The sequence below is a fragment of the Corapipo altera genome, unplaced genomic scaffold, assembly GCF_003945725.1.
Source record: "Corapipo altera isolate COAL_440 unplaced genomic scaffold, ASM394572v1 56, whole genome shotgun sequence".
Classification (NCBI taxonomy): Eukaryota; Metazoa; Chordata; class Aves; order Passeriformes; family Pipridae; genus Corapipo; species Corapipo altera.
In genome coordinates this window covers 9,142,013-9,281,556 of record NW_020884896.1, presented here as the reverse complement: position 1 = coordinate 9,281,556, position 139,544 = coordinate 9,142,013, and the positions used below count along the sequence as shown (strand labels likewise).

At 42.5% G+C, this 139,544-nt stretch overlaps 2 protein-coding genes and 1 long non-coding RNA gene across 4 annotated transcripts; 1 reads left to right on the top strand and 2 right to left on the bottom strand.

The window, feature by feature from the left end:
• Positions 1-36,304: 36,304 nt before the first annotated feature.
• On the top strand, positions 36,305-94,342 carry LOC113949420. The gene is made up of 3 exons (XR_003528444.1): positions 36,305-36,378; positions 38,935-38,994; positions 94,279-94,342. It is a non-coding gene; the product is annotated as an uncharacterized LOC113949420 (long non-coding RNA).
• SMC3 (structural maintenance of chromosomes 3) lies at positions 61,037-87,451 on the bottom strand. 2 transcript variants are annotated; one of them, XM_027647972.1, is made up of 29 exons: positions 87,320-87,451; positions 84,549-84,624; positions 82,486-82,524; positions 81,636-81,703; positions 81,188-81,259; positions 80,921-81,000; positions 80,308-80,386; positions 78,850-78,967; positions 78,134-78,309; positions 77,391-77,471; positions 76,973-77,137; positions 76,345-76,466; positions 75,699-75,912; positions 73,957-74,060; positions 73,642-73,741; positions 73,031-73,191; positions 72,120-72,261; positions 71,049-71,199; positions 69,920-70,072; positions 67,556-67,707; positions 67,177-67,335; positions 66,698-66,805; positions 66,290-66,398; positions 65,558-65,805; positions 65,226-65,438; positions 64,370-64,561; positions 64,041-64,218; positions 63,403-63,509; positions 61,037-63,091 (listed from the first exon to the last, which is right to left on the bottom strand). In XM_027647972.1, exons 1-29 carry the CDS (start codon positions 87,332-87,334, stop codon positions 63,020-63,022), a joined length of 3,654 nt encoding a protein of 1,217 aa, XP_027503773.1. In that variant the 5' UTR covers positions 87,335-87,451; the 3' UTR covers positions 61,037-63,019. The 2 variants fall into 2 exon arrangements, with proteins under 2 accessions (XP_027503773.1, XP_027503774.1); XM_027647973.1 differs by lacking the exon at positions 82,486-82,524 and having other exon boundaries at positions 87,320-87,450.
• Positions 94,343-100,562: 6,220 nt separating the features above from the next.
• On the bottom strand, positions 100,563-110,922 carry DUSP5 (dual specificity phosphatase 5). Its single transcript, XM_027648321.1, has 4 exons — positions 110,400-110,922; positions 105,969-106,111; positions 104,310-104,529; positions 100,563-102,175 (listed from the first exon to the last, which is right to left on the bottom strand). Exons 1-4 carry the CDS (start codon positions 110,791-110,793, stop codon positions 101,775-101,777), a joined length of 1,158 nt encoding a protein of 385 aa, XP_027504122.1. The 5' UTR covers positions 110,794-110,922; the 3' UTR covers positions 100,563-101,774.
• Positions 110,923-139,544: the final 28,622 nt, after the last annotated feature.

Sequence of the window (139,544 nt, the reverse complement as noted above, 5' to 3'; positions counted from 1 at the left end):
CTCCTACCCCATTTTGAGCAGGCATTTTATTCCATTTTAACAGCACTTCTGCACAGAAAGTTTAGCCTCCTGCTACCCATGCCCTCATTGCACAGCCACTTGTCACCAGCCCTTGCAGCAACACCCACATCGACATCAAACAGGCAAACTGGCTGTGCCACATATCCCAACAGCAGCTGTGGCATCCACAGAGAACAAGAGCCTAAACACTCCCCCTCCTAACCCTATGGAGACATTGGAGACACTGCACTGGAACAGACAGCATCCTGCATTGCTGCCACACTGAGCAGGGGCCTCTGCAAAAGTAAGGAATAAAATTTTCATGCACCTCAAAGGTGATTTACAATGAATGGAGAGGGGGACATGGGAGAGGAAAATATGTTATTTTCCTCCACATTTGTATGGCACATGAAATTGCCTTCTTAGCATATTTGGTCCTTCCAGGATACAAAAACTGTGGCAACTGAAGGAAATAACAAAACGATGACATAAGAACCAAAACAAAAATTAGGTATCTGAGACATAAGAGGGTTTTCAAAACTATATTAATAGTTTTGAATATAAAAAAAAGTTTTGTAAAATATTCAACATCCTCTCCTTTTTGGTGAGAGTAATTATATGCTAAATGTTCTTAAAACTGAGAACATCGAACAAAGAGAATCAGACATGAAATTGCTGATTACGTAGGAAGAAAGTACCTAAATCCCAACAAATTAAAAGATCAAACGTCTAGTATTCTTTCAAAGATCAAGCTTATACTCAATCATTCCTCAAGTTTAGCCCTTCTCATATTCAGGAATCTATTTTTTTCTGGCTTTAAAGCACTTCCTAAACATCACTTCCACACCATCAGATGACCTAAACAGATGATGCACTCGTATGCATAGTGCATATTTTATGATCTGCTAGACTAGGTTTTCCTGAAGTATGTTCAGAAAAAAGGCCACATGGAAGATAATTTCTTTCCACATACACAATCTAATTTAATTTTCAGTTGCTTCTGTATTTTTTTTTTATGCTTCAGTTCAATTCCTGTTCTATTCCGTCCTCCACTCAAGAAAGGAATCTAGAAATTTAAAGGGTAAGTCCAGGAAAAACTCACAATTTATTACAGAGGCTTACTTAAAAGAAAAAACAGCCACAGTGGATTAATGTATTTCCTTTCCCACAGCTTTTTCATTTAAACCATAACTCTGCATATTTACTGCAACTCTTCCATCTGCCAGCAGCATTGTGCTGACACATCCAGCACACAGGCTGGGCACTGATGGTGAGGAGACAAGTCCCACCACTGCTCTCAAACTGTGATTAATATGGCATGAAGCCTGGTGAAAAGCCACACTTATGGACGCTGCTATCAACAGTGACCCAAATCCTTGTTATTTCAGCCCTTTATCCTATGTGTGAGTCCAGTCTTTAACATAAAATGCTTAAGAACAAAAACCAAACCAGATTGTCATCAAAAGCTTAAGGGCTATAATCGGACTTGCTCCTTTTTTTTACAAGTCCTGCATTGCCTGTGTAGGGGGGAGAAGAAACGGCTAAGGCAGGCATTTGCTTTTTCTTTTATGAAAAGCATTACAGCCAAGGAGGAGGTACTTACCTTTTTACAAGGTCAAATAGAGTCCACATCACTGTCACAGTTTATCCTTTGAACCCGATCCTTTCAGCAGGCATATATATAAACACACACACTTGACAATATGGGAAGTGTTACTGACAGATAAGTTATGTAAATGATACAGCATTACTATAATCACCTCTAAACTTATTCTCGGAGTTCAGAGGTTTCTGGAAGAGATCAACCAGCCACGTTGTCACTCCAGTGCCCCAACACGACAAACTCACTAACTGCAGCAATGTCACAGTAATTCTTCCAACAGCTTGGTAACCTCTTTGCAAACCTCTCTCTCCAGCCTAACACTGGCCTGAATAAACCTAGCTCCTCCCCAAATTGAAAAAAGTGTCTAAAAGCCTGTATGTTGCTTCCATGTAGTGAGCTTCAAGAAAAGGTGATGTTTCTTTTCTTGTCTGTTTTGGGGGAAGGTTATTTCTCAAATGTCACTCCTAATTACTAATAAGCAAGCTGACTGCAATTCTGACACTAACTTCAGAGGTCCACTGGTTTCAATGCAGGTTTCATCCCTCTTCCATACACTCATAATTTCTACAGGAGTAATGGAGAAGTCCCAATTGCAATCGGACAAGATGGGCAAACACATAACAAAATGTGGCCACTTTAGCAGCTTGAGAAGGCCACTGAAAGCCACACATAACCCCAGCTACAGGAAAGCTGAAATTCAGAGGTCTTCAAACTACTAGAAAATACAGTCACCCAAGCCACCAGCATCCTCCTGATGCACCAAACAGCAGCAACACAGCCAGAAACGGATAAAGTAAACCCACATAGCTGACACACAACAGAGAACGCTGGCTCCTTCCAGAGGTTAAAGTAATGCAGCAGTCTCCCTTTGCTGAGAACAATAGGCAGCCTTGGTGAGATAGATGCTTATTCACTGGGAATCCAAATCAGACATATCAGTTTGCTGTGCAGAAATCACCAAAAAGTCCAACCTCAGATACTTCCAAATGGGCTTTATACTAACAACAATGGGCCTGAACATAGACAGTCTTTCACTACCCCATGAAGCTTCCAGGCAGGTGTTTTTTTCCTTGGAGTTGACTATTATCACTGATGACGCACATCAATGCTTTTCATGCTCGTTTAAAAAGAAAAAGGTACAAGCCTTCTTAACTCTCTGCTATAAAACTTTTTCATTTACATCTTAGCACAAATAATATTCCCATGTGCAGCACTAATCTCATCTGTCATCAAGCCATGAAAAAAACCCCACCTACTGATCTTAGACTAGAAGGTAATAAAATGACTTTTGGTCAAGAGTCTCAGTTAATATGGCAATCTCATCAAGGAATCTTGTAAGAAATACCACCCATTGCTGTTCATAAACACAAGCCTGGTTTGGATATATTCAATTACAAGTAAAGAAGGATAATTAAGCAGTTCATGATATGGAATGGCAAAAGCATGTGCAATCTTATTTATGTTCTTGCACCTGTGTTTTCTATGGCTTAAATTATAATACTGATCTTAAACTGCACTCAGGGAGTATTCCAGTTCATTCACATGAGAGAGAGTAATATGTTCTATTTTTAATCAATATGTAAATGAAAAAAGATGCAAGATATTGCAGAGCCTTCCAGTAGCCAAATATATACTGGCAAATTACTATTAAATTGTTTACTCAAGGCAACCAACATACTCCCAGAACTAGCCTGTGTGCCCCGTTTACTTGTTGGTGTTATTCCTCTCCTTCGTTCTCTCCACCTTTATCTTGTTCTTTCTTGTGCTTTAACTCACATTATTTAATTCATGGTGTTAAGGGGACCTCTTGTAGCTCATTTTTCACACTGGGCTGCAACCTCTACCCGCGTTAAGCCACAACCACATTTTCCAACGCTCGGAGCAACGAAACCACACAATCCTTGCTAAAGCCCTCTAATCCTTAACAAAATCTTTGAGGCAGAGGCAACCACTGCTGTTAGATGTGCACAGCACCAAGGGGAATGGCACAGAGACCTCTCGGTCCCCGTGCAGTCCAGCCCGCGGCGACACCGACGGTGAGAGCTCTGGCTCCAAAGCGGCCGCGCGGCCCCGTGAGCTGTGGGACACCCGCCTGCCCCGCCGGGAGCCTCGGGAGTGGAGCCACTGTGGAGCCAGGGGGCAAACCGCCCTCACACCTCCAGTCCCACACCACACGCCTGAGGCCAGGTGGGTCGTACAGCAGGTTTACCGCAACTGCCCACTCTTTTCCTAGCAGCGACAGACCGTGCCTTCCCTAAATATCATGGGAAAGATAACATCCTCACGCTTTTACTTAGTTATTACATTTTTAATTAGTTATTGCGGTATCATGGCAGATTATCGCACTGTCTGTAATTTCATCCTCCCTATATTCCAGTCGTTACTCTACACAGATCTTACAGGAGCTATCAGATAATTTTTAGATATTTTTGTTTTGCATATCCCTTAAAAAGTACTTGAAAAGAAAGCACTGATAGTTGGTTTGGAAATAAAATTTGTAAGGAATCAAATACAAACTCTATTTTTCAAAAAAGTCAGCTAGTTTCCTAAATTCACCTCCTGATATGTGTGTGTGTTTAGACAGGGAGTTCATGAGGCGTGCGACAGCTCTGTATTTTACATTTTAAAGTGAAGGGGTAACACACTTTGGTATTTTTGTGTGGCAAACACTTCCTCCTAAGCTACAAGAACAAAAGTGGCTCCAGAAAGGAAAAGTACAGTTATACAACTGAAAGAAAACTAAACTCTCTTCAAGATACTTAAACATGTGCAAAGGAAAACAAATTTATATCCTTTGCAATTTTAAAATGCAACATTAAAAACATAGTGTAATAGTTAAACAATCATTAGTTGAATTGTCTATCATAACATGTGGACTAATAGTAATTAACAACATCTGTGTAATGATCTGTTGTATATATCCGCCCCCTGAAATCTAGTTCCAAACACATTGAAGAATTTTCTGATGTGAAAAGCATATATTGTTCAACCTTTGTAGTACACTGTTATAGATTTAACTATAACATCTAAATGCTTTTGCTTTTTTCCCCCCCCGTTTTCTCTGGACAGTACAGAACTTACTGAGCTCAGTGAGGATTTCAAGAAAATTTCTTCATTGTCAGTATTAATATGAGTATATTAACTTCAAAGAAACAGAAATTATACACTACTATAGCAGCCAATATCTAGGGAAATTAATATTGTACTATATTCCAGCAAGTCAACAGCAGAGCAGCTTCTAGCTGAATGTGCAACTCAAACTTCTCAGAACAGTAGTGCAGAAATACAAATTTTTTAAATGATGAATAGATGGTCAGCAGTGCAGTAATGGAAAATTATTCTAAAAGTTATAGCGACTATGATACTTTCTCCCAAGTGATTAGAAAAGCCTCTATTATAAACGTTGGTTTTTTGTTTATAACTGTTACTCTTCCCTTTTTGTTTTCCCTCTAGATGATATTTTATTTCACAAAAAAGCAGTGCACAGCCAGTTTTATATTACGGAGGATTAAGACTGTCAGAAGAGAGTGAAGGCAAACTGTGAGCCAGATTAACACAAATGCTGTCATCATGATTTTCCTTCCACCGTTTAACTTTTTCCATTTAAAATATTCTCTATTTTTAACATTTATAACTAAACCTTGAAACAATTCTATAATTACCTTTATTTTAACTTAGGACTAGATATGCCCAGTGCTATAGTTCCAATATTTCACAGACTCCTGTGTTAAGAAAGATGTATCCAAACCCTCTGAGACATTACATGTTTTGTAGTTGTGGTAATTTAAAGATTTTTTTTTAAAGAAGAAAATTATACAAGAGATGAAATTGAATATTCATTCTTAATAACTTAAGCTGACTTCTAAAACAATCAAATTTTAAAACTCTGAGCATATCACTCAGACTTGTACTCAACAAAACCAACAGAAACTCACCTGACAGAAAAAGCTGCAAACATCTGTAGTTGTCAGGATTTATCATAAAAAGGAAACAAGAAAAAACACACTCAGTTGCCTCTCATTAAGTACTGCATAACCTCTTTAATTACAGGGGGGTTTCCATATAAAAACATCAAACACGAGTTGATGAACTTTCAAGATTACGTGCTATCCTAAAGGATGAGTAGGGAACACAAAAAGCAGTCATTAACATACTTACCTACTAGTCTCAATAACACATAATGACAATTATGACTGTCAACCCTTTGCTTTCAGAGCCTTCCTGCAAACTTCAAAATTCCAGAAATAAAGATGACTGTAACTGCATTTTTTTATTATGACTGCTTTGTAAAATTTATTGTAACATGTATTCTGGAGCAGATTGTTTATTTTGGTATTAGGAAATTTTACACTAATTAATATGCAGGCAATTAGGCCACTGATTTAAAAAAACCTAATATTTTAAATAGAAAGCAGGTCTTTTATAAGTTTCCCAGACAAGTTTTGTTATTGCTCTTCCTTAAATGTAGCAATGTTACAGCCAGGGAATGGCAGCCCATTATTGTTTCCCCATTGCAAACGAAACAAACAAAACAGTAGATACCCAACAAATCTTTTTTACATTATACACAGAAACCAAACCCAAATTTAATCAAAATTAACAGCATTACTTATTTCAAATCTACAGAATTCACCAACAGCATCTTTAGTAGAAAATAGAGACAGATGAATAATTAATATGAAGAAGTCTAGAAACAATTTTCCCTTGAATAATTGTCTACCAAAATATTTCTTCTTTTTATTAGCTAGCCAATTATCTAAGGAAACTGTTGAAATCAATTCTGTTAAAAGCTGACTGATAATATGACGTACCTGGGCCATTTTCACCGCACGCTGATCAGAGGAAACACTTTCATGCTCCACTGAAAACGCACAGATAATTTTTAGCACTCTTTCAAGCACAGAAGGAACTTCCTAAACAACCTGGTTGTGCGCTTAATGTTCTCCGCTCCACTGGACATTTACACAAGTGAAATCAAGTAAAACAGAATGCAATTAACAAAAATAATGGCATAAATTTGATGCATTTGCTTACAAAATTCTGAGTGGACAGTGAAATGCACTAAAAACTACTCAATGATTTTGGTTGGTTTGTTTGTTTGTTTGTGTGTTTTTAATAAAAGCTAGAAACAGGCTAGACAGCCTTCCAGAAGCTATTTGTTGAAATTATTTTACAGTTTTTCAAGAAAGGGTTGGATTCAGATTTTAGAGTCCAGATCCTCCAGTGGAAAATCTGCCTGAACAACAATCTCACACACAGCACAGAAACTTGGCCCCTAAAGGCATTTGGTCTATCAGAAACCAGCTCCAATGATAAGAATCAAATGCTGGGTCCAGTAATTCCAGGTGTTCTCAAAGCTGTGTTAGCGTCACAAATGGAGAGGATTTTTACCCTTCCCCACATCCTGTTTTAAAAAGCAGATGTGGGGGCTCCCGAGACCCTGACAGACAACTCTTTGTTCCCAGTCTACTGGAGGGCATCCAAGCATTCTCACTAAGGAAAATGGGGTTTCTCTGTCCCAGTTGCGTTATGAAGGAAAAAAATCACTAATTCCGTGAGCTCTTTAGGGAGCACTTTTCGATGAGAGTGGTCAAGGTTACCAACATCTCCACAGGTTGGACAGTTGGTTTAATTTAACGTAATTTTTGCTTTGGTTTTCTCTCAAGCCCAAAAATGTAAGTGAACGAATTTCCATGAATAACAGCTCTAAAATTTAAGATCCATTGGTGAGAATTAATTGGGCCTGAGCTTCAAATTGTTCCACATAAACTATTCATAAAGGAGTATTTGGAATCACTAACTGAACACAGTGAGATAATTTTCCTGCTCAACAAAGCCAAGATTCCCATTCTCTCTTTACCTTGTTTATTGAGAAATACAGCATTTATGCATTCTGTGGGTTCTTTAACAAAGCTTAATAGTGGACACTAACATCTATTTTGCTTAGATACCAGAGAGCACATGGAGGATTCCCGGACAGGTTTCATCAAACAAAGATTCAGAAAAAGAACTGCTAATCCTAAGAAAGAAATTTTCACGTTCCAGGAGGACTAATGAATAACAGAGAGAAAAGCACAAACCAACTGGTTTTGGTAACTTTGCATGCAAGTAAAATTCTGAGAGACTTGAACAGAAGTCTCTAAAACATTAATTTTTTGTACAAACTCGCTGTGAGATACGCTGAAGATACAGAAAAGAATATAAAATGTATTCATGTGTTCCTGAAACAGAAGAGTTCATGCTGCCTCTGCTGCTCTTTGGGGGCAACAGGATAGGACATATTTATCGGCATAATAGATTTCTAATACTGCACGATTTGCTTAGTTTTATGCCTATAATGTATAAACACTGAGTAAAAAGGCACAAGTAAAGAACTATTCCAGAACTAATTATTCCTAAGGAATATAATTCCATCCTGATTTTATTAAAAGTGTAGTTCAACAATGGCTTTGGAGTATTTGTAGAAGATAAATAAACCTTATATCCCATTAATGCGGTATTGTGCAAATGAGTAATCTGCAGCTTAAACTCCTTCACAGGTTTGCTTACAGTGCTGTACACAGCAGGTTGCAGCCAGGACTGAAAAGTTTAGCTCCTAGTGTAGCAACTCCACTTTTCGGACGTACAGCGCTGCAACAGCTACGAGATTGGTGGTTTTCTTTGCCACTTCATTTACCAGGAAACATTTTATTCAAACCATATTGAAGATCAACAATAAGATCTGATAAAAAGTAACCTCTCAAATATTCACTCCAATTACAACTAAAAAAAAAAAAAAAGTGTCATTGCTTTAGAAATAAACTCCAAGTGAAGGACAGCAAAATACCACTGAAGGAATCGGTTACATTCAGCATGGTTCTAATACCCTGCTGACTTGTATTACCTGTTTGATACACAAAGAGGCTGAAAGCTGGGCTTTGGGAAATTTAAAAAGTCACCATGACAAATTTTAACATAGAAAATATCAGTGTGTTGCAGATATTAAGCTGTTTCTACTACTCAAACAGAGTATTTTGGCTGTTAAAATCCTTGAAAAGACGTGGCTTAAAGAAGAAATCCCAACTCTCTAACTGGAGAGGTAGAGAGGATCTGGTTGAGACCAAACCAGCTTTACCATAGTACTTTTTTTCTTCTTTGACAATGCACAACAGGTGAATGACACTAAAAAAGATAAAAACTTCCATTCAACAACTCCACAGATCTCTAACCGGAAACCACATATAATTCACTGAAAAACAGACAGTACACTTTTTAACGGGTAAACATTTTTGTATCTACTCATCTAGTCCTAGGAGTCACTGGGGATTAATCTACATTTACAATCCATAGGATTACAAAGTGCTTCAGAGCAGTTTGTGCTGCTAAATTTATAATTTTTAGAAGATCACGTAACAAATCTACAAAACCAGAATTACAAACTCCCAGGGCATGGAGTGACCAAGTTGTCTCATTCAGATTTTTTTAGTTAATAACTAGGACTGTAGTTAATATAGGAGCATCTCTCATGAGGATGACTACAGCAGAAACCATTTATTGTAATTGTAATTAAGAAGATATGCTGTCAAATTTCCCCTAAAGGATATGACGATCTTTGTTGCTTCAGGAAAAATAGGAGCATATTTAGGCTATGATTTACTCTGTGGTTTTAACTCCTGGTTTTCACATCACACTGTAATTGAGAAACTATATACAGTGATATAAGTAAGAAGTATGATATCAAAGAATATCTGTTCAGCTCTTCTAATTACTTTTCAATCCTACTCAACACCAACTTATAGCACTTTTTTTCATTTGTTACACAAATACTGAGTTAGATTTCATAAAACTCCAACCATTTTATTAACCCCATGAGATTAATACTACAGGTAACGAATATTTATATATACAGCAGTTAACACACTGAAGATGTTTGGAGAGACCTTATAAATGAGCTATTGGACTGTGTGAACTGTCTCAATCATGACTATGTTTTCTCTGATTAAGAATTTATTTAGAAAGAATTTCAGTTTTTCTTCATTCACAGCAGTATTTTCTCCTCATGCAGAGACTTGCATCCATTGCCTAATAAAATTATACACATGTAGGCATTAAATAGGAACTTCTGTCAGGTTTCATTAACACAAGTTCAAATATTATATGTCACCTTCATTTTCTTTTTCAGGTATAATTCACCACTATTGCCAATTACACAAGGATCGCTCATGCCAGTAGGCATGTCAACAAATGGCATAAGCAACCCTCAGTAACCAGTGAAAAGAGTATTCCATATTTTCCATGAGGAAAATATTCCTGTAATATATTTTCCATGGATTTTTAAGATGAAAAGACAGAGGCAACAGTGATTATTAATAATTACATTTTTATACAGTCTGAACACACTAAAGACCATTTCATTTTTCTGTTAGTACAGAACTTCATGCATTTTCACTTCCTCCTTCAAAATTCTGCTCAGATTTTGCAAATGTGTCTTTAGATAGGGAACCATTTGCCAGTTAAATGCCTATATTGAATAAATTCTTCCTTCTCTTTCCCTTTGCTCCTTTCTTTCCAGTAAAGGAAATTATGATATAAAAAAGAGTGAAAACAGAGGAAAAACTACCATTTTGCCAAACCCACCTACATTTAATCCATAGTGATACCATAACAATGAGAAGCTCTGCACAGTCCCTGATGGGATTTTCTTCAAGTCAATATTCATAATTTCTTCCAAAAAAACTGGGCATTATTTATAGTTGCAGATTTTATAAATTGTCACAGTTACAGTTTGTTTACATTGTTTTGTTCTGGTTTTAAATCCCAACATAAATAAAGCCAGTTAAAACATACAGTTTCTTAGTTATGTAATTCTTTATTACTAACCCACAGAGACAGAGTAGTAATTCTGCAGTTGAACTGCTTTGCTCTTTCAACACTTCAGGGTCCAAGAATTTGGGGCAGGAGAGCAGTGTCAGCCCAAAACACTAAATGGTTAAAAACAATCAATTAACATAATGTGAGTGAATCTGCCCACTACCATGCTCCAGCACAGACCATATCCTTCACTAAGCATTCTAATGGTTTGCACGAAATTTGATGCGCTCTTTCTGTTTGTTGTTTTAAAGTTTCCTTCAATGCCTACTTTATGAAGGCACAGAATTGAGTTTTAACTGTTTATGTAACAATAAATCTTAAAAAACAATGCACATATAAATAAGTTTTCCTTATGTAAAACACTATGCAATTGCAGCGGTCCTTCTGAAAAACAACCAGAAGAATTAACCGTTTAATTTAAAAAATTCCAAATGCACCAGAGAAACACACTTTTCCTGAAAGTAGACCTAATAAATAGAAACAATAAATTAATTAAGAAGTTTATAAAATATTTTGTACTTCCAAGTAAAAAACATGAATTAGTGCTACATTAGCATTAATAGATCTCTATTTAACAAAGCACTGCTGAAGGCAGCATGGTTTCCTATGGCTTTCTGGTCTCACTAGCAGTATTCTGCCTCAGTCTCATCCCACAGCCCTGTAGCTCACTGAGCCTTGCTAGCCACTTTAAAAAGTGCATCTTTAAAAATAGAAAAAAGTTTGTGACTTCTCCTATCTAGGTGTTTTAAATACCAGCACTATCAAGCAGTCACCCCAGGACCCAGGAAGGTTAATGATATGTTGTCAACAAAGGAAAAAAGAGATAAGGTCTTTGGTGCCCACCCCCCTGACCTGGCAAAATCCAGGGCTTGATACTAGTCTCCAGGTCAAAAATAGACTGTCTGCATCTGAAAGCAGCAGAGAACATTTCCACAGTTATCTCATTCTTAGTTGTTTTTCAAACCGCATTAAGCACTTCGTGTAACAGCATCCATATCTGCTGTGGAATCATTTGGGAACAACAACTCTGAATGATGTCTGAGAAAAAGCATGTTTTTCAAGAGCAATAGGAACAATTAAGAAAAATAAATCCTACCCTGAAGTCCTTTTTCTTGTGTCTGTGCATTATGCTTTCAACAGAAGTAGGTGTCTTCTTTACAAAAGCACCACCACCCCACTCATGCTAAAAATTTAAACCAAAACACATAGACCTTCCTTTGCCTTTGTTACTTAACACAATAAATATTACACGTTGGAGGCACAAATGCTTCTAACAGACGATTGGACAGCCACACACAGCAGTGAGATACACTGTGCTCTCCTCCTTTTTAAGTGCCACGGAAAGAAATAGCATTAACTACCACATGTTACTCTAAGTAATTATAACAAACCAATATCATCAAGTTAAATGAAATACGCTACCTTTTCTGATTCATTATCTTTGCTTTTGAGTTTTTCCTCTTATAAAATTTTGTCTGCTTTCCTGTGATATAAAATCAGTAATTCCCCATGTTCTTGCTGAGCACTCACGTAAGTTCGCACAGTTCGACTGCATGCGTTGTCCGAGCCCGTGTAGCTTAAAACTCAGTCAGTCAGGAAGCCAGGCAGATAAGCACTGGTCTATGGAAAGTTTATCTTTTGAAAGGGAACAGGGTGCTTGAAACAAAACTTCAGGCCAGGACAGTTTGTAAGTTAATGTTGAGTAACTGTTTGTAGATTAATGACCAAGTAAAAGTGTTGACAACAAGATCGTCTGCCAGGTTCCACCAGGAGTTACCAATTACTGATCAATTTGTTTCATCTGTTTCAAATAGGCAGATTTTGAACCCACACTTTCTCCACCACAGAATTTTACAGTTTCGTAATAAAATTAAATAAACCAGTTCCTGAGATTTGCAATTTAATTAATAAAAAGGTAGTGGTTTGCTTTTAAGCTAAGACACGCAGATTTCTTCGCAAACCAACAAAACAAAGCTTTTCCCAGTAAAAGACTCTCTTGTGTAAGAAGCTTTTTTCTTTTTAAAGTAAAATCTTTGCTCTTATTTTAAAATCATATATTCTAGAGTCTATAAACTGAGTATTGACAGATTTTTTTTTCAAGAATACACAATAACATAAATTTCGTAATGTGTTTTAAATTCAATACCAGTAAGCTTTTGAAAATATTTAATATCTGCATTTCAAAACCTGTTGGTTTAGTGGAATTCTAAAGCACTGAGTGGTTGCAGAGAGAACAAAAATTTCATTAAATCAAGGGGGGAAATGATGTGTAAATAGTATCTGAAAGGATGGATATTATTTAGTAATACTTAACTAGTCACATTTGACAGAGTATCAGCTTACAGATTAGAACAAAAATCGCTACTAAACCAGATGAAATTGGCATTATTACATTAAAGTTGTTCCTGAAGGTGCACTCTCTCTTATTTAAAAGATTTGTATTCACAAATTTAAATTAAATTAATGAATTATTTCCAAACCTGATCTGAAAAAAAACCCAAAAAAACCAAAAAAGAAAAACCAAACACACCCAACATCATTTATGGAGAAAGTTTCAAAACTTTTCCTATATGTGACACACACATATATATATGTATATGACACACAATCTTTTTCATGGGATAGAAACCAAAATATGTATTTTCCTTCTGCCCTACATATATAAACACGGATGTTAAACAATTTAAAATAAGACTAATCCAGTATCTCTCATAAAGTAACTTGAACTAATGATTTAAATTTCTGTGCTCAACCTATCTGGAGAATAAGCAAAAAAATGGGACCTTTTTGCAGTTGCCTTGTAAAGAATAAATATACTGATGTAGTATGCAAGAATGAGCTATAATACGAACAAATGTGGGATGCTATTTTGTTTATTCTACCTAGATAGAAAATATTTAATTACAGTAAAATTATCTGATGTGCCAGAGTATATTATTATTTACTGATAGATAAATTTGAGTGATTTTCCATTCTGCTTGTCCCATCCACACTGCAGTGCACCATCGCTCCTCACGAACCTACTCAAAAGAGTGTCTGCACAGGACAAGACTTCCTGATAGTTATAGGTTTGATCTTACTTATTATCAATGAGAAGAAAATAAACAATACAGTTTGATATCCTCTTCTATTATTTCTGCAAGAATTATTTTTTTTCTGTTATTAGAACAAAAGTCTTGAACAGACCATGTCACGTGACTGCTTCAAAAAACCTTTAAACGGCAAAAGGGCAAGGTTAATATGTACAACCTGATGTTTAAAGACTAAAGTGATTTATGCAGGGGACATGGTTTATCATTTGCTCTGTAGCTTTCCTATAAAAGTTACGGTTTGACACAGCAGATTTAGATAAAGAACGGCTCTTAATGATACGGCTCCTAAGAAACAACGACAAAGTACGGTACTGCACAACTGATTAACAAAAACTGCCTAATTGGGATTGATCAGAAATCGAGGGCTGAGGTGAGAAGCAAAATGTAATTAAGAATGCTAAGAGAACATGTACATTGTAAAAAAAAATAAATCTTACTTGTATCTGAATAATTTTTTAACCTACTGTTGCTAAAATGATCTTGTACTATTCCTGCAACTAAATCATTCTATATTGAAGTATTTTAACCATATTATGCCTAAAAAATTTACTTCTAGACAGATAGGTTTTAAAATTACAGAAAACCTTTTTCTTTTAAAATTAAAAGATGACTATTAATTCAGAAAAAAAGCATAAGAGGAGTAAAATCTTTTAAAAACACTGTATTTTAATCAACTAACTTTTGTTCTGGGAGTACCACTTTAAACTCTGATGGAATTTTAAAAGCTGTCCTGAGATATCAAAACCAAACTCAGGGTTTCTTAACAAATTTCTCAAGTTTCTATGACTAATAGTGTATCACAGAGTTGATAGTTATGGGCTAAATGTGATCCTGACCTTTTGCGCTCATGGCTATGAGACCGGCAGTCTGTGCGCTGAGCCAACACAAAATCTATGCTTACAGCAGCGCCCTGCACGCCAAAAATCCTCCCAGGCAGCATTTCGACTCGTTTTATAGTCTCTTTAAAACACAGGAAAAGGTTCCCTACTCCTCCCCAGGAAGGTAATGTCTTTTACAGTTGCTACTGCCTTCATCAAGAAAGTAACATTTTTTTGAGTAGAGACCCTACAGTGCTAGAAAGCTGTTGTTAATAGAGCATTTTCAGGTTTCTGATAAATGTTACATTTCCAGAAGATAAAGTTTTCTCTTTCTCTCAAGTCTGAAAATCGCTGGCCTCAGTCCATCAAATGCTGAATTTCCATTCCCACCATCTCAAACCAAGTCAGTGGGCTGGATTTCTGAGCAAAAACCCTTCCAGGTGTCAAATCTGCTGTGATTCTCTATGGCATTTCTTGCAAACAGGAAGAAGCAACGGATATTTCTTCTCTGTGCTTTATACACAAGGTTCAGCTGTTGAGGAAGAAGCAGCCAATTATTACACACACACACACACACACACACACACACACACACACACAAAATGTTAAAATCAAAGAAGGTTTGGTAAAGGAGAAAAAAATTAGGGATATGGTAGATCATGGACACAACAGGATGTCAGAAAGACTAAAAGATTTTGTGTGGGAGAAAACCTGAAAGAAAAGTTGCTGAGGAGAAGAGGAAGAAAGGGAGAAGGGCTGTGGCAGAAGAAGGGCATAAAAACACCATCCTTTCAGGACTCTTTCCCCTTCTTTGTCCCCTCTCCCAGCCCTTAAATCACTAGCAACCTAGTGATTCTCCACATACTCAAAAGATGCAGAGGAAGAGGCAGAGGCTACCTTAAACTGAGCATTACAGCTCTTCCCCTGGTCTCAGAGGAATACTTAATGAAAAATGTAATTAGGTCTCTGCTATTCTTCAATTCCATAAGCCACTGTTATTTTTTGTTTCACAAGACAAGCCATAGCAATCAGAATGGCAAAGCACATTAATCACCAGCAACACTGCAGTGAGCAAAGATGGCCTGAATCAATAAACAAGTCCAGGCTGAGTGACTTTGAACAACAAATGCTCCTTACAAGCAGCCAAACTGAAGATCATCAGGAAACTGTAAAATGAGAGGTACATTATACAAACCTCTCCTCTTTCCCTCCTTCCCTACAAGGGGATGTTCTGACACTGAACTGTGGAATTCCCCAGAGACATGATAAAAGAAAAATAAAAAAAGCTACCAGTCAATCAATGCCATACATGATAAAAACCAGATGAGGGAGTCACTGGGGAAAACAGCAAACACAGCATAGCCATCAAAACGACAACTGTGTTGGAAACTGCTCTCCTTTCCAGTGTTTCTCAGCTCCTGTTCCAACCCTCCCTGCCTGAATGCCTACAGACAGCATAGAGAGTGCTCTGCCAGATCAGATCAACCAGCCCAGTGATCTGAACCTACCTATGGCAACCTATAGGCAGCTGCTCCACAGATGATGAGACAACCACAAAGTACTAAACCCACTTCAGGAAATTTTCTTCTTTCCAGAAGCCAGTTAATACCATGTATTTATGACTCTTTTGTTATTCTCTTCATCCCATTTTTCTGGATTTAACCAAAGGGCAAGATAGCCTAAAGATGTGCCTACAAAACCCACTCTGCAGGATAGCTGCCAGTAGACTGAAACCTCCAACTCCAGCTCTAATCTCCTTTGAAGACTTCTTGCATGTGGGTTCAAGTGAGAAATCCTACACAGCTGGATGTCAGGATGCACAGGGAGTTTTCGTTCCCCATGTACTCCTCAAATCCTCCCTCTGTACAGCAAGACTGCACCTGTCCCACACAGTACCCCTGGCGCCTTCAATTAATGCTGAGAAAATCCTGAGTTAAGTGCCTACTTAAATTTGATGGGTTTGCCATTCAAATAATGGTCTGTCAGCCTAATAAAAGCACCAGTTAGTAAACAACATTACTGCACGAACACTGGCAGAATTATGAGCAACTGCAAGCTGCAATTAATTTGACCTTAGCCACCAAGCCCACACAACCAGTGATGCTAGTGCTGTGGTTTTATTTCAGATCAATGCAAACAACAACAAATAAACATTCCTGCCACTTCTCCAGAGAGGAATCAAAACTACCCAGTGCAGCTAGGGAAATCTGCAATTGAGCAGATGTAAACTACTTCATAGCCCTGAGGAAAATGGAATTCATTCACCAGTGTGTAGCTTGAGCTAAGCTAATCCGAGTTGCATATCCAGTTCTCTCAGAGCTTTGAGTCGCAATCAATCTTCCTGAATTCACCAACAAGTGATTTGTTATTCTGCAGTTTTCCTAATGTAAAAAGAACATATGGATTAACCAGCTATCGTCATAACAGCCTGATGAGCTTCTTAAAGTCTCTTGGTTACTTATTGGGTATAACAGTATACAGTGCAGTGAAACAAACTGGGTAGTATGGATTACATCATATTCTGCCATCTGGAAAACATTACAAGATAATCACTAGTACTGTGAAGCCTCCTGAATCCGTTCTTCATTTATAACGTAACTGTTTGAGCTTCAGAAAGAGCATCTGAAGAGTTATTTGTAAAATATGTTACTGAAATCCTAAGTAGGATATTATTCTTAATAAAAACCATATCTAAGTACAAACTTGAATTTCAGTTTATATCCTTAACCAATTATATACCAATGCAAATCTCCACCAATAAGTTGTCCTGCTAAATCCATTCTTGCGGTGGATTAGTTAGCTCAGAGAAACCACACCAGGATATAGCTCTCCAGGACCAGCAAGGTGATTGGAAGATTCCCTAGTCACCTTCTATTAAGTATGGAGCGAGATTCAAAGGCGTGATGGCATTAGACAACACCACAAAGTTAGGTCATGGCTCAGTGAGTGGGTGGGACAGGCTGGCAGCAGGCAGAACACTTGCAGTCACAGGGGCTATAGGTTATTCCTGGGCTATACGCTGCTCCTGTGCTGACAGGGGCAGAAAAAAACCGCTCACAGTCAACTGCTGAAGAGAAATGCTGCCCTAAGAATGCACCAGAGAGCAACTCAGAGACAAACATTGTGTTTTGTATAGTCAAAGCCGCCTTTAGTATCACTCACTTTTACTATTAGGCATGCACAGCATCCTAGCTTATTCCTGGCCCGTGATATGTGTGCTGCAGGGCTCACTCTCACTACAAGATAAGCCAGACCTCCTCCTTGCCAGCAAGGGCCTAGCACTGCTTCTGACATGCAAAGCAAAGTTTATACAACACCACTTAGATCCATTTCTGTGAAACCTGTTCCACGGCTGAAAGCCAACAAGGGTCAACAACACGAAGCAGTTTAGTTTCACAGTGGATCACCTTTACAAATAGCCCTGGGCTGAGACATCCCACCATGCTCCTTCAGATATCTTTTTCCAGGAAGACAAAGCCAAGCCTTTGACAGGGCAACCTACGGAGAGCTCAGTAATTGAAAACTGTGGATTGGCTTTTCCAGGCAGCCATTCTCATTTTAGTTTCAAGACTTTAGTATTCCAAAGGAGATATGCAACAAAGTTATTAACCACAGCTCAAGAAAACATTATTTATCTATCTATTCTACACAAAGCCATGTTCATACAACATTCTCAACTCTTTCACAATCCCCAACGCTCCAAGCAATCGGGTCAGGCTAACATCACGAATGTATTAATAATGTGGTAAAATTTATAGAAGGAGCACCTTCTAGAAGTTGCTGTTGAAGTTAGGTCATGTCACAGGCCATGCAATAATCTGAAATCTCAACTGACAGAAAAGCCAGATCACTGAGGGGATTTGGAACAGTTCAGGTCTGTTTGTTTTTAAAATCACGCCCTGAAAATATAAAGACAGTTTCCACCATCCCATTGCTTTGAGCCAGGCTGCCCCAGAAATATGGTAAGAAATCCACAGACTTTTTGGACAATATAGTTTATCATATACATCACCATCCTAACACTGTTTTTACACAGTTCCCTGGTGAAAGGAGCACAGGCCTTTTTGGATGACACATCAGTCGTGTGGGAGACCACAGTGGAGTATTTATATGTTGGGAAAGGTTAGCAATATTAATAGCTAAAATCCTGCATAATCTCGAAAACAGGAGCTCCTTAAATAAACAGAACTGTATGTAAGTGTACAAACACACACAAACACCAAAAAACACACGCACACATAAAAATACTAATACATTACATACATCTTAATTATTAATGTCGAAATAGATGTTTTCTATTCCATCTGCATGATATGCTACACAAGAAAATTATTTGCTCTGGTTTCCTTATCAGATCACATGACAGGAATCTTGTTATTATTTTTGTTGGTTTCAGTGAACATTACTTTATGACCTTGCTCTTTAGTTTTACTATCCACTTAAATAAATACATTGCATGCGCCATTTTTGGAAATAAAAATGAGGATGCTTCAAATTCTTCAGATTACAGCTATTTAAACTATTTAAAGCCATAACATTACGAAAACATAAGAATTTTTAGAGTTGCTCTAAAACCAAATGTTTAGCTCAGCTAATAAACCTCTTCATGTGAACTCTGCAGCATTCAAACAAATGTATAAATGCTCGAGCTGCTGAAAACCAGATACAGTTTCTAATTCTCCAGTTATTTAACCCAATCTATTGAAAAGGATATTAGAGAATTTAAAGCGTCTGCTTTAAAATAAGACAAAACTGGCAAGGTATTTTTAACCAGGCATAGAAATTACAAAACAGTTCTTTTTACCACCTTGAGAAATGCACTTTTAACACTATCTAGAAGAACAGTCAGCAATTCTTCTAGATTTGCATCATACCCATGAGATTCTCCTTTCCCTTTCAGTACTCTTCAATCAATTTTAAAGATAACTGCTGTGCTGATCGTCAGCTCAGATTGAACAGATGAGCGTCAGTAAATCAAAAGCTGTCCAACTCTCCTACTGTGGATCAACACATACATAATGGCTGCTTGCCCATGACTGGAAATCCTTCTGATAGCTTAATGCTGTCAGGTGCTTCATTTCCAGTGGCCAAAACATAATGTAACATTCCAGAGGACAAATTCTTCAGGCTTCATTTCAAGCACAGAAGTATGTGAACACCATTAAAACCCACTGATTTTGCCAAGATACTTTTGTCAAGAATGTGTTTCACTAATCTACTTACAAAAACAAACATACAAAACAATCAATTTTGAAAGCTAAATGGCAGCAGAAGATGCAGACAAAGATCATAGCAGAAGAAGTTCTGCAGACACCGTTAGCTTAGCATTTCTAACATGGGACTACAGTCTCCAGCTGGAGAAAAGCCAATCTCTTAATATAATTATCATTATAAACAAAACCCCAAACCATTGTCTAGGTGAATATCATATCTGTATTTAAGTCTTAATATGAAACTTCTCATTTTTGAAAGAATAAGGGGTCTGTGTATTTCTTTACAGGATGCAAAAATGCTCATATAAATCTTTGTGCTGACAAATTTTCAATCTGAAGTAAAAAATGGGCAACAGGACAGGAGAGCATGAACAGAGGGGCTGTGGCCAGCCAAGGCAGAAGCATTTACAGAAGAGATGGTTTGCCAAGGGTTTTCTGGAGAGGGCAGGGCGGGGGTGGAAGCTTGGAACAAATTAATGAGCAAACTGTTCCAAGCACCAAGATTGGCATGGGAAGATGTGTCCAAAAGACTGGCTCCAGGTTTGTGTTACTTAACATCACTGTCTAGCTATCTAACTATACTGCCACTAAACACCATGAATAGCAACATGTTTCTCACCAGTGATACAAATGTGCTGTCATCTAATACCCAAATCTATGAAATCTCCGGTATTTCTGGTAAGCAGGAGGTATGTGGAAATGCACCAGTCAGAACAGCAGGTGGGATTTGCCTGGGGAGATGTAACCACACTTACCATCCTCCTCAGGTACCAGCCACCCTAAAGACAGTTTGCAGCAGGCCATTTACTCATTTAGATATCAAAGGTAGGACTACAAATAGAGTCCCATATGCATGCCCCAGGAGAATGCAGATGTTGAAGGCAATGCCTTTCAAAACTTCCCACCTTACCCAGCTTCATCTACCTGACAGAACACAAACGGCCCAGCACAGTGGAGCCTGAACACTGCTTGACCAGACATGGGAAACTGCAGGGAAAATTCTTCCCAAGATCTCCCCACTGACAAAAGCAAAGGAACCAGGGAAACACTGAGAAGGAAAGAGCATCCATTTCCATTTTGCACTATGGTTAGGAGGAACAGCCAGTCCCAAAAGAGTAGGCAAAGGAACACTGTGTTCTCTCAGGAGTGTCCTTTTTCAGTGAAAGGGGTCAGTTGGGAATGAAGTCTTACAGCCTGTGATCCAAACAGCTGATAGTCAAAGAAATCAAGGGACAGATGCCACAGGGGACAGAGGTGGACAGACACCCTTGGTACCTCTGGGCGCAGCACAGTGATCATGGGACTGTGTGTTGAGGGAGCTGAGCTGGGAGAGGAGGGTTTGCAGGAGGAAGCACACCCTCTGCAGGCTGAGACTGCGGCACTGGAAAACATGACTGCTGTATGTAAGCAAAGACAGCTCAATTTGAAAAGCAGTTGCAGGGATTTTTCTTAGACTGGCTGAAATGCAGGAAGAATTCAGGATATCCAAATCAGCAGAAAAACGGTACAAATCTACAGTTTATAAGCAGTTCCACTGCACCTCTTGTTCCGGGACCACATCACCCCTTCCACACAAACAAAAGACAGAAAATCAAAATAAAATCGGAATGAGCTTGCAGAAAGCAAAAGACTCAAACAAACGAAAGACTAACAAGACATTTGTTTTTGTTTCATTTGAATACTTTAAGTGCTCTTCCTCATGATATTTTCCAGAAGAAAACATGGAACAGATATACAAAAACATTATCTACTTGGTAATTTTTAACATATCAAAATAATTTTAAACACCATGAGATTTCCATCACTGTAAGTAACTAAAGAACTACAAATTAAGCATAAAACTAATTAAACAAACATCAAGTAGCTAAAGTGTGTCTACAGAAAAGATTAATATAATTATAGCTCAGCAATTTGAGAAGAGAATATTTTGAATAAGTAGGTAATTAAGTTAAGAGAGGCCTAAAGAAAGATTTCACACTCACATTCATATGCTGAAGCAGTTTAAAAATAGAGAGCAAGAACTGCCTGACTTCACGTTTTAATTTTAGCTGGGTGATGAGCTGGTCCCAAAGACAGAAAGGGACAGCAGGATTTTTTCTCAGCAAAGTGCCCTTCGTATTTTTATGTGAAGGAAATGCAGTATGTTCTATTAATATCCTGTTGTAGCCCTAGATAAGTCTAGGCACCCTTTCAAACAGGAAAAAGTCCTGGTTTATTTCTTCAAATCACTTGCACTCTCAAAGACATACACACAAGACAGAGAACAGCCCGACTGCCCTGGCCACTTCACAGGTAAATAACATCCACACAGGAAAAAACACTTAGTTTTCCCATCAGTCACCTCTTGCAATTATTAAAGCTGTAATTTTCTCTCATGAGCATGGGGAAAAGCAAATGATTGAGTTTGCACCTTGAGATAAGTTTAACTTCATTCTCATTTTAATTAACAGCTGGGAAAAAAAACATGTCAATACCAACCAGAAAGGCATGTGGGTGTGGGGAGAAGAAAAGTTGTTTGACTTAATCCTGGCACAATGCCTAGGCTCTCCCAAAGTAGCTGGGGAGAAGTACACAGGTACACCCACATAAAGAAGGATTCTTCCCCTGGGTATGGTTCCCTCACACACTTCTCCTTCCTGACGTATCTCTGATCAACCAGCACAAGCTTCACCATAGCAGGTCCCTGCCCATCCAACACTGTTTGGGGCTGGCAAATTCTCACAGTGGGGCAGGACTGAAACCCTTCCTGGTCAATGGCATCATCCAGAGAACTTTTCTGTCCTTCAGGGAATGATGGAAATGGAGGATAACCAGCTTGTAGATTATTTTTCTGGCATATTCTTCCCAAAGTGTCAACTATCCAAGTGAAGATCAGATTCTCCCCAAATCCTCAACTGCCTCAAAAGCACCTTTTTAATTAAGGTATATTTTCTTGATATATGGCAACAGTTAAAACCTAGGCAGGAGTTAATCCTGTAGTGAAAACAAGCCTGCTGAAGTCTCCCCTCATCTTCCACAGTTACATTTTCTTGCTTGTATTTTGGAGCAACAATCAGCAGGAGAATCTAGAATCACCCATCCCCTCTTATGTTTAGCCTTTAATTGTAGATTCACCTTAGGCTCCATCTAAAGAGGAATACTACATTAATACTGGTCACTGATTCACTCAACCCACGTCTGTGAACAAGCATTTGCAAATTTTATTTCCCAGTGAGGTGAAATGCAAATTAGTGAAAGTTTGCATTAACCTCCTGCTGGTCAGCAGTTCCTAGGTGAGGATGCCCTGACATTCTAATCTATAGCCCGTTATCTTAGTGAACTGTGTGTCCCAAGGCATAGGAGGTCCATGCTTAGTGACCTGCTTCTCATGCATTCAGCTCGTGAGGAAATAAAGCAGAGCCCAACACTCACACAGGTGACCCCAGGAAGATGTTTGTCACTCACACCCACATAACTGATACCTTTTGGTTTTAATCTTAACACCGCTTTGCATTTTTAATTGCTGCATTTTTTCCACAATCCAACCTATCCCAAATCCATGTTAGAAGCTCCATATAGTTCTAAAAACTTTTTTTCGTTATGATATATAAATGAAGGGCACCATCTTTTCTCTCAGAAGAAGCATGTTCTGCATTTCATTTGTACACATGAAATTAGCTCATTTGCTCTTATCACTCCTAGCATTTCTAGCTTAAGTGTCAGATAGTAAAACTGGCCCAGGCATCAAGAGCACTCTACTCTTACCACAAGAATGACAACTTCCACTTGACTTATTGCATTAAATGAAGTTAAAGTATTTGAAATTGAAAACTGAAGAAATTACCAATTCCTTTTGTTTTACTGAAGATGCCTTCATTTTAGTCAGAGATGCCTCCTTGCAAGAAGGTTGTTGGCTGATATTTTTACCTTCTCCTACTTAAGTTCAACACAAAGTTTGTAGGGAGAGATCATCACTCACTGTATCACTATTTATAGCTACTTACTCTATCCTTATCCTAACAAGACCCTAATCAACAAAGCTTCTGATCCTCCTAAATTAAAATTGTAACATGAAGTCATTTTTGTTTGAAGGAGCTGTTAATATGAATAAAATTTCTGCTTTTCCTGCTCAAAAAAATTTTTGAAAATTTTCAAAGACCAAATCTGCTTTAATTGCCTTTCCTAAATAGTTCAGATAATGCTTCTCTTTCACCCTCCTGTGTAAACAAACCATTCATGGGTTACAGTTATGAGAGGCTGGAAGAGGATAAAGAGATTCAATTTATCTTTCCATCCTCTAGAAAAGGAAAAATATCCCTTTGAAAGAGTTTCCCATGCAGACACACTCTTTCCTTCTACACAGCCCCCTTGTCCTTTCAGCAAGGTAAGACACCAGACTCCACCAAGTGGTGAGTACACCCTCGGCAAAGCAGTTCAGATTTCAGAAGGAAAAGTACAAAATACTCATTACTTGCTCAAACAAGCAGCCAAGTCTGAGTTTGCTTCCAGAACCCACACAGCAGGATCCAAATCCGGGGGAATGATAGGAACTTCTCCTCCAGCTTTATTAGTCTCTCTGGTGGGGCACTACTCTATAAGAAGCATTCTCCAGGGCTTATGGAAAATGCAACATAGTCACTATAGCACTGGTTGTACTGCATGTGTAAAGAGCAATGAACCCAAGAGGGATGTGTTCTCGAAACCAGGCTTCCAGTTGGTTCAGAAACACTGCTACCATCAAACCCTGGCACCCAAAACCAACGCCTGTTGCTCTCACCACTGCCACCCATGCACTTCTGTTCTTAGAGCAGTGGTCACTCCTAAAAGCTGGTCACCCTGCCAGCTTTGCTACAGATAAATAAGTACAATTACCTCAGGGAACTTAAATTAAGAGTTGCCTCTCTGTCTCACATGGTTATATAGTAAACTCTGTCACGTTCAAGATTGAAGAAGCATTTTTTCTGCCTCCCTTGATGGTTTTGTTATTTCTTGAGAACAGGGGATGAAGGTGGAGGGCAAAAAATTACGTACTCCAAGTCTCCTTGAATAACTGAAATGTCTAACCCCAGATCTGGGGTCCATTTGTCACAAGTCACACTCTTGGTCAGTCTCTGCTTTGTCCACTGGGAGCCAACCAGTGAGCCCTCCTCCCACGCTGTGCTATTTGTGCAAACTGCTAACTTGGAATAAAAAGTAGATACAGAGCTGGTTTGCTTCTAGTGAGGTCCCCCTGGCATCCAGCTAAGAGGTGAGAAAACTAAATATAACAAACTTAAAACTACAATTATTGTAGGGGAGTTTGCCAGAGCCGCTCTGAAGCTCCTAATGGTCTGTTGGGGATTTATGGATCAGCTGTGAAAATTTACTCACAGCTAAAACTTGCCAATCAAGTCCTTGGCTTTGAACACTGCTACCAACTTCCACATAATACAGCTTGAAACTACAGAAACATCAAAGCAAAATAGTAGGTTTTCACGCTTTAGAGGAGGACGTGCAAGGAAAAAAATCTATCATACTAAATAGATCAATAAGAAATTTGTGGGGAGTCTCTTCCGCATGTTTATATCTTTGTGTAAAAGAGTCTTATATTGCACAGAGCAGGAGAAGATGACAAGCACTGCCAATATACACACTAAGAGACAGTACATTGTACAGAAAAGGCTACAAACTGCTGTCATGCAATTTAGAGCAGATTCCCCCCATAAATTATCCCAGTAATCCAGTAAATAATATTAGTTGCTGATATTTTATGTCCTTGCCGTATGGATGGGGATAAAAAGGGATCTTCATAAAATTTATAAAAGCTTCTTTGAATATAGGGAGAAATTATATTTTTTATTTTAATGTTATTTCCTCAAAAACTGCAGCAAATGTAACAAAACAAAGTCCTGAGAACTTACAGGGAAAACAAAGCAAGTAGCCAAACTTAGATGAGAGATGTAAGGCCATGCCTTATTTCTCCCAAATACTCAGCACAAATTGGAAGACAGCACTGATGGCCACCTGTAAGTGCAATGCTGTGCAGAGGAGCTGATGGGCTCTTTGTAAACCCCTCTCCATCTCTGACTCTACAAATCCCTCCAGCTAGTGAGGCTTCAACACTCCAGAGTACTTGTTTTAAAACACATCAGAGCACTAACATGCTAGTAAGCACCACAAGGGAGCACGGATCTGCACTTCTCCCTACACAGATCCATGTTCTCTTTCAAAAGAGAAGTTTCAATGCTGGAACACTAGGTAACTTTCTATTATTTTCTTTGGTTTCTAGTCCATTAGGTCTCTCCTATTAGTAATTACCCCAAAAACCAAGCAGTAAAGTCATGAAGCCTTGCAGACTCAGATGATAGGATCTGATCCCCTAAAGCCTTATACACATAAATAATCCTCATGTGTATGAATAAGGCTTTTCAAGATAAGTCTCATAGTATATATGAGATGCAAAGAGGAATTCAAGTCTTATTTACCACTGACGAGCAAAGTCTTGGCCACCTAACATATTTATGTAATGCTATTTATTATGTTATAAATTTATAACATAAAGACACATTGCTTTACTCTGCACAGATGCACTTTAATCATCTACATACAATTACAAAAATCACTTCTAGCCCTTGAAAATTTTGATTTAACTCCTTTTTTTATTTAGAAGAAAATTCAATCCTTTATTACTTTGCAAAGCAGAAAACCTACAAAACCTAGGTTAAACAGCAATGATCCCATGTCTTTTAGAAGCCTGATATACCAAAGACACATGGCATGCAATGAACTTAAATTTCATTGCCAAATTTGGAGCATTTAGTTAGCACTTTTTAATTCTCCAGAAGCTGGAAAAGGGAAGATATGTTCAAATAATATCCAGACCAGTGCAGAAAACACATCAGTTGACCTGGATTCAAGTACCACAGAACTTCTATTCTTTTGTTTACTGCACTTTACCTGTGAACCTGTTTGCCCATGCTGCCTACAGAGGTATCTATAAACACCATCCCAGTCAACCACTACTCTTCTGCAGTACTTAAAAACATGCTCACCTATAGACACATCAGTGACACCTTCCTAAGTGTAATGCACATCACAGTGACTTGAGGCAGACCTCTTGGGCCGTCTCAGAGAGAGTCAACAGAAAGATGCCAACAAAAGGGTAAGCCCTGCCTGCACCATGAGAATGTGTTGCTACACAATAGAACAGTGACCTTGAATGAAAAAGTAAATAGAGAAAAGAGCCCAGTGTTTGGTTGTGAGTTGGCAGGATGGTGGAAAGCTGTAGATGACTTTACAAGAATGTGCCACGAGTGGGACACAAATGGATGGTGCAGAGTACATGGATAGCAAGGGTGTGAATGTTAAGATGTGTTAATGGAAGACTTCAGAAGATAAGAAGAGCCTAGGGGTGGGGAAAAAAAAAAATCTCATCCTAGTTTGCTAATATTTCTCTCTATGGTTTCAGCAGACAAGAGCCATCTTTGCTCCAGATCCTGTCCTCAGTCTGAACTGTGTACAATCTTTGACAGAATTTTACGTGGGGGAGCAGAGGAAATCTCTGACAATCTCTGGAGTAGCATCCAGACTACAAACCACACAAACACACACAGGTATGCACAGCTCTGCAGAGACTGGAGTAAACTTTTCTGTATCCAAGTTAATCTGCTCTCACTCTATTTCCAAGAAAAACAGAAAAAAGGGTGAAAAAGACACTAGTAAAACACCGTATGGCATTTTGTTCTCAATAAGTATTTTGCAATTTTATCTGGCAGTTTTTTTAAAAAACGAGGCCAAAAAGAGAACAATAAAACTTGGTCAGTGTAATGAACTGTATGTATGATCAATCTAATAAAATTATTTATCACATCTTCCCCTAAGAGGAGAACATGTTATTCAGCAGAGATAGAAATAAGATTTCTTACTGCACAAATAAAATGTGGTCAACCTATTGATGCTTTTCAATTATACAATATGCAAAAGCCCACAGAAGAGTATTTGTTATCTCAATAAAGGCAACATCAGCCATCAAGCCACTTATTGCAGAGGTACTTAAAGTCTGTTTCTTGAAACAAATATTAAAGTAAAAATGCAAGCACAACTCCTGCATGTTTCCAAAGTAGCCCTAGCTCACAGACACCATCAACTCACACATCTCCCCCACCTAGGAAAAAAGAAAAACCACAATCTATAAAAACTGTAGCTTTTGACATTACCAAATTCAAGACATTTACCACTGCCTGAATTCTAATACTCTGCATCCTACTGTAGAGAAAATAACAAGATTTACAGCAAGTTGAGGAGAGCTGAGACAAGGTAAAACCAGATGATTTTATTATCTCAAAAGCCAGTAAGCCAGGGAAGGGACCTGGTGATCAGAAATCAGCCAGGGAGCTTGCTCATAACCTGTCCACGATACCATTTTTTCTGTCTATCCTGGCCAGTAGAAGACATTATCAAGAGAATGGGAGTGAAACACTTCCTTATCCTGTCCCTATCTTTTCCCAGGAAGAAGTAATGCAGAAGTGGTGAAGCAGAATCCCTCTGAAGGCAGTCACCATCATTAACCTTTCAAGTAACACAGGCTGTGGAGTTAAAACCATGCAGGAGATGGGCTACACCGCACAACCAGTAGAGCTACAGATTTGTATCACCTCCAGAGTCAGGCAGGGCTCATGGCATCTTTGGAGCATTCTGCAAAGGCTGCTGAGAAATTTGTATGTTTTTAAACAATGGAGCTGATGAAGGACAAATCTGAACAGCATCACTGCGTGCAACAGCCACATGGCGCAGCTGCACCCTGGTCCTGCACAGCTCATCTCCCACCAGGGACATGCAGAAAAAAACCAAATTCATCTTCCTTGTGGTTCCTCAGATGCATGAGATAAATATGCAACTTGTGGCACAATTAATATCAGCTAAACTCACATTTCAAAAGTTTACATCCCCACACATGAAAATGCAGTTAGCCTGGTACAAACTAACCACTTGTGCGCTCAACACTGATCCTTTAAGAAAACAAGCCTTTGCCCTCTTCCTGCAACAGAATACCCAAGGCTTTTATTGGGCATTTTTTCTAAATAGGCAAGAGGCATTTGTAAAATAGGCTAGGCTTGAGCTGTCAGAACAGGACAGATATTAAACGTTTCTAAAACCCAAAGGGGCAGGTTTTCTGGTTTCACCCTTTGCGTCAAGTGACAGCTTCACTGTGACGGGTCATTAGCGTGACAAAGAGAAAGCAGCTGGACATAGAGAGGGGCAGAGGCTAACAGAGAGATTACATCCTTAAATCAACTATAAAATGTTACAAAGGATGAAGAGGAGGAAAAATGGTGGAAGTATATTCAGGGGAATAAAGTCAGTCTGATAAAGCATCTAGCTGCAAATCAGATGCAATGAATTCCTTTAAACAAAAAAATAATCAAGACAGTTTACTCTTCTGAAAAAGCAGATTCTATTTGAAGGAGTATTTTAAAGTGACTAAAATTATTATTTCACGCAAACAGTCCATTTTTTTACCCTCCTAAATAAATTTCTCCAGTCTGCTATCAAGTAAAAATACATCTTTGAAGATCTAGTTCATCCCGTTTTGACATCCCCCATAACGGATCAGAACTAAAAATTATGGAGGGTTTTACCCATCTCTATTTTCCTTTCCTCCAGATGAGATCAAAAAGATTTCAGAAGCATCACTATAGCATAGCAGTGGCTCAGCAGGTCACACACAACTCTTGCTGTTAGGCACACACAGCTTTGGATGGACAAGGGCTGAATTAAGAGGAAAACCAAAAGAACATATTTTCCAGTCTTCCCATTGATGGGAACAGTAGTATTAAATTTCCAATAAAAGAGTAATATCCAGGCAACTGAGTTTTACTAAAGAGAACTCCATTGCCATGTGTTGTACTCCAAAAGCCAGTTACTACATTGCTTCTTATAAATTACGTATTATTTAACTTTTTACTAAAGGTGGTATCACTACTGTTATCTGTCTCTCCACTAAAAAATTTGAAAGAGTTTTGACATTTCTGGACAATTAAGAATTCAATGATAACTGATAAGACAAGTCAGATTACATAGAAATGTTTGCATGCAAAGCATTCCTTCGGAATTCTTTTGCTCTGACCCTTTTCCACTTTGTACCTCTATGCTCCCTCTTCAAGCCTTAAATTCAATCTTACTGTGCTTTTCTACAACAAGCTGTTTGGTTTTAAATGAGAGATTAAAGAAAACAAACAAACAAACAAACTCAAACCCCACACTTTCATTCTTTTTTGTTTAGAATAGAGAACATCCATATGATTAAGTCAACTTTAAGCTTTGGGTCATACCTGATTTACAGGAGGGATCAATGTTTTCCATCAAAACAGAAAATAAATAAAATATAAATTAATAAAAAAGAAATTTAATTAGCTGACTTGAAGATCATCATCATCACTGCTGCTACTTTTTGAAAACAACTAAACTTAAAAGTGAAGCACCCTCCAGGGGTCCCTGTCCCTGCACCCTCCATGCACACAAAAATTTGGTACATGCATTTTAAGTCCTGATTGTAACCTCAGGTGAGGTTTAAGACGAGTCTTGATAGTTACACAGTAAGAAGCCAGACAATTCCAGGAAAACTGCAGTTCCCTCACTGTGTGTTTCATAACATACGGAGACAATGAATGGGAAACCCAAGGAGGAGTTTAATAATGCAGGTTTATAGTTCCCACATTCTCTGGCAAGTCCCACACCATCCAGTCTGCTTTTGCAGCTCCTGCCCCTTGTTTCAGTAAAGCTGCTCAGCTAAGACAGCTACAGCCCTTTCTGTTTTGTTTTCATCTCCTTTCAGGGCTGTTACAGTTGTTTCAACATAAACTTGAGTTTTCAGGGCTCTGTCGGGTAGGGAAGCAATTCGGATTTTGGAGATGTACTTTTTAAAAGGTAAATAAATACTGAAAGCCTGTATCAGTAACAGTAAGAAGAGAAACAGTAAAACCAGTGTTTCTCCTAATGTCCCCTTGTTAAATATCAGCTTAGCCTTTGCCATATATGCCAAACTATTTGCCATGACTAATGTATATAATGGGAGTACATTTCATATTTTATCTCTCCTGAGAGACCTTGAGCTGGAGGGGAAAAGAAAAAAAGAAAGAAAAAAGAAAAAGGAAATCCCACACTATAGAAAACAAACAGACAAGAAAGCAAATAAAACCAGCACGTTTAACATAATGCGTTTAAGTTAAAAAAAACCCCAAAGCTCACAAAAATAAGTTGGAGGTAATTTTTCCTGACAAGTTTCCTCCTTGCTGCTATAGAAAATAAAGGATTCAAAGCATTCAGCACCAGCCTGCTTACTCCTCTCTGCCCCCAGACCTGGCAAAAACTGATGACAACTTGGGCACAGATGTTGGAAATTCCATCTTCCTTCCAGAGGAGCTCAAAATTTCCAGGGCAAAACCCCTTAGGAAAAAAAATATTAACTTTGGTTCCCCCACATTGTTTTAAGGCATCTTTATTCAATTTGTAAAACAAACATATCTTTCTATATCAACACAGGCAGTTAAAAACTGCTCCATTTCCTCTGGACAGATATTACCCCTGACAAATCATTAGAACCAAAAGAGTTGCATACAATACAAAGAGTTGCATTTCAATACAATTAGGTCTCCTATAATCGTGGAGTTTAATTGTGGCATGTTTCAAGCAAGAACTCTCACAAAAAGGACTCCGCATACAACATCTTTATAGTTAACCCACAGCAGCCACTCAGTCCTTTCTCTCAGTTAGTTCCAGCAAGTTGGTCATTCAGATTGCAATGAATCACACACCTGGAATTATTAATAGGAGTCTCCACTCTCTCATGCTGCTTAGGCACTCCAGCCAATCTAACAACAGGTGCTAAAATTTGTCACCCACTAACCCGTCATCTAAAAATTACATTTTGCAATTCAGTTGCAAAAATTATAAACAAAACCTCCAAATCATAAACAGCAATTTTCTCATAAGAGCAGACTTACCAAAGGAGGGGAAAAAACCTCCAAATCAGCAGTTCCAACCACATATTGTTTTTTTCAGAGATTTCCCATACATGTTTCACTTGCTGGCACTACAGCCCCTACCCTGCATTTCCACTCCTTCCGCACAACTGCAGTAGAAAGCGGTGATGAACACTGGCCAACACCACCACAACTGTTCTTCTTAGTCTTCTGCTTTATTTCAAGTGCAAGGGTAGGTTTTTGTAAGTCATCCTCTGTACCATGTAAATTCAGGTCTCCCTTCTCCAGCAATTTCTAATTCTTAGCTCCACAACTTGCAGGCTTTGACTGCAATAAAGCTTTCAGTTTTAGAAAATAAGAAGTATGTTCCCATCACACATCACAAAGACCTGCACAGATAGAATGCTTTAACCGCTGTGTAAATCTTATCGTTGGACCTTTATTATCAACTGAATTGACAGTCACTCGAGGGGAAAGTACAAAATGTACACAGCATATTTCAATTTATATCTTATTTTTGGGTACTATCAGCAAGGAATTTCAAATTAGGGATTTAGTAATACTTTAAAAATTACATTATAAACGTTAAAGCAGAGAAACATTTAATGGATATTGTACATGCTACCGTGTTTCATGAGTTTAGCCAATGTAGCAGCTACCAAAAACATCTCACATCTTCAGTTTTGCTAAATTTGAATCTTTATTCAAACTCAGCACTCACAGTGAATGTTTACCAGCTGCCCATCTAGGAAGCCATTTTTTAGAATTACATTGCTCTTCACCTAAAATCTGTTAAACTTTCTAACAAAATTACTGGGGGGGAAGAAAGAAAGGTTCCAGAGAGTTCTTAAAGTTTAAATGGTATAATGAAAAAGGTATATTTTATACAATATTATAATGAAAATGTTGAAACAGAGAGGTGTTCTGTTTCACCATGGAATATTCTCATCTACATGATTCTGAATTAGCATTCTGCAGCTGCACACTTGTTTACTGCAGCTTGCAAAGCAAAAGGATAGCAATTGTTATTAAAAAAAAAGTCAAGAAAATCAAAATGCTCAGGAAGTGAAGTCAATGTTTTCTTTCCTAGTAATGAAACCATGACTTCATTTTGTAGAAGAATCACTGCTTTCCTTATCATCCTATTTTACCAGTCGTAATACCTGTTCTGGCATATTAGAAATTAATTCAGAAGAGAATTTCGGACATTCCCCAACACATCTCTTCCTAAAAATCACTGATATCCAATTCAGATTATGAAGTACCAAGTTCTTATCAGCAAAACAAAACACAAATTGCCTGCATTTCCAAGTCAATGCATTTACTAATTATCAGGTAAGCATGGAGACTCACACCAAATTACAACCACACGGTTACAAAACCATACGATCGAGTTGCAGGACCTTAGATGGAGATGTTCAATGTTTGCCATCCGGCGTCACATTACCATGACAAAGAACGGTCAGAACATGGCACCTCTCTCAAATCTTTCCATTAAAGATAGGCTCAAAAGGAAACCATTTCAAGTTTTCCTACCTATAATTTGCTAGGAAGCGTGACCAGCAAAAACGTGATGCCCTCGTACATAACACGCGCCACACCAGAAATACGATCGTGAAGCGCTCTCCACAGCTCTACCTATCTGACTCGCAATACACATCCACATAAAGTCTTGAGAAACATGAAAAAATAAAGGCTGTCTTTAGAGACTGTAGTTTAAAATTTAAGACTGATTTTGAGTAAGTGTAAATTACCTTGCACAATAGTTGCACAATAATTCATATGTGCCACCAAAGCTACCCAGCGGACTTAGGAAGAGACCATTAGTGTTTCAGTTTCAGTACAAACCCCCAAGTCTGTACTTCCAATTAGAAATAAAAATGTAGGTAATTAGAACCTTGAATGTTTTCACGATTAAGTTACAAACCAAGATTTAAAAGCAAACAGACTAAAAGAAAACCAAGCATCAGATTTATGGGCCTCACTCTGCAGCAACTCTAAAAGCCCAGTTACACACATATTTATAAAAGTTGATGTGATTCTCAGCTTAAAAAATCGTTCACGACTTCAAGTTTGCCGTAATGCAAAAGCATACACGCACGTATGTATTTCTACGCAGGTACGTATGTATTTCACAAATGTAAGTGAGAGAATTGAAATAATTTGCTGTTAGTTACGTTGTTTGGTTTTGTTAACAAACTGATGACGGAGATGCCTAAGCCAGTGCCTTTCGTGAAGGGGTTTTGCAGGGAAGCAGCGCAAGCCCAGCGGCGAGGCCGCGGCAGCTCCACAGTGCTTTGTCATACTCGCGCTTTGCTTGACGGCCGGACACAGGCTCAGTCCAGTTGGTGGTCTGGGACATAATATCGAAAGCGCTTCACCACTGCGCAGCACCCAGCGTCCTGCCCGTCAACACAAGCAGCAAATCTTAAAGTAATACAAGTCAATTCTAACAACTCTTAGGCTGGGCGCTCATTAGTACATCAAGCGCTCTGTTAAAAGCCCTTACCTCTTTTAATACAGTATGACCTGGGAAAAGTCAGATACCGTGCACGCAACCACCTTGAATCAGTACAGATCAACTTAGGCGTTACTCATGCTTCACGTACTAACTACAGAGCATTCGGCTTGTCTTCAAGCTTCTCGTTTAGCCAGAAAAGTATCGCTGGCACCACTGCATCTGTGTACGAGAAGTGCTTTTCCCCCTCTTTCTGGATGGAAAACGAAACAGCAAAATGCCACTCGCATCGTTGTACTCGTTAATAAGCCCTTCACGCACACACAGGTTACTTTTCCCGTGACAGTTTTGCAGGGATGCGATCGCTCCTGGCACAGCACGAGCCCCTCTCGCCCCAGGCCTGCCGGGAGGACCCGCAGCAGCAGAGCGGGGCCGGGCCGTGCGGGCCGGCGGCTCACACCGCCCCGGGGCAGGCGGAGGAGACCTCCCCGGCCCAGCTCCCGGGCCGGGGAGAGAGACGCGGTGCCAGGGTGAACCCTCGGCAAACCGACCCGGGCGGCTTTTCGGGCAGACAACTTCTGCTGGGGAGCGGGGCCGGGGCCGGTCTTTGGGGCAGTCCGTGCCCCCATCAGAGTGGACGGCCCCGCCGCCACCCGCACGGCCAGGAGATCTCAGCCCCGCGGGCACCGCTCGGCCGGGGCCGGGGCCGATGCCGGGCCGACCCTCCGCCCCGGCTGTCAGTCTGGGCGCGGGGGAGGGAAGGGGGGCACCGCCGCCGGGGAGGGAGAGCGACCCGCGCCTGCCCGCCCGCCCTCCCGGCGCGACGGAACGCGGGGCGGCTCTTACTTGTGCAGGAGCTGGGGCAGGCTGGGCGGCGGCGGCGGCATCCCTCGGCCGGGGGCCCCGCTGCGGGCATCGCTCTCCGGCGGGTCAGCGCCGCGGGGAGCCGGGGCCTGGCTCATGGCAGCGGCCAGGACCATGCGGGGCGGCCCCGGAGGCGCGGGTGGCCGCGCAGCCCTCGGCGGCCGCGGCGGCAGCAGGGAGGGAGGGGAGGGAGGGAGCGAGAAGGGAGGGAGGGGGCAGAAGACCGGCCCTGGAGACAACCGCGCTCCCCCTGCCGCCCCCCCCGCCGGGCTGGCGGCGGCGGGACAGGCAGCCCCCTGCAGCTGAGCCCGCCCTGGGGAGGGCTGCGGCCACCGCCCGGGGTGGCCGGCGCTGCGCGGAGCCCCGGCGGGGCCGGAGGGAGGGGCGGGCGGTGCCCCCCGCCCGGCCCGGCCCCACCTGGGCGCAGGGCCCGTGCCCTCCCTCCTGCACAGCACCTGCCTGGAGGGAGGGACCCGCGCCCGAGGCAGCCCAAAGGTTCTGCCCCTGGCCCCGCCGGGGCGGGGTGGCCGGGGAGCACCTGTCCGGGGCACCTGGCCCTGCCCGGGGGCGAGAACGCGCGTAGCAAAGAACGGACTGTACAGCGAAGAGCGAGCGGCACCGGCCCCTGCGCGCTCCGGCAGCGGCAGCGGTTTACAAACATCAAATCTCTCCCTTTCCCAAGGGCAGGGGGAGAAGCACGCATATGGTTCTAATCCCTCGCCGGTAGCACCTCTGCAGAAATGTTATTAGTCATTTATCAGACATAGGCTCTGTCAGCTGATACAAAACGGGAGAGGAGAGTGTCCCCTAGCCAACAATATAAACCTTCTCCAGTAACAAGTCATCTCTGTAGCAAACCCCAAGTCTGGGCCCAACTAATATGGGCTTTTAATAAAGGATGTCGATCCTGGGCTACCCCCTTCCAAACACATACATGAGCAGGGTCAAGACCTATCCGGGAAGGCTTTACCCACTGCTGTAATAACACAGGATTAAGGAGTGGAATTGCTGCATGATGACACAGTGGGACGAAAAGTTTTGCCTGCCCATGTTTTGTGAGGAAATTTCAGGTGCCCAGTGAAGCAGAAATTGTACACTTGTACCAAATAAGTAACACGGAAAATGTTCCTTCCAGGTCTTCCCGCTTCCTTTGTAACGTGCTCTATTAGAGAGGGCTGAATCAAGGACCATTTCAATTCTTGCTCCTGCTCTGCCTCTCCTTGCCTCGCACCCTCCCCTGGCAAACAGACTCACACATGCACCAAGGAAAGCAGAAACATCCTGGCTTCTTTGAAAAATTAATCCTAATTCAGGGGAAAGATGAATTTTAAAGGGGGTCGCGTTTCTCCCCCCCTGCACCTGGCGTAGTCATTTACAAGTATGTAGCCTTCTAAATGGGAACAAAATGCCACCTCCGGTGACTGGAAAATTTTAAGTTAGTTGCATTAATCACGTACTTTGCACTTTGCAGATAGAGAGCACCAACCAGGTGCAGGGCAGTGGAGAATTGAGCTGGATTTCGGCTGCACAGTTACTTAATGGTAAGGTAAGACCAAATGCACCTTCTAAAAATGAATGGCAATTAGTACTTGTTTAGACATATGTACTTGCACACACTATATTCTGAGAAATACAAACAACGAGGCTTCACATTCTTTCCCCAAGGAGGGAAATTTTGCAATATTATGGGTTTTCTGGTTCAGCAAGGACCAAATGGTGGTCAGCACTGTGTAGCTACGAGAAAAGTAAGGTCTGACAGACAGGTGAGGCAATGCCTGGGAACAAAAATTTAGCATGCGGGGCCATCTCTGCACAAAGTTTAAAGCAAATCTCAGGTGCCCACTAATCATTCACAGAAAAAGCGGCTTTGTGTGAATTTCCTGAGCAGCAGAGAAAGCTCTCGAGAGACCAAGTGACAGCCCTTTCTGCTGCCTGTAATTATTTGAGGAAGTGAAAGATGGTGACTCATGGCTCAGAGGGCAGCAGGAGCACAGCTATGACACTAATGCATGGCCCTGGATTAGAAGGTGGATAGTCACAAGAACGTGTTACTTCGCACAGACATATTACATCACTTGTAAAAATGGATCAAGTGTGTTTTACTAGGCACTACTATTTCTGCACTTAATGCATACAGTGTATAACTCAGCATTCAGTCTCAGCATGGGGTCCTAAAACTCTGTGAAAGATTTTCTCCATTCATTCTAATGCCACAGACCTTATCCCCATGTCTGCTTCTTGTCAAGGTTTTTTTCTCTTTTTCTGCCATGCCTCAGTGTTTGGCTTGGCATGATCTGCTGTGGCAGATCAGGAGCACTGACCCCTCACTGCCAGCTGGTCCCTGCCTTACCTCAATGCACCAGCACAAGGCTCACTCAGAGGGTGTCCTACAGTGAAATAAATGGGAGGGTGTGAGCAAGCACAGTCTGAGTAAGGTTCATGGACCCTCTTATTCAAGAAATCAACATAAGCAGTTTTCTGTCCAAGACTTACAGTATTTCTGGAACACTGCCATAAGAACAGTGGCTGGGCCAAACAACATAGTTTTAGGGTCTGGTTTTGGCAGTAGAACTGAACAAGTGCAAACTGCTACACAAGATCCTATTCTCCTAATAGCAAATATGGTTACTTATGCACATAGAGAAATTGTATCTGTATGTTTTTTCCCTCAGCTAGAGTCATATTCTGTATTTGTGTAACTGTCAGCTAATGGGAATTTTGTCAATGATACTGGCAAAACACTGATGTTCCTGTTGCTGGCTTCCTATGTATTAAATATCTATGATTTTAGATTAAAACTGTTGATTTTTTTCAAAATATCTATGCCATGGATGAGTGCTCATGCAAAAAACCAGTCCTAGCTAATAATTTCAGCTGAGATTAATATGCTTACTGCATCTCCAAATACAACTAAATAATCCCCATGTTTTATAATGCCTTTTTGGGGTTTCCAGTTGTAGGAGTCTGCATGCTTAAACTGAAATCCTGATCTAACTGCTGTTCTAACTTGCACAAAAGGACAAATCAAAACCAGGTCTCTGGTATAAATGAACTCACATCCAGAATACTACATTTTTAGGAGGTAGATTAACAGCAGAACCCAGGAAAAAGAAAACAAGCATAAATTAGAAAAGGGATAGAAATGGGAACACACAGGATACTGTGTCCCCAAATAGTTCAGCATCAAATAACAAAACCAGCTATAATTTCATTGCTTTAAGAGCTCAACTAATCGTAGAATTACACAGCAGCAAGGAACCACATCTAAGAATAAAAGACTACAGAAAGTCAATCTGCCTATTAGTCTGAGTAACACCTATTGTTGACTCGTGCCTGAACCTGTTATTCTGTGACCTGAAATTTAATATTTTATGAATCAGTTGCCTTAAATGTAATCTTTTGAAAATTAATATATAATCATCTCTCCATTATCGGGGAAAAGACGTGGTTGAAAAAAAAAAGAAAGATGGAAAACCCAGGTAAACACAAGTACCTCTGGGCCAGTGTTGGCCTGGCCACAAGCCTTGTTCCCCAGTGTAAGTGTCCTGCTTGCTTAAGCTGCAAAGCGCAGAGCTAACCTAGGTGCCACTGCATGTGGAACATGGCTTATCCCCAAAGTGGGTGAGGCACCCAGACAAAACAGAGAATAAACTCTGTTTTTCACTGTTACTGCAGTGCACAGGTATTTTAATTCATATTTATAAAGTGTGATCTAGATAGTGTTGTGACGGTTCTGCAGAAGCAATAGTCATTAAAATACAAACATGATTTCATATAGAATGAGATGTCATCTCTTAAATAGGATTGAAGTAATATAAGTATCCAGTTGCAGGAATAAAAGACTTCATCTAGGAAGAATGGCAACATCGTACTCCTTAACACACTGGAAGGCGGCAGGAAAGCACTCTCTTACTTGACTTCCAAAACTAATGAAGGAAAATACCTACAAAGTCTGGAAAAAAAAATGAAAAAAAAAACTTCAGACCTGGTAGATTATGATTATTAACATATTAGCTTTTCTCAGGTGATGTTGAACCCTTTTGTTTCTGGACCTTGCTGTACATGTTTTCTTCTTGTTCTCTCTGTTGTTTGGATAGAGAAGCTGAAGACTGAAGCAGAAATTCACAGTGCCTGGGTATATGAAATCTGCCTTTTGGGTAAGTCTTTATTCACTTTTATTGGCTTCTCCTAAAAAATATTTCAGTCAGCACCACTTTTCACTTGTTCTTTTCAGTGATTTTCTTTTCACTGGGTGTGAATGGCAACAGGTGGCTAAAAGTGGTAAGTTCTTTTGCAGTTACTCTTGCTTTGCATTTTCCTGCACCTGCACAGGCTGCGCTGCCCATGACTGCATGTCAGTGGAATGGTGGTGCACAGAAATACTCAGGGTACATTTACAAAGGACCAGGTAAAATTCAGCTCAAGTTGCTTTATAAGAAAACAAACAAACAAACTAAATTTTCTGACACTCAAACGCAGCAGAAAGTTTTCTAATGGTTTGGAAGGAAAACACAGGGGAGGTCTAGTCCATTAGAAGTATTTGGCTATAAAACAGATGTTTTTATAGGAGAACAGTATCGCCTGAAGATTTTGACTAAGCAAAGGTTAGAAGCGAAATAATCACCCCCCGGACAATCAGAAAATGAAGCTTATGAATGATGCACTGAGACAGCCTTGTTACAGACCTGAGAAAGGTGAAAGACAAAACTCAGGGGCTGGACTGATTGCTGCAGTGTGCAGATCATGCGCCTTCAAGATTCAAGCAGATCAAGATGCAGAAGGATAAGCTTTGGAAACAAGCTATCAGACATTCAACCATGGGAGGCTGAGACTCTCAAATATGCTGGGGCAGCCAGCTAAGGAAAGACAAACACTGCAGAATTTTAGTCCTGATGCAGAACAATGTGGAATAAATTAATGTTGTCTTTTTGTGGTTACTGTGAAAAGCTGTGTATTCCCTCAGCACATCAAGGCAGTGACAGTACAATCCTCAATTCACATATTATAAATTTAGAAAACATTAGAATGCACAACTGATCATACCTAGGATGTTTATACACACTGCTTGATCCCAGAATACTGGCTTATGTCATTAAGGGCTAGTATCATGCTGCTTTCTAGCTTCAGAAATGGCAAATATTTACCATTGTAACTACTTTGGCCAACTTCTTAAAGAAAAGTAAAAAGTAATTAAGGGAAGAATAATGGACACAGTAAAAAATGAATGTTAAACAACTCTGAGGAACAGCAGGCTTTTAAAAAAATCCTTGATGTTACTTTCAACTCTTCAAATAACCAAAATATGCATGTTAATAACCCAATTTATCTTTCCATGCCCTCACTATTACATACTTCCATTCATATCATGGCATAACTGGTCTGCTTCCACTCATCCTCGCTTCTGTTTCTCATCCTTCATGACCCCAGAAACACAAGAGAATTAACAGTAATTGCTTGTTTATTTGTTTAACCCACTGCTTTCTAATACATAGGTGTGGGCTTTTTCTTCTCATCCCCAAAGCTGTAGTTAATAAATAGTACCGCTTTACTATTAATGAAAATACCTGTAATTAATATATTCCGTACAGATTTTACTTCAGTAATTTTTGATTTATAAGAGAGTAGATTAGAAATAATATCCAGTCCTTAAAAAGCTTAATTTGCAAGCCTTTAAATACCAATTCCTCTTTATGTGCATACAAGTTCTATGGATATATGCATTGCTGAAGGCAAAGTCTCAGCCTTTATGGTTTCCTTCTCCATGATAAAACACTGATTTCTGCATAACTACTGAGTATCATTTGATAGGGATAAATACTACTGATGCACAAGGACAAACTGGACACAGATTACAAAGATGTCTTTATATTTTATGTGAAGATGAGTGATTTCTAAAAGTATGCCTAAATAGAACAGTACAAAACACTGCACAATTTATGCAGCTATAACTGATGTTTGGCTGTGGTGATTTTATCAATTTGTAGAGCTGGCCCTTGTTCACCAAGACAAATTTTAATTTTGTTGTCAAAGTCCTGAATGAATTTTGCTTCAATTTTAGTATTAAAACAAAGCTCACTTCACTTAAGGATGTGCTTGATTATTGATAGTTCTTATACACTGCTACTGATGCTGGAACTGCATGGACTGAGCTGAGCATTTAAAGCATCTGTGGTTTAAAACAACAGAGTGTGTAGTTATCAATAAAAACATCTATTTTCTTAAGGAGCACTGTCCACGGGGGACTGTGCTTGTCATGCTGTCTCCAACACAGAACCAGATTTATTTTCTCATCATTATTTTTCTGAGTAAAGTTTTTTCAGAACTGCTTAGTGGAAAGATCTGGTGACTGATGGAGTTATCATACCTCAGCTCTGCTTTGATGTTCTTAGAGCCCAGCATGTGGTGGACAGTAGGAAAAGATAAATATCACTGAAAAGTAGCCGGGGATGAGACACCCTGTCAGGAAGGCTGGTCCGGACTAAAATGACTGACACAGGCTGATCCGGCCTATGGCAAACACATCTATTCCTGGGACCTCTCACTTGTGAAGGATGTTCAGCAGGACTGAGTTTTTGACAGGCCACTTGTGCAGGGCCTGTCTGCTGGTCTGCTGGCGTGAGCTGCCGAGCTGCTCTGCCTGCGGGAAGGTGCAAAGCCCGTGCGGAGCGAAGGGCAGGGCTGCAGTGCCTCCTGACGGACCGACTGACCTGACTGCAGGGCTCCTTCCCCTTGTCTGCTGACAAATTGCACAGCTGTGGTGTTACATGTCAGCACTTGCAGTGCGGATCTCCGGAGACAAACCAGGAATGTTCTGCATGCCAGACAGTGGCGCTGAGCCATTACATTGAGACAACCTTCTTGAGGGAGCCGTGGGCCCTGAGTGAACAATAAGAGTGGGGAATCCACTGATGTTCTGACATGCAGCCCTGTAAAGAAAGGCAGCCCAGTGCAGCAAGACCAGACCTACAGCTGAAAGGAAAGATGTCTTACAAAAACGTGCCAAATCCATGCAGCATTTGCTGCACAGATACTACACCGATTTCAAACTCGCACGGCATTTAGATAAGGTAGGTAAGACTATGTGTTCCTGAAGTCTGGGGTATGCTTTCATCAACATTCATGCTGAGCCTGAAGTTGTTTGATGATGTTTATCATCATCTGGAATGCTTCCAGTGGAAAACATGATCTTACTGATCTGGAATCTAGCTCAGCTCCTGCAATCTATATATTCAGAGTAAGAGTCAACAGGGAAATTCACATTGACATTTGATGCAGAGAAGCAAAGGACTCTGAAGTTACCTGAAATGATCTGCTCACCTGTTGAGGGCATCTTCTAAAATTAGCCTTTCAGCTCATAAACTACAGTTCTTGCTTGTCTCACAGAACTACCACAGCTGTTAACCTGGTCCTTCCCCTTTAGAAAAACTAGAAGAGCTTTTTAAAGTCATATTCCTATAGGGATTCTGAAGAACATCCGTAGGATTGTAGAATTAGATTTTGTAAATAATTATCATAGGGACTGAGAAATGGCAAAGCAGTCTTGATAGACAATTGTGGAGGGGAAAATTATTATCTGTGATGACAGATTAGTTTATTGAAACTTCTGCCACCTAGGATACAGAAACGATAAGAATAAAAAACATTCTGACTTGAACTCTGGAGGGCTTCTCCTTTGTTCTCCCCACTTTAATAGTAAGTTTACCTCTTTCTTTATTAGCATCTGGTGAGAAAGGGCATAGAAAACAAACAGCAAAGACAAATATTGGAATAAAAAGAAACATGAATTAAAGAGCAAAAACTCATGGTCCCAGGTAACACAGCAAAAGCTTCACCATCTCAGAAAATAATCTTAAAAGAAAAGTAGTCACACACTGTAAATGAGGCTACAAGGAGATGGATGCACAGCTTCTTGGAAACGTGCACTCACAGCTGGTATGAGTAGTTTGCTGTCAAACTAGAAAGGCGTATAATTTGGGAATCTGTAAGGGTTAAGTCCTTTTCCTATCTTGTTATTCAACAGTCTGGGTAACAGAACAGATCACACATCTGAAACATGCATGTGGGGTAAAGTGCTGTAGGCAAATTGGAGCAGAGCAAGAGTTTTCAGAATGATTTGGAGAGATCAGAGAAACTGTCTGAAAAACATGGGATTCAGCTGAACAAGGACAGGTGCTAAGTCCTGTACTTAGGAAGAGAAAATATTGTCTGGGAAAGTACAGGACTAGACAGATAACAGTTGTTCTGAATAGGACTCGGGGAGTATTACAGAGGATCAGAGCTGAACATGAGTCAACAATATCATGCAAAGAAGGGATCCATCAAGCTGAGCTGTATAAATAGAAGTTTCATCTTACTAATAATTATTCCCTTATTTTTCTTGGTGATGGTGAGGCCTCAGTAAGAACATTACATCCAGTTTGGCAGTGGTATCTAAGTAGGAGTTGGACTGAGAAATTCAGAAGAAAGGATAGAACTAACAAAAAGCCTACCAAAAAAAAAAAAAAGGATGACAGAAAGGGCATTGTTTGGTCTAGAAATGAGAAGACCGAAAGCAGAAAATAACCTTTAAAGAAGAATGGAATAAATTGGTTATGATACCCAGGGTAAAGAAGATGGAAGAAAGCAGACTTAAATCACAGCAAGAGAAGTTCAGATTAAACCTGCTAATGGTAAATGAGAGAATATGTCAAATTTTGAAACACCTGACACTATCAGTTTTAAAAATAGGTTAACCAAAATATCCATCAAGAATGAGTTAAACATGATCCACCTTTGGGGCAAGAGATATTCCTAGGTGTCCCATTTTCCAGGATTGCGAGCAGACTCTGGGATGGCAATGACATATGCAAATCCCTTGGAAAGCAAGAAGTGCAAAAGTTGATATATCTTGTGTTTATTGCAGGTCCAGCAATTCTTCACAGTCCTCCCTATTCATGAGGTTTGAAGATGGCCAACAATTTATATTAATAAATGGCATGACCATGCGTCTGGAGAGGGCCTTGAAAGTGATACAGTCAAAGCAGAGAAGAAGAAAAGGTCATTTTAGTGGAGAAAGACAAAAGGAGAGATCACACAAACATTTTGAGTGTTTGTATTTGTACTTGGTGAGAAGGGAAGTCGTAGAGTGTCTCTAAGAAATGCACCGCTCTCCCAGACAGAGAAGCCATTGCAGGCACAGACCCTGAACAGAAAACAAGATTTCACACATGGAGTGTGCCTTAAATTCAGCCCCACCTAGGAAGCCCTGAACTGGAGCCTAAGGAAATCTCAGTTTAACTGATGCTTGTTTAAATCCAAGTTATTAAATATTTTGGCTAATAGGTAGTATCTGTTTAAGCAAGAGCCTCAAAGAAGACATATCTCCACATACAAAATATAAAATAAACATGATTATATTAGGATACTCCTCACTTAAAGAATCTTGTCTGAACAGTCAGATGCTTTAATACAGTCAATAGACCCAGCCCCTTTTCCCTCCACTGTTAAAAAGAGATGTGTGATGAGAATGTATCTAGTAATCCCAGAGTGAAAGAAGTGGCATAAAACCCACCCATCAGTCACAGTCCACAAGGCTTTGACTTGTACTGCCCTTGGCTGTGATAACACATCATTACTAATCTTCCAAATATTACACACATACAATCTGGAATGCAAGAACTACCATACAGTCTGCAAACAGACCAAAGCAAAGCCCTTGGATTACTTCCTACTTGAGATACAAAGAAAAACAAAAACAGCCTTTGGCCAGGAAAAGTCTTTACTTAAAATCACTTATGAAATTAATTCTGATTTCCAGAAATGCTCAGTTATAAAACTGAGAAACCTCACAGTAGTTTCCCGGAATCTAACAACATACAAACAATTTTAGGCACTGAAGCTCCCTTAGCTGTAGTAATTCACAAAGAACTTAATTATGTTGTAGTTACAAAACATAGACTTTTCAATTTTTGTTCTCTTTTTCTTTAGCAGGGCACCTGCAGAACAAAAAGCTATAAAAAAGACAAAACAACTTTTAAAATCATACCTTTCCTCTTCCTTTTTCTCCCCTTTCCACTTGTTTTTTCGTAGAGAGCTTGACATTTCACACAGTTTTTTCCAGTAAGCAGATCACTTGTCAAATATGCAGCCTTGGGCAAGCTTTGTCAGTCAGCTCATGTAGAACTCAGCCCATAAGAAAGGTAACACTCCTGAAAGAATTATATTATTCATCTTGATTTTCCTTACAGTCCCAGTTGTGTCCTTACCCTCTCAGAACACACACCAGAAGTGTAGCAGCGTCACAGACATTGCAAGTGAGGTCACATGCTCGAGAGAAGTGAGGAAATTTCTCAGGACCTCTGTGATATAAACAAAAGCCCAGTGATAAGGACAGGCAGAGGGAAAGTAAGACAGAACCCAAAGGGGAAAATTAAACCTGAGTAGTTCCAGTTTGATAAAACTGTAAGTAAATAAAAATAGATTCTTAGTAAAAAGAAATGTCAGGAAAGTCCAAACTCTTCCTCTACCTTTTCACAGGATGAATTTGAACTACAGGCTCCCATCTCTCCAAAGTTACCCTAATTTCCAGTCTTCTGAGTTTCTGGGACTCTCAGTAGGTATCTTCCTTTTGTATTGAAGCTACTTTAGCTAACATAAACATATAGAAGGCAAAGCAGCAGGAATTCAGTTCATATGCAAGTCACCTCTCCCTAAATCTGACTCTGGTGAAGCTTTCACAAGATCAGCGATTATTTTTCTTTCTCTTTGTTTTGGAATAAACATGTAAGTGTAAAACAACTTCCATCAGTTCTCAAAATATTCTCATAAAAGTTGTTTCTTGGATTAAGCTGAAACAACATAGAGCTTGGCCAATGACCAGAAGCAGTTCTTTGGATGCAATATTTTCTTCCAGATGACCTTTTTTAATATCTGCAGCTAAACTGTCTGTCCTTTCCTAAGACATGATTAGAGGATAATGAATTATTCAGTTCACATTGTGAAAAACAACTTTCTAAACTTTTCATCGAGAAATTCTCACAATGGAGAAGAGACATGAAGAAGGCAGGAAATCCAACCAGCTGTCTTAAAGATTTGCTTTTTTCGTGCCTATTATAGAGTAGGAGAAACAATGGGGGGGAAAATAGTTTGTCAGTATGGAAGAAGCTTGCAGCCCACTTCAGTACAAATGGGCATCAGGAGTTTGCTCACGAGATACCTCTGTCTGCCTTGGAAACAGCATCCAGCAGACAAGGCAGCCATGGACTCTTCCTAGAAGGCCCAAAGTGCAAAGGGGATACAGGATTTGTAGGCAGTGGGAACTAAAGCTGCTCATCTTACACTGGCTGCACCTTGCTGGTATCCCAGGGAGCTGGGGATGAGGTAGGGAGGTACAATCACTCTTAATATTAACCTGAGGTTCAGTGGAATCATTGCTAGAGACCTGTCAGAGGTAGGCAATGAGCTCCCTAGAAATTCTGCTTCACTGGCACAGATCATGGTGCTCAAACAGTGCAGTGTGACAGCATATGTTTATCCTCTCCTCAGCTGTATTTTCTAAGAAATCTCTGCTGCTCTGTTCTTGATGTAGACAGAAAAAGCCAAAAGCCCTAATTAACTTCTAATTGATCCTTCATTCACTTCATTTTGTAGCTCTTGCAGCCATTATCACAGCCTGGAGGACAATATTTGTTAGATATGTTAAAGTAAGGTGACACCAGCCTCACTAGGTAGCCTCAGACAATCCAGGAAAATGTCAGTAAACTTTCATCTAGCAACAAAATAATTTCTGAAGAGGAGATACAAAAAATCTCAGAATTTGGTGGCTCCTTCTTTCTGTCCTCTGTGACTAAAAGTTTGGGGAAAAAAATGCATTATCAGTGTTGCATTTCTTTAAATTCCATCTTTTTTTCCTGGTAATTCTTCTGCCTTACTAGTACCTTGTAGAAAAGGTTTTCTGAGACATCTGAACCATCTCCTGCTTTTTGCACATAGGACTTGGATGAGCCATCAGTGACTTGGTGTGATCCATGCCCAGCCCAGGCTGAGTGTGTTCATCTGAGAGCTGCTAACACTCATCCCAGCTTCCCAAACTACAAGTGCTGCTGATGGTTAGGGCAATACAAGGCACAGGGACCGTGACCCCATCTCCTGCTGCCAGCAGCAGCCTTCCTGCTGGGCCCTCTGAAGGAGAAGAGTACTGCATTAGGATGAGGGAGGAGGTGGAAAGGTGCAGATTTTGCACTTTCCTGTTTGGAGCACTCAAGAAGGAAAGTAGGACTGGGATCCAGAGGGAAGGGAGTAATTCGTAAAAATAGACAGAATTTAGGAGGTGAAGGGTAGAAGGAGCCAAGGACTGGCTGGAATTCCAGACTGGGGTCTCTGAGGTATCGCTTGGCAAAGCAGTAGCAACAACCAACCTACCAAACTGTAGGTAGTGAATCTCAGCTCCTCAGAGCCTTGAGAGGCATTCAGCACTCACCCCCAAGGGACCTGGGCTGAACAGTGATGAACTATTAAAGCAGGAACACCATCCTAGATCCGGGATTCAGCACAAACAGGCAATGCCAATGTGACCTCAGAGACACAAGGATATGTTCATATTTTTTAAACCAGAACAGATGTCTAAGGCTCCATCCCACAAGGCACTGCCTTGCTCCTGTAGCTTGCAGAGCCTTTTTGACAGCACCAGAACCACTGTGAGAGCTTATGAGAGGTTAAAGCAGCCAGAAAGATCCAGCCCAGGGTGTCTGAGTGTGCTTCACTCACCAGGAACCTCCATCACCCCAAGGAAATGGTCCAAGTTACACAAGTTACAGATGGCTCTGCCAGTCCCCCAGGCAGTGAGAACAGATCCCCTTTCCAAGGAAGCATCCACATAAAGGTAAGGCTACATGACAGCATATTGTAAATGATACAATAAATTGCTTAACAGTAGCATATTGTTCCTTTGAGGTGTCTGCTTCGTTATTCCAGCTGGTGGTGAGTTTATGCTCTGAAACATGAGGATTGGTGGCCCCTGGAATTTTATCCAAGCTAATCTGACTACAGATGCTGTTTTAATAATCCTAAATGCTCAATCCTAATTTTTAAAATGTTTTGAAACTGTCTTGACAGCATCCTACAACTATAAGCACCACAGGTTAAGTAGAAATTATTATTTGTTTTACATTACCAGCTCATAACACATTTCTGGAAAGAGCCCTAGTGTGAGGCTGCATGGAGAACCTCTCACACTCTCCCCACTTCAAGTGATCCCTTTAAAATTTCTGGCCTCCATTCTGAGTGACTTGCTTTAAGCCATTCAAAAAATCCATGGTAAACCTGGGTGTTGAAACCAGCTCTCCCAAGGGCTCACCCAGAGCTTATTTAAATCAACAGAAGTCTTTCAAATTGATTTCAATTAACTTCTGAGTAGGTTCTGAGTCTCAAGGCACTGCCCTTGCTGTGGCAGCATGCTTTTTATACTGCTCATTTTATACACCTATCAGATTTCTTCCAACAATTCTTTCCAAATTAAATTGCCTTAGGGTGTAAGGGAACATTTCAGAGAGATGAGGGACCATGAGCTATCCTATTCTCATTGAAAACCAATGTGACTTGGATACCTATCTACACTGGGTGCCATTTAAAATTTTCCACTTAATCTAGCCAGACCTTCCTGCAATGCCTTTCCCCATTTTTATCTCTTCTGTGTATCACTTTTGCTGTCTTTTCTGATGCATAACTGGGAAGATGACAGAAGATCCCAGCAGAGATAGACACCAGATATCACTAAAAGACTGATGAACAAGAAATCTCTCTCAAAGAGTACAATCTCAGAAAAAGGATTTATGAAAAATGAATGAAATTGCTTATTAGTTTAGTTAAGATGTGCTCCTCCAGTTTTATCCTCTGATTCCAGTAGTACACAAAAAATAAGCTGGCATGCTGCCATGATAAAATAGGTCTATCATTTTTCAGTAGTTTCAATATGGGTCAAAACATTTAATCAGCCAATATCAATTTATTTTAGTATTCCCTGGGGAAACCCAGGGTGACTTTAATAGAGAGCTCCTTCTAGCTTTTGAAACAAAGAAGAAATGGAAGGACATCCGCTGTGATTTATTTTCTCTGGATCATCAGTGGAGAAATTGGATACGCATGACACATTCATTTAGTCCTCACTTCCCTTTGATGATTAGGGCTGAATTTTCATTCTGGTCTGTGGGGATTTGTGTGTGTCACTCCAAACAACAAGTGTCATACATCTTAGTCCAAATGTAACTTTCTAAGAGTGAAGTTCACAGACACAAAACTCCAGTGCAAGTGGCCACACTAGAATATTATATTATAACTGCATGCAAGTAATATTTGTGCTCTAATGTTGAAGCCTGAGCCTCACAGAGGCTTGCCTGAATTTGTAATTAAGATCCTTTCCTTAGCTTTGATAAAAAAAGCACGTTGGAAAGATGTGCAGGCATCAACTTAATTAAATCTATAAAAATTGATTAGCCATTTCAAAACATCTGTTACTTGGTCCTTTGTACACTATTGCAAATAACCTCAATAATGAGGTGTGACCAATTGCTTTATGGTGGGAGCACTGCAGCCTCAGGAGATGAAGGCTGAAGTGGCATAGCTGTAGCTGAAAGTGGTTGCAGTGAAATGCTAGCTCTATGTAGTTAAGTGATGCAATTTCATTTTTTTATAATAATAATTTGTTTATTAATACAGCCTTTTTATAGACCATCAGAATCAGATAGAAATGTCAGCAAATGTTTTACCAAAACAATCCCTTTACCCTTCAGGATTACTTGACATTCACCAAAAGAAAGATGTTCTATGGAACTAAACTAGAGGAATGAAGAAAAAAAAGGCTATATAATGGATTATGAAGTTTTGTAATCACTGCTTGCAAACCCAGAGGCAATTTGAAAGGCTACTGCTATGGTATAATATTTTACCGTTTTCATGCAGTCCCAATGTGAAGTGATACAAGCAATAAAGCTCTCCCTTATCTTCCCCTGTAAGACTATTCCATACATCACATTGTGAGCAAGTTTTATTTTTGGACTGTGATGAACACCTCACAAGATCAGGCCAGCAGCAAGGCACCAAGCACGTGGTAGTGATACATCACATGGATTCAAAACCTGCCTTCCACCACTGCAGCACGGGCTGCACTCATTGCAATGACCACAGAATTAAAAATACAGCACAATTGCGTTGCTGTTTAAAACCCAAAGAAATATAATCTTCACTAAATAGTCACAGTGCACTCAGATACTAAACATCTGGTGGATCTATTTTAAGATTAGACATATGGCACCCCCGGACAGGTCTCGGCACTACAGTAAGAATTCAATCCCAAGGAATCAGATGCGAGTGCTCACAACCACATTCTGCACTGCAAGGACGGGAAAGAGTGACCTTGAACGTGCTGAGCTGTATCCAGCAAAAGAGGGGTGGCAACAGCAACTGAAGCTCTACTTTGAGGAGGCAGCAGCTGTGAAACTGCCTCAGCTTCGTTTGCACATAACCATCCTTGACCCAGCTCAGGAGAGGGTGCTAATACACTCAGTATCTGAAACACCTCAGTCTCCTGTGTACGTATATTTTACGTGTAAATCTGATGAAGGGAAAATAAAAGCAGCAATACAAATATAACTTTTTTGTATCCAAGGTTTATGTCTTTATGGCCTTTTAAGAAAAAAGAACAATTCTGCTAAGCTGGAAAAATGCTGTGGCTCTGTTTCAGCTGGGAAGCGTAAAACAAATTGCTTGAGGGAAGTGAGAGGAGAGCAAAGGTTTTTAACAGGGATTGTCCTGCGGAAGGAGTGAAACTGAGAAAACATTCTCTTCTGTTATTCCTCAGCAGAGTTCAGTTTCCTAATTCCAGGTATTAGTGTTTGAAAACCTTTGCAGTGGAAGCTCCTGTGCCAGCAGGAAGCCCAGACTGCAGTACACTGAGGAAACTTAAGTCCAATAATCCTCACACAAAATTTCCATGCTGGAGCATTTAATATTGTAATTTCCAGTACACATGGGTAAACCCCTGCTGGAAGGATAATACAAACCAAGCCCATTCCCACTGGATGGGCTATTTCAGCTCTAATTCCACATAATAGATTGCATAATACACTCAGGAAGCTGTTTTTTCAGCGTCTTCACTGAGTATTCCACTACGGTGGAAAGTGTAGTACCAAAAACATCCTATGCACAAAAGCAAGGGATGGGCAGGCCTACAAACTGATGACAGACACACTGTCTGGCTTTAAGCCTTCCCCCAGGCAGTTCACAACCTATATTTGCCCTCCTACATCCCAGACAATTTTTCTGACAGGCTAAGTTGGTGAGTGATCTTTTCCTCTCACCAGCCCAGCTCAAGGGCTGCAAGGCAGGACTTCTGTTGCTATAAAAGGGACTCCTTTAAATGAACAATAAATAACTAGACTTAAAACTTTTTTGGATCATCTATGATAAGATTTTTCATGAGGGCATAGTTTGTGATGCTGTTATAAGGATGCCAATTTTGGTGCAAAGAAGTTCAAAACAAACAGAACATCCAAGTCCCAAACTCACATAAGCCATCTCAGATATCCTGCAACTGGGATCCCACCAGTGAACGTGATTTATGGACCATGGATTCTGTTAAAGTCTTACTGTAGGAATTGTTAACCCCCATGAGTTTTATTTGGCTTTAAATGTGTTTTTTAAGGAGCTGGGCTTATAGGTCATAGAGTAGATATGAAAATTTGGAAACAGTTTTGCCTTTCAGACCAGTCATTGATACACCCTCCACAGTTTTGGCATTAGATTTTTTTACTCTCTTTCTCTGCAAATTCTACAATTGGATGGGTAAGATGGCACATTTCCATGAATTATTACACTGAAAAAGGTTGAAAGCACTTGGCCCACAGCCTTGTATCTCACTGAACAACCCAGACCTCTGATAATCCTTCAGAAATACACTGTGCATCGAATCTTGTCCCCTCATTAAAGGCATACTTTCTCACCCTGCTTCACAAAAATCTTTCAGGGCAGCCCATAGCTGTGAGGTAAAGTCACTCAGATCAGAGGTGGCAAGGCACCAATAAACCACTCTGAAATAAACTTCATTTGCAAAACTCAGCCATGTTTGCCTGCAGCTGATTTTTTATTGCAACTACTGTCCTTCTTTGGGGTTCTTTCCATAAAAACATATGACCCAGATCAACATGTAGAAATTACAGAAGGGTTGAGCTCCCAACGGAGCATTTAGACACTTCCACAGTGTTTACAGAGTACTTCTTCACCTTGTGTCTATTTCTGATTATTCTACCTTCTTAAATATTTATAAATAACTGCTAAAATATTGCCATACCTTTTTTAAAGACACCAATAACAGCCATAGATCAAATCTGCAAAGATATGTAATTGATATGATGAATACAGCAAAAAATGTCATTCAGGTCCTCACATCAGTGTAGACTTAAACTGGAAAATCGCCGTTAAGCATCCTGGATAATTTAACTCAAAATTGACTGCTAAAAAACATTTCCATTTCTTACAAAAGCCACCTATCACCACTCCTTGCACACTCACCTGGCTGAAAGATGAGACAAGCTGAAGGAATGGCTCATGCAGCAGATGAACTCACCGTTTGAAAGGTTTTTGGAAATGGGTCTGTTTTAGCAATCTCTCACCCAGCTTGCAGTGAGGTCTCTCATTTCTGAATGAGCACATGAAGAATTGGTTTTTTCCCACTTCTGTTCTCAGAAAAGGGGTGTATTTTTCCCTAAATCCCAAGTTTGTACAGAGAAAACTCAAATTGAATAGAGGTATTTTTGTCATTTTTTAAAAACAAGCACAAAAATCTAGATATTTTTCCAACTCTTTCTTAGGATAGAATTACTTGCATACTTCATCTGAATGCTTTTTAAGTAAAATTATTTATTTAAATTTAAGAAATAATTTAATTCATTACAACTACTATTAAGAAAACCAAAGTAAAATTTCTGCACTTTTGAGCCCTTAACACGTGCAGTACAGACAGTGGAATTAACTTATGGTGTATCCCAGAAAGCTGAACTTATGTCTCTGTCACAGTTCACAGCTTCAGCTGTTATACCCTTATCCAGGCATAATGCTGTTCTCTTTTGTAGTAAAGTGACATGAAAACACCTGTCAACATTACAGCCATATGACAATTTCCAATCTATTTCAAAATTTAATAAGTTCTTTCCCATTAGTTCTTTGATGTCATCTCATTTTCTGCCAGTTGATAAAGTCAGAGACACCAAAGTCTCAAAGTCTGAATTTTATAGTTCCAAACTTTTCTTCCTTACAAGGAGCAGATCATCTTCTGCTTTGGTCTTAGATGGATTATTAAGACAGAGAAACTATTACAACAATGAAGGGAATGTTTGATTTTCGTATCAGGCAAAAGCTCATCTCTGTTCTTGGAACTGAGATCCCTTATGCTGCAGTATACACTGAGATCTGATCAAAAGTTGCCCAATCTCAAAGGCTCATTAACACTTCAAGACTAAGAAAAGCATTAGGAAAACACATTTAACTTTCTGTTAGTCACCCCAGCACCAAGCCCCCTTTTCCTCACACTGAGGTTACATGCAGTGGATTCATTTCTTCTTCCTCTAGGTCACTTCATAATAACTCCCAGTAAAGTCACAGAGAAAGGTTTAAGGGTTTTTTTAAGCTAAATCCCAGCAGGAAAAACTGAGGCTAGGTTTGTGCTGCCTCTAATAGAAGAGCTAAGGTTCCCTCATGGCAGATCCACTGATTCTCTGTACTGTGGTCCTACAAGTGCCTGTAAATGGGTGCTCTGGGCCGTGTATGAGGGGGTGGCACAGTACCCACCTTGCTGTGCTAAGGCAGGCAATCATGGGGACCCTGTGGGTCTGCTCTAAAACCAACCTTTTGGTGCAGCACAGACAGGATCTCATCTCAGAGCAGCAATCCCATCTGCTAATAGACAACCACAGCTGAGTCTGGACAGGCTCTGATCTTTAGAAGAGGCTAGACTCTTCTCAAGGGGTGAGAACAGCTTATCATCCTTCAGCATCAACTTCTTCAGCTGCTTCTTGTCCAGACAGGACTGCTTGTACCCACAAGAACAAACCTCTCACACTGCAGCCAAAACAGGTGCAAAAACATGGAGTCAAGTGGGGGGAAAAAAAAAAAGCTGAAAATTAACAACCCCTTGGAGTTGTTGGGTTAAATAATATTGTGCATAGAATTTGTATGGCACTACACATAGTATATCCTTGTCAGAGGTAATCCTGATGTAGAATCACAAGAGAGGCACTCATTTCCAGGCATGCTACATCTGTTCTGTCATCTACTTTCCACATGCAAGAATTTCCCCTCCTTCCTCATTGCTGGTAAACTGCATTAAATCTCCTTCCATCAATTCCTCTGCTAGCTCAGTATCACCTCTTCCAAAGATGTTAATACAAATCCACAATACTCCATATCATCTTTTAGTCATATCACTGCATGGCAATTTCAAGTTTTGATTAAGAAGTTCTTCTTGGGTACACACAACTGCTTTGAGGTGTAGTTTGCAGGCACCTTTAAAGGCCAAAAGGGAAGCATCAAACAAAAAGAACCTACAGCCTTCTATTTAAAAACAAAGAACTATGATTTCCATACACTCTTTTTTTTTTCCTAAATACTTGACTCATCATTTTGTAACATCACTGGCAATACTGCAGAAGTTCCTTCCCTGCAGAGCTGCCCAGGCACTCATATGTCCCTATGGTGGCTGCCAACAGCAGTAAATAAGCTTTCCAGTCTTACACTGATGCTAAAGATCTAGCTGTTTACAGAAGAGCTTCCCAAAGATTCCTCAAGTGCTTGCAGAGATCTTTACCACTGCAAGGTGTTACCTAAAGTCTTTCGCACTTAATCCAAAGCCCAACAAACTCCACAGAATTCCCATTAATCTCGGAAATACTTGGATGAAGTTCTACAGTTACTAGTGCTACCCCACTTTATAAGGGCACACCTTCATACCTCTGGCTGCTCATACTTATGTCACTATCATATGTTTTCATTTTAGGCAAGGAGCACAATTAAACAAGCCAAGACAATTTTACTTGGCTTTCTATTTTTGTTCTATCAAAGCTTCCCCCTATCTCAGTAATGTCTAAGTCCATCTGCATTTAACATCTTCAGACCTATGTTCAGCTCATTTGGTCAGGTGTCCTCTGCCATTTTTGGTGCAAATCAGGAAATGCCCCACTTGAAAACTAGCCCCCTTGTTAACTTTGGGCTTAAACAAAGTACTCTTCAAATATTCGCTACACGCATAAAGGAAGACCTTATTATCACATTTTAATGCTACTGTAAATGGATCCCTGTTCCTTGCACGGCATCTCAGACCAGTGGGTGCATAACATACTGGAGAATTACCCCAGGAAATTGAAGACTGAGCCATCGAGGTCTCAGCAGTGAAGGTCACACAGCCAGGTTCCAAACCTTGACCTTGGCTGACTGGGTGTCAGTGCCAACATACCAGGCAAGAGGAGAGTGGGGGGAAGGGTGAGCAGACATTGGAGACAGATGGCCTAATTCATCACACACCAGAAATAAATAAAAAAAAAGCTGTTCCAAGCATTACACATGCAGCAATGATTGTAAATTCCACAACTGTGGAGGGCTGCCAAGCCATTATACACACACCCATACTGCAGTCACTGCGTATAGCTCCTGAAAGGTGAAGTCAGGAGAAACTGCAAAGCATGAAGGGTGCTCAGCTCTCAGGAAATTGGTTCATAAAATGATTATCCAAGCCCTGGTGGAACAAACAGCATGCAGAAGTTAGGGACTACAGTTTATTTATAAACAATCCACTTTTGCAATGCATAACTAAGTTATCCATGGATGTGATTCTAGATATTATATACCTAATTAGCTTCTTTCGATAATATTTTTTTTTTTATTTTGCTCCTAATAGGTTTCCAGTTCGAGCTACTTGATTGCGTGTCCTGCTAAATAAAGTTCCCTAGTCACCAAGCAGAGTAGCTCATAGGAACTGGCAAGGCTGGTGACACTGCTTTGGGATGATGGAATGCAGACCAAATGGAGCTTTCCCCAGACTATGTGCTTTGGTTTCTCTGCAAAGAGAATGATGGAGCATCCTGGATGCTGCCTTGGAATTTTTGGCATCTAGAAATCCACAGAGAGCAAGGACATAGAGTGGCATCAGTAATGCTGTTTCTAGCATAGGCTGAGTGCTCAAAGTGGTTTTGTGAGCACAGCTTCCCTACAGACAAAGACAACAGCAGCCATTGAGTTGCTGAATGTCACAAAGGCAGTGCCAGAGAGCTTGATCATGGCCTTTGTCCAGCCCTTTAGTTCTCTTTCTACACAGGCCAACATCTATGCACTACACAACAAAGAGTTATTAATACAACCTCCACAATCAGCCAGTGTAAGAACCCACACAGAGATCCTGGGGCTCCATTCAAAAGTTCCTTAGGAGTGCATGGTATGAATAACTGCAAATTCTCGCCACTGATCTGAAACTGCAACCCACGGAGCAGCCCTTCACTGTCAAGTGACCTCAAAGGATCAGAGAGCAGAAGGAACCCATTCTGTGCAAGTAGGTTCGACAAGCAAACACACTTGACAATTCAAGTATCCTTGTCTGACTTCCAGTCCCCAAGTCTGTGATTCTGAGTTGGTCTCCTGGAAGCTGATGGTATGTCAGAGAACCAGCACAACACACCCTCTGCTGCTTCAGAGCCACCATGGGCACTTCTCCTGAGCTCTTACATAGGCAAGATAAACACGACACCCTGAAAGCCCGGCTGTCCTGGGAACCTCCTCTCGTTTTATCATACCAGCTGTATCCATCCATGCTTTCCCCTTGTCTCACTGCACATTCCAGAATTCAGCCCAAGCTGCCTCACTCAGTAACTCAAACGGGGGGATTAGACAATGAAGCACAAGTGTACTGTGTTGGATATCGCTGGCTCATCCTGTTCTGACAGGGAACACTTTATGCACTGAAGAACTGCTCTGTATCCAGAGACTGCCTCAGCCTCCTGAGGGAGAGGGAGGAGGAACTAAAAAGCAGAAAGTAGGCAAGTATTCTCCAGTTTTCCCTCTTACTCCAGCTATCTACCAGATTATTACTTCATGAAAACAAAGTTGTCCTCCTCCATCCAGCATGTGGTCTCCCTGCTTTACCCTTACTCTGGACACAGAGGGAATATTTATGTGATCTACTTTGAGCATCTGATTGAGGCGTGATTCTCTTATGGCTTGAATGCCCTATGTCTTATGTAGCAGATGAAGATGTCTCCCCAGGAGAGAATGCCAAATGGTCTTGAAAGGACTATTTCCTTAATATGTCTTTATGTATTCTAGATTTATTTCTATGTGTTAGATCTGAATATCTTTTAATATTATATATTTTACTATATATATATATTCTAAAATTTAGAAATCCCTCTTAGCTGTTGGAAACAACACAGAGTAACCCTAGCAGAGTTTTGGCATCTGCACTGTCAGAATGTAAGTAATTACAAAGCAGTGGGAATGCAATTTATTCCCAAGTAACCAGTGCTGCATACTACAGCTGTACTTGAGAGTTTCCAGCTACTCAATATTTACAAGCTTGAATTCTAAAACTGGCCAGAAATTCATTCACAAGCTCAGACTTTCCCCAGTTTAAGCAAGGGGGTGAAGTGTTTTTCCCTGCACTGTGAGGGCCTGCATCCAGCTGGCCAGATGCTGTTTGGGTGTTCTGAACATGGATACATGGTCATGGATACATTTTTATCCTTCAAACTTTAAACAGAAAAACTTTAGTTCTTGTTTAGAAACAGAGGCAGATTTTCATTGCACTCAGAGCTCCAACAGCATCTGCCTACAATGATACCAACAGCAATTAGATGTTGTACTTCTGACTCAAACACATGCTCTGTCTGGAATGCCTCCTATTTAAAGCCCAGCACACGCAGATTCTATATCATTGATGTCCTGTAACGCAACAAACATCCAATAGATCCTCTCGGGCATAGCTGCACCAGTGAAATCTAAATGCTCAGCCTACCCCATGTAAATCTCATTTCTAGAATGGTGGGAACTGTCAGGCATCAGAACCTGAGAACATGCACGTCATTTCTCATCTTTACATTTCCACAGAGAGAAATTAAGCATTAAGCCCAGACGCAAGCTGTGACTACAGTAAGAAATTAAAAGCTCTTATTTGCCTTTGCAAACAGAAGTTTGGAGGTTCTTCAGAAGAATAATGTCATTCTACTAAAAGTAAAGTGCAAAATGAAGTGGCTGCTGATTCAGAAGCGCTAAAAACTGATGCAGGGCTCAGCATTGTTACAAAAATTCTTAGGCTAAATGTATTTTATCTGAAAGTGGTTAACACTTGGCTCTAAGTGCAGCAATAGAAGAATCTGAAGACTACTGAACAATGATTCTGTCCATCATTGCTGCTGCAGTATGTAAGAAATACCTGTCTGAGACAAAATACATAGGTAGAAAACTAAAATTAGAAAGCTGAACTCGAGGCAATCAAGGTGACCAAACCCAAGAGATGTCCTCTCATGGCTGCAGACAAAAGGCAGAGAATGAAAGAGATGGAGAAGGAAAGAGTAAAAACTATATTAAAGGATGAGCAAAGCAGAGTAACTAGAAATAAAGATCTCAGCCTAACTAGCTTCTCTCTGCAGTTCAGCTGACTGAAAGAGGGAGAAGAGAGATGTGATGCCAGGGCTGAGGTGAAAAATATCTCCTAATAAAATAATCCCCAAATACACTTACAATCAAACAAGAAGGAAATGTTACGTATTTGCTTTTCTGTAAAACAAAATTCACTCTTTCCCAACCCTCTTGGAAATTAACAGTACCACTGGTGAAAGGAACTTAAGAACACATGTGAAAAGATTTTAATTTGGTTACTGAATGCTTTTATTGGTTATTAGGGAGACAGTAAAAGCATCCATTATGTCTAATGAGGAATGAAAGCAGATGCTGGAAATAAAGATCATTCATGGTCTAAAGGTTACCTTTTCCCCTAGGAAAATATTCTGAAACAATGTCTGAAGACTCTCAGCTTGCAAAATCAGCAGGGCTCTAGTAAGAGTCAATAAAAAAATTGCCATTTCCCCCCAGATGAAGAGCTGTTCTCTATTAGAATCAGGTGCTCCAACCACAGAGCAGCTGTTCTTCAGCAGTGCTCTCATATACCTATTAAAAAAGCCCACACTCTGATAGGAGCAACTGAGAGGATCCCAGTAGTTGCCGACTCCAACAGTCAGGGTAACTCACTTCATACCTCCAAACTGAGGGAAGAATTTTAAGAGAAGCAGTCCATCACCTCTGTTCATCCCTGCCTCGGGAATCATCACCTCCCACATCCACAGGTTAATCTGCATGGAGAGAACGAGGACTTCATTTGCTAGAAAGAATTATTAGCAATTTCTCATAGAGGAAACAGAATCTTTTACTTTTGTGACAATTTTTTACTTTAGTTGCACAATGTTTATTTTTACATAAATTTACTTATACACTTTTCTGGATTGGCAAAGTTCTACCAAATAACATTTTAGCAAATTATTAAAATCTTAAAAGCTTTCATAAATTTTTAAGCAAAACCTGTAATTTATTCCCATTTACTTACATTCTTGTCCATGTAAAACTATTTATAATTTGTATTTCTCTATATGTTCAGGATCCTCCCGACCACTGGAACTCCAAAAACCCACAGTAAAGCTTTGATTTTACCCTAAACTTTAACAACAAAGTAAACTTTTCTTTTTCCGTTTAGTCCAGTTTGGCTCCATCTCCTGCCCAAAGTTACAAACTACATCTTGTAACATTCAGATAAGTTTAAAACTATGAAACTCAAAGGTGTTAAACTTACAAAGTACTTAAAGAATGTTTGCTAGAGATGAAAACTATCCTAAGATATTAGAAGTGATCAGCGATTCAGCTGTTAAGAGTCACATGTTGATAATTAAGAAAAGGAACAGCTGAACACCTGTATTGGCAACACCAATGGTACTCCAGATACCTACAATTTCTGGGATGTCCTATGTTTCAAGGAAAAGGGTGTAGTTTCACTGAATTCTGCCTTAAAAAGTTTCAGGTGGAAAAAACAGGACACCTGTGAAGAAACTCCATGACACAGTAACTTTCAACAAAGCTTATTTTTCAAACTTTAGGAAGAATTTAAAGCACTGACAGACAGAAATGGCAACTTGTAAACCACGATGCTGAATGGGACAGATATGAACCGTCCCAAACAGAACACAGAGAGAACATACACCTCAGAAATGTACCACTCCAATCACTGCATTCCACAACGGCTGTGTCACATCTTCAGATTTATGTAGCAATCTGAAGCAAATCATCGGGGGGCAGCAAGTAAAAAAAAGTTCTCTGCTACTCCTGTCCTCCACCATGGCCAAAAACAGGCTGGGAAAAGCCCTCCTTTAGGTTATACGTACTGGCATTTTTTTCAAGACCATTCTTTCATCTTTGTATAAGGACTTTCCTTAGGACAATCTGTAACAGACGAGGTTCTGCTTTTCCTACTTTCATGCAGTTCTCTCCCATGCAATTTGCTTTTCAATAGAGTGAGTTGGTATGGATTTTGCTACATAACCTACCTGGCTCCATCCCTGTCTGAAGCCCTCTTCAATTGTAAGCCCAACTCCCAACTTAGCAACCCAGGCTCACTGCGGAGCATTCACAGCGCCACACAGAGGCTGTGCTCCGACACCTGGAGGAGGTGCTGTGTTAGTTCAGCCCTTCCCATTCCAGTCCCACGCATGCCACTGGTAACAGTGAACCAGATGAGGGAACTGATGCCCTTAGGTTTTTTCACACTTGCCATATATGATTACACATCAGAAAGGCAGCACAGCATTAAAAATGAGCATGTGGGAAGCAGTATCCTCACAGGGAAACAAGGTGTCAGCTTAGAAAGTACCTCTGTAGCAGCGCTACTTTCAAAGGACAGAATAAAGTTTAGTAGTAATTTAAACAAAGAAAAAACCACCATCACCCTCCAAACTTACCTTGGAAAGGGATTCTGAAAATCTTGATAAATCTCCCAAGCTTTGTGCAAGTAGGTCTAAAGCTTGGTCTTTAGCAGAGGAGAAACTGAGAGATAGCTAAAGGTCTCTCTGTTCTTACTCTGTGTTGTATCAACACAGTACGCAGTGGTTTCCACCTGCTTGCTAGTTACCCTTTTCCTACTGTGCTCGGTAACCAACTTAATGCTACACCCAACCCAGAGGAGAATTCCTAATACAGCTGAGATTGCTCAAGTTATTCAGCCACATTTAGGCTCTATTATGCTGAGTACTGTATAAAAAAAATCCCAACACCACAAAAACAAACCCCCTTTTGCTCTGATCTACCTGCATTTTAGAGATTATATGTGAGAAAATTCATGATCAGTCTTAGATGGATTTAGTAAGACACTTCTTAATAGGCACAGTAATTAGCTCCATGGCCCGTGAACTGCTTCTCTCTTCCAAAATTCAAACTAACAACTGTCAAGCTGATACCCTAGCACTGGCAAGCCTGAGTTAACTGAGAACAGAGCCTGCTGCTTCCAGAGCAAGTTATGTATTTGGTGGTCATGGATTACAGACACTTCCAGTGCGCCCTTACACACACTGGACCAAACAACATGAAATCAGTAACCTGAGGTGTGAACCTTGGGCTGGGTTCTTTAGGTCCTTCTCTGGACTTTGAACTTGCTGGTTTCCCCTGTGAGTAATTCACTTTGGTCTGCAGCCACCTTGAATGCATATTCAGAACTCTGTATGAAGAGGACAGATTTCAAATTCTTCGGGGTTCTCAAATATAGTTTATTCACATGGTAAAAAGTTTGGGGGCATTGGGGTTGTTTCATGTTTTGTACTCTATCCTCTCTTCACTAAGAGAGGTCTACTATGCAGCTAGTGAGTCCCTAGAACTACAGAAAGCTTTGTTATGTCACAACATCCTCCTCCTTTTGGCTTAAGACTTACTGCAGGTAGTATTTCCCTGCATGTTTATCACTCCCTGGGGAAGTTGCTCCATACCAGCTTTAGTAGTTCTCTCACCCTGCCTCGTGATGCAAGGATATGCACTCCTGAGCCCAGGAGGCCTGCCATCAGTTCATGCTCTCCTTTCCTGCACTTCCCAAAGCTCTCAGTGGGGAGGGAACAAGAGTGCTTGTTTTTCATTGTACTATCTAAAGTTACATAAAGTACTGTTTAAGGTTATGATATTTTTATAAATGTACTATTGTTAACACCTACTGATTCTGTTTTTACAACTGCTTTGCTATCTAAGAAATATATGGCTTGTGGTAAATCTTTAAGTATTCCAGAACAGATCAAATTATTCAATAGCCCTTTGCCAAAAGTCTAGACAGCAGCAAAAGACTTCACTTTTTGCCTAGTGACTGTCACTTGGCCCAAGTTATGCTGGTCTCTCAGGCTGAAAAGGTGTGATGGAGCAGTTACACTGGCCACTGTGCCAGGAAAAAGAGGAGGCTGTGATTTATTCTGATACAGTTCTAGGGTCTTTTCAGACTTTTCTGATACTTACATTTTTTTCAGTTCAATAACCAGAACACTGTGAATTTGGACAAGGATAGATTTGGGGCGGTTTTCTGCTGGCACTGGCAAGGTGCAAAAAAAGGGGGGGAAAAGAACAAAGAGTGGCTTGGAAAAATTGCTCTGTCTTGTGTTTCTGAAATATTCCACTCAAATATGACCAAATAATGCTTACTCCGGCTCAGTGGATCCCTCTTAAGAAAGACAATATAAACCAGAATTTTACTGTATACAAGTTACAGCAATAAAACCAATCATTTTAATTGAAGCCATTAAAAAAAACATGTGAGGCAATATAAATGATAAAACTATGCTTAAGAAGAAATAGCTAGCACTTTCTGAAAAGCTTTAAAACAGCGACAGACACTTTACAAAAGATCTGAGGGAAGAGAATAAAATTTCTGAACTACAGGTACTGTATAAAGGTAACATTAACAATTATCTTATAAAATACAGCAACAGAGACAAAATGGATACTCAAGCTCATTTGAAACTAAGCCTTCTGGGGTCTTGGTTAAAATGTATGTTCAAAAACTATTTTAAACAAGGACTAAATAATTCATATTTTAAATGTACAGGTCCCTGGCATAAACAGCACTATACACATCTTCCAAACAAGCAATAAGTGCAAGTTCCTTTAACCATGTGTGGTGTCATCTTCTACAAAGTCTTTGGCCATTTCTGCTGTGATCACATCAATATGACTGACCTGGCGGAACAAAGAAATGTGCAGTTATTACAGTATCTATCTCCTGCAGAGTAATACAGACATTTCTGAAGGCTTCAGAACTCAGCAACACATCTATAATCGATTTCTAATTCCCTTCAAGGAACATGACAAAGGACACATCTAGATATTTAAATTCTTTTTCAGGAAGGAACTTTTTATAGAAGACTGCAACACAACTAGAAATCTATCACTGAAGTGAGCCTGCTTCAGTTTGAACTCTTTTTAAGTCAAGTCTCAAATTTAGCTATTTTAGTTATGGTGTTTACTGAGAACCTTATAATATTATTTACCTTGTTTCGGAATTTTACACCATAGAACTTGTCAGCTGACTCAAGTAGTTCAGGTCTAAAAGTTGTTGTAATAAACTGAGCATGTTCAGCTAGTTCCATAATCATATCTAAAAATGAACACAGAAATTCTTGATTAGTGTAATCTTTTCAAAAAAGTAGGACAGACAGATAAAGAGTTTGCTATTCTTTATTCAGAATGAGGTTTTGTTTAATTTAAAAAAAATAAACACCCACAAATCAAGAGAGAACCCATACCAGGTCTTAAGTACTATCATTAATTCCAGTATCCACTCTTGACAAATCCAGCCACTCTGTAAACATAAGTGTGGTATTAAACTTCTGTGATGAAAAACAGAGTAAGTACTTTTCCACTGACTTTTTTAAAATCAAACGAGACTTCCAAACAGGACTGTTTCCACCACACTGAAGTGTAGTAAGGAAACCCTTTAGACACAGTAGATAGCGCAGAGCTTCTTCCTAAAACCAAGTTCATGAAAGCTTCAGAAGGCACAAAGTTAAATTCTAACACATATTGGACTTTTCAAAAATGTGCTTTTATAATTAAAAGCTTTAATCAGGGATGAGAAGACAAACTGTTACCTTTATTCACAAAGAAGATAAGAAAGGTAGACATGTACCTGAGACAGCCTTTCTGTGCTGGGCATCCAAGGCTTGGTCGATCTCATCAAACAAGTAAAATGGAGCTGGATCACATTTCTGGATGGCAAATATGAGGGCCAGGGCCACTAGAGATTTCTGTCCACCTGAAAGTTGCTGCATTTCTCTCATTTCACCCTGCTTGCCTGTGAAGGATACCTAAGAAAACAATATAACAGCAAGATGATTTCAAAACACTAAACCACATCACTTGATATTAAACCAACAGGATCAACTGAATGTTGCCTTTAACTTAAAACTCGACTTAAACAAATATTTAGAGTACTTAAATACAAATATTTTTCTTTACCCTTATGCCAACTCCAGTGAACTGATCTACAGATGGAACACTGCTCTGAGATCCAGACCCTCTATCACTCTCGGTGCTGCCTTCACCTTCATCCTGGGACTGATTGCCCTCCACATCTCCTTTCTTCATTACTAATGTGGCCTTGCCACCAGGCACTAACTTCTGGAATACTTCACTGAAATTTTTTGACACCTGAAAAAGAAACAGTCAATAAACCACCTCGAATGCAGACAACAACTGCTTTTACATGATCACACAAAGTATCTGCTTCAAAGCAGAGTTAAACATTCATTCTTAAGCAGAACTGAGCAATGTTATGCTGTACAGAGGTTGGCTTAAAAACAGCTAAGACAAATATTCTTGAAGTATGAGAATTTTCAAAAATTTTTTTTAAAAAATGGTAGAATTATAACATAAAACTGTAGCAAAAGTATGATTTCTTTCAGTCACCTTCTATTAACCAAAAGACCTTTTAAGAGAAGCCTTCACACACTTTGTAGTTAAGATCCTTTGTTAACATTAGAATTACATTTACTAAATCTGGAGAATGGATTTGGTGCGTTTTTTTACCAGACATGTCCCAGAAAGGGTTGTAGGTAGTACAGAGAGACTCACTTGAAAGGAAATATTTAAGAGGTTTAAAGCAAAGCTAGAGTTGTAATATGGATGGGCACCTGTTTAAAAGGTTAGTTATTTTTCAGTATTTAAAAAATCCACAAGCCTCAAGTTACATGACATTGCCTTCTGTTATTACACACATACTTGGTATTTGCTTCTTCCCATAGAGCTGCTACATAATGGGACAATTTGATTGATTTCAACACCAGTGTCTTTACAATTGTTCCGATTTTGTTACCTGTTTGAAAGTCAGCTGAATAGCCTCATATTTCCTGAGCTCAAGGACATTCATCAGCTCCATGATGGATTTGTAGCCCCTGTCCAGTTCCTCTTGTCTTTTTATCAGTTTTTCCTTCTGCTCTGAGAAATTCACAAACTGATCTAAAGCTTTTTTGTTAACATGACTGTATTTCTTCAGTTCCGTATTGCACTGCTCCAGCTTGCGGAATAACTGTAAATGGAAAACATTAACACATCAAAGTGATGCAATTCCAGCCACATTTGACACTAAAGATGAAGGTGACACTGATATTTCAGGTCAGGAAACATGAAACCAAGCACACTATTTACCTGCTTTAAACTTAAAGTCTGATACTTTTCAAAAGCCTCCTGTGGAAGAGAACCCAACTCTCGGATTTTCTTCATGCATTCCTCTTTTTTCTTGAGGAGCATGCCTTGCCTGTTGGTCATTTTCTCAAGTTCTTTTGTATCATGGTTAATGGCATCCATATGCTCCTTTTCCATGTTCTTCCAGCGTTCCATGCTCTTCTGAAGTTCTTTAATTCCTGCTTCTGTTTTATCAATAGAGTTATCCAGATCTGTGATATTGGGTGAGAGTACAAAACCCAAAGGAGTAAGGTTTACATGCCTTCATAAGATCAGCAATCATCCAGAAAAGTATTTATGAAACAAAAAGATAAACATTTAAGGACCAGAAGGTTAAATTTCAGGCAAAAGGCTGAAAATCCCTCTCTTTTCTTCTCCATAAGCTTAAAAAACCCCCAAATGTACTACACTCATATTGTTAATGTCTAGAAAGAGAAACAAAGAAAGTTTTGAGCCACACAGATGCAACATTTTGTTTGACTGCAGCTGAGTTTTAGATAGGTTAGACAAAGTTCGGGAACAACTATAAAAGATTTTGCTTGTAGGAAGACATGTATTATGCCCTGAAGCCAGAAGCCTGTTATCACCAAGTTAATTACTTCTCACATTATGGTCTATTTCTAAACCAAAAGATGTTGTACGTGTGAACTTCCAAAACACTGCAGAGTTTTCTTTCAAAAAAATGATGCTACCAACCATCTGACCGTGCCAGCGTGTCCTTCACTCGTTTGTTGATGGCCTCAAGCTCCGATGTTGTGGCAGTAAGAACTGTGCCACCTTCTGTTTCTCGAAGCTCGTTCAGTTCCTATGGGATAAATAAATGCCACCAAACTTCAGCACAAAGTGGAGCAAAAGTATGAGCCAGACAAACAAGTTATCTTCTGCTACTCTACATATAACTGTGTTCAATATTTACTAAAGTTTTAGAGAATAGTTAGATTTTCAAACAAATCTATCATTAGGATGACACACACATAGACTGTGTATTCAAAGCACAGACAATGCAGGGTAACGAATGAGTATTTATCAAGTGACTAATACGTGTTAGCCCTGGAAATAAACCAAAACCAGACTGCAAAAGTACATTTAAAACAAAATTCTTACTTGTTCCACTTGGTCTAAGCGTTTTCTCAGATTCTCATTGAGATATGTTTCAACTCTTGTGATAATGCCTTCTAGTTTAATCCTCTCATTCAAAAGCTGTCTGTTTTCCTGAAAAAAGTAAAAGAGTATATTAGTTGCCTTGTTTTCTTTTCCCACACTGTGCATAATCCCTTCAGATGATGTCTAATTGTATTTATTGCTGTGAAGTTCAATAGCAGGAGCAAAGAAATTCCTATGATTTCCTCCCAAATAACCTTAATTTTCACATGATCAGCTGGCAAAAATCACCCAGCATTTGAAAAAAACATGCAAATACACTTGGCAAATGAGAGAACTTCAAACATGCCTACCTAGTACTGATGAAGCGCTACTTTAATGACACTGTATTCATAGGTGACTTTTCATATAACAGAACAAAAATAAGTTTATTGCAAAGAAAGGTACCACAGTTAATGGTAAGACATTTTTAATTTCCTTACTTGCTGTAGCTGTCGAATTTCATCATTAAGAGCATCCACACGTTTCTGATCTTCAAGACTGAGCTGAGACAACAAATCTGTCCCCAGTTCTGCTTTTAATGATTCTCTAGTTGACTCCATAGCATGCAAACTTGCCTCCAAGCTCTGCAAACTACGTTGCTGTGGGACAGATATTAGTCAGAATCATTTCTCAAAGCAATTTGTAGATCTATATGAATTTCACCTTTCTGTTTATACTGACATATTTTTGTGACACACCTCTAGTCATCTCTTAATATTTCATTAAGACGTTAACCAGAAAGGAATGCTACTTTATCAGTAATATTAATGAAACAATTAATATAAACACATTAACTGCTTTCAAAAACCCCATACCAACCTTAGGCATAAATGTCTTTTCAGACTGCTGCCTTTTCTCCTTCAGCATTTTCATCTCTGACAAAATACTGTCTCGAGAGGCTTTGAACTTCCTCTGCTGTGTTTCAATTTGCTGCATTTGGTTCATTAGCTGGTCAATCTCATTATTAATCCATGCTGTGAGCTAAGGAAAACTGTCCTTGTTTTAAAAGGCATTTTATACCTACTAGTACCTCTGTCATCAAAACAAGAAACAAACAAAAAGCCTCACCATACCATAATATTCAGTTGTACAGGAGAAATCAAGACTCATCAACAAAAGTAACTTGAGCAGCTTATCAAGTAACTTTTCAATACCAGGAACTAAGCTAAACGAAGCTTTTCTTGTTTATTTTACAACATGGCATTGAGAAGAACAGAGGGATACATTTGAACATGCAAGGAAAATTCAAATCTCACAAAATACAGAGGAGATGCCCACATTTACAAGGAAGTATTAGAACAATACCATTATCCCTCACTCAATTTTGAGGCAAAAGTGTAATTTGTTCAGGCCAATTCTGATACAATGGCTTAAGGCACAGTGCAGAGCTTGCTAAGACTGTGTTTTAATTTATGTTGTGTTGCTATCATGTTACTCCTACTGCAATGTATATTTAAACACATCACCTTAAATGCTTTAAAAATGAAATAATTTCCTAAGCAGAGGTTACAGTAAAACACACATACTTAAAGCATTTGGGGAAAACTAAATGAGCTACAGAACAAGAAGTTAGTGGGAATGGATATTTTACTTTTAAAACAACTGAGGTCTGTTTTTGTTATGTTTTAGAAGTTACCATCAGATTGCAGTAACAGCTACCAACAGCTGAAGCACATGCCACAGAGCACTACTTACATCCTCTATAGATCCCTGCTCAAAAAGAAACTCAGGCCTGAAGATTTTGACTTACATGACAGCAAGAAAAATTTCTCAGTTCCAAAACAGTAGTCCTGGTTAAAAGTTAAACTATACAGAAACACAAGGGTCTAACAAGTAACTGGAGAACTTAACTACAAGCAACAGGAATTCAAGTTCCCATTCCTACTTACAAAAAGTAGGCCACCTGCACCTTGCACACGGGGTTGTTTAAACTAGTTTCTGCACAGATACTTTTAAAACCATATGCCTACATATCTATAATTTAAAAAATACCTAAAGAAGGAGAGAAAACACACTAATTTTAGATATACATATTTGGTCCTGCACACTGCCCAGAAGTAACCAGTAGAAGGGTGAAAGACATTAATTATTGCTGGTGCATGTAAAGCCAGCTGGCAAATTCAGCCTATTTAAGCCATGTTTAGCAGACCATTCTGAAATTCTCCCACTGACTTAACAAGATATAGTCACGTACTTTTAAAGCTTTGCTCATCAGCTTAGATCTAACCATAGGCTTCAGTGGTCTGCTTATCTGCAGTCCCAAAAATGTCTCTAATGCACTGATACAGGTCATAAAGCAAAGGCATTCAGTTTGAAGGACAGCATGACCTGGGTGATGGTTAAGAAAATTGTATAAACCTCCCTTGCTCCTGAATTCTAGATACTGGATCTCAAAAGGACACTGTACAAGGAGACTGAAAAGACTGAACTGTCAAACAACTTACAGCTTATTATAACATTATGGTCTCCATCTCCCCCCCCCAGCATAAGGGGACTCTGTAACACACCAATTCAGGACACAAGTACTAAAAATATAGCATGAGTCAGAAGAAGCAGTGAAGATTAACACAGATAACAACAATATCTGGTTATAGCAGTTACTACAACAAACTCTAAAAGGAATAGAAAGCCTCATAATTTAGGGTTTAACCTCATCTGTAAGCTTTAATGATCAGTATCAAATTTTCACTGGGAGAAGTTACCAGTGCTTTTTACCTAAAGGCCACTGTGCCAGCCACTCTCTAAAGCAAACTATTGACAATGTGAGCTTCAATTACTATTTTTGAGTCAAGTGTCCCCAGTAAGGAGGTTTTACCAAAACATTAACAGTGGTACAGCAATTACTTCTTACCTAGCTGCACTGATCTAAATAATATTATTTTTAAAAGAGAATGCAATTCAGGCACATAAACAACAGATATGTTTTAAAATCTGTTCTTTTCACTGGCTGTACACCAATTTTCACATGCAGGGCGTTCTTTATTTTTGTTTCACCACCGATTCATTTGTTACAGAAATCCCTACAGTAACATATAGAACCAGGCTGCAAAAGAAACAGTGAAAACAAATGCCACAGCTAATGTGTTACATTAACAAGTTTGTCTCCTGCTTTTCATCTATTATTGTAACCAAAACAAAAGATTTGTCATCACACAACCTTCCCCATTAACAACAAAAGGATATTTTCAATGTTTCTGCGTAAGTTTTCATTGAGTTTTGCTTCAAGTTCACCAAGTTCTTCTTCTGCTTTTCTAACATCTTTCTGCAATTCAAGCCGAGACTTCCTGGTGTCGTAATAACCTCCAGTCAAAGCCCCACGGTGGCTGACTTGATCACCTGAGAGCACGAGAGAGTGAGACTATAAACAGCACAACATATGCTCTCCAGTGTAGCACAGCAGATTCACTGGAACATCAACTCACCTACAGAACTGCTGCATGTCTGAGCAATCATGGACCTATGTTTAAAGTAATTAGGGAAATGCTTATTTCTGTATTCAATTTAAGTGCATTTCCTTTCTCAAGACAAATGCAGACTGCTGTGATGTCCTTTAAGCTTTAGCTTGTTTTTAGTTCACTTCTGAAACCATGCAGCTTGAAGGAAAGAAAATATGTAGGAAAAATGCAAATGCCTAGCACTATCAGTTTGAAAAAACCCCTCGACTTTCTGTGAGGAAATAAACAAGAGATCAAGTAATCAGCAGCATCTGTGGCTTGTAGAGTATGCTGATACTGAAAAATTAGTAACTTCCTCCTCAGACATCCTTAGGAATTTTTTCAGATTGACTTTGAGTGACAAAAAGACAACAATAAGCCTGCAGGGAATCTGCCTTCTTAAGAACTGGCAATTAAGAAGAGTTACAGATTATTTCAGAGAACGTAGATGTAAACACGCCTGTTGCACTGGAGAATTCACCTTGCACTTCTCAGTAATTAAGGCCACACATTCACACACTAAACACTGGTTTAAGCTTGAGGAAAACATCATAAATATACTCCAGGAAAACAAACGCTCGTTAAATTGGATAAAACAAATTGTATGAATACAAACCTGATCTGCTTTACAATTCTCAGGATGGAGATACACGGCTACTAACTTTTAGCTCCTACAAGAATTCCACAGTTTCTGAGGAAATCCTGTATTTTTAAGCACTGTACTTAACCAAGTGCACCTTTGTACATACATCTCAGTCAAGTATACTATTATTTTAAATAATCTTATTTTGACAACACCAACAGACCATGTTTAATGAGCCTCACAAGCCAGGGATCCTGTTTTTACAATAAATAATTTATAAAATTGAAATACTTACCTTCCAGAGTGATACAATCCATAGTGAAAGCTCTGGCCAACTGGGTAGACACTTCCATGCTACGACAAATTAAAGTCTTCCCAAAAACATGTTTGAAAGCTTTATCAAATCTTGGATTATATCTCAGTTTACTGATCATAGGAATAGCATCCTGAAATGACAGGAATTTTAATGATAAGAACATATGGTAAGTATATTGCAGCTAAATTATACACAGCATTCAAGAGTAAAAATAGTCATAAACACTCTATGGAAATCAAGTGCAAGATATTGCAATTTTAGCTTCTCACAGCTAGGCTTGTGCCTGAAGTCAACTACAGGTCTGCCAGAAAACTCACAAGAGTATTAGATTGCTACTGAAACAAGCTGAATAAGTATCAGGTTTTTTTGCTCCAAAAAAATTACTGCTTTTTGTAGAGAGCAGAACACAAACATTAACAGTTGTACTAATACAGACTCCTCAAAATAAACACACTAGAAGTCTGCTTGTTTCCCATGTCTATCCAGGAAAAAGAGAAGAAAACCCCCTATTTTTGAAGAACTTATGCAACTGTGATTGCAGGAAGCAGTGTTAACGTTCACTGCTAAAGTTTCAAATAAGAGCCAATACTTTCTTGAAATGCATTACAGAACTATTTTTAAATAGCAGTCACTGAAGGTTTATTTATGCATTTTTAAATATAAAAACATAACTATTTCCAATAATTTTTATAATCTGTCCATGGCTGTAAGATGGCTATTCAGTTTTTGTCCATAGCAGCATTTAGGCTGAAAAAACTGCAATTCAGAATTTAGGCAATTCTTAATTTTTAGGTTACAAGAAAATTCTATCTTTTAGTATCGCCTTTTTACTTGTAAAGTGCAGTCAAACTTTAAAGAACAGATACCTCATAGGAAAGTATTTTTCTATAACAGAGGATTTTATGTTGAGAAGCATAAATTAGAAGTAGCATTTACTTGCAGACATCCACAGAAAAGCAAGTGGGCAATAAGCAATGTACACAAACAATTCAAAACATCAGGCTTTGTAATTATGAAGCAGAGGAAGGTTCAAAAGGAATTCTAACTCACATTAGTCTCAGGATAAGCAGTATCTCTAACATCCAGCTTGTTCAGAGGGAGGAAGGTAACTTCTCCAGGAAGGTTCATTTTGTTAAATTCCATTAGGATCTTTGTACTGACCTCATCAGAATCCACAATGTGATAAAACAACCTATTTAACAAGCCCAACAAACAGACAAAACTTTACTGTGCTAAAAGCACAAACATATTTCTAAAGGAACAGTAATTATGCAGGTACCATTAAATAACATATCAATATAAAGCTGCACTGCATTTTCCTTTCAATTCCATGCCTCAGGAAAAGCAAGTGGATACATTCTATTCACTTTAATATGAGATTAGACAAGAACTGTATATTCCACCCTCCTGTCACAAGAGCAGTTCAATCTCTCTAGAGCATCACTGTACACAAATATTTTACACGGACTCCTTAACACTCAACATCCTTTCAGAGCTTTTAGGTAGCAGCTTTTGACAGTTTAGAGACCATTCTCACCCAGGAGATTTTCTAGTGCGAGTGACATATTTCTTACTCTTATTGAAAGATCAGCCTTGTTTACTGTAGAATTTTCCACACTGGAAGATGCTGTCAACTTTAGGCAATATATCTCAGTTTCACCACCAGTCCTTCTGGTAAATGTCAGGAGTGTGGCTCTGGGCCTTTTTTTGTTGTTTGTGGGGGTGTTTTTTCTTTTTTGTTTTAGGGGTTTTTTTGACAAAGTCAAGAGCAGCTAGGCTTAATATTCAAACAGGCAAAATTATTCTTATTTCCTTGACAAAGGAACTGCAGTTTGATCATGCTATATAGAAGGCACTTTGACAAAAGGAAGGCAAGAGCTCAAGTTCAAAAGACTAAAATTTCAGTAGCAGCTTGCACCAAGAACTGAGCTGTGACACTGCACTAAAGAGCATGTCATTACCTGTTCCCTGCAGTAACTTCAACACAGGTGTAGAAAGCTGGCTCACACTCAAAGTTATTCATCACAATGCCATGGTAGCCATTCAGAACATGCTGGTTTATCCCTTTGCGACGAAAGTGCTCCAAAACTTTGTTTATGCTGTCTATACCATTCAAAATGGCCTGTTGAAGAACAGCTTATTATTGTATTCCAGTTAAAATATGTACACATAATATCCACTTTAACTTAGTGCAAGTTGTAACCTCCTTTTCTGCCAAATTCCTGCTAACTAACCCAACAGCTCTAACAGAAAATATCTAAATACTTGAGTTCATTACTTTTCAGTTTTGTTTGTTTGGGTTTTTTAAGCAAAAAGATATCAGAAAAAATTTTAGAAGTATTTCATTTCTGCCTGGTCTCCTCACATCAATTACCTTGAGTTTACAAAACAAATTTTCAAGTAGTTTTAGAGCTATAAATATTTGAAAAATTTAGCTTCTGATATCACTTGTTTTAATCATGACAGAAAGACTGTAATTAAAAAAGTAACTATGGTATCTTTCAGATATGACTATGACTTGTCCTTTAAGAATAAGATTCCACAAGGAATTCTCAAACATGAGGTATATTACCTTTCCTGTTGCTGCTCTGAGAAGCTGCTGTTTCTTTTCTAAATCCTCCCTCTTCGCAGCAAGAGCTTGTTGTTCTGCATTTTCTTCTCTCCACAGATAACTACAGAACAAAACCAGTAAAATTTTGAAGTGTGAATGCAATCTGAAGATTTTATTATTATTTCCTTAAAGACTGCTCATCTAATGGGAAGGCAAAGTGCAGGAGTTCATACATGGCCATATTCAAAAAACATACCTACATGCCATGTTAACAACTACACAGTTGGGGTCCTTCATATTAAGTGAGACTGAGACATATTTCAATTAATTACTAACTTTCTTTCACTCTGTAGTTCATCCTTTTTATTTTTCACTTCATAGTATTTTCTGTCCAGTTCTTCAACACGAGCCTTCACTTCATTAAGATCCTGGTCCAGTTTCTAATACAAAGAAAATAACAGTATGAAATTACAAGTCTTTATATGAAACAAAATCTTCATTTAATACTGAACTATTACTTAAAATTCAGAAAACAATTCCTACAAACATTTAAACCAGTTTACAACAAACTGCAAAAGCACTAAGAATAAATACATCTTTGTAAGGAAGCAGTAACAAGGTCTAGCTGCTACATAGATGGCAAGGCAGGCAGAGTTCAGCTGTGCCTCTGGGCACTGAAGTGAAATGGATCAACTGTAAGTCACGGTAAGAATGTAACTAAATATAAATTATATAACTATTATAACTACTACTATAACTACTGTGTAATCATGCTCATAAATGAGATTTGTGATAAGAACACACATAGTAATCTCATGTACCATGCCATCCTGCTATCAGTCAAAAATCTTAGGCTGCTCTCCAGCAGTACTAGACTTTAACACATCTGCTGTTGATGTGTGCTGCTTAAGCCAACAGAGACATCTTTCCTTTGTTCATTTAACACCTGCCACTTACAAAGCAGTTCAGGGCTAGTACTCAAGATTGTGTTTATATATTTATATGTGTACAAGGAGGAGTGACTGTGTTCTAAAAACATAGTCAACTTGTTCCAAACTACCTTCGCAAGCTCTCAATCACATTCACCCAAGACACTTTCTCTCTGAACAACAAAAAGCTGTACAATTCTTTGCCTAAGCATAAATCAATCTTCCTTAGGAAGAAAAAGAAAACCACACTTTCCTATAGAAAGGAATCAAAACCCACCCCAAATTTAACCTCTTCAATGCTACAGAATACCCATTGAACAGGATGGTCCAATTACAGTCAGCCAAAGAAATCCTATTTCTTTCATTCATCAACTCAGAGAATCACTACTTTGCCAATGTGGGCCCCAACCAAGCAGTATTTTAGCTGAACACCATCTTTTTTGTACAACTACATTCCTGCATGCTGTCAGACTGATCCTCAGTTTTAGCAGATATATTACACAAAGGCCAAGAACACTGTCTATCAGCATTGGCACTGTATGCTCTCTCAATACAAGAGCAGAGCTTTTCACTGCTGTAACTCCTAGCAGGAGTGCTATTTTTGGATTATACTGCTGTATTTGCAGTGTAAGAGCTGTTTCTGAATGGAAATTAAAATCTAAGTTATGCAAATAATACTACAACAGATCAATCTTCTAACATGCCTAGGGTTGCAACTCTAACCAGCTGCAATCATGGTACAAGGGCAGTGCCTGCTGCATAGTTTAAAAGATCCTCTTGCTTGGGGAAAATGAGAAAAGTGAGACCAACCAACACAGACTTCTATAAGAACATAACAAATGTTTATCTATGACATGGTCACATTCAATGTAGACAAGAGCAAGGCAGATAGAAAACTCTTCCTGAAAACTCAGGCCAAACATACTGGGGAAAGTACTACAAGGCAAAGCCAAGACATAGAGTGAAGTTGGATGCTAAAGGAGTTTAAAGCTTATCTACAGCTGTTTTCAATAACACATTTTTCAAAGGCCACACCCAACCAGAAAGTCACATCTTCCTTACAAATAGGCATTGAAGTCTAATTGTCCAAGATCAAAATGAGCATTTAACTCTTCTCTCAAAAACCCTGAGAATAAGCTGAAAACTTACACTGTACTGTTCCAAGTTTTTCTCCTTGTTTGCCTCTGTATCCTCTAAATCCTTGTGTATAGCTGCAATCTGCCGCTTCTTGTCATTGATGGCTTGATCTAAAGACTTCAGTTCTTTCTTTATCCACTTATCCCTTTCCTCTTTGGAAGTAAACTGGCTCCCTCGACCTTGTTTTGCATAAAGATCTGTTCTTTCTTGTGTAGCCTGTGCAAGTCTACATTGAGAAGCAAAAGACGTGGTGTATTATAAGGAAATCTTGAATTTATTAAGAGTGAGCATTAAGAATTACTGTTAGAATTTTCAAGAAGTGTCAAATCATCTAAAATGATCTGTCAAATCTAAAATTTAAGCACCAAATCAGTAACAGAAAGAAAAGGATAATATTATAAACAACAAAAATCACCCAGAAGACTTCAGAAGAAGTCAACCACGGCCCACAAAGTGGCCACAAAAGCTTAAAAAAAAAAATCATTTCACCAAATACTGTTCCCACTCCAACAATAAGGAAGGCTTTTTACAGTCCATCTCCAAACACATAATAGCTACCCCATTGTTGAGCAACAAGTACACTTTAACTGCACAGATGAATAGGATTGATAAAATTTTTCCTAAATGTTTTGACTCCCCGTTATAGAAGGGCACAAACCTAGCAATTCCTCTCTCTTCTTTTTCTTTTACGCTGTTAAATTTTGGCTCTGTTTCTGCCAATTCCTTCTGCTTCTCCTCGATTTTCTCAAGAAGCTTTTGCCTCTCTTTTAGCAGTCTTTTCTGAAAGTCAAACAAAGCAGTATTTAAAGTTAGGTAACAGCAGGAACTATTTTTACATATATGCACACTTCTGAAGAATAACTACACTGTAAGGCTGCAAGATGCCAGTGGTTATCTGACACTATGCTATTTTAACACTTAACAAAAGTGAATTCCTTTCCAATCAGGACAGCAAAGAGGGATGAAATTAAGCATTCTCAAGAAGTTAAATTACACAAGCAAGGAAGGTCTGTATGGGCCAAACAACCAAGTTCAAATTAGTGCTTTAAACAAAACCCTCTGTCCCAATACTTGCAGCAATTAAGATCAAGAGAATTATAGGTGCTTGATTTTGCAACATGCAGGATGATAAATAAAGGACTATAACACAAAAGTCCAAGTTTACATCCCCTGGAATCACACTAAAGACAAGACTAATTTATCTGTCTGGGAACAGACAGGCTGCAGTCTGAACCCAAAACTTCAGAGTACAAGAGCACTTTTAAGACTTCACTGCTGTTACATACCCTTTGTTCACTGTTGCCAGCTAATTCATCCTGCAGATCCTTAGCCTTCAGCTCTAATTTAGTCCTCTGCTTAATCTGCTCTTGTCTTTCAGCACTAAGTTGTTCTTTCTCTTCTTTCATTGCAGAAATCTTTGTCTTCAGTTCTCGAACTTGCCGTTCTATTTCCTGTGCAAATTTAAGTGTGCAGTATCTCAGACACTGCACCCACATTTCACTATCTACAAAACTCACGTGATCGTTATTCTGTACATCACGATACACCAGAAGTGTGAAAGACTTCTCACGTTTCCAAACAGGATCAAAGTATAAAACTGGATTTAATACAGTTTTAGACACCACCAGCCCTCCTCCCCTCTCCAAAAAATGCAAACCCACAAAGCAAAACACATCTGGAGAGCCCTTTTAGAAGTATTTTTACCTCCATTTTATCTCTAGCATCTTGCTGTGCATCTCTCAGCTGCCTTGATTTCTCTCCACTTGTCTCTCGTTTAGCAGAAAGCTGTATGGAAACATCACCAATAGCTTAAGTAGCAAGAATCTGTTTTAGTAGTGGTTCCGGAAAGAAAAGAATTTGTTTTATTGGTGAAGAACACTGATGTTGAAGAATACATTCAGTGCAGGTAGCTCAGTGGGCAGCTGCAGACCGCTGCAGATTAAGCTCTGGGTGGTGCATGCCCCAGGCAGGAGAGCCCAAGGCAAGACACTGTGAACTGGTGCCAGGGCCCAGGGATCTGTGAGCAGGCCAGGTAGCTGGACACTGGGAGACACAGCAGGAGCCAATGACCCCAGACTTGCATGTGCTCAGACTCTGAGGGGATAAAAGTCCAGGGCCTCCTTTGTTTGGGGTCCCTCCTCAGAGGCACCCAGCTCGAGCTGTTCTGTTATTTAGTTATGACACCAAGATGAAAATTAAAGTCTGCTGTGGGAAACCTGGTCTGGCTGTGTGAGTGAGCACCTGTTGGCTCACTGGAGCTGCCCGCTGCTGAAAAGACTTTGGTCCCAGCTCAGCTGGTGGGGCTGTGACTGACAGAGCAGCTCCTGGATGGTTGGACAGGAAAGTTTCCTTAACACTGACAGGATTCTACCACGGAACACAAAGAGATGGTGGCAAAAACAAATCAGCAGCTCATGTTGTATCTCGTACCAGCCAAGATATTTTACCTCATCAAGCTTAGCTCGAGTTTCATTAAGCTCTTGATTATAGATGGTGTATTCTAATGCTCTCCTCATTTTATCCCATTTCTGGTACTGAGCCAGCTCTTCTTTCTCCTCTTCGAGTGTGTGCAGTCGCTCTTCAATGTATTTCAACAACTCGTTGATCTTCTCTCGCTTGCCCTCTTCAGAAAAGAGGACAAGATTCAGTTAAGCACTAATATATTCCCACACATTTGCAGCTACTGAATCTCCTGAAGTGATTAATTATTTCTCAGGAGAAATCTGAAGAGAACCGATGTCCAGAAGTTCCCAAGAAAATATCCTAACAGCAGAACTGTTGATAATTGTTATGTAAGGCAACACTAACACAAACCCTCTTGGCTCACACACTTAAAAAAATTATAGACTACCTGACATGAACTTTAGTGTTTGTATGGCAGTAGGTATCCTGATTTTTATCACTGCCAGCTGACATCACTCATGTTTTGAACAGTAAATTTATCCCTACTAGCTCAGCTAAAAAGTTTTATTACTAAAAGCACATGTGAAGTGACTTATTAAACCTTTGAGCTATTTGAAATTCAAGGAGGAAATATGACATGTTCTGTATCATTTAACATATCACAAAATCTATCTAGTAATTAGCACTACTGAAAAAGTCAAACTTTCAGAGTTAATGGAATTACTGTGGCATAAAACAGTAATTTCTTAAACCGTTTTACCTGTTTCTTTCATAAGTGAAATACTCTCCTCTTTACGTTCATCATACACTCTGGTACCAGCTACTTCTCTCAGTAACTTCAGTCTTTGAGAGTCAGGAGCTGTAGCCATCTGGTTGATCTGAAAATTCAAGATTTATGATTTCAATAGCCTGCTCTGGATGTATGGCTAACCAGAAGAGACCAAAGATTCCATTTATTTTGCTGTGCCTGGTTGCCTGAGGTTTTGGCAGAAAGATTCAGGTACACAGTATATACCACACTATTTTTCTTTTGAGACAATTAGTTTACTGGATGGTAAGTACTCTGCTTGTAATGAAATTTGTTGGTTTCCATATATTACTAAACTGAAAATCAGGATACAAGTACTACATACACTGAAGAAACCATAATTCATTCAAAATTACATTTAGAAAAACTCAAGCTTGAGTTTTTAAGCCCTGGTGCTAAATCAAACAGTTTAAATGCCTCCATAAAACCACACTAAAATTCTGGGGTTATAAATCTTAGAATAATTCACATAACGAAACACTCATTAATACAACATTAAATCAGCCATACAATTACACCCAACATAAAACTCACTTCCCTTTAATAGAATTTCAGAGGTTGCATCCTTTTCTAAGAAGGTTACTGTTTCTAATTTGTATTACATTAAAACCAGTATGGGTATTTTGGCTTTAAATCATGTGCACCGATCCCCACTACAAAACACAAATGACATTCCAGCCCAAGTCATTTCTTTCAAATACACACACTGAGCTGTATAGGAAAACTTATCCTGATAAACATTTGAGGGATTTTACTATGGTCAGAATTCTTGTCATCAAGTGCTCAAGTCTCCTGCATTTCTGTTTAAGTATCCCTTCCAGTAATCTTTTGGAGGTGACAGTGACTCCTTGAGGATGCATCCTGTGAGCCATTACAAGTAGAATGTCCTTTGCCTACAGCTTTGCCCTTTATAAGCTCTAGGAAGCTGCCTGCATCTCGAACAGCAGCTCAGACAGGCTGAGCCCTTTCCCTGATGTGTGTTCACTTCCAGTACTTCACCATGTTTCCATTCATTCTCCATTGACAGTATTTTTAATCTCCTAAAATTCCCTACCATTACTTTGCTGCCTCATCTGAAGGCCCAGAAATCTATGAATTTACATTACAACAGTCATAGGGATCAAGTTTGCTTTGTACTTAAGTATGGAAAAGCACCTGATGGCCAAGAACACCATAAAAAAAGCCCTTTTCTAAATATCAACATTACAGATATGATTTTTTTTTTAAAATCAACATAAACTCCTAGAACAGTAATGTTTGCAAAAGCAGCATCTACATACAAGAATCATTTCAAACTAAAAATGGATTTAGGTTCTAGTTTACTTCTGCAATAATTGAGGAAAGTTCAGCATCCAGGGAGCATGATACTCTTGACAGTTATTCCTTCCATTTTGTGAAAAAGAATCTTACCTTTCCTTGTTTGACAATATAGTAGGGATTACTGCGAGAAAATCCAGCACTTTCAAGAAGATTCATTACATCATTTTTCCTGAAATGTTATTATGAATCCATTAAGAACACAGTGAAAGTCACAGCTGTAAAAATTCAGTAAAGTATCACAACTATATATCACATACTATAATCACCATGTGCAATGCATGCTGTTTGAAGAAGCTTCTTGATTTGATAATGGTTAACTCTAAAATGAAATGAGAGAATAAAAATGGAAAATATCTAAAATACTATAGCGTTGGAAAGAGACTAAGAAATAAGCACCTCAAAGCACAGAGGAGGCAAATACAGGTAAAGATATCACAAGGAAGGATATAAAACAAATCTAACTCTTCTATTTTAAAGAGGCCTGAAAGAAATACTATGTGAGTAGTTAAACATCACATTAAACAATGGATTAAACTGCAAATTCAAAGTCTCCTGTCTATTGCACAACAACTGATGTTCTAGCTGTTGGTATTACACAACAGAAGTAAATGATTTCAGGCTAGGGATGCAAGTGTTTGGTTGGACTAAAAAATGTTACAGAAATACTACTAGTCTCATTCAGAAAAGGAAAAGAAGTACCTACGTCACCATTTTCTTGTCTAAGAAATATTGGTCCTTCTTGGCTCCAATGACTCTGCGAAGTGAGACTTCCTCTTTATCAATCTTAAGGAAACAAAAACCAGTAAATATACATACCCACTGCAAGTAGCTGTAACTAATCCAGAATGTTTGTGGCATTTTTTATCAGAAATGTCTCCAAGGCAGTTACTGTACTGAAGACTTGCTCTAAGAATGAGATTACAAGAGACTGAAACAATAATCTATTTCCAAAGCAGTTTGTTCAACTCACCGGTAACCTGTTGTCCGAATTGTCAAATATAATTTCCACAAATGCTGAAATAACACGAGGACCTGTACCTTCCTAAGACAAGAGATATTTTGGTTAGATAACTGCCACCTTTGAAAATATTTTAAGCTCATTCATCTCCCCTTTCTCCTGACAACCCCACCTCCCCTTTCCTTTCAAGGACTTGAGAGTCAAGATCATCTTTGTAACATTCAGCACAAAGATTTTTATTTCTGAAAATCTTGGCTACATATTCACTGGTGTGCATTATCAATAGAATGTATTACTTTGTAATAAATTCCCTTTTGCCAATGGGAAACGAAAAATGTTTCAGGATACTTTCAAAACAATTGGCTTAAAATATCCACAGCCCAGCAATTTAACATTTTTGTAGAAACATTCCAGTGCATTAGCTTATTCTTTAGTTTTGCTGCCATACACCTTCACTTACATGCAACAAAGCCAGTCTCTGCTCTGGGCGAAGATGACTAAACTCATCACTGAGGACAAACTGGATTGCTGTAATAAAACAGTAAAGAAACAGAAGACTTATTCTCTCCTTCAGGGAGATATGCAGCAGTTTCATTAACTCAAAACATACTGATTTACTATTGTATAATAGAGTCACGCTGTTGCTAAAATTTTACAGTATTTCTTCCTTAAAAACCTTAGTCTGCTGGATCTTTACCACTCAGCCTGCTGTACACCAGGATTTCTCTGAACACATCATTGTTGCCACATTACTAGTTCACTGCAAAATCACTAACAATGGTGCACAAGCAGAGATTTGTGAGCTTTCCTCTAGAAATACAGAGCACACAAGGCTAGGCTAAAAATATTGCTACCACTTAACCTTTGACAATTTCTGAACACAACCATCACAAAGGCTACTAACACCTTTAACCAGCATCTCTGCTCCTCCATTAACGCTCCCACTCCACAAAATCCCCCTCATAACCACATGTTAAAAGACTGTATAAGCTGTGCCAAACTGCTGTGGAGTAGAATTTAGCCACTAAGAATGTCTAAAACATCGTCTTTCATGGTGGGTGACTTTCAGAATCAAGTTTCCTCCTGTAAATACTTCTTTTGGCCATTTTGAAATTAGAAGGCTCTTAGTAAGAGAAATTGAATACCAGGGAAAAATCTGAAGTAACTATTGAACAAGGGCATTGGGATCTGCCTTTCAACAATCAACTAAACGTTGAGGAGGAACGTTTGGTAAACCAACTTCTAGCAAAAACAAGCAAAGAAACCTGGTATCATCAGCATCCCGGTGCTAAAAAGAAATCCATGCTTACCATAAAAAAAGTTGCTTTTTCCAGATCCATTTCTTCCCACTGAAAATTAAACCACAAAGCATAACCTCAAGTTAACATATGTTAGCAGTGCAACGTACATTAAATGCTGCATAAAAATATTCCAGAATAGAACCCAAATATAACACAGCCAAGCAAAATCTCAAGGGAATGAGGCACATTTGGTAGGTGGATCACTCAGTCACTGAGAACAAGAGAGCAGTCCTTTGCCCACACAAACGTGTTACAATGATTTACAAACTCCAACACCATTCCACAATGAAAATTATAGTTAAAGCAATCCTATTTATTCTCATCTTTTTGGTTTTTATACTGATCTTCTGGTGGGATAGGAACAGTAAACCTAAATCAAATTCTCCTGGCATATTTAACTGGAGCAAATCACTTGCCTGTACATTCAGGTTGACACTGAACCTCAAGTAGCATATTGTGCTGGTTTGGGCTGGGGTAGAGTTAACTTTCTTCACAGTGGCTGGTATGGGGCTGTGTTTTGGATTTGTGCTGAACACAAGGATGATAACATAGAGATAGTTTTGTTACTGCTAAATGGGGCTTACAGAGCCAAGGCCTATTCTGCCCTTTGTACTGCCACACTGGCAAGGAGGTCAAAAGGTTGGGAGGAAACGCAGCTGGGACACCAAACTGACCAAAGGGATATTCCAGACAGTGACATCATGGTCAGTATATCAAGCTGGGGGGAAGGAGAAGGGGGGAGGTTTGGAGTGATGGCATTTGTCTTCCCAAGGAACTGTTATGTGATGGGGCCCTGCTCTCCTGGGGATGCCTGAACACCTGTCTGACCACGGGAAGCAGTGAGTGAATTACTTGTTTTGCTTTGCTGGTGTGCATGGCTTCTGCTTTTCCTATAAAACCCTCCTTATCTCAACCCACGAGTTTTATAGTTTTGATCCTTCCAATTCCCTCCCTGATCCTGCTGGTGGGGGAGTGAGTGAGCAACTGTGTGGTACTTGGTTGCTGGCTGGGGTTAAACCACAACACATCTGAACTTCCACTTGCTAATTCAGCAATATTTTGTTTTAAAAAGACTGGAAGAAGTACTACTTCTATTTCAAAAATAAAGCTGTAAGAACACAGCACTACACTACCATAATCTTAGTGTTTATTCCAACGTGTTTCAGCAAGGCCCAGTGTCTCCTCTTTGAGATCAGTACCTACTGTATTAGTTTAAAAACTGCTTGACTTCCAGCAGCAATGAGCATCCCAGGCCTTTCATCCCTTCACAGCTACATGCCTTCCAGATTCACCTCATCCCCAAAATTACTTGAGGATCACTATGAAGTCTTAAAAAAAAGCAAAGTCTGATTTTTTTAGTGTACTTTAAAACCATCGATACCTGGATAAAGTTTTAGCTCCTGTGGAAGTAACACTACAAAGTAAAACGTGCTATTTGTGTCGTGTGTGTTTTTTCTAAGACCAGAGTAAATCCCACCTACTAAGATTTTACATCCAAAATTGTCTGTTTGTTGTTGGGTCAGCAGTCTCAAAAGTTGCTGCACAATCACAAAAATCAATGCACATGAAAAGGCAGGGCCAGGTGTCCATGGGCAAAACCAGGAAGATGCATGAGAACGGTTGACAACAACATGCTATTAGAGTAGGTGTTATTTATCAAACTGCACTTTAAACTTATACTTTCTGACAGCCCACATTCCAAAAATTCATTCCTTTAAAGCTGGAAGAGGATCTTCTTTCCCTGTAGCAGTTTAGAGTAGCTGGTGTGCTTATTTATAAAAAAATGATCACACTTCCACAGAGGGAAGAAATAAAAATCCCAGGTGAGTTTATGGACCTCACTCAGTCTCTGAAGACTCAGATGTACAGCAAAATTGAACAGTAGCATTAGTTTGCTGCAAGTGGAATACACCTTGTGGTATGTTACAAACTGTACAGAACTTTCTGAAACACAAAATATAGTCATCAAATGCAGGCAAAATACTGAAAATTACAAAGAAGACCAATGTGAACAACATCTGAAATAACACTGCAACTTTAATTAGTGTGAAAAAACAAGTATTGGAACTTACCAATGACATTGTGTTTGGAGCTGAATGGGTCCACAATGGTTTGGTCCCTGTAGCTTCGAAAGCCCTGAATTATTACCTGGAGAGAAGAGTGAGTTATTTTAACCAAGTTCTCTGTTCTCGAACAGTCTTTGAAGTGTAAGGTTTGACAGAATATTTACATCAATTGTAAGGTAACTGATTTCGCCTGCCCTTCCCACACAAACTCAACTTTCCAGTTCAACATCAGACACTTACATCATAAAACCAGCCCCTCACCTAAGCATCACCTTAGGGACAGATTTCTCTCCAAGCAAGAGATGCTGTGTAGGTCAAAGCACAGCAAACAAGAGAGTCCCGAGAATCTTCTTGTAACAAACTACACAAAAATATATATTTGTTTTAAGTATCATATACAGGAAAGAAAACTCAACATAGCAAGTGCTTATCCCAGCAGGGCCAAATTTATTTCTAACTTTTATAACGCAATCCACTTACACCTGAAGAATACTATTTGCAAATTCTCTAAACAGTGCAATTGCAGGCCAGAAAAACTACTAAACTGCCTATTTCACATACAATGCAGTCTTGTTTTACTGTGCAACCTAAGGGGAAACATAAAAAAGCAAGTTATCTTGGTTCTGGCAAATTCAATTCCTAAACAAATACAAACCTACACAGACAACCACAGGAGCTACTCTTCTGGGAGCAGCATGTAGAATCTCAACTCCTCCATTTCAGCAGCAGTTGAGGTTTGCCAAGCCCAGTAGCACACAAGGCAGAAAATGACAATATCCAAATACTTCAGTGCTGCATAGCAGCAAAACTGATCCAACTTCCAGCACCAAGTAATTTGTTCCATACATTAAAGCTGTGCTGGAAGCCTACACAGCAGCTTTGCTGTGCTCAGTGAGACATCAGAAAGACAGCAGCCACCTGAAGGTTTGATGTTTGCAGATTTTTCAGCACCAACACTTACAAAAGGACTACAGTTGATATTTTATAGCAATGTTCTTCACCCAGCTCTTCCAACGAGATACAGTTAAAATAATGGCAAGCTCAGTGCCAGCAGCTTTCAAAGCAAAAACAGGAACAGAAAATCTTACTCAGGTCTTGCCACTAACTCCAGGCCACAGCATCTGTGTTCCCTCATTTGGATTTTAAAAATTAAATAAAAAATATTTTTAAAAAACCCAAACATTTTGCAAATAATTCTGCTTCCCAATTCACCACATTTCATGACAGGAAAAAAATTTTAAAGAATGGGAAAAAAAATTTGGTTTCTACTGTTTTTACAGTTTACCCGTAATATTCTTAAAAAATCCAGATTGGAATAATTAATTTATTTTATTCTCATAAGAACCAGAAACTCTCCACAAAAAGATAAAAACAACCCATTATTATTTACTGGATATTGCCAGAGAAACCAAACTTTTACCACCCACATGCTGGGGCAGACTGAACACCATCATCTTCCCCCAAAGTTTTTCTCTGGATGGTTTAGCACTCCTTCCATCCTACATGTTCTGAAGCTTCATGAGTTCTTTATTGCCTTGTATAGACTCGGATTAAGACTTAAATAACTTTAATGTTCAAACTCCAGGAATAATTTCTGGGAAGCAACAAAATAAGGGATACTGGTGGAAACAAATTACTTTTATTCTCAAGTTCACACTTTGTTACACTCTATTTTATAGCTCCTAGAATAGTATTGGTTATTGAACACCCAAATTTCCTCTTTTTTCCCCTCCAAATGAAACATTTCCCCTGTTCTGAGTTGATTTGGACTTTTTATTCTAAATATCTTCACCACTGTTTACTTTTGTGCAATTCAAACCTTGAGAACAAGAACTCTTATTCGAGAACTTTAAAACAAGGTGCACACCTGTGATAAGAGTGATTGACAAAAGCACGAACAAAAGGCATTTTAAACACTGCCCAGTCAGCCAAAGAGTAGACGAAAAGCTAATTTTTACTTAGAACATGCACTTTCTAACGTGATAAAGCATTCTTCTTAATAATGATATCTGCAGGGTGTCAAAAAAAAGGGTCAATTTTGAGTCCACCGGGAAATGAGAACCTCAGCAGGCTTTGTATGAACGTGCACAGGCAGTGGCACGAAAGCAGTGATAAAAATCGGTGCATACTACGCAATATACTGCTAAAGCGGCTGCAGGGATATACTGCAGAAGTAACATTAATAATGACCTCAAAAACTGTTTGAAAAAGGTCCACACCAGGATATTCTTTTTAACTGAACGTCAACCTGGCAAGGGTGAAGTACAACAAGCAAAGTGGTCCAAGCCCGGGGGCCTGAGACATCACCCCAAAACAAAGAAGAGAACCCAAAACCTGAACAGCTGCAAGGTGCCGCCTGACACCTGAGCAGAGCCCTTTGTTTGGGGACGAGCCTGCGGGCGGTCGGGACACCCGGGCTGCTGTACAAAGGGTCCCCGTCAACAAGTCCCGGGTCGCAGAGGATCAGCCCCCAGCGCCGCTTCACACCACTAATGAATGAAACCAGCCGCGGGAGCTGGGGCAGGGCAGGCATCGTCGGCCCACCCGGCGGTGGGACTGGGCCCGTGGTCCCCCCCGGACCGCGATCTTCCCCCCGGGGCAGCGACGGGCCAAGCAAAGGCCTGAGGGCCCGCCGCCAGCCTGCGGGCCCCTTCCTATGGGCCGGGCAGGTGTGAGACTGAGAACTCCCCACCCCGGGCGGGGCGGGCTGGGCCAAGTCCCCTGCCAGGCCCAGGCCGCGCCGCACACGGCGGGCAGCTCCAGTCCCGCCGGCTCACCTGCTTGATGTACATGTTTGCCACTAATGGAGTGGGCGTGCGCCCCGCTGTCGCTCAGCCCGCCCTCGCCGTCTCCTCCCGGACCGAGCGCTCAGCCGGACCGCGGGTCTCCGCCGCCGCCTCCCGCCCCCTCAGCCGCCGCGGGGCCCCCTCACAGCGCTCGCTCGGCCCTCACGCAAACAAAATGGCGGCGGAACCTCCCCGTCCCGTCCCGGCGCGAACCATTCCGCCCCACATGGAGGGGGAGTGCGGAGCAGAGGGCGCGGTCCTGCCCCGCCGGAGAAGCGACACTGCGAGGGACAGAGGGATATTCCCCTTTTTAGAGCCTTCAAAGTGCCCCGATGGTCTTTTGGAAGGTGCTCCGGAGGGGGGAAGGTCGTCAACGCTGCCCGCCATCGCGGCAGCGGTCCCCCCGGGGAGTTGGGAAAAGTGGTTTGTCCCGCAGAGGGGCGGGTTGGGCGCCAAAGGCAAGTTGAGCGGAGCGGGGAGAGCGGAGGCGCGCGCGGGGGCGCGGCGGGACCGCCGGCAGGGGGCGCTGTCGTGGGGACCGTTGTGGCGCCCTGTGGGAGCGTTCACCCAGAACGTGAAATAAAGGCTTCATTTGGAGTCCTGTCTTTTATTCGAGGATATAAAACTATTTTTAAAAAATAATATTAATAAAAAGGGGCATTAGCAGCATTAGGGCCTGCGGCGGGGGATCCAGCGTGCCCCTCGCCCCAGCCATCTCCTCCGGGCCGGCCCCATGGCTGTGCCGGGCTGGGAGCCCCCAAAGCTCCCCACCCACCGGGAAAACCCTGGGCAAAACCAAACAGGTGACCAGAGTGAGCGAGGCAAATAGGAACGGTACGAAACGTTCTCAGGCAGACAGGCTGGCTGGAGTCTCTGCCCACGCCTTCATCTCGCAGAGCTACTGCTCAGCTGCCCCAAGGAGCCCTCAGAAACACAAAAATAAGGAAAATGGTGAAACAGAAACATTCATTTTCTCCTAATCTCTTCCAGTTATGGTAATTTTAGGTGTTGTTGTGACAACGTCTCAGAGAAAATGAGATTTTCAGTTTGGCAGTGCTCCTTTAAAACTGCAGCTGTCGCCAACACTTACAGACACATGACAGAATTCCTCCACTGATCCTCTTAATACTAATAAAAATTAGACTTAAACTGAAAGGTCTAGTTTCTACCTCCCCTAGAATAATAGATGGATGAATTACTTTTCTTCCCTAATGGGAAAATCTCCTCAGTTTCAGACATTCTTAACTACGGTGTAATTAAATGGTTTTACTAGCAGCCCTTCAAGAGGCTAATGTAACACGCTTTACCAGCATCTTTAAAGAAACAGTCTATTGTTTCTTCAGAAAACACAGGGCTTAAAAAACTAATGTATTTAATGGTTGCTCTCCAAATTCAGAGAGAAAATTTCCTGCCTGTCTTGCTTTGCTTTTAAATAGCTCCGTTCAGTGGGCATGGGCAAAAAATATTTTCTCTATTTGCACTTTCAAAATCCCTTTCATCTTAGGATTTCAGGGAATTTTAAATTCTTAAATGAGTCTCCCAATGTCTTTCTGGGATTGGTCTGTGATACTAAATTTACTCTTCACTTTTTCTGGGGCGAAGTGACATGATGCCAGTAGTTTGGGTTTCAGGTGTCTGGCCGTCCAAGGGGGCTCATTGTCAGGGGGGAGAAAAGACTTCAAGAAAAGAAAGAAAAGTAAAATTCCCCACTTTTCCTTACAACACAATTAACCAATCGTGTACCTCGTTAAAATAATTATTTACATCCATTTTTGTGTTAATATTTTCATATAAACAAATTGCGCGGATTTGCACATTCTAAATAAACTTGGAATTTTCAAAACCACCTGAAGCATTCAGGTGGGAGAAAATAGAAATATGTTTTACGCATTTGAGACTGTTGGCACTGCACAGTGGGCAGCGCATTCCAACCTCTGCTGAGACACGGCAGCAAGGGGTTTGTCCCAACAACAGCTGGGATATCTCCTCACTAACAGTCTTCTCCTCCTGCTGACTACACGGGCAGAAGGAACCCTCCCTGTTTCTCAGGGCAGTAATAGGCATAAAGATGTTCTTAAATTGGCAGGTTCTAAAGCTCATTCCTCTTTGTATTATGCTTTTAGAGGTACAGGTTGCCTTGAGTCATGTTTTTGAGATTTCCTTCTGTAGTTTAGAAGCTTATTTTCACTTAATCATAAACTCCCAAGCAAGGACTCTCTTCATCCTCTAAAGATGGGGTTCAGAGAAACCAGCTGAGGAAAAATATGCCTTTTCTCTTGACTGCTGCGGTGAAATTGTTGTGCCTGGGTGCAGTGAGTCCTCTTGAACACCCTGTCTCAAGTCAAATAACCCACATCTGGTGCTCCAGACAGCTTGCTGTTGTTGAGGTGTACCAAGATGTGCATCACTCTCTGTATTATGAACATGCACAAATAAGGACTTGGGATCTCTTTTATCCCCAGGTGTTCATCCTCTCTTGAGGACTTTGCATATACAGCATACTCCTGGGGTTTGGAGAGGGCTTATGTGTGCATACAAATGAGCACAGACACCAGGTTATATTTATTTATAGGAATAAAATCATATCTCACTGATATTTCATCATCAAACACTCTCACCAGTGTGATGTGCTTGCAAAAATAGCTACTGTATTCATTAAGGATTAAGTGGCAAATGATTGTCTAGTTCAAAGAGTGTTTCGAGTAGGGCCCCTGCACACAGGTTTTGTCACATAGTTTTTAAAGATTTATACTTGAGGGAGTGGAGTGGTGGGGTAGGTATTGTATTTTTTTTATCCTTTTGTTTTTGTAGTACATGCTGAAAATATGCACCCACCCCAAGGGTGATGCACGTAATTTTTATTCTGTCAAGCTGCTGTGGCCGTAGGAGTGCAGAAAGCTGGAAGCCTGTAAAACAGCGCCCTTCATTCAGAACCTGCAAACATATAATCAGTGCTTGCTGCGTGAAATTCACCTCAGTAGGTGCTGCAGAGATTTTTTTCTATGGTCCTGCTTTCTAAGCAGTGTTTTTGTATAAATATGCTAGAATTAAATATTAGCATTAGAAAGGAGAAAGTGGGAACACTGCTTTAATTCATCTAGGCTTCATCAGCATAAAAATACGTCAGGCATTTCTTTCATGAAACTTAATGGGAATGTATAGGTGGGATTTCAGTTCTGTAGAATTTTTTTCTCTCTTCTCAAATAGTAAAATTTCTCTCTGAAAAAAATGTTAAACCTATGTGGGGAGGGAAAAAGCATTTAAAGTATTATTAACCTCTTTTATTACCGCTTTCATTTGTGAACCAACCGTGTATAGACTGCTTTCTTTCATGAATGGCTGCAATCACTGAGGTATTTACTGCCTTTTTAAAATGACTGTAGAAATCAGTAGGCTCACTGCAATATCAATCACTTATTCTCAGTCACTTGAAGCCATTATGAGAGGCAGAACTGCTGGGGCCAGTTCTCCTTAGTGCTGGTGTTGCAGCAGGATCTCAGGAGCAAACCAGGGAACTGGGATTTTGGTTGACACTTTGGTCAGACCCTGCAGAAACTGGTGTTCAATGGCACTTGGAACTCACAAACAGATATTCTGATATTCTACTTTCAGATTAGGAAACAAAGGCAGTGAGAAGGTATCTTGCCAAGCTCAAGCAGGGTAACTGTGGGACAGCCAATACCTCTCCTCCTAAACCACCCTACCAAGCCTGAATCCTAAGGCAGCAAGGCAATAGTGCATCTTTCTCTCATCTTTGAATTCAATGGAGATTCTAACAGGTGAAGTGAGAGAAACTAGTGCTTTCTTTACAGATGCTGGTGTGTGCATCCATCTCAATGCACTCAACCCACCAGGCTTTTGAGGAACAAGGAACGCTTACTCTGAAACAAATGCAAGCCAACCACACGTGGATTTCCTTTCCAACAGTTTTTTTTTTCTCTTCAATAAAGTTACTGAGCTCTTTTGCTCTCAAACCCCGTAGTCACTCCTGTACCTTGCAATGCACGGTGTGACCCCTCACCAGAACCTGGAGAAGTGTCTGTAACTTTGCAGAGAGCAACTGCCTGTCAGAAAACTTAGAAAAGGGAGCCCTAAGCCTGCAAGACCCTTAGAAATCTGTTTGATAAGGGGTGGATGTAATTACAGATTCAGATGCTGTAGGTGCGCAGCCTTAGTCAGTGATGTCTGTGTTGCCATGGTGGGTACCTGTTCCCACCACCCATAGACCCCTTTCTTGCTGTTTTTTGTCTCTGGTGCCCATGTTGCAGCAGGCAGTGGATACCCCCTCCCTGAAGGATGCTGGGGTGTTGGCTGTAAGGGGCAATGGGCTGTGAGGCATCTATACACATGTATACAAAGGACAAATGTACAATGGGTGGTAATGATGGCACTTGCTCCTTCGATTTGGGAGCAGTCTGGTGCTCCTGGTCCCAGCTGCATGAGGCAGCAGGCAGGAGGCAGCCATGTGCCTCAGCTGCCCTGCACCGTGTGCAGATCATTAGCTCTTCTCTGTGAGGCAGCTGCCATGGGTTTTATAAACTGCTGGGGGTGGAAGGGCAGTATCCTGGCAGGCTCCAGGAGACCTGCCAAGCTCTCCTGTTATATTCTCATGGTGGGTGCTCTACAGAGCATGAAAAGCACTGGAGTCTTCCTTTTGCTTTTTCTTTTCTGATTCAGTTTCTATTCACTTTAAACAAGTAAAAATAGTCAGGCAGCTTCTTTACAAAAATAAAATAAAAAAAAGTTTCTCTTGATCATTATGATCCTTTGAATGTGTAAAGGTAAATAATTATTGTTGACTGTTAAGCATTCATCCACAAACCCGTTAATCCAACAACATTTTAAGAAAACTAACATGCTTGTCAAGAAGAGAATGGCAGGGTAAAACATCAGCGTAAAATGAGCAACAGAAGAAGTTTTGTTCTAAGAGCCATGTATTTTATTATGAATGAATCTGCTGCAGGTTTACAAAGGGAAACCAGTTGTTATGCTCATCATCTTTCAGAAAGCCTCTCTGTGAATAAAATGTGGTTGTGGTTGAATTCATTTCGCTTGCTTTGCTAATTCCATAGGTCAGACCATTGTGTACAGACCAAGGGAACCCCACACGCGGTGCCGCGCTGGGGCTGTGCCGGGAGCTCTGCCGGCAGGCGGCGTGGGCCAGCCCCAGTCATGGTGAGGGTCACATCCTGCCCTGCATTCTTTGCTGGGATGCAACAGAAAGCTTTGTTGCATTTGGAAATTTTGTGAAAGAAAGCATTGCTCTGGTTTTTTTCTGTTTTAACCTCTGGAGAAAGGAAGAGCCCTGCAGTAGGCTATTTGTGGGGTCAGCTGTGCTGGAAGGCACCCACAAATGCACCCCCAGATCTGTTTTCAGGTGGATTGGATGTGAAGGAGAAGTGAATCAGGAACTCTGGACCCCATGGATCTGTTGCTGCCCTAGTAGTGAGGGTGGCAGCCCACAGCACTTCAGTAGGGGCTGCCCTGGAGAGCGGCTGGGTTGGCACCAGCTCACAGGCATCAAACCAAGGAGGGGCTACTTTCAGAGGGCTATCTGATATTCCTGAGAGCAGCACCTCCCCATCCATCAGCAGGACTCAAGGACAGCCCTGGGAGGACAGGATCAACTGGTTCTCATCAAAATAAGTCACAAGAAAGGGTGAAATCTGAAGACCTGCCTAATCCCAAGCTCCAAGTGAAAGAGCACCAGGTCAGATAGCTGTGTGAGACTGGGAGATCAGAAGGTGAGTTAACAACAGTCAATTTTACTTCCAAAGAACCTCCGCATGTTCAAGTGAGCAGCAAAAATACAATTCTGGCAGTAAGAGAGCCATGCGGACATAAATATATGTCCCCTGTCTGCGGGACTGGCTGCTTGCTCTGAAGGTGTCCCTGCAGAAAGACTATTTTTGCTGTTATAAAGGAGTGGGTGAGGGACCGAGGAGAAGCAGTGGTGCCTGTCTTGACCCTGGAGGTGTTGCTGGTTTGATGATATCATTGACCAAAGGGATATTTTGCAACCCATTCCCAGCAGTGGTAGGACACAGACTAACTGAGGGCCGCAGACACTCCCTGGAGAAGTTGGGGGATGGATGCAGAGAAGCCTCTGAATGTCTGTGCTCAGCACATGTAATGAAGCAGACTGTGGAGCAAGGGGCACAGACAGCCTGCGTAGGCCTGTGACCCAGGCCACCTCCTTTGGGGGCAGCTTTTTCAGCCTTTGTGGCCAGTACAGACAAAATTACATTTGACAGAGATGCCAGACTGGACATCTGACTTACACAGAGCATCCTGAAATTCTGAAAAAACCATTCCGTCTTGCCTCTGCTCCTCATTAGCACCCTGGAAGGAGGTGGCTGCAGAAAATTTTCAATTAGATTAGAACGAAAATAATTATTTAGGCTGACCACATCCATGCAACAAAATAATACACATTCAAACTGAAGAATCATATTAGAATCACATTGACTGGATTTCACTCCCTCTTTAAGCCATCCATCTACAGCCTCAGGATCCACAAACAAATGTGATTTTCTAACCAAGGCATCAAAAACAACCCTGGGAAAAGGCAGAATCTTTTCTGCAAAGCATTTTCACACTAAGGCAGGTGAGCTGTTGACCTTATGGCATCTGACTGATTTTCACAAGCTACAGCAACCTCACCTGACACCGGGTGGCCTCCCCCAAGCGTGAAATTTCCTCCTGTGCTTTGAAGATCAAAGGAAAGCAAAGATAATTTCCAGTTTTGTCATGGAAACTAAAAACACTGCCCCAGGGACTATCTTGGACCTCCCTCCCCATTAGCACTTAGCATTTCTCAGGCTCTTCCCAGGCTGATCCCAGAGGCAGCAGGACATCCTTCTCCTATCACACCCAAGGTGGCAGGCTTCACCGGTGCAACTTTTCACAGCTCGGTCCAGATAATAAGCATCTTTTTTTATCTTTTCCAGCCCTCCGAGGAAGTGTCTTGCTGTTTATTCTACATGATCTCTCCTTGTCCTGGCCTGCTGTGCCTCCCCTTGCATCCCCAGCTCCCTCATGGAGAGAGGAAGAAGAGAAGGAAATGAGAAGAGAAACCAAGATGGGAACACTCGGTTCTGTCTGAAGCCTCTCAGCAGCCTCCCCTGCTGTCTGCAGATATTCTCCATTTGTCCCGACAACCTTTCCCCAGGATCCCACAAGCCACAGCATTGGGAAGGCTGTGCAGAAGCCTCTGCTTCCCCTGTCTTCCCCATGCACATGGCTGAAGTGTATCCCCACTGGATGTCACATACAAGTCCAGAAAAACTCCTCTCAGCTGGGTTTAGTAACCAGAACTGCCAGGAGCCACTTTGGCACTTAGCAGCGCAGGGAACAACATACCCTCCCCTTCTCCCTGCTGGTGGCCCCTGATCAATTCTCTTGAGCGTATCCGCCTGCATATGTCATGCTGACTGCCAGAAAACCAGCTGCTCTTCACAGCTGGATTTAGTAAACTGAACCATGTCAATGCTTTAGCACTCAGTAGCACACAGATTTCTTGCCACCCACCCAGGGCTCCCATCACCTACTTCCTGGCAGAGCGGCTGTGGTGGCTGTCTGAAAGTGCTCCCCAATTGGTTTTGTTTTTAACTAAGTAAAATATTATATCCTGGGGGAAAACAAACAAACAAACAAGCAAACAAAAAACCAAAAACCCCACAACAAATTCTCTCTTCTAATATGGAACATATGGTCTCAGAATCACAGTACGATAAATACATCACGGTAACAAGATTTTGTCCTTAGGATAGTCTTTGTCCGTGGGTCTAATGTGCATTGCAAACACATGAAAAAGGCTTTATGCCTTTCTCAGAATGAGATTGATATTATTATCCCTGATGCAAGACAGGATGCAGAGATGTACAGATAAGCCTGTGATAAAAATTTAGAGAGAAATTCAGGTTTGTTCTAGCACCAAAATGCTTCTTGCATGAGCAAAGCCACATCAACAAAGTTCAGCTTTTTACCAACAGAGCAGAAATATCCTCTGCAGGAGAAGTGAGCTGTGCTGCGGAAAACACAGTTTTGCTGCTGCAGTCCTTTTCTATATACTCAAGGGACCAGTCTGGTCAGCTCAGTTAGTCCAGGTCTCACTCATTTCCTTTATGCTTTTGACAAATATGGCTTTGCCAGCAGGAGTGTACAGAGCAGCTGCACTGCTTGCTCTGGAAAACCACACACACAGCCCACAATTGATCCCAGACTGCCTGACCCCCAGGGTCTCTGTTAGCCACAGTAATTACTTGGGGCAACGTGGGCATTGCTAGGGAGACCTCAGGCTGAAAGCATCTCTAGGACAGGAACATGCACAGTTCTGTTCCATCCCTGTTAGAAATCTGTTCATCCTGGCCAGGCACTCAGGGTCCAGCCGGATGGAAGTTAATGGTCATGCTGGAATTTGTGTCAATTGATTTTCCAGTTAACTTGACTTAACATGATTGGAGGCATTAGAGCAGAGAGGATATACCCGTTGTTCCAGTTTGAGTCCTGTAGACCTCATATGCCATTTCAATGCAGCAATAAGTTTAGTTCCAATTAGAACAAATTGTTCCTTAAAATAAAGATTCAATGGAAAGATTCATCCAGGGCCTGATCCGAAGCCCATTGTGTTCAGGAGCCCTCCTCCCTACCAAAGGCAGTAGGCTTTGGTTCGGGGCCTGAGGCAGCTCACAATGTATGGACAATTTAATAATGAGAGATGACTCACTAACAACAAAGGAATCTCAGAAATGGAGTATCTGTGTGACAGAAATAAACCACTATTCACCCACACACAGTCGTGTTCCCTCCCCCCCCCCCAAAAAAAAAAATAAAGAGAAAAGCCCACAAAAACTACATTGTCATTTCACTTGGGACGCTTAAACCTGGCCCAATTAAAACTTACTTAAGTGAGTAACTTTGCTAACATGATTAGCTCAGAAAACCAAATCTGGAAAAATTGTTATGCCAAAGGCATTTGAATTGAGGTCTTTATCAGTTTGCTTTTCATCTCTGGGCCTCTCACAGTCCCAGCAGATCAGAAACTTTTATGTGCTGCCTGTCCCAAAACTCTAGTTGTGACTGCAGTGAGTGTGGGCTGAGCTGGAGCAAGGATCCCTGTGTCATGTAGCTGTAGGACATATGCTATAGGTGTTTCTCACTTCTTGTGTACAGCATGTCTGATGGGTCCCATGGATCCCATGCATGCTTCTCTCCTAGAGATGCTTTCCACCCATGATCTTCCCAGCACAGATGTGGGATATGAGAACAATCCCTGCCAGAAATATGTGAGCCCTAGGGCAATGCTGCACCTAAAGGCCTTTAAGCTTCTTTCTCCTTTTCCATCTACCATGGTCACTCCTGGTCCTGAGTTACTGGCTTTATGGGTTTGTTTGGTGTTTGTACAGCACAACAGGTCCTGCTTGGATTCCCAGGAGCTACAAACAACAGCCAGTGACTTCCATGAGCTAGGTTAGTACTTGAAAGGGATATCTAGGGGCCATAAATCCTCTTCAATAGCTGGACAAAGCTGGAAGAAGTGCTGAACACTTCAACTATAACCACAGAAACCGTTTCTCTTGGTAATCCTTACATTCCCTGCAATTGTTCATAGGCGGGGCATATAGGGATGTATCATCACTGCTGACAGAAAACATGAACCAGTTTGATAAGCCTTACTTAGATGTCAGGCTACTTTGAATTTTAAAGCAGAAATAAACAGGTTGAAATGACCCGAAAGTTTCTAATGCAATGGTAAAATAAAGTAGGACTTAACAACTGAGGTGAAAGAACTCCATTTGATTTTCTTTGATGACTCAACCTGTTTCACAAGCTATTTTCATATTCCTTATTTAGCAAACTTACGTCTCGGTAAAAGCCTACTATGTGATAAAGCCAAGAAACCGTAATGTGTGGTACTGGTAACACCTCCCACGCCAAAAAAAATCCTACTTCCATATTTATGTGGCTCTGCAAATTGGTTCCTGCCTTTTTCTCCCCAGAGAGTGAGCTGGCAGTGTGTCTCCTCTCCAATTAACACGAAGCCATGAAAAGTGGAAACGGAGGGTCACATTCACCACACCTGAGGCCCCACGTATTTTTTTTTGCCATGTTACAGACCCATTTGGATCTTTGACTTCGCTGCAAGGCAAGTATTGTTTTTAGCATACAAATAACAAGGCCTGCAGAATACCTTCTTCATTCATGCTTTGTCTCCTGAAAAAAAGCTCACCACAGGGAGGCAAGAAGCTAAGGAGAACTACCTGCCTTGTGTTGCTCAGGGAGTGGGTATGGGCACCTCAGTACTGATTCCCCACGGATCAGGTGAATTTTACCTGGGTTTGACTGGTAAGGATGCAATTTCTGCCTTTTGGAAAGTTCTTTAATCAGGAAGCAGGAGTAGCTGGAGAAATCCTATGCTATGTAACCAGCACAGACTGCAAATCACACCAGCAAATTCATGGACTAAAAGAACACATAAGGACACTTAAGGACAACACCCACCCATCCTCACCCACCCCAGATTTCTTCACAATCTGATTTGTGACAAAGTAAAGACATGTATTTTTTGTGGCAGTTTTTGAAGAGTTTGTTTGTCTTGGAGGCAGAAAGGCAGAAAGTGCAAAGCAGAGGCAGAGGCTGAGCAATAGCACTCACACTTGCAACGACTGCTCCTTGAAAGCCTAAAAGGACCAGAAGCTACATGGCACAAGCCCTGTTTAGTCCCACTCCAGGCTCTGAAACAGCTCCCAGCTGACACCAAGCTGATCAGGACACAAGGGTGCCCCATCAGGAGTGTGAATGGAGAGAGATGCCATGTCTGAACCGGCACAGCTCTGAACCAGCACTTCCATGGGCAGCAGAACTTGCAAAATCCCCTTTCCTTCGACATTTCCTCTCATCTTCTTTGGATTCAGTATTGTAATGGATAAGGATAAGCTCTAATCAAAGTTTTGCCTCAGGATACAGCACATTCCTGGCATCTTTCCCTCATTTGCCTCTTCTGAAGTCTGAAAGCATCCTGCTATAGCCTTCCCCTTGCTGTTATAGCTACGTAGGTCTCTACTTTCCATCAGAATTTTGTTTTTGAGATTTTTATTCCTCTGCCAAGCTCTGACAGATGGACACAGGCACGTTGAACCAGCTAGTTCAGCCCCCATCACTGTCAGCCTCCATCCTTCAGCTCTGACATTCACCACACACTTGTCTGATCTGAACTTCCATCCTTAGGAATAAATCACCAAAACTCAAGCCCTTCAGGGCTACAAAAACCCTCTAAATCTTCCATCCTACCCAATCTGTGGAATTTTCTCAGCACATAAGCCACAAAACACTGTTGGAGCTGTTCCTCTCCCTAAGGATGGAGGTACCTATAGTCTGGAAGCAGAGAACCAGGGTTCCTGCCCTGGCCATGTGTGTTCAAACTCACACATCCCATTTCCCAGGTAGGTGCCATCCACATTTGACATACTCACCTTCACATATTGGTGCTTGGATCCTCAGCTTCTTCCTTCCTGTGGGACCAGCGTGGCCAGGGAGGGAGGAGAGCACGTACTCTGACCCCGGAGCCCTGCAGTCAGATGGCTGTGATGTCCCTTGGAGAGGTGTGATATGCCAAACTGGCCAAGGGACTGAGCTGGGGGCAAAGGTCTCATATTAGCACTGAAGCAGCAGAGCAAGCACCAGCACAAGCATGTGAGTGCATCCCTCTGGGAGGCAGCATTTACATCCACTCTGACTTGGATGATGATTCTTCCTTCTGCAGGGAGGAGAGGTAGGCTGAGACTAGCCAAAAAGAGGGGAACCCTGCCCTGTGCAGGAGAATAAACCTCAGGCTCCTCTGCCCAGACATGACAACAACCCTTTTTCAGGCCCCCACAGGGCTCTGGCCCTCTGTCCTTCCTGAATCCCAGCCTGGCACCTCCCTCTGCTAACACTATCCACCAACACACTGTGCTTATAGCTCAGGATGAGCTTCTCTCCAAACTCAAAGCCTTCTCTCTCTGCTAAATACCTGGCCCCTCTGATCTTTTCCAGCTGATATGGTCAAATCTACCAAGGCCAGCAGTCCCTGTGTTAACGCCTTTAGTCCACTGCCCTGTGCTCTGCAGGTTCTCATAACAAACACCATCAGCTCTGCACAGGCTTTCAGCTTCCCCATCCTTAAGAAACAAAGCTGCTCATTCTCTCAGATGGGGTTTGATTCCCTCAGATGGGGTTTTGTGAGAACTGTTGGCTACTCTGTTCCTGTCAAGGTTGTAGATCTCAGTGCTCAGGACACAGCCACCCTCTCTAAGCCCAGCAGCCTTTCTGTTTGGGTGCTTGTGCGGGCTGAGAGGCAGAGAGAACTTTCTAGAGATCTCCAAGGGAAGCGATCAGGTCTTTCAGAAAACTAATTGATTTGCTCTTATAAGATCATCTGCCTTACCTCCCTGGCTGCTGGTTCCCATGTTTGGGTTTCCTAGAACCCAGCTAGGGCTTCTGCCACATCCCCCTGACACAGGGAAGAAATCCAAGGCTCATCTGCAATGACCACCCCATTTGTCAGATTTTCTCCCCTGGGGTAAAAAGTTACAAACAGATGGGCTCCACAGGGCACACATGCTTTGTAACCCAGATAACTACCGTATGTTTTTCAACTTGATAACTTGGAATTGCACTTTATAAATGTGCTGCAGTGATGAACCAGAAAAGGCCTAAAAACTTCAAGATGAAAAGGGGTATGAACTGGCTCAGAGATGCTGGCACTTTGAATTATTTTTTTTCATTTAAAAAAGTGAAAAGACAAGTATTACCCACATGCCCTAGAGGCGCTGCAGACCCACCCACAAGCATCACACCAGGGACCAAGGCATGTAGCATCCCATGTGGTATGCCCAGGAAGGAAGTGGGGGCCATGCCTAGTTCAGATTTTCATCTTCAGCAAGATGGCAAATCTTATATAAAACATGTATGAATCAAAACAGAAGTGCCTGCCCAGCTGCTGGGAAGTGACGCCACCATGACTCATGTCATACTGTTTAAAATAGTCCTCCCCCTCACCTTCTCCCCTCCGTAGAGGTGCACCTTGGTGGCTTTCAGCACAAAGCCCAGTGATACTTTCCCACCTCTTCTACCTCTTACATCACTTTTACACCACATCATTTTTCTCGGATGACCTCTCCTGCCACCGAGCTCTGCCAAAGCACCTTCGCAGCTCACTCCAAGTACAACATACAGCTTTATTCTTCTGGCATTTTTTTTTCCTTTATTATTTTTTACACTCCATAAAAACCATTGCAGGTTTTTTTCACATTCACGAGATCTCCTGGAAATTATTGCCATTTCCCATACATATTACATATTAAAAAATAATAAAATGGTCAACATTTTATGACAGACACTCATTCTGAACTCCCTGCAGACACAGAAGCCAATGCAAGCAGGAGAGAAACCATCTTTTGTGGACAAAGGCTGACTAGAGGTGATCACACACACAGCAAGTCACATGACACTGAACGAGACCACTTGACCACACAGGATACACAAAGGGGACACTTGGGAAGGGATGGAGGAAGAGTTGGCTTGGAGCAGAAAGCTTGTCAGGTTTTTTTGGTGTGAAGTCCAGCAGTTACAGTGTTATCTGATGGGAAGTAACTTGGATGAGGATTGTGGAGACATTCAAGTATACTAGGGTTGTTCTTAAATAACAGATGGGAGGATAATAGCTCAGCAGGGTAGTTGATAGTGAGTTAAGTCCCTGCTTTAGTTAAAAGCACATCCAGTACAAAGGCAAATGTAGAAGTACAGGAAATGCCACACCTGAATGGACCTGGTTGACCTGGTTTGGTATCCAGTTACACTGTGATCAATACCTGACACTTCAGAGGCTGGAGCAGGAGAGGGGGTTTTCACCTGGTTGTGCAACAGTATCCTGGGAAAGGCCCCCCCTCCAGGCACACCAGCTCTTTGCTCCCTGAAACATGACACATGAGAGGGGAGGAGGAAAGCCAGAAAAAGAGCTGAACAAATATTCCCTCCCACCACCTCTGTGGTTGCAAAGGTGGTGCTTTTCATTTTACTTTCTTCCCTGCTGCTGCTGTTTATTGCTTAAAACTTTAAATAAGGGTCTTTTCAAAAGTAAGATGGGAAGGAGATGGGAACTGAGAACATATTAAACGGATTTCTCATTGTTCCCCAGGAATCTGGAAATACAGTAGTGGGTGCACATTGTGTGGATAAAAACCTAAAAAAAGCACTTGTTTTTTTTTAAAAAAAGGACAATAAAAGTTCAGAAAACCTGCCACACTTAGAACACTTGCATCTTACAGTCACAACATATGACCCATGACAACCACTCCATCTCAGACTAAGTCGATGAAGTTTCTCTATTGCACGCTCATGAAATGTTCTTGTTGGGGATCACAGTTTGGATCAGAGGACCACACCTCTGGTCTCCCCACAGTGTTCAGCAAGACGAAGATGCCGTCATGGGGCTGAGTTTCAGCTGGTGGACAGGAGAGTGGATGGGCACAGAACTCAGCACTGAGGTAGGAAAGGCAAAACACGAACCTTCAAAGTTTTTGCCTAATGTCAGTTCCTCTGCAAAGAAAGATGCAGCTTCTCTTTTGCACGAGGCGACGGGGGGGCTGGGAGTGGAAGACAAGATCTCTGACTCATATTGTAGCAACTGGCCCATGAAACCGAAGTTGGGTGAGATCAGGCTCCGGCGCTGCTTGATGTAATCGAAGGCTTCGTCCAGTCGGAGCTTCTTGGTCTTCATGAGATAGGCCATGCAGATGGTGGGGGAGCGCGAAATCCCCGCCTCGCAGTGCACCAGGATCTTGCCCCCTGTTCGCCTGACATAATCTAGGGGGGAAAAGGCATTGCAGACGTCAGTTGTAGTTGGGATGGAGAGGACACTGTGACACACACCCAGCCCTGGACAGCGAGTACAGCACAATGCCACTCTACCAGCAAGGAGAGGTTTGCTCTCCTGTTGGGTACTGAGAGTGACATGGAGATTAAAGGACAAGGGGGACAAAACACAGCCTGTGATGGAGCAGAGCTGGAGATGACACTTGGTTTCAGAATCTGTGGATCCTGATTTGGTTCTTTTTGCATTTTTTATGAAAGTCTGTTCCTGTCCCCTTCCACGTGCCTATTTCTCTTTTGGAACAACTGACGTTGCAGAACATTGTGATACAGAGATCAGGTATCTGGGCAATGCTTGTGTTTGCTGTACATGCATTTCTCTGCCACCAGCTCAAAATGATGACCCAAGCCCAGCCTGGTGAGCCCTCCCACCAGCAGGTCTTTCAAAAACTGCAGGGGTTGCCTTCCTCTCATTAGTTTTGCTAGAAAAATAGGACTTTTCCTTAAAGTCCTAACTGCCTGCTTGGCCAGCTGGCAGCAAACAGCAGTACCAGGAGGTGAGCCCTTGGTGGGTACCCTTGGGTGGAGAGGCTGAGCTCAGTCTCTGGGGCCTCACCACAAAGCGCACAAGTACTGGTAGGCAGTTGCTAATTACAGCCTGGTTAAAGGATGCTTGGACTTAAGTCAGGATATAAAAGGCTTATGCAAAGCACCCATTTTACACAACAGGAGCCACTGTGGTTACTAACACAACACAATGATTGTTATTAGATTGAAAAGAATGTGCTTAAAATAAGCCCTTTCCACACAAAAATACTGTTCAAAAAATAGACCTTCTCTGCTCTATTGCCTTGAGCAATATGTTCAAGCTCCAATTTATGGATAACTGTGCTGAGTGTAGAGCTGAGTGAAACACACAGAGCTAAGCAAGTTATCATTTGCCTGCCTTTGATCGTCTATCAGGGGACTGGTGCCACCACGTCCAGCTATATTTAACTACTGCACAAAACAAGGAAGACGTGGATTTGAGTCATCCCCAGCATCTACACCACATGCCCAATTTTAAAAGAAAGTGAAAATTAAAGTCATCCTCAAAATCTGGGAAATTTCCAAGTGACTCAACAACTATCAGAAGGGGTTAGGGATGGGACAGAAGAGTGCCATAAATTATTATTATTTCCCTAAAAGGTGTGAGATGTCCTTTATCAGGATGGGGAAGGACTCAGAGAGCCCTCAGGTCAGATTTTTGTAATTCTACACACACTGTTGAAGGACTCAAACTCAGCTAAACAGTGAGTCCAGAGAGTCTGTAACTGTGCTTTTTTCTTTCTTGCTTGAATATTCCTGGAGAGCAACAGCACTGATTTCAACATTATCTCCACCCAGGCTCAGGCTGCTCCACGCCACCAAACACTTTGTGGTTCTCATGGAGGACCTTCTGCTTCATGCTCCCTGGCACTGCTGGCATTCACTCACCCACGCAGCCTAACACAGGAAGATTTGGGAGGGAATGGCACAAAGTTTTCTAAAGGCACCCTAATTTTTTTGCAGTGGGGTATTTGATTACAGGGTGAGATACCAGCATGATCAAAAGCAGGAATGGAAAGAGCTCTGTGATAAGGGGGTACAATGGATTTCTAAAAGACCCTGTCTTTGGGATATCTCAGCACAGCAAGGTGATAAACTGACCCTGCTTCACCTGGCTGTTACCAGGTCTGGCACGCAAGTCCAAGAAACCAGTTTTTTCCTTTACAAAGTTCAGTAGACTTCAGTCTTATTCAACGTCTTTACTCCCTGTCATGCTGAAGTTACACCTACGCTTGCTTTGAAAAGTCTAATCAGCTCACTCGCCCGGTCTGCCAGATGTTAGACAAGTGGAGCCATTTTCCTTCCTCAGCCTCCCAGACTGGAGAGAAGGACAGAGACCTTGCTCTGAATATCACTCTCTCTTCCTTCCTCACAGAAATCATTCTGCCAGAAGAAATGCTGGGGAGTGGAGGGAGCTTAAAAGTTTTTGTTGTGACATCCAGAAACAGACAACAGAGTGTGTCTTTCCCACCAAAGCATATTTTAAAATAAATTAATTTAAAATACATGAAGATCTGAAAATTTGTTCATTCGGACCTACCAATGAAGTCTATGGCTTCCTGGAAGTGAGAGCTGATGTCTGCTGTGTGACTGTCCTCCACTGGGATCCACTTGTAGCAATACTGGTCTTTGAAGGACTCTGAGCTCTTCCTGGAGACGTTGAGCAGGGCTGTGATGTGCAGGTTGGCGAGAAACTCGCATTTGGAAGCATGATAGGCACTACCAAGGTACAGAAAAGGCAAGATTTCGACTGGACCACCCTGAAAGAGAAGGAGCAGAAACATGTAATTCTTTTTCAAGAGTATTTGAGTCCTGAGACCCAAGAGAGTCAAGGGAGCCTGTGTGTATGTCTGCTCCCTCCCTCTCTGGCTTTTTTGGACCCCAGTGCTGCCGGCCAGTTAATCGCTCCCACGGCAAAGCCCACGCTGGAAAAAAGTGTTAATTTTCTTGTCCACATCTGTGAGGTACAAAGTCAGATCCAGCCCACTCATGTGCAGGATGTTTCTGGCTCTCTTGAAAGTGCTGCCCCTCGTGATGCACCCAAAGCACTTTCATATGTGAGGCCTACTCCCATTGAGGCTTTATCGAAATATGGGCAAGGCAGGGAGCCACATCCCAGCAGGGAGGAAGATTAGGACAGTAGAAAAAGCTGCTTTAGCTCAGTCCAGGGCTTAGCCCCTCTGGTCACATGCCCAAAGGTGAAACAAAGCAAAAAAAAGTGGATCTAGGTTCCCCATCCCCCTGCACTCCACACCTCTCTGGAGTGCAGCACCCACTGCGTCACCCAGCCTGAGATGTCATTTCAGTTCCTCCTTCCTCAGCACAAGCCAAAGGCTGGGTGATGAGACCACGAAAGAAAAAAGCCACCGTCTGTCACAAGGGTTTCGGAGATCACAGGTAACTTTCCATGATGCACAAGAGCTGCTGCCACCCTCCAGCTGCGAGAAACTGGCTTTCCATCCCCCACCCCAAGCAGCCCACACTGTGGGTCCCATACGTCAGGGACAGCTGGGAACCACTCAGGGAGCAGGAGGACACCTGGTGTGGGAGGTGCTCCTGGGAGAGCAGAGGGGCATCACATGGGGACTCCCCTCAGCAGCAGGAAACGAACACCCTGGCGGAAACGTCCTGACCGCAGGGTGACATCTCGGAGCACACACATTCCTCAGGCTGGGCGGGCACATGATGACTTCCCCTGCAGAAAACCCACTTCCCCTGTTGAATTGTGGCTCTCAAGCCTCTTCTCAGAGGCAGCCCTATGGCCCTGGCCCCCTTGCCAGCCTCAGATCTCTCCCGGGACCTCAGAGGAGGCACCGGCAAAGTGTGCTTCTCTCAAGAAAATAACACTATTGGAAGCCTCTATCCTGCCCATTTTCAGTCTCCTGAGGAGGTGTGAGCTGCTGATGGCTCATGCTACCTGGTTTTGTGATAAAGACAGTTCATAAATACAGTTTTGGGGCTAGATTGGGTGTTTTGCCTCCCTCCATTGACCAGTTTTGAAGCCAGGTGAAGGCAAAGTTGACCAGCAGCACATAAAGGGCAACTTATTCAGCACACGGGCTGTCAGCCTGGACTACAACAACTTATTGACAGCCCACACCAGCACCAGGGGCACCGGCACTCTGCCAGCCTCTAGAGCCCAGTGGCAGGTGGGAGAACACCCACAAGGGGAAAGTCACGCACCACAGCTGACACACACCTGGTCATAAGCAGGTTTGTGGTTGGCACTCGGCTTCTCACAGTGGCTGGCAAGATTTCTCTCTGCCTCGGTCCTCTCTGGGGAAATGAGTTTTCCATCCACACAGCACTCAGGATATTGCGAGTTAAAGGTTTCATATCCCCCTAGGAAAAAAAAAAAAAAAAGATATATGAGTATTTGCCCTCCAAATAGCTGATTTAATGGAAGTGGAAGAGAAATGAAGCTCCAGCACTTGCTATGCAGTGGGATAGTACCACACAGCAGTGAGCTCTTGAGGGAGGGTTAATGAAGGACAGTGCTCCCCAGGGGAAATGGGTTTGTTTAAAAGGCTTTGGGCACCCAAGGAAAAACCTCTGATACCACTGATAATTATTAACTTGCCAAAAGCCAGCAAATCCAGATTTAAACTGTTAGCGAATGTGATTCTGTTGAGCCTATCAACCATTAACTCCAGTGCGGTGGGGGCTAAACTCCCTTCCCCCCCAGATTTTATATATGAGCAGTGTTTCCAGTGTTTGAGACACATTCTGTACTCAGGAGTCATGTTTTCTAAATCTGCCATTGCTATATATGCTGTGACAACATAAAAAATATTTTGTTTGCATTTTTGAATGGACATAAAGACTACAGGGGGATACTTGCAACTGTCTCATTAATCACCACAATGCTCAAGACAGTGAAGTAATGAAGATGGTCCCACTGAAACCAATCTATTAAATAACAGCTATAAAACTTAATGAAATCCTGTGACAGCATTTGACAACTGAATAGCCCCACGTGAGCTATTCTGCATGGTTAAGTACTGTGTTCGTTTCATTCAGTGCACTGCTAATGAAAAAGAATTAATCCTATTATTACATTGTTACTCAAAGTTTGTTGTCAGCTAAATCGTTGCCTGTTTCCAGGCTGGGAATAGGCTGCACACAATCTCCAAAAAGAATGTGAATATGTCAGGTAGCAGAAGCAGCCTGGAAACATCAGTAGTGTGCCACACGTCTGCCACCTGTGCTTTTTCAGAGCAGAAATGAATGGCGAAAGCTCATGAACAGCTACATTCAATAATCCTTCACAGCCTGGCCCTCAAGTAAACAAGGCTGGGAAAGCAAACCCTCCAGTGTGATTCATTCACCTGCAACTGTTTCGCCCTGATAAGGAGCGCCGGTGTGGGTGCCCTGTTGCAGGGAAGGATTTTGAAACAAAGGAAGTGGTGAAGATCAGAGCCGCCGCAGGATCCCCACCGACCTCCCTGCCAGGGCTGCCCGGTACATTCAGGGCCGCTCTGGCATTTCAGCCCTGGTATCTCATTTGTTTGCAATGTTTGAGCAGATGTGAGCTCAAATTCACGACATGCTACAGTCGCCTACTCATTCCTCGTGTTGCAAGTGGCCAGCATGATCCAAAGCCCGCTGAATGTGATGAAAGTTTGTTTTCCATGGCAGAGGGCAGGAGAGTGACTTTATATTCAACTGGCATTCAGCACCTGTACCTTTCCTCCTGCCCTCAGGCACATCCTGCCAGCTCAACCTAGAGCTCACTGTATGAAGTCAAGCAGCCAAGTGACCCTGGAGACCATGGGAGGGGGTGAGTGTTTGATAAAATGATATCCACAACAACTGGGTTGATAAAATTATATCCCTAACAACTCACAGTGTGAAAAAACAACAAACACAAACAGTTCTACAGACTTCCCTGATCTCCAACTGCCCTTCTTGGGGTGGACTTTTAAATCCTCTTGTTTTGCATAGCTGACCTTATCTTCCCCCAGCCACTGCCATTTCATAGGAAAAATATGTCCAGTTTATATAAATAACCATTATCCCCATTTACACCCCATGTTGTTGTTTTTACTCTTGAATTAACAGAGAGGTCTGTCCGAGCCAAATCAGCGTGTGTGTTCGAACAGACATGCATGTCTCATGTCTCTGGGGCAGCTAACACATGCAGCTGGTGAACGGTTAATTACAAGCCTTGGGGATCAGGATATTTGCAGGCCATTCTTACAGTGAGTCATCTGCTCATCCCATCCTCCAGCAATCTCCTCCTCATCTTCCCCCTCCCCACTCAACCTAGCTTCCCTGAGGTCATTTCTGAAAATATGAGGTTGCTCATCACAGAGAGCTGAGCTGCGCTTCCGTTTCAATCAATAAGTAATAGAATCGTTATCAGCACCAAGGGACGATCCGTTATTTTATCTCTCTGTAAGTTCTTCCCCTGCCACGCAACCACCCTCACCGTGCTGAGGCTGAGCTCACCCAGAATGAAACTGCACCTACACACATGAAACGTGTCACTTGAACCCTGGAAGCCAGAAAGCGAGGGAAGGAAGAGGGCCTGGCATGGAGTGGCTCTGTGCTCCCTGTCCTCCCTGAGGCGAGATCCCCAGGACTCTTAGTGACCTGGTGGGATGGGGGTGACTTCCTCATATCTTATCATTGCAATGAGACCATCTTAGCACCTAAATAGCCAACACCTCCTCCCAGCTCCCCATGCCTAGGGAGAACAGGAATATAAGGAGAAATCTCAAGGAGTTGTGCTTTTTTTTTTCCTGGGAGTTTTACAGCCTATTATTTGCAAAGTTGTTAATAGAGACCTCCAAAGGACCCTTTCTCCTGATCAGAACCTGGTGCCCCAGGGCGATTTACATCCCTGCTCTGCCAAGGATCTTGCCCAGACCATGACAGCTTCCTGGGGGTCCATGGCCCCAGTGAATCATCAGTACTGCCCACTGAGTCATTTGCTTCTTGGGCCACACCGGATCTGAAATGGAGCTGAGGACTTCACAGGCCAGATCCTGCACCCAGGAGCACTTCCAGCAAAGCAAAGGGGAACCACAGCAGGAAAAGGAGGAAACTTTCTCATACACTAAGAGGAAATGTCTTTTGCCTCAAATCAACAGGCTTTCAAGATAAGACACTTCTCAACACAAGAGGTACAAAGCAGAGCCTACATCAACCCCCCATCCCTGATAAACTGCCCACAGCCACAGTCACCACTTCAAAGCGTGGGGCTGGTACTTGAGGCAGGAAGGACGATCTCGTGGCCAAACAAGTAGTCTGAGAATCAGCAGAGCTTAATTCGACCCCTCGTTTGCCACAGACTTCCCAGAGTGACCCTGGAGATGTTTCTTAATCTCTACTTTAATGTGATCCCTAAGGATTTGACTGGCCAAGCGCAGTGCCAGTATCCCTGCCCTGCAGTAGCAAAATCTGTGCTTTTGGGCTGACTGTCAGACTCCAGGGCAGGCTGGCAGTAGCTGGACAGAGCCAGGGTGGTGGCAAACCGCCCGGGAAAACATCCCCCTACCTCGGTACCAGACAATACTCAGGCTGGAGATGCCTCTGCCCCGGCAGGGATGCCCTCCAACTGGGTTCATCAGGAGAAAAACTAGTGTGACAAAAGGCTTAATAAAAGTGAATTAACCCTGGCCGGTGAGGACACAGAGGCAGAGTTTATTTAAGAAACATCGCCTGATTTTTCTCCTCCATTTACTGCCTCATGGTATAGCAAGAGGGATGTTTAGGAACTGCCACTTCGGCGTGGCTCCGCTCCGGAGGCCCCGCGGCAACCGAGTGTGCGGTGCTACGGACGGGAGCGGCCCCGCCCGGACACTGCCCCGCTTCGGGAGGAGGTCGGGGGTGGTTGTGGGGGGTGCACTGAGAAAACAGAGAGGGCACAAGGACAAAGGTGCTGCCAGGAGAAGTGGAGGGAAGGCAGGGGCGGAAGAACAGAGAAAGGGCGCGCTGCTATGTTTGCTATGCTATTTATCGTTTTATTATCCCCGGGTTACACGGAAGGAAAACAAAGAACCGCAATCTAAGGGTTGTAATACACGTGAAGGGAGGAGGTTTTTCTGTCCCCGACGAGCCCTAGAGTTTCGGCTCTGGGTTTCCTCTGCCAGTGTCGATGTGCTCGATTGACAGAGAAACTTCTCCGCCCTGGGTGGAGGAGCAGGCATCGATCCCTGAGTTTTGGGTGCCCAACGCGGGCCGCCCCAAGTCACCGCCCGGAGAGCAAGAAGCGGTGGCCTCGTCTCTCCTCTTATCCGCCAGGTTGATTTTCTTTTCCATGCAGTCCCGATGTCTCTCGCCACCGTCCCCTCCCTCCTTTGATAAACCAACTTTTGCTTTTCTTCCCTAATATTCTCTGCTTTCCATCAGCCTCTTAAACGCGCGGCGGGGGTGAGCGGAAAGGCATTTCAGCTCAGCCCGCAGAGCCTATCCGGGATTTATTTCCAGTGGGTGGAAAAGAAACAAAATCCCGGCGTTACCTCTCTGCCCTCCACCAATAATCAGGTTAACTGCGGGGCGAAGGAGAAGGGATGGGAGCACCGCGGGGCCACCGCCAACCAGAGGAGCTTTGAGGGTCGATCGCGCCGCTCCCCCCCCCCCCCCCAGCCCCTGCCTCCCCCTATCTCCCCGCCACCCCTCTCACCTTTCAGGAAGCAGACCCTGGCTCCGGCCTCCGGCAGGCTGGAGAGCAGAGCATTGAGGACGATCTGGGCTGTGCTGTCCTTCTTCAGCTTCTGCCAGTGCCCCGTGCTCTGGTCCAGCACCACCACCGCTGCCAGGCGGGCACTGCCCGCCGGCCCCTCTCCGCCCAGCAGCAGCCGGGCCCGGGCGGCCGCGTCGGGCACCACGAAGTGCAGCGGCACGGCCCCGCCGCGGGCCCGCCGCATCACCACCGAGTTCAGGTTCACGTTGAGCGAGCCGCGGAGGCAGGAGGCCGAGTAGGACAGGTAGGGCCGGCAGTCCAGCACCAGGCAGCGGGAGGGCTCCTTCCGCAGCAGCTTCCGCAGCTGGCGGCAGTCGAGGGACGTGACTTTCATGCCGGCCGAGGGTCGCGCCCCGCCACAGCCGGGGCAGGAGCGGGGAGAGCGGCGGGAGGGGTCCCGGTGGTAGCGCGGAGCCGCGGGAGCTCGGCCGATGGTGTTGGATGGGACGGGGCGGGAGGGACGGAAGCGCCGCGCCGAGCCCGGGCAGGGAATCCCGACCGGCGCCGCCGGGCATTTATATGAATGGGAGGCCGGGCCGTGACGACACTGCCCATATTAGGGAAGTGACGCGCCCTCCTCCCAAACATGGGCATCCCCCGCCCCGCGCCCCGCCCCCCGGCGGGGATCCCCTCCCTCCTCACCCCCCCCCCCGGCCGCGTTAGTCAGGCAAGGAGGCAGAGGAAGCTGAAAAACGCCGCAAAAATTCTCCACTCATCGGCCTGAGGCTCATCCCGGCATCACCGCTCCCCCTCCCCAGCCTGTCAGAGGAGCCGGGAAGCGTGCTGGGGGGGCGGGGGAGGAGTAGCGAAAGGATGAAGGAAGGAAGAGCAACGCCGGGGCAGGTTTCTCACACTAGGTTGCAAATGAGGCTTCGGTTCCCTTTATTCCCCCTTCACTGTGCGTTTCCTCACCCCCAGAAAAGCCTGAGCACAGGGAGGCCTGCTTGCGAGAGTACTGCTGCTCAGGGGATGGGAGCTGCCTGCTTCTACACCCCCTTGGAAAGAGCTGGGTCCCCGCTGTTTAGGCCACTGTTAGTATTTAGGCAGCTTCGGCAACTGAGTGATCAGCATGAACTGCCTGGGGAACATCCCCGAGGATGTGCTTACTTGGCCCAAGGTTTACCGTCTGTCAGCAAAGGAGAAAACAAGGAGTAACAGACTGGGACAAAGCAAGATGTGCCATTTCTGTAAAACTAAAAAATGCTCTGGAGGAATGGGGACAGGGATGAGAGGGTCACCTGCAAGAGAATTGTTTGGAGAGGGTCTTATGTCCCTTTTACTGTGGCTGCAAGACTGTGCCTCAAGGACTTGCAAGACTTACACTACAGACCTCTAACTGAGCCTTTGTCCAGTGTCATGACACTTAGACGCACAGGAATTAGGAAATTTGGCACTTGCCTTTTCCTTGTAGATAAGTTTTGTAAAGAGACCAAAAAGAGGAGTGGAATTCCTAGAAGTTAGGCAAAAGGATGAGCTCCAGCCAAGCTCATTACAGCCCAGGCAGATGACAGTGGAGCAGTCTAAGAGGAGGGTATCATTTATTCTGATGGTGCCCTGAAAGAATGTTCACCTCCACAGCAGGCAGGAAGTGCCATCCCTGCCTCAAATTGCCTGCAGCTGAAACAGAGAGCCATGAAATAGACTGTGAGGAAAATGTTCAAGCTGATTGAAAGAATAGCAACTACTGGTTTTGAAGCAACTCCTCCTCCTCTTCCTCTTTCAAACTCCCTGCAGCCCCCCCCATCTGGCTCTTTCTAACCTAATTCCCCTTGCTCCCCTCCTCTGAGTCAGCCAGGGTACAAGATGGAACAAAAATAGAAGTAGCTTGTGGGTAGGGGCAGATGTTCAGAGCACATTGAGCGTGGGTGTTGTCTTCACCTGGCCACTGCTGCCAGAGCAGCCCAGCTCCTTCCCTTCCCTCGCACGCACCCTGGGGAGTAGCTGGCCATTGCTGGAGCCACGTTGCTTGTGAGATCCACGTGCCAGGGGTGCAGTGACCTGATTCTGCTCACACAGGAAACCTCCACACCGCCTGCACACAACCTGCTTTTCCTTCCTCTCAGCCCCCAGCTTCAGAAGCCACTTCTTCCTCCCTGAGAAGCAGCCTGGCTCTTTTGGGACTCCAGCCCCCAGTAACAGCTCGGCTTGCAAACTGGTCCCAGTGTGGTGCAGGGAGGGGAAGAGAAGCTGCGGGCAGATGCTGGTGTGCTCCTCCCTGCCGGGAGGAAGGAGGGGGCCAAAGCAGTCACATGAGAGCATCATTTCCTCTCAGGAAACCCAACTGAAATGTGGAGGGGTGGGAAAGAGAGCTTTTTTTCCCCCCACACTACTGCCTGAAGTGCTACTCAGAAGGTGGGGGCAAATCACCCCGGTCCAGAAAATAAACTCTCTAGGGAGTTCCTGAAGTTTGGCCTGTGCCAGTGACAGGGTGTATATCACCCGACTGACCTACCGCTGACCTTCTTGCTTTTACACACCTAATGCTGAGCATCCAAACAACTGCCTTTCAGTAGATTACAGCTCTGCTTTTGTTTCTTAATGGAGTGAGTCATGACCACCTTTTTATTAGGAGAAAATAACAAGGCTAACAACAGCAGTACTAATGCTTCCTCCCCTGCAGGGTGCTGGATGCAGTGTCCCTGGCATCTCTGCCCACCAGCGAAATGTCTCGGTTGTACTTGAGAACAGATGAGCAATCGGGGCTGGTGCTGTCAGGGCTGTGGCATGGACAGGAGTACTCTTCTCCGCTGGAGCAGCTCCTTCATTTGTCGAGTGCTCCCAGTCAGAAGGGAGAAAGGGGCCTCAATTCCTGTAAATGGAAGTGGTTGAGTAAATTAAAACTGTCTCTGCTTTAGGTAGGAAACTCCCCTCCTCCCTGCAGCACTTTACATCATTCCCACTTAGGTTCTGCTGCATCTCTCTGCTCCTCCTCCCGCTTCCCCTTGGTAATCTCCCAGGCTCTATCGTCCTTTGTCTTGGGCTTTTATCGGGGCTTTCAGATCAGCTGGTTCTTTCCTTTTCTTCCAGGCTGTATTTCCCCTAACCTAGCTCATTCTTCCCTTCTCCCCTCCTCACCTCCTTCGGGCTCTTTGTTTCTGCTTGTTCTCAGTGCTGCAAAGGCAAACTTTATCGCAGCAGCTGGGGAGGGGCAGCCCCAGCTCCTGGGGGGCGCGGCTGGACCTTTGCCCCAGGTAAAAGCTCCCAGGGAACAGCCTTCATGGGACGGCATCTAGAAGGCATTGCTCAAGAGCAAAAAATCTGAGAAAACAAACAAACAAACAAACAAACCCCTAAAAACTTTGGAGAGAATAAAGCTCAAAAGGAGCTTTAAAAAGGGGGCTTAGGTGAATAAATGAATGCTATTTTCTTGGGAAGCAAAAGAAACAGGATCAGCCAAGTTTATAGGGCTCAAGTTGCCTGAGTCGAGACATGGGATGTTCTGTGCTACAAGTGTGCTTGTGACCCCAAAGAGTTAACCCCAAACCTCAGCAAGACCAAAGATGAGAGAAAGCCAGTAAACTCTTGTGCCTGAAAAGAAGACTGAGGAGAAGGCAGACCAAGGGTCAGGCAAGAGATAGGTGAGGGAAGTGTTATAGAGAGTAACCTAAATGCCATTGAGTCTTAGTCTGGGGCTTGAGATGCATCATATCCCTGCTGGGGCACAATCCTGAACCTGCATCCTCTGGTTGGTTGTGAAATGCAAGAAATTCCTCTGATGAACAAAGCATAGCACAGAGCAGCAGAGAAGATGGGTTGGCATTTCTTTAATGTTATTAAGTTTTCCATAACATCAGTTTCTATTTTTGGAGTGGCTGATGTCAAAACACTTACAGCACAAGCAGTGAGATAAGTTTGTGCCGGTAAATGGAGAGCTGAAGACAGGTAAATTTATACCCAGGGCCAAGGTCAGCTGAGCAATGGCAATAGGAGATTGTCAAGCTGAGACCTCATCGGTGTCATGACTTGGTCACTCATGAGATGAAGTCTAACAAAACAGATCAGATCATGAACATCAACCTTGGTATGAATTTCTCAGTTTCAACAGGATACCTGTTGCTGAAAGCTGATTCTAGAAGGTGAAAAACACTCTCAGACATAAACTTGGGCTTGAATGGGAGTTGCCTGCACTCAGCGTTTCTGAAAATCAGGCTGAAAGGGAATCTCAGACTTATGTCTGATTTTCACCTGACTCATGCCTACGTGACTGCACTGACTGCTGCAAGCTTCTGTCAACAGCTGCTGTCAGGAATAAAAGAGGAATAAACCAAACCTCTTGCCACCTTTCAGAAGCCGCTGTTCTTTCTGTTCCACCAGTTGACGGCTTAACCCCATGTGCAGATGGACAAGCAGTTTTTAAAACAGGGATTCCATTAAACTGCATAATCGAGTTTCAATTTCTCTGCTTGCCTGACGTGGCCCAGAGCATCATGAGCCATATTGATGGAGTACTTGCCAGACCCAGTTACGAATGTAAAGAACTCATCTTCTGTTTTTCAACCACATACTATCCCTGGGGTAGCTGCAGTAATTGCTTACATGGGAAAATGATTTGTGTAGTTAGCTGCCTTTAATGTGAGACAAAGCCCTTTTGTTCTTTTATCGACTTGCCAGTTCTCATTTGTTCTTTCTCTTCCTGCCACTGTTTCCCTGCATGCATTTCTTGCCTTCTCATCCTGTCTCTTCCCTTTTCCTGGATGTATTTCCCAGGAACCTACTCCTATTCTTCACTGGCAGATTTCCCTGCACTTGCATAGCCAACACCAACTCGGTCAGGTTTTCACTGACACATGCCATCTATTCCTGCCCATTGATACCCAGCCAGCCTGTCATGCTGCAAGTCCCTGTGTGTGGCTACTGCTTCTTTAGACTCTTAGGAGCCACCAAATGACATAAAATATTCTTACACGTGCTATTTAATTGGCTATCAGGACAAGCATCGTGAAGAAATGCTGTATACTTTGGTCCAGACCTTTTGGAAGCAAATCTTATAATCGCTGAATCTGATTCCCTCTGCCTTGGTCTTTCTGACTGACTCATTTCTTAAGCACCAGGTTGTTGCCTAGAGGCTATAATCGCATAACTATAATCCACTCCACAGTGTGTGTTACTATGCCCACTCCACCAAGAATGAGTACAGCCCCTGGGTACAGAAATGACTTTTTAAGCTCAGAATGGAACAGCTCATGCTTTTAGCTGAGAATGTTTTGGAGCCATTTCAGTAGGCTACACAGATATAAGCAAAACAAACACATTCAGTAAAAATCAATGTGCCTCTGTTATCTATAGCGCTGCCAGTAACAAGAAAAATCCCCCCCTTCCTCAAGCTTGTTCTCAGGGGTCTGCAGGCATGACACAGGCAGGACAGGGTGACAGACTACAGACTCCCTCACTCCAGCACAAACATTGTGCATTGCACAGCCCGTGCCTGAAAAGCTCTTTATCCCACCTTTGCAAAGAGAAAACAAACAACTAGATCTAGGCTTTGATCTACCCTCTGGACACCACCCTAGATGGTGTTTCTGGATGGTATTCGGGTCTGGTCAGGCAACTGTGGGGAAAAGGGAAGCAGCTGTAACCGGTGGGCTGGAGGAGGCTGCGGTGACAGCAGCCCGCAAACACGACACCCGGAGCTGCGAAGAGGAAGGAGATTAAGCAGACCTCCTCCTTCCCCAGCGGTAACACGGGGCTAATGGGCTTACACTGAAGGAAGGCACAGCTGCTGTAGGAGGAGGGAAGTTTCTCGGCAGCAGAGAGTGCTGAGCTGGGGGTGCTCACCGTGACAGGCTGAGGTTCTCCACTGCTGAGGGCTCCAGGAACAGGCTGGACAAAAATCTGTCAGGAAAGACCTACACAGAATTGATCCTGCCTTCAGGTAGAGATGGGCTGGATGACCTCTCAAGGAGTCTTCCTACAAATCTTTGTTTTACAGGCTTATGGGTCATGTTCAGGCACACAAGTCTGTGACTTGGTAACTGCCCTAAAATCTATTAAATGGCAAAGTAACCTGAATTAATAAATTGATTAATTTATCTTTTAACTGAGTATCCTCTCTGCTGAAGTTGCTCTATGGTTACTTCAAGTGTTGTCTCCCTCCCCTGACATTGAATCATCCAGAGAATTAAAAAATAACTGGAATTAAATTTTTTTTCCCCAAAATAAACCCGGTGAAATAAACTGGCAAAAGAGAGGAAATAATCTACATCTTTCATGTTCCTTTCTCCTAGGTTCCTACTTACTTAACCTCATTTAAACTTTGTATCAGCTTATTACATCCGGTGAAAGTACACTACAGCTTATTAAAATTTAAAGCTGTTACTCCAAGGGAAAACACTGAAAGCTCTTTTATGGATTAGTCAAGCCGGCAGGATGTGGCTTCGACTTTGTATCCTTTTGATGGCATAGCCCACTTGAACATCTTTATAAAATAAATCTCCCCCATCACTTCAGGCCCATTATAGTTTTCATTCTGTGCACCAAAGTGTTTTGTGCCGGTAGGACTATGTTCCACCTCTGTATTTCACAGGCAAAGTAAGAGGGTATTGTATATAACCCCTGAAATATGTAGCTATATTTAAGCTAAGGTTAAGTGGAAATAAATACTAACAACAGTCCTATTCACTTAAAAACAGGAGAGTTAAAAATATTGGATGATACCTGCCATGCATTTGCTCACCTGTGTCTCACCTGAGACCAGCAGGACCTCAGTGATAATTTGTACTGTTATTATCAAACACACAGTTGAACCATTGCAGTGCCTTGGCTTCTTTTAACTCAACTTTGCTTTGGAAAATCTTCCCAATACAATGCTACTGCTTATAGTATAAGTCTTCACCACAGTTTCCTACTGACCAAAAAGAGCCCGGGGGGTGACACAGCTGATTTCCTCTGCAGATATGACAAATGGCCTCTTGCACAGGAACTCTTGGAACAAAAACTGCCTCTTGCCACTCCTTTTGCAAACTGCATCCCCAGCAAGGTATGAACAGAGTTGTCTTTTGTTTGCTCATGTTCCTGGAAAGGGTGATCTTCTCTGAGAAAGAGGCTATTCCTATATGGCTTACTTTTAAATGAGTTCCTCCAGTTGATTCTTTGGCTCACACAAGTGCAGTGGGTCCCCAGCCCTCTGGTCCCTCAGCTTCAAGTGTATTTAATCTCACTTCCTATTACTTCTTCTCTGAAGCCTTGGGGGCCTGGAAGAGGCCAGCGTATCAAATTTAAAAGGGGGATTTCCAGGTTTATTATGAATCTCTCGTTTAATGAAAGAGAAAATAACCTTCAAAGCCAGGCTCTTCCCATAACCCTTCCCAAGTTTCTCCTGGGAAATGTCCCTTCTGACAGGGACTGCTCACAGTGAAGGATCTCTAGAGCTACCTTATATCCAGAGGGTCCCATCCTACAATCCTGATAAAACGAGTAACAGCCAGTCCTTCAGAGCAGGAGGAAAATGCTAACACTATAAACTGCTGCTCACTCCATCCCTTCTGCACCCAGTTGGTTCTGCTTTGCTTTCCTTTTCTAAAATACCCACAGAAAGGTCTCAGCTAAGCCAGTGTTCACCAAGCTGGAGAGTGGATCATCCTCACTATCCCCTCCTTCAGCTCTGTGGTGTGGAGTGTAATCTCTGGCTTAAGACCAGCACAAAGCCATCACATTTCACACCACTGCAGATGTTTGCTGCCTGAATGTGTGCTGGAGGTCTCCCAAAATATGGCTTTGGGCTGTAAGCTTTGGCAGTCTTTATTATTCATGAAATGTGAGCAGGGACTTCAGTCATGCAGCATCATGATGATCTCTTCCTACACGCAGGAAAATCTAGAAATCCAGGGGAAAAAAATGTGCATCAGTGCAAACCCGCCATCCCATTAGCACACAATGAAGAGGGCATTGAGGCTTCTCTGGAATCATCTGTGTAGGCAGAAGTTGACTCACAGGGAAAAAGGGGTGGGAAGAAGATGGGTTGAGCCGGGAAACAATTTGTCACTTGCCAGAACATTTGTCCAGCATCGCTTACCATGACACTAAAACCCAGTTTGGGAGGGGATGGCGAAGTGACTCTCCATGGTAGATGCTCAGCTCTCATTCCCACCACCATCCTCCTCCAGGAGCACTGTATAGACATGAACGTTTCCATTCCTGCACTCCTGGGGCCTCTCAGGAGCCCCTCAAGAGGCAGCACTCTGGGAAGCGGTGCTGCAGCAGGAGTGTTGATGGGGGAGAAGCTTCCCGGTTGGGAAGGCTGGCCACTGGGATGTGCCACCACCCAGACCTTAGCAGTGCTGCCTTGGGAATTGGGACATCTGACACATCTTCCACTGGCTGAATCACTGACAGTTTCAGTTGTTTACAATACATCTTTTATCTACCAGGAAGTGGAAAAAATATTTACTAGGACTGATTTGGAAAGACCTTGGACACCTGAACCCAAGGGGCTTAGAGATGCACAAAACAGCTTTTCCTCTAGAAACTATTCCACTAAGGGAGGTCAGTCCTAGAGAAATTGGTCACTGTGCAGGTGTGGTGTTCCTGTCGTACTGCTTGAGCCTACAGGCAACAGGCTGCTGAAGCTGCCATTCCTTTTTTTATCCTAACAACTCCAGGAACTGCCTACCCGTAAGGAGCAACTAACGCTTTTCCAGGAATAAACCGCATTTGTGATATTGCAAACCTGCCTCTGGGGCTGTGCCTGGCACTGCTTTGAGCTATGAATGTATGATGACGGAGACTCTCTTTTCCTAACTTATACCACATGGATCACAGAGCACCCTCTGTGCATCATGTGCTGCTAGATAGCCAGAAATACCATCAGACTGTGTGGGTGTCCTACCAAGAAGCGCATACATGGTGTGACACCTCTGAGTACAAACCTCCAAAGGCATGGAGGGAAAGCAGGGATGTGCAAATGATGGAATCTCTGAGGTCTTACATCTATCCACTCCCTTCTTGTAATGGGACAGCAAAAAGATCCACAGAAGTGCAACAACAAGAAGAGACAGGCCTGGAGAGTCACAGCTCAGCATGTATTTCCCATATGGTGACTCTACCTTGTCACAAGGTTAGTGTGACAAGACTGCCTGAGCATTTTCTACTGACATGTTGAAAGAGTGGAGAAAGCACTCTCACTGCAGCAGGGAGAACACAGGAGAACTATTTGTACAGCTGGCAATACCCCAGTGTCATTCCTAAAGGTGGGTTAAGTATTCGCTCCCCTATCCCATCATCTGCTCCTCAAGGTGGCCTGGAGCAGCACAGAGCTCTTTGCAGTGGCCATCAGCAGAGGTATTATGAGTCCTCCCTGCTCAGGGCAGACCTACAGTAGGTTTGGGACAAGAAAGACCTTTCACAGTGGGATTTCACTCTGACTAACCCAGGTTAGACTGGCATTTCCAGAGGGCTCAGCTTAACCAGCTCACACTTTGGACCTTCTTTGCCCTTTCCGTGCTGCAGCTTTAAGCCCAGAGAGATGAAATGTTGTGTCTGCTTTGTGCTGGCCATTCACCGCAGCATGGTGTAGGTGGCTCTATTTTAAGATAATTCCCAGGTTTTAAAAAAACCCACCAGGTGAGAGGCATATGTGTCTGCTTCTTCTCCTCTTGCTGTGGGGACAGACACCTGCAAGAGGGAGGTAGCGCAGATGGATATCAGGGGCAAATCACTTCCCAGAAGGAACAGCAGGTAGGCATCCCTCCCTCAATTATCACCCACCTTGGCACCATTTAGACCAGAGGCTGGTGCTGGAAGGTGCTGCAAAGCTCAGCCTCCTCCCTACAGGCTTATTCCTTAACAAGAAGGCATTGTCCCTGCCAGCAGGAGCCTGGCCTCATGATGCTGAGCAGGACAAAGGATCAATTTACCCTGTGAAAGAGCTGGAAATCAGGAAGGGGCCAGAGACAGCCAAAGCCCACTCTGCCTGTCTGAGACACTTTGGATTTTGATGTAATGGAGTGGTTAGCTGTAGGCACAAGTGATCAGGGCTTAGAGCTGCCTACCTTCAGCAGGAAGTGCTCTGGAATAGCATGGAAGCGAGAGGTGTTAGGACCTTATTGCTCCGATACTCTCCATTTCCCATGGCATAAATCAATAACAGGAGAACTCCAGATGCTCCACAGTCAGACATGAATATACTAATCTTGTGTTTCCCTTGGCATTTAATTTAAAGCCTCCTGCATTGCATATACCCCCTAATGCACAAGAGGAAAAGTGGGGCCTGATCCTTGGAAAAACCACCTATGATTCTCCAGCTTTTTGCTGCTGGCAGTGCTCTGCCTATTTCAGTAGACAACATACAGTGTGTTGTTCTTTACAAAGGGTTTCTGCACTCTAAAAGAGTACAGAATCTCCTGCCTTCTGCTATGCACCAAGACAACCAAGGCAGGAATTACAGGGAAGATTCAAACATCCCTCTGAATGCAGATCTGCAGAGAGAAGGAGGGAACCCATGTCCAAAGCCAGACACTGGGCCATCTCTTCCAGGCCAAGTCACACACACCATTCAGTGACAGCAGCAGGATTCTTTGATGGCCCTCCTGGAGGGTGGAAAGAAACCTTGTTCAACCAACTCTGTGTTAAAAGAGTGAAAAAGGGTTGAAATTAAGAAGATGAGGGAAAAAATGTGGCACTGTGTAAGGGAAGGTGAGAACATGTAACCACAGATCACTTAATTCACCCTGGAGAGGGAAGAGCTAAGGGAACCAGACAGGCATCTGACCTGGAGAGAGAGTCTTAAAACTGTTGTTAGAAATGCCTTCCTTCAGCCAGAAATGGGGCAATTTCTTATCACACCAGATGGTGACTTGGTTGGATTGATACTGACATCCTCCAGGCTGCTGTACCCAGACACAAGCACACAGACATGCAAAAAAAAAAAGCTTTCCACAACCAAAAGGAAAAAAATCCACCAACATCCCATCCTAAACCAACCCCAAAGCACTTAATTAGGGCCGGGATTTAGGACACCATTTAGTACGTACAATTTTTCACAACAGGCAATTTTATCCCTTTGTTCAGCTTCCATTCTTTGTCTGGAAATGCAACACTTAGGCAGCAGACATTTCTCCAGTCCAGTCACAAATGACAGGATCATTACAATACATATTTATTCCTGTGTATTGTAGCTGTCAACCAAAATTGGATCATTTTAGACACCCTGGGAAAAGCTACAGTGAGTGCCTGTCATGTTGCTGCCATGCAGATGTTGTCTGGGGAGGCAGGAGGTGATGAGCACATGCTGAGCTCAGTGCAGAAGGAGATGGCCACACAGCCAGAAATAAATGCTGTCTGGTAGTGGACACACATTAAACACTCGGCTGCAAATGATTCCCAGTCCTCCCAGGCTCCCATGTCAGCTAGATACGTTAGATCCAAACCAGAGGAGTGATTGACAAGGAGTTTTGACTCTGACATTTGGGATTAGGAGACACTACAAGTGTAGTGCTGTCACATCAAATACCATCCCATCAGTTCTCCAACGAGCACAGGTCAGTGGGAGACAAAGCCCATCAACAGGCAGCAATTGTGTTGCTATTTCCTTGCTGTTGAATGCTAGTAACTCAAGCTTGCAAGGCTGCGCTGCAAAAACATTCAGATACAGGAATTTTTCTTTCGGCTCCTTAAACAATTTTCTTCCCTTTTTAAATTAGAGTTCAAGAAAGGATATGAAAGAAGAGACAGATTTTTATATCAGAGTTTGGTTACATCAGGCTTCTGTCTACATGATTAATTGCAAGGTTGTTTGAGCTGAAATGTGCATCACAAAGGGATTTATAAAACCAACAGTAATTAAACTCATATTGAAGCATTTTTTCTTTTGCTCTCAAACACAAGAATAGGATTGCATCTCTACAGCAAGTTGTCAGCCAGCTTATTCTGCAGAACTAAAAACGATGCTCTTGCTGTGAGTTGCTGTGGGCCTGATTTATGAAAGGTTCCTCCTAATAATGCAATCCCAGCTTGATTAGCCACATAGTGCCTATTCCTGAAAAGGGATTTTTCTATTTTGGTTTGTTCCTTCAGGGGGGGATTCCCTCCTAATCAGCTGCAGAAAAGGAAATTTTGACAGAATTGGAGGCAGAGAGTGAAGAGAGTGTGGAGGTCAATTCTTTAAAGTCAGAAGGGTTATTTCTCATCAGCTGCTGCAGAATATTTTGTCCATCACTTCCCTGGAGAAAATAAGTTGCAGTCTTATAGAAAATTTTGCAGGTAGAATTTTAACTTGAGATGCTCTCAGTCATCTGGCCGATTTCCACTGCTCATGCTGGATGAGACCAACACAGAAAGGCAGCAATGGGAAGCAAAAGTCAACCAAGTTCATGTGAGAAATGAAGCTCACACTTTTAGTAGCAAGAATGATTAACCACTGGAACAAACTACCAAAGGAAGTGGTGGAGGTTCCTTGTTTTGATGTCTTCAAGACAAAAAATGCTCTTGTCAAGTAGGAGTTACAGTGTTTGGCTCAGGAATCACTGGATCAGATTGTCACGCCTTAAAAACAATGAACCCACGTGTGTGATGCGTGGATGCAGGGATCACATGGCTGTCCCATGCTCAGACACACTGGTTGAAAACCATTAGCAATGCACTGTAGTGTAGCTACAAATGAGCCGTGCCTGTAATGGTTCAGCCTGGCCCTTGTATTGCTGTGCAGTAAGAAAGAAGGACAGGGCATCCTGGCATGGGTGAGCGCATGTGCTCTCCTGTGAAAGCAGCTATTTTACAGCTGTAAGTGTTTAAAAGCTGATGAGTGCATCTTCCTGCGTGCTTGCAGCACCAGCCCTAAACTAAATCAATATTTTTTAGTCAAAGTCACATGTCGTCAAACTAACTGATATTTGCTACATCAGGTGAAAAAAAGGTATGTGAGAACACCTGGCTTTTGCAATGAATCCACACAGCAATCAAAGTGCTTGTGGAAGGGAAATAGATAAGGAAAAGGACACCATACTTCAGAGAGAGAGGAAGGATCAGAGCTGCCTGGTGTGGTCATGTGTGGGGCTGGAGTCAGGGATCCACAGCTCCTGGTCCCCATACCAGGATCTACATCAAGCAGTGCTGTGGGAAAGTGCAACTAGCAATCTTGTAGGAAGGAGTCAAATTCCCCAGGCCTCATGGTGGGAATGGGGCTCCCTAAAGACACCGTAAAGTCAAGATTCCACCTCACTATAGCCACTGTCATCTCAAAGGATGAGGCATAGATACAGCTGACCCAATACACTTGAAAAATTCTTCCAGCCTCCTGAGGCCTGAGTGATTTGTCCTTGGCAGGTTCCCCTTGGTCCCCTACCTATCAGCAGATTCCCCTTGGTCCCCTATCTGCCCCCTGCAGCACCAGAGCCCGAACACGAGGAGTGCAGCTCAGATCCTCAGGCAACACAGGAAAATGAGAAGAAAGCTGAATATTTACATCTGTTGTGGCTACAGCCCACTCAAGATCAGCAGTGTTGAAACAGTCTCTGAAGTACTGCTCTGCTTCCACCCAAACCAGGGATCATTTTGCCCTTAAAGGGAGGTCAAACTCTCAACTTCTCTTCCTTTCTCTAGCAGCTGGTGTGAAGAGCACTCAAATGTGAGAGTACACAAGTCTCCTGACTGCCCAAGGGCGGAGGATCTACCAGTGCACAATTGAATCTAGATTAATTTCCCCTTTCTAATGATTTGAGTGGGCGCAAAGTAAAATTCTCCAGCAAGTTCCCCTCCGCCAAGCAGAAGAAACTCTCCTGCCACACTAGAAACAAACACAAAACCCAACAGGGTTATGTTTGCACTTCCAATCAAGCCATAGCCAGCAGATGTGATAAAGGGATAATTTGCTTTGACTAATACCCATTCAAAGGTCAGCAGTGTGCCTTGTGCCTTGGAGCTCCCTAAGCAGGCAGATAAGATGGACATGGCAAATCCCAGGTGGGCCCCCTGTTTATTGACCTCTCCATCAGAGGGACAGTGCAGCCTGCTACCCTGGACTGGCTGCCACACTTGTGTCCCTGTGCTTGCACCAAGACACTTCCACAGCTCTGCCTCCTCTGTCTCTCTTCAATGGCCAACCTCTGCACCGAAATCCAGCCTCCTGTGACAGGTAAAACACGTGCCAAATTTGCCTGGAATTGAGGTGCATGGTCTGTACTCCAGGGTCTCCATGCTCTGTGTTGCCTGGCTGCTCAGCAGCAAAGCTTCTGACTTGCTCTGTCTGCACACTGAACATGGGAAGAAGAGGTCCCTAAGGGGAGCAGTGTGTGGGTCCTCCAGTGCCAGCAGCTGTGAGAGTACATCTTTCACTTCAGGCAGACCATGACTGATGCCTTAGTTACCTTTGGTTTCACTCAAGCAAATTTAAAAATATTTCATTGTTCATCTAGTGCTCAACATTACTTACAGAGCTGTATCAGCTTCCCACACCATGTCTGGGGTGGTTTGCAAACACCAGCTCTTACCATTTTATTTCAGAGTGCCTGTCAGCAGGGCTGACATGCCCTCCTGGGCAGGGCAAATGCTGCACTTTCCCGAAGGCTGCAGCTTGCAGGAATGCTGGAGGTTGAACAGCATCCCACATTTCTTTCTGAGGTGCAGGAGAAACAAATTCAAATTGCCTTCCACCGGGAAAGAACTGGAGTAGATCCACCTGCAGAGATCCAGGGTGCTATGGAAAGTCCTAGCAGGGCATGGGAACAGAGACAGCAACACTCATACTAACATTTGAATTGGCTAACTTGGTAGGGTTTCTTCAGCATTTAATCTGTCAAGAGCGGGGTCTCAAAGATGTTGATGAAGGTGGTCTCCAAACCAAGGAGATCTCCAGGACATCCTACCGCAGAGGGTTCCCTGCACCCCCTCCCTGTGTACTGCTGCACAGTCACCTCCTCAGCTGCTCCTCACTACAGACTATCCAGCAATTGCTTGCACAGGGTAACAGCAGCAAAATATGACATGGATTTGGGCATCTTCTTATTTAATTTAATTGATGGAAAAAGCAGAAGAGTGTTTTCCCTCTAAGTCTGGGGAGTTTCCATGGATCATGTGTATTTCAGAGCTCTCCAGTGGGCTCTCCTTACACTTTGTGAGTGCAGAATAAAAACATTGCTGGTGGAAAGAGACATGGAGAGAGAGGCAGTGCCAGAGATAAGGAGATAAGAAAAGCAGGGTGTCATCATCCGCCTGATCCTGCAATCATTATCTTCGATGGCAATTCCCACTGCTTTCATCAGGATCTCAGGCAAAAGGCGGAATGCCGGATGGATCCGGCCCAGCATGTGTGATGATATCAGTGGTTCATTGTCACGGAGCCTGGAATTACTGCCAGCATATTAACATCCCCTGCCACCCACACTTTTATTCTATAACATCACACACTCTACAGAGTCGCTTGCTGCTGTTACACTTTGCTCAAAACACCACAGACAAAAAGGTTTGGTGAAGGGCTCCCAACTTCGGGTTCCCTCCTGCCAGTCAAGCCACTTTGAGAGCCCCCACAACCCAAGCCACAGGGTTCCTGTGTGCCAAAAGCCCATGGCGGGGCTCAGCAGCCAGAGGCGTGGTGAGGGGAGATTAGTCAGCAGGCAGAGCGCTGGGCTCCCCAGCCCCTTGATTTGTTTGTCTGATTGCAGGTGTGATGCAATCAGACAGCGGTGGAGGGTGCAGGGGTTTCATTATACACCCACTCACCACCTACTTCTTCTGCCCTGATCCACTGAGATGCAGCACACCTGCAGCACAGACAAACATCAGCAGGTTTGGGAGCACTCGACACCCACAGCTGTATCTCTTGGCACTAGGCAGGTCCATAGTCAGACAGATTGGATTCTTTCAAAAGCAGCTATATAAGGAACAGGAAAGAGCTTGCATCTTCTGTCACCATTCATACTTGGGCTTTATGTCTCTCAGGGCAGAGGAGAATTGGTTCTTGCTCTTCCTTGGCTGGTGGGGTTACAGCTTTTGCTGGGAAGTGACCTGTGGGGTTGGGCTCTAGTTGTGTGCACATACAGGACACGCTCATGCAGAGAACAAATTTGTGCATCACCAGTTTTGCTGTTGCAGTTCAGGCCTAGAAACATTCCTCATACCTGTTTATTAATAGGGACTGACAACCCCTCAGCTTCCAGGACTTCACTCCTCTTTCCAGCGAGAAAAGATACAGTCACACTGCTGGTTCAGAAGTGGCGTTTCTGGTGAGTGCCACCAGCATGGGAAGGAACCATGCACACTGCTCTCCTCCCCAGCTTTTAGCAATGCTCCCAGCAACTGTGCAGCAAGCAAACAGCTCTCAACATCAAAGCAGGGAGGAAAGGACATAGCCTGATTGAATTTGCTTGTGGTCAACAGCAGACTTTACCTCTCACTACCACTCTTTACATGTTAATCAGCCCTTCATTTTCTCCCCCACTCTCCCCAGGTGGACTCCCTCCTGGATCTGATAAAAGCCTCACCCTCATTAGGGCAATTAATTAGCTGGAGAAAGACAGCACTGAAGAACCTAAAACCGAAATAAGCTTTATATTTCCCTTCGGTATTTCCTGTATCATGCTTTGTTGAGATCTGTGTTTTTCTATTGTGTGTGTAACTCTCCCCTGCTGGTTCCATTCTGTACCCACTGATCCCCCATGGATGTACTTAGGCACAAGGGTGAGAAGTGACATTGCTTTAGGCTGGATCATCTGTGAGGGCTTTCTGAGTCCTATTCCATTCAAGACCCTGGGAAGCCTCATGTGGTGTGAGAGGATGTTCCTTAGATACTGGAGCCTTGGATGAGGCAGACCCTTAGTGTCTGGCATGACATACCTACCATGGGACCCCTCTTCTGCTGCCCTGTGACCAGAGTGTGCAAGGGTATGTAAACTCAGAGAAATGCCTTTTCCTAACCCACCAAAACTACGCTACCACCTGACTAGCACTCAGGCACTGCAAAGTTCAGTGCACATCTGATGTCTCTTTGACACCTCAACACCCTCCCTGATCTGCAGAATCTCTCCCTGGTTCCCCTCTTTCTCAGTAAAGCACAGTGGAAAGGGCACAGTAACACACCATAAAAGCCATGTCCCTCCCTCCAAGGCACTCTCCTTCAAGTACAAAGCCACAAGTTGCCTTCTAAACTTGGCATTCAAAGTGAACAACACAGCAAAGTCAACAAGTTCCTGGGGGTACCTGGTTTCCAGGCAGTTGTGTCTACAAACTCATAACGCACTCAGAGGCACTGTGAGAGAGCTGAGTGAAAACTGAGGTCAGTGCTGTGCAAACATTGCAGGGTTTGGGTAGCAAAAGGCTCTGGAAACCAAAGTCCACCATTTGCTTTGCAGTGGAAGGATGTGAAACCACAGCTGCAGCCTCCAGTCTGCCATGTGTAGAGCTGTAAGGAGCACCTCATGCTGCCCCTTTGATGCCACACAATAGCAGAGTGCCTGGGCTGGGTGGGTGGGGGCCATGGAGCAATGGTTCCCCACCAAACCCTGGCCACCACCTGAAGATACTCTGCTTTCCACAGAGCTATGGCTCCGAGAGATGTCCTGCAGTCACACAACCAGGTGTGCAGCATGTGGGAGCACAGCCACCAACATGCAGTGTAGTAACAGAGAGCAGGGTTACAACCACTTCAGAGAAGGTTTCCCCAGGAGACTCTCAGTAGATTGAATTTGTTCTATGTTTCCTTTTCAGCAAGTGCTCGTCACTCTTTCACACAGAGGGGTTATGGCCACCCTCTCACCAGAGCGCTGTTGGCAGCCCGTAACCCAAACACAAGTTGGCCTCACTGAAGCCCAAAGTATGTCAAGGGCCCTGTTCTTTGAAGTGCTGATGGAGGGAACACATAGGGGATATTTGCCCCAGCAGGGGCCACAGGAGGGTCACAGTCTGCTTTCTCCTCCTGGCTGGCTGAATTTCCTGTTTCAGGGTTGTTTTAATACTCTAAGGCAAACATCTAAAAAGTGGGGTGATGTTTCAGCCCTCATCCAGGCATGCATGGGCAACCCTAATTCATACTAGTGCTGACTAGAAGGGAAATATAAAGGATGCCAAAGCCCACCAGTGGCCCAATGACCATCCATGGCCACTGGTGGGCTTTGGCATCCTTTCCTTCCTGCACCCCTGCAGGACCTCACCTTCCTGCACCCCTCCACCCCTGCACCCCTTCCTGCACCCCTGCATTACCCCACACACAGACCTCAAGGGCAGGCAGCAAGGTCTGTGAGCTGCAAACACTCACCCCAGGCCTCCACGCTGCCCTGTGGTTCTAATTGGCAACAGATGAATCCAGACTGTTTCCTGAGAGACGAGAGTTTTAACAATCCCTAAAGCCTCTTAGGCAGCAGCAATATCCTAAATGGGAGCTTTATTCTCCACACTGCTCAACAGAGCCTGTATTCAGATACCAAATGCTGAAACACTCACTCAAGAGCCCCCCTCGGGACAGGAAACCTTCCCTGAAGGCGTAGGGTGTCCCGGATCATCCCTGGGGAGCTGCAGAAAGTGCTCTCACACCAATGAACTGTAAAGGCCAGGGAAAATGGGATGCCCCAAACCAGAAAGTTCTTTATTGGGTTCAGAGATCCCCCTTGAGCTCCAGACTCTCAAACCCTGCTGATTCTCCCTGTTTGCAGGGGCAGGTTTTAGGTCCTGACCTGTCCCCTGCACAGGGGGCAGTGGTACAGGAGCATATCCAGAGCTGCTGGTGAAACCCAAGGGTGTGATCCTTGATGCACTGGGACATTTTGCTTTCTAGGAAGCCAGAGGCTTCCCTACATTTGCAAACAAGGAAGAAGGAGGGCAAAGCACCCCACTGTCTCCTGTCTCACACAGAGGGCTTATTGCTGATGGGGGTGGCAGGAATGAACCTGGGTTCACTGCAGCTGCCTTCTCCCGCTTTCATGCACCTCATGCCACTGTTCCCTGGTCTCCTCCTGGCCAGGGATGCACAGCCTCTGCTGTGAAGGGTGAGGGAGCAGCAGCTGCCAAGGGCTCACGTGAGCTAGCAGCATTCCTCCAGGAGCTCCCCTAATCTCCGTGACCTCAGTGGGTGGACAGCAGCCAATTGCCATTACTCCATCCTGGGCAGACCTTGTCTGCAAAGCCAAGGTAGTGTTACCATTGGAGGAGTTAAAAGGGGGGAAAACAAAGAGGAAAAGAAAAAAAAAACCAACAAACTCGCCTGTCCAGTCTAACTGCATTTGGTTGATCTGATTTCAGGCATCTGCTAAGACACAGCATGACTATTTATCATAATCAGCTTACTGCACAAGGACAGTGTTAACTAGGCTTTACTGGATTAAAACCTGCCAACTAATTCATAGCACCTACCCAACCAGTATAAGTGGGCTGAGTCTCTGTGCTTTGTTTAAAACATTTTAACTGGCATTAAATAAAGGGGAGCACCTGCAGAAGGTGGAAGGGTACAAAGACCCTATTGATCCATCAGCATTACTAGGAATCCTGCAAGGAAAGGGCATGGGAAATAAAGAGGCTCATGGTCCAAGTGCAGGCAGGTTAACACAGAGCAGAGCTGTAAAAGCACTGAGCATAAAGACTGTCTTGAAGTGTTCCTTCTTATTCAGATTGCTCAAGGTTCACTCTGAAATCACCAGCAGTATGGCTCAGCATCAGCTGCAGGATTCAAACTAAACTGAAATTTTCAGATAAAACATTGTTAAATCAGCCTGGAAGTGCTAATACAAATGGATATGTTGAGAGTCTAGGGGACAAGGTAATGCAATATCCATTTTAAAAGTCCCAAAGAGTAAATGTGTACTGCAGCTGAACCACATCAGATAACACTGGTGTGGGCAAAAATGAAATTTCACTGTTCCTACAAAAGGAAATGTAAAAATAGAGGCTATGCTTACAAAAAACCCATACAAGAAATCCCTGCAGTGGAGTATGGCTAGAAATATTCAGTGTCTGTGACAAGACTCCTGGGCAAGCCCCCCAAGTCTCTCTGCCATATGGGCTGTGGAGCCTTGCACATGCTATAACCTCACTTCTAAGACCCCTCTGTCTGCAGTCCCTAAAAAGCACAGGATAGACGATTTAGATATTCAAGGTGCTTCCTGTGAAGGTGACTGCACTAGAGAGAACTGCTTCACATTACAGTAAACTTCTGCTGGTCATTTACAAAGGAGTCCTTGGATCAATTGAGACAAGTTTCTGACAAGGATCAGCCATTCCAAAGTGCTGGGAATCCTTGCTTAGAAAAATTCCCAACACAGCCAAATCCAGATGCCTTCCTGTCATGAGTATTATCTCATCCATCCTCCTCAGGGAAATGGTGTCCAGACCCTGAAGTGGAAGGGGCTGCAACCTTTCCAGTGAGTTATTCTGAACCCCCTTGCCCAACTGTCTCATCACACCCCCATTTGTACCCAATCCTTTTATTGCTGCAGGATTCTGGGTATTTAACCACAGCATCCCAGTGACCCAGCTGGCAGGACCTGACAAGTTTTTGACTGCCTTGAGATGTGCTCTCCAAGACCAGCTCCTGTGGTCCTACAGGTTACCTCAAGGCAGCTGCTTTGATTAAAGACAAATGCAAACCATGTCCCCTGAAGGCTTCAACATAAAAAGGAAGCAAGAACACCAGTGTACTCTCTTTGCATGGAAAATCCATACTGGTGGACCAGAGGAAGTGGGTTGACCAGGGATTTTTGCATGTTTGAGGTCAGCAGAGTTGATATTTGTGCATTGACACATTAGATAATTAAATGCAGGCAGAGTCAGGTGTTGACTGTAAGCTTCTCCTTCCTCCATTCAAGCCTCCACCTCCTAAAATAGGACATGACCTTTGATTTCCCAGTGAAACTCATATCCTTATACAAAGGTAGGAGCAGCTCCTCACTGGGGGTGGTCAGGGAGTTACTGCAGGTGCACAGGTTCGGCTGTAGCTCCTACCCATATCCCATAAACAATGACTGATGACTTCCTTCTAATGGCCTCTGCTCCCTGTGCTACAGAAATCCCTGGATCCTGGAAGAGAGAATTGAATGGAGATGAACCAGAGTAAAATGTTCCAAAATGGAAAACAAAAATGAAAACAAAAACAAAATCCAAAAACCCCCACAAAAACAAACAAAAAACCACAAACAAACAAACAAACAAACAAACAAAAAAAAGAAAGAAAAAAGAGAAAAGGCCCAGGAAGATATTAAACCACTCTAAGGATCTGCAGGATGACCAGTTGCACATTCCAGGCTGAGTCCCTTGTCAAGAATTGCCCAAAGCTGACTCAAGGACTGAACCCTTATCACCCTTATGTATAAGTATCAGGTACTTATACATTCAGTGTATAAGTCATATTTACTGCCAAATTCCTGTTTATACTGCTGCTTGATTTGCACATAAAAAATGTATAGAGATGAAGTGTCCAAGCAGCCTTTGCTGTGGCTGGGAGGAACTGGGGGCAGATGACAAGGCTGGGCCAGAGCAGGAGGTAGAAGGCACCACCCCAAATATTTTTCCTCTCCCACACACTCCCACTGGCATGTTTATTCCTGCAAGCACTGATCCCTCATGACTCAAGCAACACTAAGCAGACCTGGCTCCCCTGCAACACCCACATACAACAAGAAAGTTGGTCCATGTGTTTGGTACCTTTCCAACAACAAACCTTCTCTCCCATTCCTTGGGTCCTTGCATTCACCGTTGACACCTCTGCTGCCAGCATGGCCAGTGGGTTATCACCAGCTGGGGCAGTGCAGCTGCAGACAGATCCTGACACCTCCAGGAGGACACATCCTGCTCTCCAGGCTGCTCACAGCAGCATATCAGGGCTACATTACAGCCAGCTCAAGGCAGCTTGCAAAACCTTACCTGGGAGTCTTCTAGGACTTAGGACACAGTGATGGGGAGCTGTAGGGCAGTCAGTATAATCTGAATGGAGCATAAAGTTCTAAACAGTGGATTTCTTTCCTCTCTTTCTTTCTGATTATAGTCTTCCTACCCTGCATCTCAGTTTCCTTATCTGTACTAAGGGGCCAATGATGCTCACATCCCAAACCACACTGCATTGGCAAAATTCTTCTTGTGGAAAGCTTGAGCATATCATAGGAGACAGTTTACTGTACTTCAAAAGCAGCACATGATACCTGATGCTTAATGTGCATGAAAAACGTCTGAGGAGTTTCTGAACTGGGGCACTGTGAAGTCACACACTACCAGTGGATCTCCTCTATGCACTGGTACTACAGAGGTGTGGGAAGGATTCATCACCCAGACATGCAACAGGCTGAGGATTATTTTGATTAATCTTTCTCTGTGATGTGGAGGTACTGAGGGACTCCAGCCTTTGGCCAGACTGGCAGGAAGTCAGATCCTGGATAAACACAGACCCAAAAGACCATTTCTATCTCAAGGTATTTATAACCTATGATGCTCAACAGGAATCTTATATGCAGCAGTGAAGACTCCAAAGGGAAGGTGTAGCAGTTACATGTGAATGTGGAAAATACTCGGGGCTATTGCCAAGTCAACTTGGCATACCATGGTGAAGAATTTTGGGGTTATAAAGCTAATGATAATTTGTAATGCCTATGAAGAATGGATACAACCTCCTTCCCAAGCTAGGACTATGCAGGATTCCCAGGGGGTTCAGAATATAAAGCACTCGTTAGCCCTTCAGTAAACCCTGGCTAACATCTACCTCTGGCAAAACATGCTCAGCCAGGTAAGCTGCCCTCCCACCACCTCAGCCAGCCCTGAGACAAGCACAGAGCCATCCTTCCCACCCAAGAAGCTGCTAATGGAGGAGACAGACACCTCAGGGGGGGTGTTTTGCAGCTGCACTGATTTAGCAGATAGAGGCTTACCCCTCAGCCCCAGCACTACAAAAATAGGGAGCCACCCCCTGTGCAGCAGAGCAGAGTAAACTGAGCTGCTTTGAGCCCACAGGCTGAAGTAAATGGACAAAGATGTGACCCACATGCCCTCAACAGCTCCTGTTCATATCAGCAGTGCATGAGCCCCTCTGGTAAACCGGGCAGCTGCCTACTAGAAATAAATATGTACAGCAGTGAAACTGTACAGATGGAAACCTCCTTTTTCATCTGTGGCATTACCTGGGGTTGTTCTAACATTAAACAGAAATCAGTTGTTGCTAGGGTCTCTTAAAAAAATCCCTTAATAACATCCTAAATTAAACTATAGAGAGGAAGGGTTCAAAACACGAAAATCCAAACCACTTCTCCTTCTCAGTTGCTGAGGAACTCTTGAAAATCTCTTAGACTCCAAAGAACCAAACCCCAGAACCAGTGTAGTGTCCACCTTTCACACTCTCTGTCTGCTTGCATGACATCTCAGGTGCTCAGGTACCAATTCCCTCTCCTGATGAATGGGGCTTTCCCGAGACTGAGCAGGAAAGCTCAAAATCCAATAAATCACTCCATCATCATTTTGAGCTTTCTAAATTCTCTTACAAGGCAATGATTCATGAGAATAATTCTTTTACCTGATGAATAATATTTGCGGAGAGGGTGGACAGGCTGTCAGGAGACCAGTGCTTTGTTTCTGAATCTGCTTGTGACTTTTTATCTACCTGTCAACAAGTGACTTTTTACCTCTCCATTTCTGTCACCTTTCCCTAATCTTTCCTTTTAGATGGGTTAAATCAACTCATGCCATCTCCTCCATAATGGAACTAAGCTGTGGTTCCTGGAAACTGCTCTGCTGCTTTCCCTTTTCAAAAGGTGGAACTAGGAGCACAGTTTAAAATGTCATAAAGCCGCTTAATTCTCCTCCTTTGAGAGCTGGGGGCTATTTACATGTCATAAAATAGGTACAGTGAGAGGACAAGTCAGTAAAAGTTGTTCCTAAAGTCAGAGAGATGTGGTTTTGTAATGGCTCAGAAATGCTGCATAAGATCACTTGTCTCTAGATCAAGGGACTGAACTTCTTCTGAGTGGAGATTTTAGCAGCGTTCCAAACATCCTCTGCTCAGAGGAAACCCTGTTCTTTAACATCTTATACAACACAAAAGGTTTTTGCTTTTCTTTTGGTGGTGGGGGAACAAAAGTCATTACAGTTACATAAGCAGGATACCAAAATAACTATTTTTTTCCATAATGAAATATGAGAGTTGAAGGCTTTTATTTTTAATACAGAAGGAGCTTCAGACTATCTAACAGAATGCAACATGAAAACAGTCACGCTGAGAGAGACCAAAGATCCCTCTAACCCAGTATCCTGTCTCCAGCAGTTGCCCACAGCAGTTGCCTAAGGGAAAAGTTGAGCAGGCGGCAAAGCTTCCCCAACATGCTCTCCTTTTCTGTGGCCAAAGGGTTTCCTGAGCCAGAGACACTGTGTATCCACCCTGGATGGATTTATTTGTTTTGTTCTGACCTATATCCCTGCCGACCCTGGGCTGGAACAATGTGAGATGCAAGGAGGCGAGAGCGTGAGGGCAGAGCCTTTGTGCCAGTGCTGGATCACTCCTCCCATCCCTGAGATGCTGCTCAGCCTCTGCTGTGATAAAGGCCCCTCTCACACCTTTCCCCCACCTTCTGACATAAGCAAGTGCCCACTAACCATAAACCATCTGAGATTCCTCTTCCTGAGGGCCTTCTTCCTCATTCACTACCTTCAGTAAGAACAGAAATAGGTCAATACAGAGAAACTACTGAAAATTCCACCCTTCATTAACAGTTGCTTTATGATATTGGCTCATCCTGAGTCATGACATAACTCTACCCAGTAACCCACATATTGTACACAGGATATGTTTGCACTGCAATCAAAGAAATAATTGTTGAGATGTTTACTGCAACCAGACATTATATAATAGTTGTGGCTAGTCTTACTGGCTACATTGGTCACATAATTTAATATTTCCATGCTGATAACATAAGAGTAACAGGAAACAAACAAGCAAACCCCCCACAGAAATTCAGTCAACAAAAGCCTCTCCAAACACATTTGCACCATTGTTGATGTTTTGCCTCCCAGCTTCTTTCTGTGTATCTCACTAGAGTATCTGGAGCACTTGCTGGGACCATCTCTGACTAGATTTCAAAAGCATTTGGGTGCAGAGAGCCAGAGCAGGATGTCTAGGCAGGGCTTCTAAAGCACTGGACTTTTTCAGGTTAACAAATTAATACAGAAATTTTAAGCTTGGGTTGAGTTCCCAGAGGAGCTATGCCATTAGAGTGAGATTTCTGCCCATGTCTGGTACTTAAGAGTTTCATCTTTCCCAGTTGTCTAAGCCCCTAGACAAAGGTACCTCCAGAGAATGACTTGTCCCATCTCAAGATGGAAGTTAAGAGGATACTGGAATGGACTTTTTATAGGTCCTTCTATCCTTTAACTATAGGAGGGATTATACAACTAGATTACACTTCATGTTTGGGTGAGGTGAGAAGAATTGCATTACATTTGTGTTTTAGACGTGATTGAAGACTTCATGCCTGCTGTCTGCTAACAGGACTTTGGGTTTATGATATTTTTGGAAATAGTCCTCTAAACACGTATTAATATGACTGCAGTGAGGGATGGGAAGCAGCAGAGCAATGCTTAGGAGCTGTGTGTGTATTTCTGCAAATGTCACAGACACCTGGTGCATTGTATGTGTCCTTATGCAGCACTGAGATTCCTCTCTCCAGCTTGGTCTCTGTCAGAGTGACAAGTCCTCACCAGGAAGGGCTTCTGCAGGGAGTCATGCTGCAACTGATGCTCCATGAGCTCTCACAGAGCACAGAACATCTCAGAACACTTCACAAGGTCTCTCGAGGTCTCAAATCCCACTCGAATCAGGGTTAATATTTCATTTTGGGGTCTTCTCTGGCTAAGTTTTGAGTAATGATGGCAATGGCACAACCTCTCCAGAACCTTGTCCCAGTGTCTGATCACCCATGTTGCACAAAATGCCTCTGTCTGTCTGAGAGGGCTTCCCCAAGGTGCAGGGATCTGCCTCAGATATCCTCAGCCACCACGAGCTTGCTGAATCAGGTCATTTCATATCCCTCTGAATAAAAGCCTAATTATGTTAAGGCCTAGACACACAATGACTGAATAGTACTGGGCAGATTAAAAGCTTTTGTGTTCCATCTTTTGCCCATCAAAGCATCCTGTGAGAACACCTACCTGCTAATTAGGGGTATGCACACAGGCCCACTGGGTTTGTTTTTGCCATGTTATTACAGCGTTGTACCTGACAGGGTGAGCTGAGAGGTCAAGGCTACAGATCAGTAAACAGGAACAAAACTGGGAAATCTTGAAGACAACTATAAAGCAGAGCTTTTCCACTCAAAGTTTGATCTATTATTGTAATGAATGTTGCATCCTGCAACAGGAAAGTAAAAAAATAACAGGAAGGATTCCAAGGAGAAGAGGACAAACCTGCAGTCAGAGAGAGCTGCGCAAGGAAAGTCTTTGCAAGCTCATCAGCTTTGACTGAAAAATGGCTTTCAGCTCACTGCATAATGTGATTTGTATGCTGTCCAGAGCAATCATTAGGCGAGGTAGTTATCTGGCTCTGTTATGTGTTATGTTACAGGTGCAAGGTCTGGAACCCCATATAATTGCAGCATAGATCTAGATTTAGTTTATTACCATTTTTTACGTTAGCTTTCAAAAGAACAGAAAGGGCTTTGCAGCTGCCCTGTGCTGGGCTGTGCAGCCAGAGTTGCTCTCCCAGTGATCCCTGGTCAGGGGAAGGGTGTGCTGTGGGCTGGCAAACCCTGAGAAAGAGATGCCCAGCTCACATTGATGGGCAGTGCTGCATCCAGCTGCAGCTTCTTCCAGTACTCTGAAGAAGAAAATAAGCCAAGATAAAGACTACTTACTAGCTACCCCTCTGAGTATTGATGGGGCACCTTCCCCTCAGGCAACTCCAGAGGATCCCAAGCCTGCTGACTCCCTCATAACCAGACCCATGTGGAGATTGATGCATGAAGAGGCTAAAGGGTTTGCCTGAGGTGCCACAGAAGGTGGAACTGTTAGGGATGGTACCATACCTACATCACGTGAACCCCAGTCCCAGACTTTAGCCAGAAAAACATCACTGTTACGTAGTTAGGCTGTCTTGGCAAGGGGAGATCCCTTTTGTCTAGAAGTTTCTACGAAAGCCATGCCCGTGAGGCTTGTTTTGGCAAGTACATCCCAGGGAGTTGTTCTGTAACAGCAGGCATTGGTATGTTTGCTGCAGCCCATGCAAAGGGCACAGGTGCCCGACGCTCAGCCAGGCTCTCCGGCCGTGCCCAGCTGTGCCAGCACTGCCCTGGCACAGCTCAGCGCCTACAGCCATGCCAAATCCTGCTGGATGCTGCTTGGGGCAGTGTCTCACAGCGTCCTACTAACCACAGCTCACCTGCCCTGACAGAGTGACCCACACTGCCCTAATCTGTGAGGTGTTCAGCCTAACGCAACCCCGCTGGGATGGCCAGTAATTAACGCTGTGCTAACCGTGGGTGGAGTGCAGGGTGGAACCAGCGGGAGAGCAAATAAAATCAGGACACTGAAACCAGGCTAGTGCCCTTCTAGCAATGTCACCTCTACAGAAAGCAGCCCTATTTCCCCATCGGGATCCACGGATACCCTGAGTTTGCAGGTAACAACAGGAGTGACTTATATGAGCTGGACACGCTGACGTGCTTGATGTGCGGGAGGGCTGGCACGGTGCAACACAAAGAGCAGGTAAATCATAGAATCATAGAGTTGTTTGGGTTGGAAGAAACCCAAAAGATTATCTAGTTCCAATTCCCTCTTTTCCTATCACTACAGACTCCTTGTAAAAAATCCCTCTCCAGCTCTCTTGTAGCCCCCTTTAGGTCCTGGGAAGTGACACAAAGTCTCCCCTGAAGCCTTCTCTTCTCCAGGCTGAACCATCCCAACTCTCAGCCTGTCTTCAGAGGAGAGGTGCTTCAGCCCTCTGAGCATCTTTATGGCCTCATCTGGACTTGCTTTAACAGGTCCATGTCCTTATTATGTTGTGGTGCTGCACCTTTGGTTGGGTATTTGGTAGTAGGGAGCAGCCTGGGCAGCCGAAAAAGAACAGCAGGAGAAAGGAACAGTTCATATTCAACAGAGTTTCTCTGGCTTGACTGCTCTTCACTAGTCAAACAGATATCTACAGGCACTCATAAACAGCTCAGATATCTGGGAATGTTGAATGCCAACAAATTGATGCTGGTCAGCTTGATGGCCAGCTGTACTGAAAAAGAGCATTAGAACGCATTTTGTCTCTTAGGTGTTCATGCTTGTGGATGCTTTGACATTTAAAGCACATTTTCCACTGGCTGAATAGAGTTTATTTCCCCACTGCCAAATCAAACTGAAAAAAAAAAAAATTAAGAAGCCCTTTTCACTTTAAAAAAAGCAAAATTTACCTTTTCCACCCTGCCAAGAAATCATATAAAAATGACTTCAGATGCAGCCTGGCTGCCAGTTAAGGCTGTCTGCAGATATCATTTGCAGCAGAATATTGTCTTGGTTTATGGGTTATCATATCACCTGTCTGAAACATCCACTGCTTTACTGACACCACTGTGGGTTTATGACTGCCAGGACCTTGTGTACTTGCTGATCTAAAAGTAGTGGTGGTTCAGCAGTGCTGGCTCTTCCCCGGTTGCTGTTCCTTGGGCAATACAAGAGGATTCTGTTGGCAGTGCAGCAGCTTGTTTTCTCTTCAAAAGCCCATAGTTTAGGAGTCCTAAAATGCAGGGTATTGATGAGAGAGGCTGGGGGTGTCAATTCAATCCTGAGAGCCTGTGAAGAACAGAGGCACCAGAGAAGACCAGGAGAATTGATCACATCATAAGTGTTGTGGTACTGGTGACAAATTTGTGTGCACCAAACTGTTCCCTCTGAATCCGAATGTACCCATGATGGTATAGGAGAGTTTGGATTTACACTATAGGCCACACAGTTTCCAAAGTGACTGAGTCTTTTCTGTCTGCAATTTCTCTTCTTGTAAAAGGAAAATTATTTCTATATTACCTGTGGAATCAGTCATTGTCCTGTTGCTGCTCCAGAAATAAAATTTTTGTGAAGTAAACAACAGTCCTGAGTGGCAGCTCTGACAGTCTGAAGCAGAAATCAAAATAAAATATCATCAAGAACAGTTCTCAATTCTTTAAGGCACTAAAGTTGCTCCCCAGGGAAGAGTATTCATCTGTAATGAAAACCAGTGCTTACATT

What these genes read in the sequence shown, in the direction of transcription:
- SMC3 (XM_027647972.1), bottom strand. An exon ending in TTCACTTATGAAAGAAACAG is followed by an intron (nt 78,310 to 78,849) that starts GTAAAACGGTTT and finishes TCTTTTCTGAAG; the next exon opens with AGGGCAAGCGAGAGAAGATC. An exon ending in GAAGTTACTGCAGGGAACAG is followed by an intron (nt 72,262 to 73,030) that starts GTAATGACATGC and finishes CTTGTTAAATAG; the next exon opens with GTTGTTTTATCACATTGTGG.
- DUSP5 (XM_027648321.1), bottom strand. Translation starts at nt 110,793, where the DNA reads ATGAAAGTCACGTCCCTCGACTGCCGCCAGCTGCGGAAGCTGCTGCGG. An exon ending in CAGGGTCTGCTTCCTGAAAG is followed by an intron (nt 106,112 to 110,399) that starts GTGAGAGGGGTG and finishes TTTTTTTCCTAG; the next exon opens with GGGGATATGAAACCTTTAAC. An exon ending in ACAAACCTGCTTATGACCAG is followed by an intron (nt 104,530 to 105,968) that starts GTGTGTGTCAGC and finishes CTTCTCTTTCAG; the next exon opens with GGTGGTCCAGTCGAAATCTT.